General features: G+C 35.4%; 7 protein-coding genes across 9 annotated transcripts; 6 read left to right on the top strand and 1 right to left on the bottom strand.

Moving 5' to 3' along the window:
• Positions 1–889: 889 nt before the first annotated feature.
• LOC117327590 (glutathionyl-hydroquinone reductase YqjG-like) lies at positions 890–6,941 on the top strand. Its single transcript, XM_033884644.1, has 9 exons — positions 890–1,026; positions 1,721–1,728; positions 2,356–2,534; positions 3,095–3,167; positions 3,753–3,951; positions 4,654–4,747; positions 5,753–5,869; positions 6,044–6,160; positions 6,717–6,941. Exons 1-9 carry the CDS (start codon positions 938–940, stop codon positions 6,813–6,815), a joined length of 975 nt encoding a protein of 324 aa, XP_033740535.1. The 5' UTR covers positions 890–937; the 3' UTR covers positions 6,816–6,941.
• Positions 6,942–12,386: 5,445 nt separating this feature from the next.
• LOC117327594 (glutathionyl-hydroquinone reductase YqjG-like) lies at positions 12,387–20,907 on the top strand. Its single transcript, XM_033884647.1, has 9 exons — positions 12,387–12,633; positions 15,808–15,815; positions 16,469–16,647; positions 16,901–16,973; positions 17,345–17,543; positions 18,421–18,514; positions 18,753–18,869; positions 19,130–19,243; positions 19,693–20,907. Exons 1-9 carry the CDS (start codon positions 12,437–12,439, stop codon positions 19,789–19,791), a joined length of 1,080 nt encoding a protein of 359 aa, XP_033740538.1. The 5' UTR covers positions 12,387–12,436; the 3' UTR covers positions 19,792–20,907.
• Positions 20,908–22,230: 1,323 nt separating this feature from the next.
• LOC117327589 (glutathionyl-hydroquinone reductase YqjG-like) lies at positions 22,231–30,760 on the top strand. Its single transcript, XM_033884643.1, has 9 exons — positions 22,231–22,387; positions 25,739–25,746; positions 26,333–26,511; positions 26,807–26,879; positions 27,210–27,408; positions 28,457–28,550; positions 28,892–29,008; positions 29,278–29,394; positions 29,638–30,760. The coding sequence occupies exons 1-9, from the start codon at positions 22,299–22,301 to the stop codon at positions 29,746–29,748; spliced, it is 987 nt and encodes a 328-aa protein (XP_033740534.1). The 5' UTR covers positions 22,231–22,298; the 3' UTR covers positions 29,749–30,760.
• A 2,560-nt stretch (positions 30,761–33,320) lies between these two features.
• Positions 33,321–36,330, bottom strand: LOC117327592 (protein DGCR6-like). Its single transcript, XM_033884646.1, has 4 exons — positions 36,094–36,330; positions 35,153–35,313; positions 34,868–34,974; positions 33,321–34,395 (listed from the first exon to the last, which is right to left on the bottom strand). Exons 1-4 carry the CDS (start codon positions 36,225–36,227, stop codon positions 34,186–34,188), a joined length of 612 nt encoding a protein of 203 aa, XP_033740537.1. The 5' UTR covers positions 36,228–36,330; the 3' UTR covers positions 33,321–34,185.
• Positions 36,331–36,849: 519 nt separating this feature from the next.
• Positions 36,850–47,714, top strand: LOC117327588 (baculoviral IAP repeat-containing protein 2-like). Of its 2 annotated transcripts, XR_004532687.1 has the most exons (7): positions 36,850–36,989; positions 38,498–39,061; positions 39,549–39,703; positions 40,052–40,166; positions 41,374–41,580; positions 41,993–45,837; positions 45,896–45,917. XR_004532687.1 is itself a non-coding variant. In XM_033884642.1 (6 exons), the coding sequence occupies exons 2-6, from the start codon at positions 38,674–38,676 to the stop codon at positions 42,184–42,186; spliced, it is 1,059 nt and encodes a 352-aa protein (XP_033740533.1). In that variant the 5' UTR covers positions 36,850–36,989; positions 38,498–38,673; the 3' UTR covers positions 42,187–47,714. The 2 variants fall into 2 exon arrangements, 1 of the variants encoding a protein (XP_033740533.1); XM_033884642.1 differs by having other exon boundaries at positions 41,993–47,714.
• An 18,860-nt stretch (positions 47,715–66,574) lies between these two features.
• LOC117328368 lies at positions 66,575–95,514 on the top strand. Its single transcript, XM_033885895.1, has 18 exons — positions 66,575–66,635; positions 67,363–67,689; positions 70,504–70,632; positions 71,049–71,159; positions 72,556–72,761; positions 74,281–74,533; positions 76,777–77,130; positions 78,100–78,286; positions 83,231–83,487; positions 85,182–85,310; positions 85,913–86,017; positions 86,897–86,995; positions 87,724–87,929; positions 88,824–89,076; positions 89,974–90,075; positions 90,447–90,644; positions 91,105–91,305; positions 91,760–95,514. Exons 1-18 carry the CDS (start codon positions 66,575–66,577, stop codon positions 92,152–92,154), a joined length of 3,573 nt encoding a protein of 1,190 aa, XP_033741786.1. The 3' UTR covers positions 92,155–95,514.
• A 2,740-nt stretch (positions 95,515–98,254) lies between these two features.
• On the top strand, positions 98,255–106,821 carry LOC117327585 (mucin-3A-like). 2 transcript variants are annotated; one of them, XM_033884640.1, is made up of 11 exons: positions 98,255–98,357; positions 99,260–99,580; positions 99,912–100,040; positions 100,581–100,685; positions 101,469–101,567; positions 101,800–102,005; positions 102,360–102,612; positions 103,103–103,204; positions 103,365–103,823; positions 104,142–104,348; positions 104,985–106,821. In XM_033884640.1, the coding sequence occupies exons 1-11, from the start codon at positions 98,309–98,311 to the stop codon at positions 105,341–105,343; spliced, it is 2,289 nt and encodes a 762-aa protein (XP_033740531.1). In that variant the 5' UTR covers positions 98,255–98,308; the 3' UTR covers positions 105,344–106,821. The 2 variants fall into 2 exon arrangements, with proteins under 2 accessions (XP_033740531.1, XP_033740530.1); XM_033884639.1 differs by lacking the exon at positions 98,255–98,357 and having other exon boundaries at positions 98,737–99,580.
• Positions 106,822–140,637: the final 33,816 nt, after the last annotated feature.

Raw genomic sequence — 140,637 nt, 5'->3', positions numbered from 1 at the left:
ATCCACCTCTGGGTTGCGAGTTCGAAACCTACGTGGGGCAGTTGCCAGGTACTGACTGTAGGCCGGTGGTTTTTCTACGGGTACTCCGGCTTTCCCCCACCTCAAAAACCTTGCACGTCCTTAAATGACCCTGGGATGTTAATAGGACGTTAAATAAAAAACAAACCAAACAAACCAAACTATATAAAAACGATTCGATAGGGTAGAAAAAGAAAACATTCTATTAAGGCAACTTTTATGTGAAACGTGTAGAAACACATAAACATATAATCTCCATTTCAGCAGAATCTGTCTATAATTCAAATGCCACAAAGCCTGTATTAAAACAGTAATTAAACGATTACATGAAACCCTAAATCATAACCATCGATATTCCTGTTCCTCATCTGAGCTTTGTTAAATATCCCATTATTTAGTATTATTGAAATTATCTGCTATTTCTTTATCAGATCTAAGGTTTGAACCCTTGAGCATGTTGATGTGAATAATGATATTGCTACATTTCTTTTAAATAAACAACAACAACAACAACAACAACAACAACAACAGAAACGAATCCTTACATGATAAGGAAACCATATATCAAACTCAAAACGGATTAAGCGGGAGTAAATAACAGACAGGTTTTCATACCACATATAAGGTAATAGAATACTTTCAAATGATATAATGATGTTGTCCATAAAACTGTCCCTTGGTCTTCATCAACCTGTATCTTTTAAACATGGCATTGTTAATTTCGCCCTCAGAAGTCGACATCTGTAACGGAAAATTCTTCCTCTTTAATAGCTTTAACTATGTAAACAGTAACTCAGTGATCCATGAATCAATAATACACATGTACCGACTACACACGTAGCACACTGTCGGATATATCAACCGTAGTAAACTAAGTCCTTGTGTACTTACTACACACGACCTATATACTGGTAGGAGAATGGCTGTCCCTGATACCAAGAAAGAGTTTACATTACCTCCGTCAACCACAGGAGAGTTCCTTAGGGCTAAATCAGTATTCCGTGATTGGTAAGCATTGATCTTTTGATAAAACGCTAATTTTATTTTCCCGGCATATACAAATGGGCTGTCTGGGCTAGGGAGCACTTGTGTTCACGTACATGCTTTCGCGTTTCACCACAATGTGTTTTCATACTCTACAAACGTGAATATATATATGTACCGTATATTTATCGACCGGTACACAGTGTTATTTATTACTGTATTGTTAGTTCAAATTTTATACTTAGACCTGTGGGGGTGCGGTCATTCTGATTTTTTCACGCGTTCTAGTTTTTCAACTGAACTGACAATACCACTGAGTTAATTCTTCGATGAACTCAGAATAATGTTTAGGTACGCCACACCGCTATACAAAACTAGCTACTACTAAGAGATCATAAAAATGTTTACAGAAACTAAAGGTTCAATTCCTTACAATGAAAATATCTTATCAATCAGATGATCTTTCTGTCTATGACCTTATTGTTTTCCATATTTGATATATTTAAAAAAAAAAAGTTGGTTACCATTTCGATATTACATACAATTATGTACATGAACTGTCGTTTTTTAATATATCATTAGCTGTTCATGTGCACCGAATACATATCTACATGTCTATTTGGTGTGTCTGTGTGATGAATACTACCCATATATGGTATACCTAAATGTAAACAGGGTAAACACAAAGGTATTCATCACGATTTTTTCTCTGTTGTAGGATTACCGGTAAGTAATACTTGATAACCTTAGATGACATCATGGGCCACATGATTCCCGGATGCTTATACAGAAGGTTAATTTTCAACAGTTTCGTGGCTTACACCTCCTTTACTTCATTAATTCATAATATAATAAATAGTCGCTATGCTTCAATTTCTTATCAGCCAAACGAAATGGAAAGGCGTACAGGGGAGGTAATCCCCGTTACACAATATTCCTGTGTAGTAACGTGAACAGACACTAATAGTGGTGAGAATGAAGTGGTGTTATTGATATAGTTCCATGAATAATATATAACACACTTTGCCACGAATTTTAAGCAATAAAAGGCAAATTCGTTTTAAAGTATACACTGGACAGATTTGTTTTCTTTTTTTTTTGTGTGATCGAGTCTGTATTGAATTACCATCACTTTATGGAGATGTTATAACTTTAAAGACGGTAATGTAGAGTACATCCTACGTGTATTAGATAATAATGAGATAAGATGACGATTAAAAATCAGAAAGATAAAATTGAACATTTAACAAAGAATACAAATAAGAAAATGGACTGAAAATACATGATCCATAAAGTCTTATTCTGATATACCTATATTGATATCTCGCCATTCAATGACTCTAACATATACAGCGGATGGATCGTCTGGGTATAAGGCAGAGTCCGGGCGGTATCATCTGTATGTCAGCCTAGCCTGTCCCTGGGCTCACCGTACCCTGATCGTTAGGAAACTCAAGGGGTTGGAACACGCCATCTCTTATGACGTTGTAGACTGGTTCCTGGACGGTCAAGGATGGTCTTTCACAGACAAGGTATGTTTGTATTTTCTATTCCAATAAAATAATGGTTACACTTGGTATAGAAAGGATTCAGTACTTTGTGGGTATCAATTCATTTCAAACAACGTTAACACAAAATTATTTGGCAACATGCCATATTAGCCCTCTCAGAGATGCACGTTAACAAGCAAATATATAATTTATATATAACTACAATTATTATCAAATCATCTTAGCCACTGAAAATTAGATCAGCGATCCTAGGTGTCGTTCAGTGAAGAATCCTATCACACTATCTAAATGTCGAACCACGAAATAACCATGGCCATCACTGACAACGGTCGTTCATCCAGGCAATCATTGGATTCCCACCATACAAAACATGTACATAAAACCAGCCATCATCATAATCATATTCATTTCATATACTTAATTAGCATTCATTGCGGAAAGCAACATACCTTTTAGCAGGCTTTCGGTATTTAGGTCCAAATGGCTGATGCTTGGTTGTTATTTTTTCTTTCAATATTTGATAATATTTCGTTGTCAATCATTTTGATTTTCTGGATGTTAATCTGGTTTTCTTTATCTAGAAACCCAATTGTACTTTGGACACAGTCAACGGCTGTTCGCGGTTGCGGGATGTTTATCGTATGGCTAACCCAGGTCGGTAAATTACTCTCAGTATCAATTTTCCCTGAATAGTTTAGACATATTGTCTCGTTAATCTGTTCTGGTATATGGTTTGTAACATTGCTGGTGTATTTTACACAATATTAATGAATTATTAAAGAAAATACAGAAAGATCAATTGTTACATCAATGCCTCTAGTCGCAAATGTTACAAATTATATGTTATCCTCGCTACCCAGTCTCTGATGTTTCAGTTTATATTGGAATCCTTGCTGCCCAGTCTCTGAAGTTTCAGATTATATTGGTATCCTCACTGCCAATTCTCTGATGTTTCAGATTAAATTGGTATCCTCACTGTCCAGTCTCTGATGTTTCAGTTTAAATTGGTATCCTCGCTGCCCAGTTTCTGATGTTTCATTTTATATAGGTACCCGCGTAGTGTTGTTGAACTATCAATTCCTATTTACGATCAACCTTATCAATCTCTTACTTATCTTTTGTTATCAAGTTCTATAGCTATGTCAGCAGCATTATCCTGGCCTCACCTTGGAGGACTTATCATTACTTTTGTCGATGTTGATATTACTACAAGTGCATGGCATGTTGTCCTGTTTTTAGATTATGATGGCCGTATCACCGTTCCCGTCCTTTGGGATAAACAAAAGAAAACCATTGTAAACAACGAGTCGAGCGAGATAATCCGGATGTTCAATTCGGAATTCAATGTTTACTGTGCCAACGAGGAACAGCAGAAGTTGAACTTTTACCCTGAGACCCTCCAGAAGGACATCGAGGAAATTAACGAATGGATTTATCCGTATGTATTTGAAAAGTGAAATTAATGATTGACTGTTAAGAAATAAGTATTTCATTGTTAATTACCGACTGAAGGTATTTTTTTCTTCTGTTTCCAAAACAATGCATACTTTCAAACGCTATCTATCAATGATTAATTTAGCGCAATGTTAATATATCACAACGCTTCAAGCATGATAATCGCACATATTTTAAGAAAGAATCATTTGTTACCTCGTTTGAAACTTTAAGGCTCCACAGAGAGAAAGATGAAATATTCAAACATTATATATCATTTTCAAACTACAATATAGGAAGCTGCATGCATTATCGTATTGGTAAAAGTAGTAAAGAAGAATACAAAAATAAACTAAAACGGATACCTGTTTAGCGTCAAGAATCCTGGTTAGATCAAGATTTGTTTTTCTTTCCCCTGATATATAGATAATGAATAAAGGGGAGAATCATTTAACACACTGTATTTATCTGGTACCATGTATTCATTCCTTCACAAAGAACACTCTTGCGAACGTCATAATATATGTCGGATATCCATCAAAAAACAAAACATAAGTAAGTCTACATATCAAGCATAAAAACGTAAGTATTCTTCGCATGCATGACATATTTACGTACATTCACTTACATTCACTTATAATAAGGCCACATCGTTAGATGTTTTGATGTCAAAGCACCAGTCGTTGATATACAAGCCTTGTTTTAGGATGATCAACAACGGTGTGTACAGAAGCGGTTTCGCAACAAGTCAAGAAGCCTATGATGCAGCTGTACGTGAAGTTTTCCAAGGTCTCGACAAGGTACACATGCTTACTCGATGCGTACTTATTGGTCTGTAATTAAAGATTGTACCTCATTATGACTATCCGCAGGAGGCAATGAACGTTTTCTATGATTAGCGCGATAGCGCTCCATAGAATATGTCCGTTGCCAACTGCGGACATACTACCGAATAGGCAGTCAAAATAGGGTACAATCCTCATGATTACAGCAAACAAATCGTTGAAATACCTACGAAGAAAATGAAAGTCGAGATGTGTTGCGACGTCGGTAACTATGGTTGTTAAGCTAATATAGTTCCAGTGAATCTACGTAAATACACCAGTATAGTTAACAAAATTAAAAGAACTAAACATTTTTGTTTAATATCTTTCACGTCTTTAATGAATTGATATATTCACAATCCACAATTTCCGTCTCAGATTAATCATGGTTGTCATGCACAGAGCGCATTGACACAGATATAGTAGTGATGTGTTCGAATGTTCTTGGAGCTGTATGTCTCAGTTATTTGTTGTTAGCCTTTCTCGTGGAAAGTTAAATATGCACCTATGCATTTCCGTAATATTCAGTATAGTTTTTAACAAAAACTCACTTGTCGTTTTTGTACAGAGATCATCAGGTAAAAGGAGAAAACACTAGAATTACGTTGATCAGTCATTACAATAGGGCGCCGTCTAGTTGACGTTTCATCACGTCACAAAAAGACGATGTCATGAATTATATTACCGATTCCCGCGCTTATTAATACGCTGAGCTTTTTTTTCTTTGCGTATTTACTATTTTATTCGCAGTCAGAGTTTATGAAGCTTAAGAAGGGAGATATGTAAATGTATAGTAATAATGCTCTCTTTTAGAATACTTTTAACCTAGCCTTATGTAGGGCGACACTATCACGATGAGTATCTACATCCTTTTGCTTCTGACTAATATAAGCTCCCTTGTTTAAATGTAAAATGGATGTGTATGTCGGCTTTAAGAATTCTGTTTCAATTAAAGCGTTATTTTTGTTTCCGTTTCTTTAGGTAGAAGATATCTTGTCTAAAACCCGCTACCTAACCGGAAGTAATCTGACAGAGGCGGATATCCGTCTATTCACAACGCTTATGCGGTTTGATCTAGTCTACGTAGGGCATTTCAAGGTAAGTTCAAGATTATATACCGAACTTTTGATCATGATAATCAGTATTCGGAACAAATAAGCACTAATTCAACGGATAACAGTTACGAAAGATATGACTATGTTCGGTTTCAAATTGTTATGGTAATCTTAATTTGATATGAAACCTCGTAATATATGATATAATTTCGCCCAGTGTAACAAGAAGCGGATTGTAGACTACCCTAACATGTGGGGATACCTGAGGGAGTTGTACCAGATCCCGGGGGTGGCTGACACCGTGAACTTTGAACACATCACTAAGCACTACATGGTGAGTTTGTTGCAAACCTAATCAATATTGTATACAAACAATATGTAAAACGTGTAGCAATGTTATGTTTTAAACATTATCTGGTAAGTTTCCTTTACGGTCAATTCCTTCATTACGTTTAAGAGGATTTTACAAAAGGCATGAAATAACAGATCGACCTGCATCATACAGCTGCTTCGTCCTCAAAACAATGATTTTGGTAAAAAATGATTATTTGACAGCGTTTTAGAAAAATGATATAAACTTTATAGTTGCATTTTCTTAACCATTGTTAGTATTGATCATAATCACAATGTAACACACGTCGTACTGTTTGGTACATGTGTAGGTGATATCTATCAATAAACAATTATACATGTCACTACTACACGTTGTACGTACGGAATCGCGATATTTAGTGATATTATGAGGACGTATATCGATTGACATATATTATAGTTATGGTTTATTATGTAATGTTGAGATCCTTTTTATCAACCAATTCATATTTCATTTCATTCAACACAGCTGAAACACCCTATATCTAAATATATTGCTTTATTTATTTTCTTTATAGACAAGTCATACTGTAATCAACCCGACAAAAATTGTATCCATTGGGCCGGATATTGACTTCACCACTCCACATGGCAGGGACGCCATGTTAAGAAGTTAAAACAGGAGATAACATTGATTTACAGATTTCAACAATTATCTTTAATATGATATAAAAATGAACATATGCTCCCTCAGCTTGAATGAGATCTGACAGAAGCCGTAATATAATATTCATTCCAATGGCGTTCAGTCAATTTTAGTTTTTCTTTCAACTATTTGAAGTTTTATAACACAAAATGATGATTTTGTATTGGACGTGCATACTATGTAAATGTATAGACATGCATCCGTTTCCATTTTATATTATCAGAGTGCACCATGTGTGTGTGCTCTTAACGTACATGTATGGGGAAATAGATACTCATGTTCAATTTCAATTTCAACATATTTTATTGACATAAGATGTAATTTTGTCAATAGGATTAGACATCAGGCATTGCCTATATTAGTCCTCTCCTTATTATAATAGGTGGCAAACAAACATAAACATATATACACACATGAATTAAGATTAACAATGGTGCAACAAAAGGGAAGGCAACTCCTCAATGTGAAGACAAAGGTTTATTATACAAAAATGAGGTGAAACTCTAAAATGATTTTGGATGTTATTTTTTGATTGCTGAGTGCATCTATTTGGTCAAATTGAATTTATTCCCCCAACAGATACAGGCCTTAAAGTCCATTTGTGTAACACAATAGCCATCCACTGATAGGGATCAAAACCCAAATTCACCAAATAGATACGTATTTTTAGGGTGGGTTACACCAACTTGATCTGATAGATTAATATTTATGAGAAATTTACTAATAGGAGTTGCCTCTATCTGATATATAAATATAATAAAACATACATAACATAATTGTAAGTGAATTGATGTAATTAAGATTTAGTACGGCTGCCCATAGCCTGCTGTATCATGGTGGTCATCTTAGGGTTAAGATATTATTTCATACTGAAGAATAAATAGTTCAAAGTATATGTGAATTTCATTAAAAAAAAAAAGAAATAATAATAATAAATAAATTTTAGAGTCTCTTTGACTGTACTATAAAGTTTGATACATGTACCAATATATCTTTATTCTGGTTGTCATTGCAGCTGACACAACCATGTGATTGTGATATTGATGTATTAATTGTTGTTCAAGAGATTGGCGGAGATTCTGATATTTATTGCATTCAGTAAAATAATGAGTTACAGTTTCAAAAGACTGGTTGCAATCACACATTGGGGATTCGATTAGATGATCTTTATAACGATCATAATTGAGATTACTTGCCTTATTTCGTAGTTGACATAGAACAATATTTATGCAACGACTACCGAGATATTTAAAGACATCAGTTGTATCAGATTTGTTATGCAAGTTTGTGTTTAATGATTTTTTGAACTGTGCTGTAGAGTTGATATTTATGAGTTGAGGGGCTAGACTATTCATTTCGTTTAACATAGATGGAAAATAACTTTCAAAATAATTCACTGTTCGGCACAAGGGGGGGGGGGGGGGGGGGGGGGGGGGGGGGGTCAAATAAATAATCTGTTTGTACGAAGAGTATAACGATCAAGAGTTTCATCATGAATATACGGTTCTATAATTTTCCTCTTAAATAATCTGGGGGTTCATTATTCATTATCTTGTACATTAAAATAAGTTTATGTTTATTTCTTCTATTACTGTATTAATGTTTCCCATCCTAGTTCATTATACAGTTTATCATGTGAAGTACCTTTTCGTAGGCCTGTAATTAATCGTCCTGCATCCAGTTGGATTGATTTTAATAGAGTTTTTTGGGCTTTTGAACAGTTATCCCAAACAACATCTGCATACTCAATAATTGGTCTTATATAGGCAGTATAAATAGTATTTAAAGATTTCCTATCTATTTTATTTTTCAGTAGTCTTAATATGTTAATCCTTTTAAATGCTTTATCATAAACATTAGATATATGCTGGTTCCATTTGGCATCATCATTCAGAGTTAGACCTAGATGTGTATGTGCTTTGATTTCAGTAATTGGTTCATCATAGAAATTTATAATAGGATGGTTTTTATCATTTTTTCTAGAGAAAATTACTGATTGTGTTTTAGCAGGATTAAATTTAATATCCCATTTAGTTGCCCAGTTTTTAATGTTATTTAAATCATCAGATAAGTTTTGAGCTGATTCCATGGGGTTGTTATCACTTATACCTTAAAGAGAAGTGTCATCGGCAAATAGCTTAATTTTGTTAGTGACACAATCAACAATTTCATTAATATAAATTAAAAACATTAATGGTCCGAGGCAGACCCTTGAGGAACTCCTGCCAGGACTGGATCAAATGTAGATGCATGACTTTCAGTTAAAACTCTCTGCTTTCTGTCCGATAAAAATGTTTTGAACCAGTTTAAGAGATTCCCTTTAATACCATATGATTCTAATTTATAAAGTAGATCTTCATGCCAAACCCTGTCAAAAGCCTTACTTATGTCACAGAAAATGAATCTGATTTCTTTATTTTGATCCAGACAGTTAACAATGGTATGGTAGATAGACAATAATTGATTAACAGTAGAATCTTTTGGTGTAAATCCAAATTGATGTTTAGTAATAATTCTATAAGTAGTCAGGTAATTGTATAGGTATTTGAATATAATTTTTTCTAACATTTTACTAAAACATGATGTAACCGAGATGGGTCTGTAATTTGACACTTCATTGATTAAGTCTTTTCCTTTATATATGGCATTGATATTAGCCATTTTCCAGTTAAGTGGAATTGAACCTGTTTCAAGTGTTTTATTAAATAAAAGAGTGAGAGGAAGGAGTATAGAGGGGTGAAGGTTTTTGATTATTTTGGGGATCATATCATCGGGTCCTGATGGTTTGTTTCCATTCAAAAGGAATAGCTGATCTTTAACATCCTGCTCAGTTATTTAAGAAATAATTAACGATGATTCGTGTATTATTGCAGGATATACAACGAGGACGAGGATATTTTGCAATTAAATTAATAACGAAGGCCGCAGGCCTGAGTTATTAATTAAAATTGCAAAATATCCGAGTCCGAGTTGTATATCCTGCAACAATACACGAGTCAAAGTTGATTATTTCTATTCTACCATGTACTGTTTAGTTCTGAGATCGACCTCTTTCTAATAGAAAAACAGCAAAGAAACCCCGGGAAAACCTTGTAATTTATTTCTTGAGTATTGCATTATTTGTTGATGAAATATACAGGCAATACAGTACTACGATCAAGAGCATCTAGCATATGGCATTGATTTTGAAAATAAAAAAAAAGGATAAAAAAAAAGAAAAAAGTTGGGGCCTCCGTAGGATTCGAACTCGCGTCGTGATAAAAATATATTGAAAGACTAACCCACTAGCCCACTCGGCTACAGTAACCTTTCATGAAACGGGTGAATATTAGATATTTAAAATTGCAACAGCCGTGACTCACGAGCGTGCATTATTGGCACGAGCGTGGGTTATTGGAAAATAATACATGATTTTAACCAATCAAAACTGGCGTTACATAGCAAACATGGTAGAATATGATATTGTTTATGGAATGCTGGGGATTGTTGGAAACTTCAGGTACTGGTCCAGTGTCAGGTGAGGTAGTATATATATAGAAACAAAATATTTATCAAGACACTCAGCTTTGTCAAATGGATGTTGGGTAAGATTGTTATTGTGTACTAGTGGGGGGATAGACGTGGATTTGTTATTTATATTTAGAACATTCCGTGCAATTTTCCACCTTTTGTTGGGAGGTATAGTTTTGTCATTAAGTAATTTTTGTAAATTTTCAATATATGTTTTCTTTGCTTCCCGTATCTTACTTATGGTTTCATTTCTTTTGTTTCTATAATTCTCCCAATGTATAATTGAATTAGTGGTTTTTGCTTTCCTGTGTGCTCTATTCCTTTGCCTTATATGTAGTCTGATATCATTAGTCATCCATTTCTTATCATTAGGTCTAATACTCATGTTGTGTTTACCATTTGTTACAATTGCAAAAATTAAACAAATAAACGTTGTCATTCATGTTTGTATGAACACTAACTATATCTACTGATTCAGATCGAAGGGGTCACACGTATTCTATATACGTACATGTATCAAAAGCAATGTCTGCGGTTATATATATAACATAGTAACACAAATGACGAAGAAAGACTACTTTTTGACTCGTGCCCTGACCGGGCCTCGAACTCACGATCTACGGCACCCAATCGCCTAACCAGAAATACCCGCAGCTTATACCGCTGTGCCACATCGGCGTTCTTAAAAAAGAACGTTTCAATGGCGCAGTGATGGTCGGCCCGATACCCTTACATGATCATTGTGATGTCGTCTATAAGATGATATGAATACCTAGATCGCAATGTATTTATATACATGGATACGAATTGTACATATATTATAAATATTTTCCTCTGTACAACTACGACAGGAAATTCAAATCTATATCTTGGGATTACCAACACATAGTGTATATGATACATTGTGCTAATAAATGGATATATAACACAGTTACACAAATGAAGGAAGACTACTTTTGACTCGTGCCCTGACCGGACCTCGAACTCACGATCTACGGCGCCCAATCGCCTAGCCAGAAATACCCGCAGCTTATACCGCTGCGCAACATCGGCGTTCTTAAAAATGAACGTTTCAATGGCACAGTGATGGTCGGCCCGATTCCCTGACATGATCACTGTGGATGTCGTCTATAAGATGATATGAATACCTGGATCGCAATGTATTTATATACATGGATACGAATTGTACATATATTATAAATATTTCTCTCTGTACAACTACGACAGGAAATTCAAATCGCTCTCTATATACCCCCACAGTGACCTTAGACGGGTGTGGCTTAGGATGCCACACCCCTCTACGCTCATACAGGAAGATTATCTGGTAAAGACATTCTGAGGACATACTCCACACCGATTTCGTCATAATAAACGGGTGTATGTTAAAGGATAGCTGGGGCTCATAAAATGGTGATATGCAGCCAGCATGTACAACCAACATTAATGAAGGAAGCAGTTATTAATGCAGTTTTCTAGAAGTGAACAAAAGACCCAGATGGCCTGTGTCGCTCACCTGGTTATTTCAGTGATTGTGGCAAAACATTTCCCATTGGACCAAAATGACCGTGACATTTGACCCCGTGGCCTTGATATTTTCTGTTTGGCTCCTTATTTATTTCTCACAAACGTAATATCCATCGATGAAGATATAAACTTTTACATCGACCTCTTGGCCAAAAGACCTCGACCTTTACCTTGATGTTCTACTTCAGCATATATTTTTGTGAATTGAATTCTTTGAACAAATTTCATCTACATTGACAATACATACTAGTTAACAGCCGGCGCTTAAATTGTATATAAACGGATATATAGACGGCCTAACGGACGGACACCACGGCATGGCAAAAGCGAACCTTGGTCCTTCGAATTGAAAGACGGATGAGGTTTTTTTTAACCTGACATACAATTATAGCATAAGCCTAATGGCCCTGAAAAGACCACCCTTGCTCATTTTTTCATTTTATGATATACTGATTAATAAGAAGTTCTTCAACATAATGCAAACCGTCTGCTGACTACTCGAAAAGGATAAATAGGGTTATACCAGATAAGCAAAAACAGATTTTCTTAGTGGGACCAATGAAGCATGGCCTATATACATTATATACTCGGACGCGCATGCATACACAGCACATGTACATGTGTAGTGATTACACACGTTTCACATTGACGGATACAGCTAGGCAAATGGCAGACAACGATCCCAATGCCGAGTTAAAATTCCCTACCTCAACCAAAGGGGAATTCGTCAGAACAAAATCAGTCTTCCGGGATTGGTAAGCATAGAATTAGTGTAAAGGTGTATCCCAGGTGAAACACAACAACATTCATTTCTAGATATTCACAAACCTTCGATGGAAGATAATATTTTCACTGATTAATCATTGCAATCAAAGGCATAGCGTGTACATTTGTATGCATTATATAAGTTTTTAAAAATATCAGGTTGCAAAACAACACATTGTGTTTACATGCACACTTTATTGCGTGGGCGCCTGGACATCACTGCATTAGCCACGGTTGTTTACTGCAAATGGGATATTATATTTTGTTTTCGAATGGCTCACGGCTTTCACAGCAAGTCGCTATCTTTTTCAGCAGTGTTTTTGGACGGTAGAATTTTAACTTCAATAGCTGCGAGCAGCTGTACTCATCCATTTTGGTCCCGTTCCCTTTGAGACAACCCAAAATAATTGTTTCCGCCATGTTACAATTTGATAGTTCCCTTTTTCTTTGTATTTCCGTGTATGAATACCTCATCGTATTTCTCACAGGATATAGTTCCTACAAATGTTCCTTATGAAATGTTCTTGGAATGGAATTTAGTACATGTGATGTTTCAGCATAACAGAATAGATATTATCTTGTCACTACAACATCAATCTAGGATGGTAGTAATTGGATTGTAAATCTTAAGCCGTCGTCAGCTCAATGTAGCCAGTATACTGTAAACAGGTGTCAAGCTATAACTGTGGCATTGACCATTAGTACAGGTGAGATGACATACTCCTGACCCCTGAACATTACTCCTCCCATCCGACTGTTTGATTTATAATACATGTACTTAAACAATTACTGATTAACTATAATTTCATCGTCGATCAGTAACCTCTGCATTTTTATTAATAGTGTTGTAGAATTTATATGATAACGGCGTTTACTCTTCAGCTGATATATGTTGACTTGAATGGTTAACGCATCTACCTTTCAATAATAGTTTGACATTTTGTTAAGGCTGTTTATGATGATGTGAAAAACATGTCATTGATGTCATCTCTGTCAAGAAACTGAGCCAAGAGACAGCAGCTGTTAGAAATAACAAAGAATGATAATGGAGACCAATACGTGTTGCAAATGTCATTTATCAAGGACTTCAAATTCTGTCTTTGAATATCAATTACATAACAAGGTTAATGGTATACTCCAAAAAATAATAAGATTGGAGAAATCAACATTTGTAATCTAACAGCAGAGATGAGGTAGAATATTGGCATTGATGACCTAGTTGAAAATTTGAACAAGGTAATCTCCCCATCCTCATTTTCACAATACATACGTATATCTAGTCTAGTGATACATTAATTAATGGCTCAGTTTACCTCAGGAAGTAAAATATATTGTTTTCAATAATGATGATACAAGTTTGTTTACATTGAACACTGATATTTAATACAATTATTTGATCTTGCTAATCATATTCAAATATGATTGTTGCTTAAAAATGGATTATCCATTGCAATCCTTTATGTGTTTTAACAATCGGCGTCCGAATTCATTCAAAATTGTTGATGTAGACATTTTTACAGCACGATCACCAGGGTAATTTCATAAAGGAATTCTCGGAAAAAAATCATAGCAAAAATCTTGGTGATATATTTGAATAAAGATTATGATTCCTATAAATGTACTTATATGTTGTATCTGAAACGAAATGTTAATATCAATATGAAAATGTCTGTATGGACATTTGATAAACAGGCCATAGGTTAAAATTGCATGCATCCTGGTTATATCGGCCGTTTTTGGAAAGCAACTTATTACAGTACCGTAATTGTCTGCTTTTTGCCCGCTCCGGGGTATAGCCCCGGGAAGTGGATTAAGGCATTTTTATGCTTTTGTAAAATAAATTCCAGATAGCGCGCACTAGCAGATTGCCCGCAGGTTATACGTCGACAGCGACGAAGACTTACCACTTACCTAGATTGCTCGACTAGACCAGGTCAATCTGGATTTATTTAAAAGTGATTCTGAGCCATCATACTTTGACGGATGGTGACTTTGTGATTTACCGATGATGTGTTGAATGATAGAAATCATAGACATATGATGGAAATATTGTGTTTATTTTGTAAATATATCTATATTTAAACTTATCACACTTTACTTTGTTTACAACTAGCTTAGATCTAGCCTACATATGCATGAATATAACGCATTGAAATCAGTTACTTTATCTGCTGTTTCAATACAAATGGAAAAAGTTAACAACGTATAGCCCACCTTTTTTTTTTTTTTTTTTTTTTTGATTTAGTAAAAAAAATCCACAGATAGGCTACATCAGCATAAGGCCTGCGCTAGACATCTTCTGGTGTAAAATAAATCGTATAGCCCGCGGGCAATACGCAGGAAATTACGGTAGATTTATCGATATGTAAAATGTGTACTGTATCATTAGCTACTACATGGCAGGTCTGGGGTGGTAGTTCCGGTCGTTATAATCACATCACCAATGTTACTGTTAGACGATGAAATCATGGTTAATCAGAGGATGTCATAAAGTACAATTTTGAAATCATATGGACCTTTCACGAAATCCTAACCCATGGTCCATGTATATATGTATGATATATTATGGGTTTGGGATTCGTGACAAGTCCCCTTGTAATTAATATAACTTAAAGGGACGAAGGGGACGAGTAAAATTCATCGGTCTAGACAATCATACGTATTTCGATAAATAACAGAAAAAAACACACAATAAAAATAATATGAGCGACTTGTGAAAAGTGGTTTTGTGAAAACAATTGATTATGAGATGAATACTTAGATAATTACTCTCTACCAGTTACTGTTGTTCTCTAAGAAAGGAAATAGTTACTTAGCAAGCCATTTAGGACAAGACCTTTCGCGGAGTATTTACCTGTACCACCCATGGACATATAATTTCCTGTTATATTTCTTCATGTAGTTTATAGTAGAACAAAGTATCAACAAATTGTATTTATTTTTAACTATGGCCGAATTATCTCTCCTTATTATGATGTACAATTTCTGGTATTACCTATTCATGGACGCACTTTCGGTTTAAAATGATGACATACATAATTAGGTTTTCATGTATAAATGTATTTATCTTCTAAAGTCCTGTGTTATGAAGATTATTCATATAATGATTAAATATATAGCTTTAAACCTATATTTGCTTTCATTAGGATTTTACTTTGTTGTAGGATAACGGGTAAGTGAAACTTGAATGGCTACATGATGACGTCATGAGCCGTAGGATTTTCACATGCTGGAGTGAAGTAAGAAGTTTTAAAGTATAACGTTGGAGAATTATAGGGTGTCATCACAATCAAATTACTTAATGATAAGTTTACCTGTACTGTAACAACATGTTGTGAAAGTATTGAATAACACTCTTCTTAGGAAGGTTGGGAAGACTTGTTCTTGTTAATCGAATTAACCTGTAATTAATATCCCACGACAGCACAAGAAATGTTACTAGTTCGCCATTTTTTAGATAGCAATCAGATCAAGCAATTTGGTGATGATATTTCAAATGCTTCTCAATAGATTTAACATTATATAAATGCATATAAGTGTTTTGAAGCAGAATTGCATATGATTCATGCTACATGTATAAGGTTGATTATATTTTTTCTCCATGTTTGACATTCTTCTTATTCTTTGTTTAATGCATTGACATAATCGAACAGATGGAATATGTAAGATGTAGCCTAAAAGTGAGTAAGTGCAAAATTTCATGTTGAAAAAGCAAGAATTTTTTTTAATGACTGCCAATAATGAATGACTGTCAATAACGACGAATTCTTCTCTCAATATGCATTTTTGCTTATTTCACGCTATTCATTGGTCTCGCACGTACAGCGGATGGATCGTCTGCGTATAAGTCGGAGTCCGGGCGGTATCATCTGTATGCCAGCCTAGCCTGTCCCTGGGCTCACCGTGCCCTGGCCGTTAGGAAACTCAAGGGATTGGAACAGGCCATCTCTTATGACGTTGTAGATTGGTTCCTGGATGGACAAGGATGGTCTTTCACAGACAAAGTATGTATTCATGGTTATAAACTTGCAACAGGTATAATATGTAGAAAAATAAAACAAAATGTTTTGTATGTCTATTCTCTTCTGATATCCGTTTATATATATGTTATGTTCAAATGTTGTTTTGCCCCCCCCCCCCCCCCCCCCCCCCCCTCCCCTTCACCATTCATTGAGTCTATAGAAAACTCGTTAACGTGCCATTCCGAAATTCCGTCATAAAGAAAATGAATGTAGATCTTGTTTTATGTTTACACAGAAAGCTGATTGTACTTTTGACACTGTCAACGGTTGTTCACGATTGCGGGAGGTTTACCAAATAGCTAACCCAGGTCAGTCAAATTCTCGTTATGGCGATTGAATTTCATCATTGTTGGCCTATTAAGATGTTAGTTTCTCTCAATTCATGTACTTCACGTTAGCAATGCATTTTACAATGCATTTTACAACATCTAAATGGCACTTATAAGAAAAAGGATGCAGTAAAGTTGTGTTTGAAAGTATGTTTAAAGTTACATCGCTTCCTAGTTCTGATTTTTTTTAGATTCAGTCAACCTATCACTTTATTCCTCCTGTTAAAACAGTATCAGTACCATTCCAATCCATGTTGTGTTTGGAAACTTTGTCAGTAACATCAATATGCCTTCACCCTAGCCGATTTTTTTAACCTTTGATGTTACCACCAGTGCATGCCATGTTTTAGATTATGATGGCCGTATCACCGTCCCCGTCCTGTGGGATAAACAACAGAAAACTATTGTAAACAACGAGTCGAGCGAGATTATCTGGATGTTTAACTCAGAATTCAATGGTTGCTGTTCTACCGCGGAACAGCGGATGTTAGATTTTTATCCCGAAACCCTTCGGAAGGACATCGATGGAGTTATCCGTAGGTACAATATGTAAGACCTCTCCTAGTAGAGTCATTAATCCATTACTTTTTTCTGTTTATATTTAGTTGGACTACTGAGCATGGCACAAAATTTGAATTACTTTTACGTTAAGAGTTATTTATCATTTTTATTATCATTAACATTAATCACCAGCTGAAGACATATATTTCAGAGTTTTAGTGATATCGGTCAATAATTAATGAAGCATCGCTTATAGGTTTTTTCACAATTTCTAGTGTGAGACAGACTAATCATAACCACGTGACAGACATCGAACAGATTCGATATTTGAAACTTCACTATATCCCAGTAAAGTCTCTTCTAAATTCAAACTAAATTGAACGCTGCTTTTATTTACATCTCCAGCCCCTATGACATTGCAAAATATTCTAAAGACTAGCAAAACAAGTCTTATCTGATGTACTTCCATACATTTACCATCCCTTTCTGAGCCTAGGTTGGTTGATGTATCAAAAATGGTTTTTAGCTTTTGAACACAATGTAAGGGAGGTAATTGACAATTTGCGGTCTGGTTGTAGTGATATTTACAAGAATTTGAAATTATAATATCTACACTCCAGGTCATTAATCCATCCTAAGTTGGGGGCTTACATACGATTATAGCCTGTAGATATGAAATAAAGAGGAGAATTTAACATGTTAATCATGCTGTATTTATTTGGAAGAAAAATCTGGTGTCTTGCCTTCCTTCTATTATATGATATTATATGATATGTTGCGAACGCCATATGACAACTGATACAAACTATCCTAAACTATCACTTACTATTTCAGAACTTTCATTTCTATTCACTTATTATAGGGCCAACTCATTACATGTTTTGATGCTAAAGCACCAGACATTGATATACAAACTATTTTTTAGAATGATCAACAATGGTGTGTACAGAAGCGGTTTTGCAACAAGTCAAGAAGCCTATGATGCAGCTGTACGTGAAGTATTCGAGGGTCTTGACAAGGTACACAGGACTTACTCAATCCATATTCTTTGTTCTGAACATAGCAACAATGTTTCTCACCTTTCGTATACAAAACGATCATGTCTACGTATATACATCCTATTTCTTGTCTTGTTTGATACACAGTCAGGTTGATCATCTTCATCTTTTGGCTGCCGACAGCTCCGTCGCTAAAATTTGGATTAATTGATATTGTGGGTTTGATCATTTTGCTTGAGTGCCTTTGTTTTTTTTACAGGTACAACATATTCTGTCCAAAACCCGCTATCTAACAGGGAGTAATCTAACCGAAGCAGATATCCGTCTATTCACAACGCTGATACGGTTTGATTTGGTTTACGTAGGACATTTTAAGGTATTTTGAAGATTATATACTGAATAATCAGTCTTGATAATCAAAATTCGGAACGTTTAAACTCTGCAACAAATAAACGGATAACTGTTAAAAGAAATGTTTGTAAGTTTGGAATCAAAGTGTTAACATGTAAATTTATGTCAATGTGTTGTAATGTAATTTTTTTTTCTCTAATTAAAAAAAAAGATGCTTAAATCTTGAATGTCAATGGTGCCCAGATAACTTATTTCATATGTTTCTTTTCTATACATTTCGCCCAGTGTAACAAGCGGATCATTGACTACCCTAACATGTGGGGATACCTGAGGGAATTGTGCCAGATCCCAGGGGTGGCTGATACCGTGAACCTTGAACACGTCACTAAACACTACATGGTGAGTCTGTTACAAAATATAAATTATAGCAACAGTAACATATCCCTGCTAGCTGTAATCGTTGTCAAGATAATGATATCGACAAAATAATCATCATTATTTATTTGATAAATGCTTGTATATAGTAAAAGCTTCAAATACATAGAATCCCTCATTTCCGAAGATAACACAGGATCTCAATCTTGGGGAGAAGGCTCTAAAAGTGACAAACATGAGGTTTAATCGAAGGTTGAAATCAACCCATACCAAAAAGAGTGAAATATTGTTTCCCTTAGCTAGAACTGTGTTATGTAATGTCGATATGACCTCATCAATACAAATCATTGCCGATGTGGCGTGATTGAACTGATGACATTAAAGTGTTGCAGTTGACTTCAACCCATTACAAGTGTGGACCGCCCTGTCCAAGGTAATGGAATGTGATACATCTTCTTTTGTTATTTTCACAGGCAAGCCACGCTATGATCAACCCGACAAGGATTGTATCCATTGGACCAGATATCGACTTCACTACTCCACATGGCAGGGAGGCCATGCAGAAAACATGAGTTGTTCATTTGTTTGCAGATTCAGAGATGAAAATGGAAAATCTTAAGAAAGGCAGAAATTCATTTCTTTAGTGGAATTAACCATTTTTTGCGAGCCAAAAAGGCTGAAATCAGCCAATTGGCTAAAGATTTTCGTCTCTGTGATTTAAAAAAAAAATCGTCTTTCAACATAATTAACACTCCATATGGCAGCTAGAGAGGTCATGTTAAGAAACTTAAAACGGAAGGTATACATTGGTTTCCAACTCTATTTATTTCACCATTCCAGAGCATCGTTGGCCCCCACAGAATCCTTTCTTCTATTGACGCGTTTGACCTGTGTTGGAGGGCCAGCTTAAAAATTGTCGATTTGACGTGAAAATTTCTATTTATATCGATCATTCAAAATGTTTTGAATTCAAAAAGACTCTACTTCATTGGAGAATTGACAATCCAAATTCATATGGCCGTGGCCATGTGTCGGCATTGTTTTGTATCTGCAACATTACCAAAAAAAACCAAGGGCACATATAACGGCAGGTCGGATTGGTCATGTTTACCGAAAATACTCAACGGAACTATTTAGATAATGAACACGAGACTCTTTGTCCAACTTCCCCAGTAGGATCGATCGGATCTATATGAATGCAGATCACCGATGTCTGACGGTGACTGCGGCTGGACCATGTTAACAACTTACAACAGCTATCATCTTTTGTTCACATGTTAAAATGCCAACGAAACGGTCAACGAAACAGAATTATTAGTTTATCGTTACTTGAAAGCATTGGAGTAAGACAAAACATAAATCTTATGAAAACTTTTTCATCTCTTGCCGTTAATCTAATAGAGATTCATTCGAATATAGTAGTTATTGTAACAGCTTCATTACTTATCAATCAAAATACTTCTCTCTTGAACTTAGGAAGCATTTTTGCAGTGCATAATATACCTGTAGTCATATAGAATTTCATATCCATTTTGTAATTTTACATAATAAGGGTTTCTCATTTGTGATACTAACGTATAAGTGTAAGGAAATATGCTCATCCTTATCATTGTGATAATGAAAATAAGAAACGCAATAAGTTGTATTTCTTTTGATGTACATGTACTTAATAAAAACAATAATCACTCTGTCTTGTTCGGAAATGGAAACAGGTATATATCGCATACAAATAAAAAATTTAATTCACATGAATTCGACTGTCACGGATAACTGTGAGGACAATTGTGGACCTGCGTTTGTGTTACCGGGTCAAGAACAGCACAGAAAATAATGTGTTTCAAAAGGATAACATTTTTTCATACCTTATATGACTGAACACTATCCCCTGAAAAACTAACAATAAATTTGCTTTTCTTCTAATATTATATTCTAATCATAATCGACGATAAGGTATTTCACTTGGTGTGAGACAAAATAGTTAAGATATCCTAATTGTCTTTATTGATTGAATTGATAATAATGGTATACAGTATTAGGGAGATGTTAGATTTCAAAAAGCAGAGAAAACAGTTTGGGAATTCTTTCAATGTTGCTAGATTAAATGTATTTGGATACACGACAAGATCCAATAGGAGACAACTCATGAGAGACTGATCTGGTAAAGACTTCAGACCGAGTGACAGTTTGACAGACTGGCATGATAAAGAGTGACTTCCTATAACATTCTTAAAAATATTTACGGAAAACATACATCTGGAAAAGACATTCGGAAAAAATGACAGTTTGACAGACTGATATTGTACACGATGGCTTCCTATAACACTCTACTCTTAAACACATTTACAGATATATGTTTGGTATACACACATAACTGGTTTTATTAATGAATTGGTTAATGTTAACAATAAATTAGATTTTAGTTTGATCAGCAGCCGCCATATTATATATAGAGGATCTTATACAAGTGTCTTTCCTTAAGCAAGTTCAATGATTTCCTATCTCACGAGTCGTAAGCGAGTAGTTAATTAAACAAGTTTAATAAAGTCAATATTGCAACGACACAACCGAATGATTATGTGTAATAATAACTAATAATTATTAGAAAATAACTTTCAAATCAATTTCCCTAAAAGACCATTTTCTACTCGAACGGTATGATTTCCATCACCAAAACATCGTGTGACATTATCACGATGTTATTTACTTAGTGTTGTTACACGTGTCTTAAGATATTTTTGACATGGCCGTATGACATGACAAAACCTGACATTTTTGTTAAAATTGACGGTCTTCTAATGATGAGAGAGTCTACAAGATAATGTATTTGTACGAGGTCATGAAAAATCCGATCAGAAAAATGCACACCTAACCAATATATAGCTTAGGAACTCAGTGGTGCATGTCGATTACATATGTACCTTTCACATGTGTATCAAACTGTCGGGTATATCGATCGTAGTTTACTGTGGCCACGTGATATCAACCTCCTTGTGTTAATCAAAACTCGCTACACACGTGGACGTGCATCGGAAGGACGAGATACAGCCAACAAAATACATATGTTCATCAGCTCTTGGAAATGGCGGTTCCTGATCCCAAGGCCGGGTTTGAAATACCCACTTCAATGAAAGGAGAGTTCATTAGGGTAAAGTCTTCCTTCCGCGATTGGTAAGCATCCTTTATTTTTAGTATAAAAATGAATTTATTCATGTCAACATCTATCTTATTAAGATTTACCCAGACAACAATACAACGCATATTATGATTTGACTATAAGATCATATTAGAATCATATCTTTCTTTGGTTGATTTCATGGAGTGACGAATTTAAGTTGCTCTCGACACATCATATCCCGACGTCTAGTTGAATTGGGCTAATTGAAACCTATCAGTTTCATTTGTCCATGTATTTGACCAGATCAATATCGATCTGCGCATTTAAAAAATGACTTAAATCATTTAAAACGTCCGCAAAACCCAATATATGATATTTTGATCATGTGAATAGAGAGGAGCATTTTATATTTCGCTATGAAAAAACTTTTTTAAAAACTTACATTTGCTTGCAGGTCTCTGAGAAAAACAGTTAACATGGGTCTGTTCCGCGAACAAGGCTATCTCAACCCTCGTGTAAGAGTTTGGCTGGCCTGCACTCGGCACGTCTCGTACTGACTGGCAAAACACTAACACTCGGGCTGAGATAATCATGTGTGAGAAACAGACCTATGTTATATTCTATTCATTTTATTTGGGAGAATATCATAGTTTTAAGAACGTGGATGTTTACTAATATTTCTTTATGATCGATAGAGCAGTTCCTTATGGAGCGCGTTACGTTTCGACCACCTCTAAGACAGGAATTTGACACGAATTCACAGTTTTCGGTCCATTCGGGCGATTTACAGGATCGGGAAGAATGTGTGATATTTCTGACACAAAATCATTCCTGCAAAATGTTTTTTACATCATGTGCAGTAGCGAAGCGGTCAGTTAATCTGGTCAAATTCATGGACATTTGGTGTCATTGAATCTAACTTGTGTAGAAATTGAACTGTATAGGTAACGTCTAGATTGGTGTCAGGTATGCGCGATGTTAGCTTTTCACAGATATGACAAACTCGACAATGTTTATGAAAACATGTATGTGTGTATAAGTTGAAATCCTTAACAATACATATGTATACAGACACAGCGTACTTATGATACATCGATCAAGTTTAAAATATGACAAACTTATCGATAAAAACAGTATGATAATAACATATAACTAGGCCTGGGTGGTAAGGGACAGTGGTGATATCAATGAGATACTAAAAAACGATTATGTATTATCATTACTTGTACAATAAAACATGCATTCCTGTTTGTAAACTGAACAAACGTTCTAGTTTTTCAACTGATAAGAGATTGCGCGCTACTCTGCGGAACCAGATATCGATCTAGATATTGCCTACCGAAGATTGGTCCAAGGGAAACTCACTCCACTATAGAATTACTCCTGTTTATTATCTGTTTTATTTCCGGTTTATCTTGAACTCGTTTTACTTCTGATCATAACACGTGATAAAGATTTCTTTGCTGTCTTTCTGAGAGCAGTAATCCAATGCCAGCTTACATTACTCAACAAATAATAATCAAAATATAGGCACACGCCAAACAACAATGAAATCCTATCACAAGTAGAAGCTATAGGTATTGAAATGTTCGCTCAATCCATTACTATCACAGTGTTTCAGCAGTTATTTGTTTACACTGATCACCTATAGGGAGTTATAGTAAACAGGCATTTATAACAGGAGGATGATCTGAGATTACAGCATTCACTTTGAAGCTTAGAGTTAACAACTCCATATCTATAAAGAAATGTTTCTCATAATGTATTATGATCTAAAAAAAACTCCTTTATCAACATAACTTAATATAAGTTTGAAATCAAATATAAAACTCGACAATAATCCATAATCCAATATATCGTAATACGTATGTGACAGCGGCTATGAAATTTAATGCATTTATTTGTTTATTTATTACCGGTTTTGTAACAATAATTGTGGAATCAAATCTTCAAATGACTATGCGCTCTTAAAGAGACAATCGAATGATCAGAATATCCATGGTTATGTCCCTACCAGTTGTTACAAAAAAGGACGCAGGTTTTGGTTATACAAACGTGATAATTAAAACGGTTGATTAAGCCATGCTACGTAGTCATACATCCGTTCTATTTTTTCACCTGGATAAATACACTGCTTTATAGAGCAGACTGTCCGCTTGTCGAATACAGTAAACAAATGTGCGTTCTAGCTTTTCAACTGGATGATCGCAGTATACGCATTCCTCGGTAGAATCATATATCGGTCTAGATATCGTGTACCGATTATTGGTCATAGGGTCACGTACACTGTTATAGAAACACTGACACTGATCTCATCGTGAATTTCCGGTTTACTTTGCACTTACGCTTACATTACACATAGTCGGGATATCCTTGTTGACTCTCTAAAGTAGTTCTATCGTTAAATTGCAACTTACGTCCTTCAACAAAAACATAATCAAAATATAGACATCGTGTTTATCACAAATGTAATCCTATCACAAGTATGAGTTTTAGGTATGGAAATGCTTACTCAGTCTCAAGCTCGATATAAGCCGAATTCAGTTAAACTCCATATCCAAAATGTATGCTATCATGATTTAATATATACCATTCTACAAAATAATATGCATTATTCCTACATCATAACGTAAATTAAGCTTAAAATCAAATCTAAAACTCACCGATAATCCTCAATCCGATAACATCGTAATACATATGTGAAAACAAGTGCGAATAATTAATATTTATTATCTTTTAATCACAAAAATAATTTCACGATGAAAACAAATGTGATCGCCTGAGGATTCAAATACCCTTTAAAAGGGAAAAAGAAAACATCTCTGGTTACATAGTATGTTCCTTGTAATAGTTTTACAAACGAGATCACTGAAACGTTGATTAGGCCATGCTAAAAAGGTAATCATGCATACGTTCTAATTTTTCAACTGGATATATGCAATAAACAAACGTGCGTTCTAGCTTTTCAACTGACTGCTTTATACACATTCCATGGTAGAAGCAGATATCTATCGCTTTACAGACAAGGTTGTCTGCTTGATGAATGAAATAAACAAACGTGCGTTCTAGCTTTTCAACTGAATGCTTTATATCGGTCGTTGTCATTACTATTATATCTATTGACTTTTTCCATTGCGAGTGTCTCGATTAAAAGATGTGTACACTCATTCCTTTTTTCAATCTTCTGGAAATATTTTGCACTCCTTTTCGTAGAATTACAAATGCGTACTTTCAGTTTGAAATATATTGTTACACATGTAGGTATGCACATTGCATGTGTTTATTTGGTATACCTGTGTTATACATGTACTTATCATGCCATTTCTGTGAACATAACGGTATACCTAAATTTGTACTTTTGAAATAATAAAAAGGTTTTAATGTCAGGATATTCTTTTTTGTAGGATAACTGGTAAGTGACATCTGAATGAGAATGTCATCATAAATAGTGAGGATTTACACACGCTGAACTACAGTAGGTACATGTAATATATCCAGTCGGGAATAATAAGGTAATACAGTAGTGTTATAACAGGGAAATCACCCGAATGATAAGGGTATGTATTGTAACAATGTATATTGAATATAAGGAAGGAAACGATATTTTTGTCGATCTAGCTGTTATCACATTACAAACAATTGATGGACATTCCAAGCATAATCTCTGGATACTAATTGTGTATGTGGCTAGTTAACAATATCCATGGCTCGCAAAACTAGTTTTCTGCCAAGTGGCACACTTATTATAGGAAATGTTACAGAGTCGCAATATGTCAGCAAGGAATCAATTTGAAAAGGATAAAGAAAACACGCGCGCTTTACTTTCAGACACCATTTGACTTAACGCAGAGACATCCTCAATCAAGACCTTTTGAAGTATTTAATAGAAAGAAGAAGAAAACTGAAAAAGAAAGAAACAAAACTATAGGCTTATAAATAGGCATTAATGATAATATCTTCTCTCACATTGCCTCTTGATTTGCTTCTCGCCTATACAGCGGATGGATCGTCTGGGTATAAGGCAGAGTCCGGGCGGTATCACCTGTATGTCAGCCTAGCTTGTCCATGGGCTCACCGTACCCTGATCGTTAGGAAACTCAAGGGGTTGGAACAGACCATCTCCTGTGACGTTGTAGATTGGTTCATGGACGGACAAGGGTGGTCTTTCACGGACAAGGTATGGATATAGTTATGTTTATATATATCCATCGTTATAATAGTTGTACTCTGGAAATGAAATGAAATGCTTTCTTTGTCTATTCATTTCTTATGTCCGATAAGCATACATTCCGTCAATGCAATTTACATTCAAATTGATAGATTCTTAGAAGTGACAAAATTGTGTTGATTGTCAACCATTGTTTGTAATACTCAATGCGTCTATTAGTTATAATGATACCGTTGAAAAAAGTTGTAGAATCCGTCTGTAAAATGTATTTTACATGAGTATTCATTCCGTTTTATATATCTAGAAACCTAATTGTAATTTGGACACTGTGAATTGTTGCTCACGTTTGCGGGAGGTTTACCGGATAGCTAACCCAGGTCAGTGAGTCTCAATATACCAATTTAATTTAATCATTTCAGGCAAATATAATAATTCGTGATGTTTTTACATATACATGATGTAAATGAAACACATAAGACATTTATACGTCAAAAAGATGTGTTTGAGGCATTTTAAGAAAAAGTATACAGCTGCCTAAATCTGAGGTTTCATAGTATTTCAGTGTTCGAGACCTTCAGCCTAGTTGTATAAATCATGCCACTTTCTTCCTACTATTCGTGTCCTGTTCTAGAGCTGTGTCGAATCGCTACGTCTTCATCGCTCATGTTGATATTACAAATCTATGACAGCCATATGTCCCGTTTTAGATTACGAAGGTCGTATCACCGTTCCCGTCCTGTGGGATAAACAAAAGAAAACCATTGTAAACAACGAGTCGAGCGAGATTATCCAGATGTTAAACTCAGAATTCAATGCTTACTGTGCCAACGAAGAACAGAAGAAGTTAGACTTTTATCCTAAAACCCTCCAGAAGGACATAGATGGAGTCAACGAATGGATTTATCCGTATGTATGATCAGGGATCGATGTCAACCAGATAAATGTCGGGTAAATTACTTCTTGTTGATCGCCACATTGATATATCCATAATACTAATTCAAACTTGATGCAAACCTGTCTAATGAATATGTCTGGAATATGATCTTCGTATCGGATAGCAACATGATGCATGTAAGATTTGTTATCGTTTAAGTTATAGTTGAGTTGAGGATTTCAGCAATCTGATATAACTTGGATCTAAGCAATTGCTTAGTGGAAGAATGAAAACGAAATAATGCAAATTATCATCGTATAATTTACAGTTTATGCATAGTTTTGGGAATCTTGTAATGTTTTCTCATTTACCTTTACCTATTTCGAGATCATTTTCACACAATCTAAACCAGCAAAAGCCTTGTCATATTAAATCAGGTAGATTAAGATGCGCGCTTCTCTTCCTTGGTCGTCTTCAATAGGTAATTAGTTATACGTATTACTGACTTTATCTTGTATTGATTTTTAATATCACATTGAATTCCTGATGCATAGTTTACAAATGTATACCAACTTAAAACGCCATTCCTATGCGAAAATTATAACTGTATTATTACTTATAATCCTCATAAGACAATTGCAGACTTCGAGTTATTATATAACTATCGTTTGGGAGTTGGCCTATTGTACGTACTTGTTCAAAGGGGAATAAGTCAATGTAGAATAGGTAGCCAAAAGCTTTACCATTTGCATCAGCCCTTACATTGTCTCACACAAGCTTTTGATACAAATCCATGTACTAAATTTCGGAGTTGTACTTGGCAAGCTTATATAAAAGTCAGAGTCAATTCATTGAAATCAGTAAAGCAAGCGAATATTAATTTTGACCCTTGTTACCAAATACATAACTTCAAGTTAGAATAGAGTGTGTGATGTTTATGCCTGAATTCAAACTGACTACGTACGTTAAGGTTTCAATATTGCATCGTTAGTGACTCATGAAAGTTATTAGAATTACAGTATTGTTATTATGTCGGTATCATTTGCTTTTTGTGTTACTGAAAAACACGATACGTTACAGGATGGTTAACAATGGTGTGTACAGAAGCGGTTTTGCAAGAACTCAAGAAGCATATGATGTAGCAGTGCGAGAGTTATTCCAGGGTCTGGACAAGGTACTGTACATAGAAATCCCTAATTCAAGCTTATTTATTGTCCTGGACACAATATCAGTGGATCCTAGTTGTTAAAGTATCCTATTGGCAACGCATTGTCTGTAACACCATTTCGCTGTCATCATTTTCGTAAACAACTACCATTGGACAATTCTTATTTTTTGCCTACATTGTATATTAGTAAAGGTTATACCGCAAGGTACAATGTATCACCATTAACTATCCTTGAGATAATTACATTGGATGCTTGATAAGGTCAGAATTGTCAAATGCATTCAAAATCACCAGTTTGTGTTGTTGCAATTAGTAATTGTTTCGAAAACACCTTTTTGTTGCTTCAGGTGGAAGACATCCTGTCTAAAACCCGCTACCTAGCCGGGAAGGAGCTGACGGAAGCGGATATCCGTCTATTCACAACACTTATACGGTTTGATCTGGTCTACGTAGGACATTTCAAGGTAGTTCAAAATAAATGAATGATTATTCTGTATTGATTATTAGTGTTCGGAGTATGTTAGTGATGTCTGCAATGTTAGCATGTGCCGGGAAAGGAATTTAACATCCATGTATTTGTTCCACAAATTTATCTTATCTTATCTTATATTATCTTATAGTTAAACTATAACATGCAGTGAATGAGATCTACTTGAAAGAATATTTATCTTTAGTAATTTCAAATTAGATTTTCCCCCCAAAACATAAACAATTTTATTTACATTTTGTCCAGTGTAACAAGAAGCGGATTGTTGACTACCCTAACATGTGGGGATACCTGAGGGAGTTATACCAGATCCCAGGGGTGGCCGACACCGTGAACTTTGAACACATCACAAAGCACTACATGGTGAGTCCGCGGTCGACCTTGAATGTTTAGCGTATCCATAAAAACGAACTTGTAGTTACTGATTACAACTGTAAACCCTCCACTGGATTGGGACTTATATGTCCAGGGTCGTATTTCATTTAACGTTTTGGTATTTTTATTTATTTTATTAGACCCTGAAATCATCCTTCAGAAATACAGGATACAGTATGATGATTCGTGTAGAAACTAACGACTTATATCTCTCTTATTGTTATTTTATAGACAAGTCATGAATCTATCAACCCAACAAGAATTGTATCCATTGGACCAGAAATCGACTTCACCACTCCACACGGCAGAGAAGCCATGTCAAAACGTGAACAAGGGAGATAATCTTTGATTTACAAATGTAGATCTTACCACTCAAAACGGCTGGGAAGTCGTGTCAGACTGTGAAAATAGAAGATAATTATTAGAGATGAATAATGACAGAAATACATTAAATGTTGTAATACTTATTGATGTAACCTTCATATAGTATTAGAGAGAGGGTCAATATGAAGTGGTTTATTCCAATCGTAATTACTGTGGTCTACATGGATTGAAATACGAGGATTTTCTTTCATGCGAAGATACCGGACACAGGACTTGATATTGACACTACTCCGCTGCTATAAATAAGGGAAATTCAGCATATGTATGTAAAACACAAATTATCAGGCGATCGGTTTGATTTTGTGATATGAAACTTAACAAATTAAAAAAAGGTAATATATTTTAGGAGTATATAGCTTATTTGATATCTTGATATCTAGAACAGATTATCTTAAGTTATGCAATATTTGTTAATTAGCCGACGAGTTTTTATACAGACTAAGACTTACTCTACTCTCAAATACTGCCCTTAGGAAGCATGTAAAAAGAAACAAACACAACAATTTTATAAAGGTTAAGTTAATGTGATTTAAAATTTACACCTATCACCTTGTATATGTTGAGTTATTGTTTTGATTATATGAAAATTGATAGGCATTGTGGTCAGATTATATGTAATTTGTTTATGATGGTGACCTTTGTAATGCGAAGTAGTCTAAAATTTGTGCCCAATCCGTTTGCTTCATTTACGTAATAAGATATGTTTTAATCAATTAAAATTGATCAAGGTCGTTTGAAAATTACACAAGAAAAAGAAAAGGAAGAGCTTGTCTTTATGTAAAGGAACAAAAAACATACAAACTACTTTATATTGACAGTCCAAATATAATGTAGACATCCAGCCACGTCAAATAGGACACAGTATGCTAAAGGTCATTTATTGTTCAGTATTCTTTGTCTTTACTATGTATACCCGTGAGAATGATGTTTCCACAGGCCATGACTAAAATAAATGTAATTTATGAGTTAATAGTTATTCTTTTCTCTTTATCACTCACGAGGACAGTATCATTAAAAGTGGTGACGATACTATATGAGTACATTTGTCATTTTGTCCAATGTAAATTTTAGTTCAAAATGTTTTCATTAACAAGGTAATCAATATTTTTTATTTGTTTCAGTTTACTTTCTCAGCCCACATGGACGCAGAACAATATCTAAATATCCAAATAATCAAAAATACAAATTCTGCGGAAGTAAATTGAGAGTGAAATCTGTTTTCGTAGCGAAGTGGCATTTCTTACTGAGCATTGGTAGAATATCAACGTCAATGGTATCTACTATAAATACTAAACACTATCATCTTTGCGTGTTTGACAAATTTCTAAACAAATAAAACTCGCATTAAGGCGTTTGCCACGTTACAAATAATGCAGATATTTTCACATTTTAAAAGCATTTTAAATATCCAGTATTGACCATTTGTGAGAATTGGGCGATGAAATAAATAGATTTTGTACATCAAAGTGTATGTGCAAAAATTCAACAGTATTTTTAGATATGAAAATGTTTCAAAGTTAAAACTATAAATTTTCGGTAAGCTGTGCTTTGACTTGCACAGGTGGGTTTTATGGGAAAACGCCAAGATACATCAAAGAAGTCCAATAAGACTTATATCGATGTCATCCAGTGATTCGGTGATTCAGGGTTATTTCCGACTTGCATATTTGTCGCAATATCCACCAATGTAATCAGGTGGAATAAGACCTCATATACGTATAGGAGTAGGGTTAAATATGTTAATTTAAATGATTTCTCAACAAAATTTCATGAAAAGCAACTTTTTTGAGAGTGCTGAGAAAATTATATATTTGAGTGAAATAAACTAGGACAGTAACACTGTAAACAATGGAGTGCCGGCTCTGAAATTAAATTCATTCGAGATATTGTTATAATAAAAAGTTTCGTGAATTTGGAATTACAATTGTGAGAGCACTAACAAAGATAGATACGAGTGAAATAAACTAAGGGCAATAACTCTTTACATAACAGAGCGTCAGTTTTGAAACTCACTCATTCAAGCGATTGTCATAATAAAATCATACATCAAGTTTGAAATAAACTAAAGGTAATTATTCTGTTAAGAAAGGAGTGAAGTCTCTGGAAATGAAACTAACATCAAATATTGCCATAATGAAATGAAATGTTAAGTTTCATGAAATACCCTTGAGAAATGAACTCGTGAGAGCTCTGACAAAGTTAAATTGAGTGAAATAAACTACCTCCTTAGATCAATATCTGTGTAATGATAGGAGTGCGGGTTCTGAAACTGGAACTTATCACAGATGTTGTCTTAGAAATGTCAGGTAACAATTTTCGTGAAATTCCCTTGAAATGTGACCTTGTGAGATCTAGAGCGTGGATAGTTTGAAGTGTGTGAAATAAACTAAGGGCAAGAATTGTGCAAATAAAGAAGCGCATGTTCTGAAGATGGAATCTCATTTGCGATCTTGCTATATTAAACTCCTGTACATTGTGTAACAAATTTCATGAAATTTCCCTGAGAAACTAGAACTGTCACCAGGATGGCCGACTAATACCCCCGCAATCTGCACGAGTCAATGGTGAATTGGAACTGTTAATTAGAGGCTAACTAAGATAACCCGTGCATGCCGATATTTCTCAAATTCAGAATGTCTGAAATATGTGTTGTTCACAATAAAGAGAATTCAGTGACCGGTTGCCATAGCAACTATAATTTTGAGAAAAAGAAAGTGGCATGCACATCTACACATGGTCCTCTAGATTGATGTGAAGTTTCATTGGAATCGGTCCTTGTGTTTAGGAGGAGTTTTCTGGACAAACTTTAAGTTATGGTTCTGATAAAAAAAAACCTGTTTATAGTGACCAGTTGCCATAGCAACCATAATTTTGAGGAAAAGAAAGTGGCATGCACATTTACACATGATCATTAATATTTGTGTGAAGTTTCATTTGAATCGGCCCATCGGTTAAGGAGGAGTTGTCCGGACAAGATGTGTCTACAAACAGACGGACGGACAACAGACAGACAACCTGATTCCAGTATACCGGCCTTACCCCCCTAACTTCGTTGCGTATGGGCTAAATCCAATATCCCCTCCAAAAACTAGCTGTTTGTGAGGTAACAATGAAAGTTACTGTATATACCTTTATCATCCCAGATAAAATGCATTGCTCTGTCAGTAAACTGTTGTGACTTTATGACCTTAAGTTCAAAAGTCAATTGAGTGTAAAGAATCAACACTAAGTAATTAAATATCTTGTCTAACCTATTATATTTTCTTGTACATCCTTCAAGTTTCTCATTTTCTAGAGATCCATTTTGTTAAATATGTACTTGATGTACCATACATGTAGGTGCATATTTCATCAACTTGCATTTTATAACAAATTGAATGTAAATGTGATATAGGACAATAAATTCAACAGTATTGACACAATAGATGCCGTCTTATCTAATGATCGATTAATTGTATTGACTTAATTTAAGACTGTCCATGACACTGTAGTCTACCTAACTAGAAGCAGAGGAATCACCAGGTCCACAATGATACTTCCGATAATGAGAAATTTTATTTGATTCCATTCTAATATACAATTTTAATTTGTCAAACAACTTATATCAAATATTCGATACTTTTCAATAAGTGAGCATATTTATTTATCACAAAAGTGTTCATTCATAATCATATAGAAAGTACATGTATAAACTCTGTACATATATATCACACCTACATATCTATCTCTCAAACTATCTCATTCTTCATTATAATAATCAATTGAATATACAATCCAAGTTGTTAAGTGTGCACAGGAATCAAAGACATAATTTTACTTGATATTCTGAACAGTGCATTATATGGTATCATTGAGCCTATCAACAGAATGGCATTTTAATGTTAACAATAACATTGACAAACAATGATATATATGATGGAACAACTTGGGTTCCACCATTCTTTTTGTAAATCCATTTGATCAAGTCTCTGAATAATAACGAAAGAGATCTCAAAATGGGAGAGCATCTAATAAAAAGGATTATTATAAAAAAAATATATAAATGATTACAACAAAGATCATAATGTTCTTTTAATGATGAAGAATTAGACCTGGTAGATATGAAAATGGCTACTGTCCCTCCTAATATGGGTGATCTCCTAATGACTGTGTCTCATTTTAAAAAAGATCAGAGATTTTTCTAATGGTAGAGTCTCTATGAACAAGATCAGATTCATCTCTAAATGACTGAGTTTCTATGAAAAAGACCAGGGTGATCTCCATATGGCTGAATCTGTATGCAAAAGATCAGGTAGTCTACAAATACAGAAAATAAGACTGATCTCTAAATGACAAAGTCTCTATGAAGAAGACTTGAGTAATGACCTCTAAATAAAAAAGTCTCAGAAGCAAAGGTCAGGAGGGAATATCCATATGACTAAGTCTCTGTATGAACTCAAGGAGATACATCTGAAGCTGAATGTCTTGTTTTTTGTTGGTGACGAAGAATCCAGGAACACCAGCCCGCTCCAGCATCACTTGTTGATCCATGACCTTCTGATCCAGATCCAGGATGATCTTCATGTCCCGCTTCTTCACTTCTTCTTCACAGCGCCGCTCTAGTGTCTGAAACATACAGCAAGCACATAACAGTCATCATGTTATAATATTGTAAACATTTAGAGAATTTATCAACTTTAGAGTACACTATTTGATGACTGTCTGCTTACCAAACTCCAGTGTTTGATATACAAGCATTTTATGTTATTAAATTCGTAATTTGACAGTCATGATCATGATTCTAATAGCAGAAGTGTTCTGAGTAATTGGGTGCGACTATTGCACCTGCAGATTACTGTGGTCATCTGTCAAAACTTGTTCACCTGTGTAGCTATAGCTTGTCTTGTCAGATATGGAGAGGGCTGTGCTAAAAGAGTAGTCTTTTAAATAAAAGTTTATGGACAAAGGATAATGAAATACAGGTACTAAATGTTGTTCTAGTCCTATTTGGGTCAGATACATAAGTATTAGCCGCTGTGCATCTGTCTACATGTGTAACTATTTGCCTATTTGCAAATTCCACTTTATGTATACTCACAATTTTCTCCCTTTCAATGGTACTTTCCACTATAGGGAGGTTGTGTGGTTTGGTCTGACAAGACTGTAACATCTCCTTGTGTTTCTTCTGAAGGTCATGTCTTTGTGCTGTAATGTCAGTAAAAATACAGCCACAGTAATATTTTCATAATGACTTATTTCGATTTTTTCACTGTTATTTATAAAATAAACAGAATATATATAAAAAATGGGAAATTCTCACTAGCCTGGGCTTGAAAAATGAGTGAATATTATTCAGGGTGTGACTTAATATATGGCTGCACACCTTTATGGTCATTGACGAGTTTGATGCGCTGACTAGACAGGTGTCTCTCTTCCAGCTGCTGCACTTCCTGAAGGCTTCGGACAATCTCAAACATGGTGTCATCAAGAAGAACATTGGCTAGACCAGACAGTACATTGTATGGCATCCGCTGCTGATACTTACTGAAAACACAATGGAGAGATTCATGGCAATAATATATATAATATGGTGGTTCATAGGTGGCTAACAAATAGTACATGTAATATCTATCATAACCACTGGAATTGCAAACCACTAGACTAAATTATAGTGGTCTCTTCGACCTGCGAAAAACATCTGTAAAAACACACACCTTTTTCTTTTTACGGGGGTGCCATCTTAAAGACGATAATACCCTTGGGGGTTCTGGCGCAGAGGCCTGTTAATGGGGTAATTGACAAGTGATTTTTTGTGTGCAGGGTATAGATAAAATGTAAAAAGGATAAAAAACAGTGGTGTGGTTTATTGTGTGATTTAGACTTCAAGAGCGGTATATAGGTTATGTGTGCCTTGAAGTCGTCTAGTGTTGAGCACTGTACTGCTGCTGTTGCCAGTATTGGAAGCTCAAGTGGATTCCAGTGTGTTATTGTGTGAGGGAAGAACGAATATTTGTAGGTGCCCTTTATAGCAGCTTAGTGTTTGTATGCTTGAGGGTGTGCATGTCTCGTTCGAGGGTCTGTAGGAGTGAGTATGTGTGTTGGGTTTATGGCTACGAGTTGGTGTACAATTTTGTAGAAAAAAAAAGAAGATAATTCATGTGTGTAGACGACGTGTTTAAAGTGTTGATCATAACTGTCACGATTACTTGCATTGGTGCGATTTATACAGAATAATCAAATAAGTTTAGCTACATGTACACGCCCATATTAGCCTATTATCATGGATTAATTACAATTCCATTAATTGATCTATGGTTTACGAACCCAGGGAGCTCTCTGGCCATGTTCTGAAGCTCCTTCTGTAAAAAGTAGTGTCTCCTCTGCTGCAGCTCCCTGCGTGCAATTTCATCCTTCCTTGAACTAAGGGAAGCAGGATCAAGATTGCTGGTATCCGACATGTTCTACATGCTGTACACGGGCCTCATTAACACCATTGTCTCATCACTGGAAACATTATTTGGACAAAAATGACGGTTGCTTTCGTTTACACGGGTGTACCGATCTAGATAGATTTCGGAATAAATTACCGGAGATAGCCATGCATGAGTAGAACAGACATTGCGAAAATTCTCGTGTTTAAGGTACACATTGACACTGATTGAGAATAAATACAACAAAATGAAGACACATAGGTAGTCTTAGTTCTTTATAAGTAAAACTCTTCTGAGATTAAACGTCTTCCAATCTAGTGAAGTCCGCATTAGATCTAATTGAGGCGGTCGGACCAGATAAACAGCAGCATCCGGAATTCCCCGGATATAACATAAGCATTCTAAACGGCAATACCAGTACCGGTACTGTTACACACATGAAAAACAGAGAAAATGTCAAGTTATTTTTTAAATATGCTTGAATAACTAAATTGCGCTTTTTTTCTTTCAATTTATGTTTACAATTTTCCATAACCTTTGAAACGGTTCTCGAATTGCATAAGTTTGATAATCCATAAATAGTAATAAAATACGGAATTCCATTTCTAAGCTGTTTTTATTTTTAGATAAATAAACAAACGCGGGGAATTCCCCGATGTCTCCAGCGATGATTTGTACCCACTAGAAAGCCAGTCTGTCAGTTGAAGATATGGATATATATTTTCGCCCATGAAGAACTTGCTAAATGTCATTTATTCAAAAAATGCCAATGGCCTTACCCAACATATGGTAAATATTGGTGATGAACTGATGAATCTCGTGCACCCCACAGGTTAGACTGTGGACATGATTATGTTTTTAATCAAAATGTTTTACATTATAGATTATCTAGACGAGTAAATTACCTTATTACAATCGCATGCTTAATTTATAAGGTCAATGCACAATATATCTATTTACAAATTAAGCATAAAACTAAAACAATATATGTTATTAAGTAAGATCGACGTCAATCATAGCCAGAGTTTCCTCTGGCCCTGGCACCATGTCCTACACCATGTCCTACACCATGTCCTACACCAGACATGCATGGTGTCAGGGCCAGAGGAAAGTCAGGCGACGTCAATCATAGCTGCGATAACGAAGCTCTGGACGACGGACGGACAATTTCTGACAGTTGGTCGTCGTCACAGAGCAGTGTAGGCAGGGTATGAATATTCATTCCACGTCAATCATACTGGCAATACATACATGTAGCTATAGAGGGCAACTAAAAATAATGAAGAAAAACAGTTGTATGGAAACACTTTGATCTTATATATAAAGCAAAAAAGAACAGACAACAACGACGTGTCATCTCTTAAAGTAGAAGGGAAAGTAGTACATGATCCTTTTTCCAAAGCACATATGCTTTAAATGCACAATTTCATTCCGAAATTTCCAGTCATGCCTGACATTACTATCACATCAAAAGATATTACCCAGAACTTGAGTCATCTAAATCCAGGCAAATTAAAGGAGCAATGCAGGTCCAGTGAGTGTGAAACCAATAACACCTTAATACCTTTCTCCTGAGATTGCCCAATCCTACAAATAATTTTCAGCAAATCATTAAATTCTAGTAAAGTCCTAAAGGATTGGAAGTTAGCATATGTCTCACCCATATATTTAAAATAAAAAAAGGTCCTAGGTTCAATCCTGAAAATTATAGGCAAATATCATAAACCTTTGTATGCTGCAAATCATTATATTATTCAACATTGTGAACCCTGCTGACAACCATAACATATCCTTTACCCACTACAATACATTTTCTACGAATTAAGATCGGGCGAGAGTCAGCATTTAGATTTCCTAAATGATGTATCACAGACTATAGATGACAGAAGGCAGAGTGATGTCCTCATCATGGACTTCTCTCAGGCGTTTGACAGAGTGAACTATTCTCTTCTCTGTCACAAGCTTAGATACTATGGAGTAAATGATAAAGCCAGCACCTGGATAAAAAAATACTCTCAGACAGAGAACAGTGTATACTTGTGATTGAAACCCAGTCAGAAAATATATATTCTTTAATCACAAGTATACACTGTTCTCTGTCTGAGAGTATTTTTTTATCCACATGCTGGCTTTATCATTTACTCCATAGATGTTAGATTTTTTTACACAGTAACAAGTTATCATGCCCAAGCGGCATTGTAAAAATCTATTAACAAAATGTATTATAATTGTAGGACCATTTATTGGATTGTTTTTATTTGATGTATTGCTGAAGTATGTTTTTTTCAATCTTTCAGGCTTTACAATCTTTATTGTCCTTTATCTGAGCACCCAAATATCAGATCAAATTTCTAAGAAAGTATATTACATGAACTGCTGAAGAGTTCTGCAATGTAATTAAAGAAAGGCAGTGTCACCCCCCCCACCTCCAAGAACATGCATCAGGAAATAAATTGGTGAATTGGGATCCAGTATGACGGAGCCAGAAGATGACCGAGCATATCTTGTAAGATTGAGAGATGATTCTAAACAGCGGAGGACAACCTTTGCGAAGCATTGGCCATCCAGTAAGCCATACATATCTGTAGATGAGCTGATACGGGAAGGATTCTACTGTATGGGCAGAGGAGATGATAGTGTCCAGTGTACATACTGCAGGGGCATCATCAGGAACTGGGTCGAGGGGGATGATGTCTATCTCGAGCATTGTAGACTGTTTCCGCAGTGTCCATTTGTGAAATCTGTGTTCAAACATCCTAAATATTGTGATTTTGAGGTAAGACTGGCATCATTTACTGATTGGCCGTCTCAACTAAAGCAGCAACCTCGGCAGATGTCCAAAGCTGGATTTTTTTATATTGGTAAGTCTGAAACGTCATCTATGTACATGACTTTGTGTGTCATAGCTGTGAAGATCTATGAAATTATCAATGATTTACATAAATATTTTGTGTTATATACCAAGAAAATTAATAATTATATAGATTTAAATTTCATATAATTCTTTTTCATAATAAAAATCATCTGCAGAATATAATAAAAAAAAAAAAATGGCTTACAATTTATAAAAATCTTGATGAGTTACATTAATATTTTGTGTTACATACTAAGAAAATAATAGTTCCAACAGATTTAAAATTCAATTAAATTCAATTCCAAGATGAATGTGTTTTTTAATTTCATTTCATGATTAAATTTCAGATGCATATATTCACCTTGCTTTCCACCATCCCATTACCAAATTTACATACTTTAAAACACAAAATAGATAAATGGCAGCAGTATACATGTACTGTACAACCAGGTAAAGTTGTTGAATTTCACCTTTTATTGACTGTATTTGTACAGGTGTAGGGGACAAGGTGCAGTGTTATTGGTGTGGAACAGTACTGAAGGATTGGGAGCCTACTGACGACCCTGTACTGGAACATATTCGTTGGTCTGCAACCTGTAGTTGGATGGTCATTCTAAAGGGAGAAAAAGTCATACAAGAAATCATCAATGTAAGTAAAATGCTTTGTATTTAAACTTAAATGCCACGTATGGGTACATGTATATCCAAACTTTCAGTCATATCTGAGCTTGACATGTCACACACATAAATTTATGTCTCCTGAATAGTTCAGGACTTCAGTAATTTTTTGTTCTGGACAGGTGTATCTGTCTTTTATTTTCATTATATAGCTTTATATCCCTCTGTTTCTACCACTGCAAGGTTGCTTGCAATATTATCATGAATATAAAGAGTAAAGCATACAGGTGCATGTCTCTTTAGTACAGGTAACTCTTTGTTTTGTTTAAGTCAATCTTTAAAGTTTTCTCGTTTGTTTAACACCTTTATGTGGTTACAGTCCCAGTCTTCTGAAAACCTGACTGTAAGACAACCTCAAGAGGACGATCCATTAGACCGTGCACGACAGATGGGCTATCAACCAGACAAGATACAGAAGGCTGTTGAGAAACTAGGTTTGTTCTTTTCCATTTTGAGCCATTCAGGGAGGTTTTATAAGTAATCATGTGTACAGAAGTCAGGCACAGATCTCCCGAAGTCTTTTTTTTGTTCCCTTCAAAAACTTATGTTCACAATCACAACAGGATTGATCAATATGCCTTGAATTGGAATGTAATGTATTAAAAAATGTTAAAATCATAATTTTATGCAGCCAGTCTGATCAATATATATACATGTACCTACATACTGCAGCTTCTTTTTTTGATGAGGTTGTGAAAATTTTTTCACATGCACTTAAAGTGCCCTGTAATTTGTACCACGATTTTCTTATATTCTTTTTTAGTATAAAAAGCACTGATTACCCAAAATAATTAATTTATGTGATATGAAACACTCATGAAATGCTATCTCCTGAGAAAAAGATTACAATCGAATGTCAGACCTATGTTTGAGTTAAGCTCGTAAAAATTATTTCCTGGGAGTGTTGATACATATGCCAATTAAGTCAGGAGCCATGCATGTTGGTCTGTGAAATATAAAGGGGAGATAAGTCATTTTTACGCGATAAAAAGAAAAACCACAATATGTTGCATGATTATTTTTTTTTCATGGTAAGGTTGTGCTTTCATTTTTCCGTTTTCTAATATTTATCATAATCTATCACTGTAAGATGGAGATATGATTTCATTCATGTCAAAATAGTTTTTTGGAAAATCAAAATCAAAATTCCATAATTTGGTGAAATAAAAAAGTCCTCAAAAATAAAATTCTTTCTTAAAGGTAGGGTTTTTGAATGAAAATAAGATTCTCCCAGTAACCACTAAACATTTACAGATAATTATGGGTTTTTTTTCATCCTTATTTTGAAAAAAAAAATTCTTTTTTTGAAAAACTGCATTTTTCTCCAAAAAAAAATAGATATATAAATTAGTATAGAAAGGCACAGTAATTTTTTTCAACAAAACAAATGGTGACGCAAAGATCACTCTTGTCATCTTTTGTGATACTTGGTTTATTATTTCCTGACCCTGTCATATCCCCTTAATGAAATAAAATACTGGTTCAATTCAGTGTCTTACTTTCTGTATTCTCTTTATTTATTGAATTATCAAATCTGTAATATTCAAAAATGTCTTACCTAAGATAACTTATTTGACATTTGTTCATGAACTAATTGAAAGGCATTATTTAAAAAACATTTGTTTGATTTCAAAACTTCAGGACCCCAGTTTGACCTTCAGTCATTGCTCAAAACAATAATGGACCTTGACAATGTTCCGGTCGTTATTCCACAAGAACCACATGGACCAGATCTTACTCCACCAGAACATGCAGGAGTGTCCTCCCCTTCTCTGGTACCTAGTGATCCTATGCAAGCATCTGGTGCTCAGACTGCCATCCCCCATGACACTTCAATGGAAGATTTAAGTAATACATTTTAATATTCTGGCAAAAAATAATTCATTGAGATTTCTATTTCTGTATTGAACAATTAATACAACTTCAGGAAGGTCACTATATTTACAATTTTTTTTCTTCAAGGCAAATATCATATACAGCAAATGTACACAATATGTCTTTACTGAATGTTAACTTTGGGATTTCAATCAGAACAACCCCTCCATTTTGTGTTTCTTCTTAAAACTCTTGAGATAAAAAACAGGTTGATAAGCGATGAGGGAAAATGTGTATACATGTATATACCATTGTTAAACATATACATGCAATACATTAGAAAACGGCAGAAATAATGGTGTTTGTTTTACTTGTATATACCATGTTATATCTTGGACCTTAACCTATAATTGTTCTTTGCTGTGAATAATTTCTTTCATTACAGAACTACATTCTCTGACGAAGGAACACTTTAGTCTGAAGCTGCGTTCCCAGTGTAAGATCTGTATGGAGGAAGATGTGTGTGTAGTATTTTTACCTTGTGGCCATTTGGTCTGCTGTTTTTCATGTGCATCTCTCCTGTATGAATGCCCAATCTGTCGAGGTGCAATTGAAGACAAAGTACGGATTTATTGGTAGATAACAAGTACAGTCAGATCTTATACATTGAGTTCTAGTATGGGTGTACATATTGTGTACACTTCTTTCTGTTGATGATATTATGGCCCTACCACATAGTGGCCGACACCCAATAGTGAATGTCTGTCTGTGCACCAGTGCATCTGTCCAAAACATCAGTATTCGTGTCTGTTTCATAACTTTGTAACTAGTCTTAGTAGAGGGATGGAACTTAGCATGCTTGTTAACAAGTATGTGATAGTGAGTCACACACTTAATTTGTTCTGTCCTTTAAAGGTCCCAGACTCATGACTTCTCATTGTACCCTATAGGATGAACTACAGAAAGTGGTGTCTGTTTCATAATTTTGCAGTCGGTTAAGTCTTGTCCTTACCAGACATGCTTGTATGGTAAATTTATTACTGCCACGATCACTAGCTGTTGTCATTGCCCATCATCAGTGTTGGTCCACTTTGTTAATCTGTAATTCCCTCAAAATTGCTTGACAGATTTCAACAAACTTTCACGGTTTTTAGTCCCCAACCAGTGAAACCAGGGGGACGTTAGGTTTCCTTTCCGTCCGCATATTATATATATGTATGTATGTAACACCAAAGTTTTCAGTACTCAAGCAGCTTCATTCCTTAAGGGATTTTTGATCACGATTCACACAAGGATAAAGGACTGTTATATCCCAGACAAGTTGATTTTGCGGGTTTTTGGTCAAGGTCATATTTACTATCTTTAGTGGAGGCCGATAGGGGATAAGTATTGCTTTAGCAATACCCAGTATGCGTGTTTAATCAGGGCACGGAGATGTGCAACAGCTAGAAGGCCAGATTCCTTAGAGATGATTTCCATGTCAATTAGTAGCATTTAAATATTATTTAAATACATTGTTATATTTCATACATTCCGATAACATCACAGTGTATGCAGGGTAAGAGTTGTTCCTGCAATGACTGACATGTAGGATCAATTTCTTTTTTCAGCATTTGTGTTAGTTTGTACAAAATACAGCAAGTTACATATAAGACACATGCTTTTAATCGACCATGGACTCTCAGCCATTTCAGAGGACATATCATATTTTACATGACATACAAATATATATGGTCAAATAGAGATACCATTGTTCTAAATGATCACATTTATTTTTATTAGTACAACACCGACACTTATGTATCACTAGTTTTGCTGTATATAACCAGCAATAGGCCTATGCCTGGTAATAAGAACCCCTCATCCACATGATTAAATATGTCAGCAAATATCAGTATGTAGAAGAGAGTGATTTCTAGTTTAATTTGCTATTATCAACTGTATTTATTACTGAGATTTGTATAGGGGAAGTGTATTCTTATATGATGCCAATAATCATTCTTTTGTAGCAATAACAGGATTTTGTCCAAATTCGGTCTGAGCATCCTTGAGTGAGTGGGAACTACAGTGTAGTTTTGTATAAACTGGCTCTTCATGGGTTGGAGGATCAGGGTTGAAAAGGAAGATGAGAGATACATCCTTTAGATGAAAACTGCTTCAATCTTCTTTTGTTTACTGCACAATGGATTTTGATGAAATTTGGCCTAGAAGATTATTGGGAAAAAGGAGATACAGTGTTATATAAATGGAGGGTCAGCTGGGAGGTTGAGGGGCAGACCCCAAGGGAAAGATATAGGAACATATTTCAAAATTTTCTCCTGTTACAGTAAAGGGATATTGATCAGATTAAATATCCAGGTGAGTTATGCAGGCTAACTGGCTTCTTGTTTCATGCTAACTGATGGTCAATTGGGAATTCAAGCCAGCTAGATTCAAACTTTCCATACCAAATGAGAGTTTTAACTGATCTTGATGATAAATATATAGAGGTCAAGATAGCCATTTGAAGGAGTTCTGCCCTTGTGTGATCAATGTATGATGTCTTATGCCTAAAGTAACATACATTTTTAGGTCATCTGACCCAAAGGGTCGGGATGACCTATAGCCATCATGCTCTGTCTGTCCTCGTCCGTCATGCTCCGCCCGCCATCCGCTGTTAGACTGTTTCTTTCAAAACCCTACTCCTCCTTAACATCACTGTGGATTATTACCAAATTTGGTGTGAAACATCATGGGATGAGGGCAATCATATTTTATATAAATGAGGCTGATCTAATCCCTGGGGCCGGAGGGGCTGGGCCCCAAAAGGGGAGCTTTGGTGAATTTTTGCTTTAAAATCCTATTTCTCCTTAATATTTGGTTGGATTACAGACAAATTTCGTGTGAAACATCCTTGGGGAGGGCGATCATATTTTATATAAATGAAGCTGGTGTGACCCCTAGGACCTGAGGGGCGGTGCCCCAAAAGGAGAACTTTGGTGAAGTTTTGCTTTAAAACTTTACTCCATCTTAACCCTTGAATTCATTACAACCAAATTTAATGTGAAACATCATTGCAGGAGGGAAATTATATTTTATATAAATGAGGCTAGTGTGACTAATAGAGCCCGATTGCTGGGGCCCGAAAAGGGGAACTTTGCTGTGAGTTTTCTTTGAAACGCTACTCCTCCAAAACTGTTCAGTGGATTACAACCAAATTTTGTGTGAAACATCATAAGATGATGGCAATCATAATATATATAAATGAGGCTGGTGTGATCCCTGGGGACAAAGGAGTGAGGCCCCAAAAAGGGAACTTAGCAGAAATTTTGCATTAAAATGCTACCCCTACTTAATGCCTTAATGGATTACAACCAAATTTCGTTTGAAAATTCATAAGGGACGACAATCATAATTTATATAAACGAGCCAGGTCCGACCCCAGGGGAAAGAATGGCGGGGCCCCCAAAAGGAGAACTTAGGTTAAATATTGCTTTAAAACGCTACTCCACCTTAATGCCTTATTTGATTACAACCATATTTATCATGAAACATCATTTGGGAAGAAAATGTATATAAATGAGGCTGGTCCGACCAATGGGAATAAAGGGGCGTGGCCCCAAAGTGCTTTAAGATATCCTTCGTTAATCCAAAATGGATAAAACCAGATTTGATCTGAAACATAACTGTCTGCAAACAGACAATTTATGGTAATGATGCTGGATAAAGGGCTGTGTTCCTGCTGTAAGTGTTTGTCAGATGATCGTTTAGGCCCATGGGTCTCGTTTAATAACCTGAACATGTGGATCCACACTATCCTAGGATAAGATTTCCTTTTATGATACACTGGATAGGTGGGGATGGATCCACACTATCCTAGGATAAGATTTCCTTTTATGATACACTGGACAGGTGCGGATAGATCCACACTATCCTAGGATCAGATTTCCTTTTATGATACACTGGACAGGTGTATCCGCACTCTTCCCAGGATAAGATTTCCTTTTTATGATACACTGGACAGGTGCGGATGGATCCACACTATCCTAGGATCAGATTTCCTTTTATGATACACTGGACAGGTGTATCCGCACTCTTCCCAGGATAAGATTTCCTTTTTATGATACACTGGACAGGTGCGGATGGATCCACACTATCCTAGGATAAGATTTCCTTTTTATGATACACTGGACAGGTGCGGATGGATCCACACTATCCTAGGATCAGATTTCCTTTTATGATACACTGGACAGGTGCGGATAGATCCACACTATCCTAGGATCAGATTTCCTTTTATGATACACTGGACAGGTGCGGATGGATCCACACTATCCTAGGATCAGATTTCCTTTTATGATACACTGGACAGGTGTATCCGCACTCTTCCCAGGGTAAGATTTCCTTTTTATGATACACTGGACAGGTGTGGATGGATCCACACTATCCTAGGATAAGATTTCCTTTTATGATACACTGGACAGGTGCGGATGGATCCACACTATCCTAGGATCAGATTTCCTTTTATGATACACTGGACAGGTGTATCCGCACTCTTCCCAGGATAAGATTTCCTTTTTATGATACACTGGACAGGTGCGGATGGATCCACACTATCCTAGGATAAGATTTCCTTTTTATGATACACTGGACAGGTGCGGATGGATCCACACTATCCTAGGATAAGATTTCCTTTTTATGATACACTGGACAGGTGCGGATGGATCCACACTATCCTAGGATAAGATTTCCTTTTTATGATACACTGGACAGGTGCGGATGGATCCACACTATCCTAGGATCAGATTTTCTTTTATGATACACTGGACAGGTGTATCCGCACTCTTCCCAGGATAAGATTTCCTTTTTATGATACACTGGACAGGTGCGGATGGATCCACACTATCCTAGGATAAGATTTCCTTTTTATGATACACTGGACAGGTGCGGATGGATCCACACTATCCTAGGATAAGATTTCCTTTTTATGATACACTGGACAGGTGCGGATGGATCCACACTATCCTAGGATAAGATTTCCTTTTTATGATACACTGGACAGGTGCGGATGGATCCACACTATCCTAGGATCAGATTTCCTTTTTATGGTACACTGGACAGGTGTATCCGCACTCTTCCCAGGATAAGACTTCTTTTTCTCATACACTGGAAAGGTGTATCCACTTTCTTCCCGGCTTGAGGCATCCTTTTGTCATTGCTCTTTCAAGGATCAGACTGACTTTTTTTTACCCTGGACAGGTGTACCCACAAGCTTCTTAGGATGAGTTTTCCATTTTTCTTACCCTGGACATATGTATCCACACTCTTCCTGCGGTAAGACTGACTTTTTTTTTACCTTGGACAGTTGTACCCTCAAGCATCTTTGGACGAGTTTTACATTTTTCTTACCCTGGACATGTGTATCCACACTCTTCCTACGGTAAGACGTCCCTTTTCTTACCTTGGACAGGTGTACCCATAAGCCTCCTTGGGTGAGATTTCCTGCATTCCTACAATGGACATATGTATTCACACTCATCCTAAGGTGAAACTTCATTTTCTCTTAACCTGAACAATTTGTTCGTCACTCTTACCAGTGAGATGCTTCTTAATATCACCATATAGTTAAAATGAGGAAACCAGACCAAAACAATAACAGAACATGACGTCACCAATACAACAGTGTCATGATGATAATTTAATCATATCGCATTAAGAATGTCTTGTATTATTAAGTTTCCAAATACTCCGCAATCCTTGTGCTTGTCAAGTTAGAAACCGCCATTAGGCTGACATTTCCCTCTCTCACCCCAAAGGAGATGAACATTCTATTAGTCTCTCCCTACAATGTTATACTAGGTAGACGTTTCTAGTCGGAAGGGACCACTGTGGCCTTGTGGTTTAGGTGTCCTGACACTTTATCACCAGCCCTCCACCTCTGGGTTGCGAGTTCGAAACCTACGTGGGGCAGTTGCCAGGCACTGACCGTAGGCCGTTGGTTTTTCTCTGGGTACTCTGGCTTTCCTCCACCTCCAAAACCTAGCACGTCCTTAAATTACCCTAGCTGTTAATAGGACGTTAAACAAAAACAAACAATTCAGACTAATTGCATCGTTTCATAGAAACAACGCTGATTTGACGGCAACAGGCAATGAAGGAACGTAAATCTTGCATCAATAAGATCACCAGGAGGGTAAGAGAAAACCTATTTAGCCCCATGGATGTGTGGCAGGGGGGTCTCCACTCATGCTGGTAGTAGTTTACAAACACTGACTGCAAGCCTCTATGGTTACAAACTTAGAATCGTTTAGGAGGGAGGAAACGTTTGATATAATAGATATGTAACGTCTCCCCTTGGGGGTAAAATTACCCGTTATACTTATTAGCTCACCTGGTCCGAAGGACCAAGGTGAGCTTATGCCATACCGTGGCGTCCGTCGTCCGTCCGTCTGTCCGTCCGTCTGTCGTCCGTCCGTCCTTCAACAATTGACTTATTTGACTTCTTCTTCATAACCGCTGATCGGAATTTGCACAAATTTGGTCAGAAGCATCCCTATGGGTAGGGGATTCAAAATTGTACAAATGATGGGGCTGACCCCCTGGGGGCCTCTTGGGCGGGGCCAAAAGGGGTCATTTTGGCGCTATTGATATAAACGACTTCTTCTCTGAAACCAAGCAATGGCTATCGCTCATATTTGCCTGGTAGCATCATTATGGGGTGGGGATTCAAAATTGTACAAATGATGGGGCTGACCCCCCAGGGGCCTGAGGGGCGGGGCCAAAAGGGGTCATTTTGGCGCTATTGATATAAACGACTTCTTCTCTGAAACCAAGCAATGGCTATCACTCATATTTGCCTGGTAGCATCACTATGGGGTGGGGATTCCAAATTGTACAAATGATGTGGCTGACACCCCAGGCGCCTGAGGGTTGGGGCCGAATGTTGTCAATTTGGCTATATTGATATAAACGACTTCCTCTCTGAAACCGAGCAATGCCTGTCGCTCCTATTTGCCTGGTAGCAACACTATGGGGTGGGGATTCAAAATTGTACAAATGATGGGACTGACCCCCCAGGGGCTTGAGGGGTGGGGCCAAATGTGCTCAATCTGGCTATATTCATATAATTGACTTCTTCTCTGGAACCAAACAATGGAAATCTTTCATATTTTACTGGTAGCATCACCTTCGGGTAGGAATTTGAAATTGTACAAATGACGGGGCTGACCCCCTGGGGGCTGAGGGGTGGGGCCAAAAGGGGTCAGTTTTGCAGAATTGATATAAATGACTTCTGCTCTGAAACTAAGCAATGGATATTGCTCATATTTACCTGGTAGCATCCCTATGGGGTGGGGATTCAAAATTGTACAAATGGTGGGGCTGACCCCTGAGGGGCGGGGCCAAAATTGGTCAATTTGTTTAAACAACTTCTCTGAAACTAAGCAATGAATATTACTCACATTTGTATGGTAGCATGGTTATGGGGTTGGGATTCAAAATTTTATAAATGTTGGGGTTGACCCGGGCCGCCAGGGGGCTGAGGGGTGGGGCCAAAAGGGGTCAATTTGGCTAAATTATTAAACAACTTACTGTATTCTCTGAAACTTAGCAATGGTTTGACTGGTAGCATCCTATTGGAGTAGGAATTCAAAATTGTATAAAGGAAGGAGCTGACCCCCCAGGGGGCAGAGGGCAGGGTCAAAAGGGGTCAATTAATCTAAACAAGATCTTCTCTGAAACTAAGCAATGGATATCACTCACATTTGTGTGGTAGCATCCCTATGGGGTCACGCCAAAAGACAATTTCATTTCATGGATTAATGCACTTTTTGGCATTTTTAGCCCACCATCATCAGATGGTGGGCTATTCAAATCGCCCTGCGTCCGTGGTCCGTCGTCCGTCCGTCCGTCCCTCCGTCCCTCCGTCCGTCCGTCCGTCCCTCCGTCCGTAAACAATTCTTGTTATCGCTATTTCTCAGAAAGTACTGAAGGGATCTTTCTCAAATTTCATATGTAGGTTCCCCTTGGTGTCTAGTTATGCATATTGCGTTTTGAGACAAATCGGAAAACAACATGGCCGACATGCAGCCATCTTGGATTTTGACAATTGAAGTTTGTTATCGCTATTTCTGAGAAAGTACTGAAGGGATCTTTCTCAAATTTCATATGAAGGTTTCCCTTGGTGCCTAGTTATGCATATTGCGTTTTGAGACCAATCGGATAACAACATGGCCGACAGGCAGCCATCTTGGATTTTGACAATTGAAGTTTGTTATCGCTATTTCTGAGAAAGTACTGAAGGGATCTTTCTTAAATTTCATATGTAGGTTTCCCTTGGTGCCTAGTTATGCATATTGCGATTTGAAACCAATCAGAAAACAACATGGCCGACAGGCAGCCATCTTGGATTTTGACAATTGAAGTTTGTTATCGCTATTTCTCAGAAAGTACTGAAGGGATCTCTCTCAAATTTCATATTTAGGTTCCACTTGGTGCCTAGTTATGCATATTGCATTTTGAGACCAATTGGAAAACAACATGGCCGACAGGCAGCCATCTTGGATTTTGACAATTGAAGTTTGTTATCGCTATTTCTCAGAAAGCACTCAAGGGATCTTTCTCAAATTTCATATGTAGGTTCCACTTGGTGCCTAGTTATGCATATTGCATTTTGAGACCAATCGGAAAACAACATGGCCGTCATGCAGCCATCTTGGATTTTGACAATTGAAGTTTGTTATCGCTTTTTCTCAGAAAGTACTGAAGGGATCTTTCTCAAATTTCATATGTAGGTTCCCCTTGGGGCCTAGTTATGCATATTGCATTTTGAGACCAATCGGAAAACAACATGGCCGACAGGCAGCCATCTTGGATTTTGACAATTGAAGTTTGTTATCTCTATTTCTCAGAAAGTACTGAAGGGATCTTTCTCAAATTTCATATGTAGGTTCCCCTTGGTGCCTAGATATGCATATTGCATTTTGAGACCAATCGGAAAACAACATGGCCGTCATGCAGCCATCTTGGATTTTGACAATTGAAGTTTGTTATCGCTATTTCTCAGAAAGTACTGAAGGGATCTTTCTCAAATTTCATATGTAGGTTCCTCTTGGTGCCTTGTTATGCATATTGCATTTTGAGACCAATCGGAAAACAGCCTGGCCGACAGGCAGCCATCTTGGATTTTGACAATTGAAGTTTGTTATCGCTATTTCTCAGAAAGCACTCAAGGGATCTTTCTCAAATTTCATATGTAGGTTCCCCTCAGTGCCTAGTTTTGCATATTGGGACCAATCCAAAAACAACATGGTCGACAGACAGCCATTATCGCTAAATCTTAAATTTTATATATAGCTTCCCCTTGTTTGAAAAGTACTAGCTATAGAGGGCTGTTTCTGAATTTACACAGATTAGTAAGACTTAGAAGAAGGGAAAAGTAGAGAAAAGATCAATCTGACATGGAACCTATGAAGATCATTCAATGGTGGGCGCCAAGATCCCTCTGGGATCTCTTGTTAGTATTAAAATAAAACCAATACATGTACCCATATAAAATGCTTATGATATATATTGACATAGCAATACCAGTGACAAATATACTTAAGCATCATTCTTGTTTCATATCTCACGAAACCAGGTGAGCGATACAGGCCCTCTGGGCCTCTTGTATATATTTATCTTTATCGTGAAAAGCATTGTTTTGATATACACTGCTTTTGTAGTAGTAATTAACATGTAGATGTGCAATATCGATAAGTCACTCAGCTTTATTAAAGGTGCATATGTTGTTGTTATTTTAATAAAATGGACCAATGTTTTACTAAATATTTTAACAAAAAATAAAGATTCTGTTTTTTTAATCTTCTCTCTATAAATATAGTGAGAAAAAATGTTTGGTATCTATTTCAATGACAAGTTCAAGGTGTGGTTGATTAAGAGAGTTTTGGAAAGGTAAACCAATCAAATTCATTATATGCCCATTATACTTGGACACAGATACTTTTATTTCTAAACAGATAAAGGTTTACAGTATTGTAAAAGTTTACTGTATTATTATAGTCATAAGTTTAATTTCAAGAATTGCATTGTGTGTATTTTGGGCTATAGTTAGATAGTATTTATATACACAAGACATTAATGAATATTTGCACTGATACTGTTCGAACAATTCCTGAATTTCGTTTTTTTGCTTCTTCAAATTTTAAATATTTGTCTTTAATTAATTTATGATGGACTCCACTCATGCAAATTTATTGATGGTGGGTAATGTAAAGATATTATAGAATGTTCAAACATATGATAATCAAACCATTTTGTGCCATATAGTTTGATAGAAAAATATATTTCCATTCATGACTACTGTTCACAGTACACTGTACATGTATTTATCTTACATTTACAACATAAAATGTGGATTAATGTTTTTATACCGACATTTATATGGTGTACATCATCAGATGGATATATGAACGTAGTAATTCTACAGTAGATATAAAATATAAAGCTATAGAAGTATGTCACTGTAATTTATTGTAATCGTTAGAGATGCTACTTCGCCGGTATACACTGCTTCTAACAAAAATCCATAAAATAGCATACGGTATAGAAATACGTATGTCTTAAATTAACATCAATAATGGACAAAATTGCTATTGCGTCCTAATAATGATAGTTTATAAGACTTCAAAATATAGAGCCGGGACACGATAGCAAATGTTCGTTCTGAATCAATTATTAACTTTTTTTTTTACAATTTATTGGATGATATTAAAAGCTCAAATTTTCGAGGATAAATAGCCTAAAATGTGGAACTTTTGGTATCGTATAAAATATAAAACAGCACATGTTTCAGTTTGATTGATCTTGATTGCTCTTTATCGAAGATGTAGCACCGTTGCCTTGTGTATAACATTATTACAATATCTGGATTGGGGACCTTTTATCATGTTTTCATATATGTGTTTTACTTTTGCATACGTATGAAGATAGTTTACGTCAATTGTTGGTAAAGTAACGGTATAAAGTATATATTTGGTTCAGTGCCTAAAGTCTGTCTCTTGCGTCCCATCTTTAAAGATTGGGAAAGAAATATTTTCTTTATGAATCTTAAATGGTGTCATTATTAAATATTATGAAAAAGAATGACAAATGATACTGTAACAGACATGTGTTTTGTCCTTGTACTCCTGTTCAGTAATGTTAGGGACCAAAACTAGGAAACAAGAAATCTTAATTAGTTTATATTATAAAGCGTTTATTTTGAACTTGAAAATATCTATAAATTACATGCAGGTTTTATAGGAAACATGAATGAGTCATTTGTGTAGTTCGTTTACAATGTCAGCGGTATGATTATATACTGCACGTGTTTATTCTTGATCGTTTAAGTGTTACTGTACTCTTGTACTGCTTTTTACTGTCTTATATATATTTTTTTTCTAGTGGTACTTATAAAGGCACCAGTCTAGAGACACGACGTTTTATGTTGGTTAGGTTAACATATACACTGTACATGCTTATTCTGACATTTTTACCTAAATTCACATTAAAACCATTTTAAGAAATCAAAGATTTCCATATTTGAAAAAAAAAAAAATATTGATAAAGGCAAAATACTTCACTTCTTTGTTAGGAGTTTACAGACACCATTAAAATATTGATACAAAAGAGAACATCGTATATTGAGTAATCTGTATATAAGTTTACCTAATGTGATTCTGTAATTTGGATGGTAATACTAACTCATTGCCACGTATGCTGTGTTCAGCTTGCCGTTTGTCTGACGAGATATTATCATAGAGTAGATTAAAATATTAGCCATATTATTGAGGGTTCCAAACTCAACACATTTGTTAAGAACATCTTCCTAATACAACTCCTTATCATGAGACTAATGGATTTTTCTAAAATTTAAATGGATAATGCTGTTGATCATCACCACACGAATAATGTTTTTGTATAACCTGCTTCCTCATACGTATGGAAGCTGAAAATGGCCGCCAGATAAATTGTTGAAGATGCAATGAGTCATATCGAAAAAAATAATCAAAGGTGCCGACTTGTTGAGAGAATATCATAAAGTCGCAAACTAAACTTCGGCTGGCTTCTACTGAATAACTTGTTAACAGTTGGCCGTTATATTTTTCGAATGATAACGAGTTTTCTCTCAAGTTTAATGGTGTCGACGTATTGAAGTAAACTACATTATTTTGTATAAACACAATGACCAATGTTTATAAGCATGTAAAGTAATGACAGCTTTATATAAGCTCCCATACATATGTAATGCACTTCGCACGATAACGTTTTGTTTGTGCACGCATAGAATAGAGTTTTGTACAATGAATAAACGCTATGGATGTTAATTGTGTAGATACATATATTAAAAAGAACTTATGAGCTTAATAACATATCCTTTTGCGGTATGGTTAAAAAAATTTACAAATTCAACAATACTCTCTGAATGAACGAACCTCGTAATGGATATTTATAGTTTGTACGTGAGCATTTTAGAATCGGTTTAAAACTACAGCAGGATTTTAAATGTCAGGAAGGTATTGTCAGTTTATAGATATATTGTATACGTATTGTTTGGATGTGGTCTTCATTACTAAAGTCGTTTAGATCTACATCTTAACTCATTGTATGACTACTTCTCTGGAGTTTCAGTGAGCTCATTGTAATACACCAGACTTGCAAAAGTTAAATAAAAATAATTAAAACGGTGTTTATTTGTTTGTCTTTTCGATACTCTTTGAGAAAACAAATCTAGTTGTGAAAAGACTATCAATGAATTTACTCAAAATGATGTATCATATATTATTGTGACTGAGAGGGCAGTGGAACGGAATATGTTATTGTGATGGAGAAGGCAGTGAAACGGTACTTGTTATTATTGATAACTATAATATACAACATCTTCATGACGCACTAGGTAATTTGTAAAAAATACTCTAATGCGCTTCACATTAAATAATATAATGCTACATTTCGTTTCAAGTGTTACACAGTGTACATTATATAACCTACATGTTAACACGAGCAGTTAGATAATAATGACCTCTACACGAGACTCTAAAAAGCACACATAAACCAGTGAGTTTTTACCCCTTCTTGAATTTGGACAGGGTTTTTAACTTCGTGGTAACAGATGGTAAGCTAGCTGTTCTACAAAGTGACCGCTACTTTTCCAAAGCACCTGTTACCATAAGCCACAGTACGAGAGTTTGGAACGCATAGAAAGGATCGTTGAGATTGTGACGGCTAGTAGAGAGGGACAAGTTCCTGTAAATACTCCGGAACTGCCTTGTATGTGAACATCAAAATCTTGTACTTTGACCTAAAACGCACAGGTAGCCAATACAATGAATAAAGCACTTGTGTGATGTGATCCGTCTTTCGAGCACGGGAAACCAGGCGTGCTGCAGTTTTCTGGATCCTCTACAGGCCGCTAATCAGTGCATCAGATACATGTAACCGAAGAGCAAAACATTAACATAGCCTATTCGAGAAGTAAAAAGCGAAGTAACCATGTCTGGCCTGCATATGTGGTGATGAACTGCTGGACACACCCAATGTTTGTTTCTGATTTGGTAATAACAGCAACATGCGATAGTGTTAACCAATTAAGTCCAGGGAGCTATCAGAGTGTACAGCCAAGGTTCCTCACAGCTTGGACTGTCTCAATAATTTTGGCACAAACATTTAGCTTGAGACTTTTAGTATGCTGAAAATATTAGGAAAAAGACAATTAGTTATGTCTTTTTTTTCTGATTTAACTGGAGCATATTGCAGTTCATCTAAGTACTGATGGCATTTAGACATGCTTCTAGACTTGCTGTTATTGTGTTCCAGCTGTCTTGTGATCTGAAAACCATGTAAATTTGCGTGTCGTCGGCATAACAATGGCACTGAAGGCTGTGATGTCGACATGCTATTGTGGCGGATAGGCCAGTGAGGACAAAGACATTACAAAGTATCTCCGTACTCTTAAATATGGCAGAACTGTTCTAGTAAAGAGACACTACACAATGTCTATACACTCATACATAGGCTAGAACTGTTCTAGTAAAGATACACCACAAGATGTCTCTATAGTTATCAATATGGTAGAACTGTTCTAGTAAAGAGACACCACAAGATGTCTCTATACTCATAAATATGGCAGAACTGTTCTAGTAAAGAGACACTACACAATGTCTATACACTCATAAATAGGCTAGAACTGTTCTAGTAAAGATACACCACAAGAGGTCTCTATAGTTATAAATATGGTAGAACTGTTCTAGTAAAGAGACACCACAAGATGTCTCTATACTCATAAATAGGCTAGAACTGTTCTAGTAAAGATACATCTACGGTAGAAATGTTCTAGTAAAGAGACACCACAAGATGTCTCTATACTCATAAATATGGCAGAACTGTTCTAGTAAAGAGACACTACACAATGTCTATATACTCATAAATAGGCTAGAACTGTTCTAGTAAAGATACACCACAAGAGGTCTCTATAGTTATCAATATGGTAGAAATGTTCTAGTAAAAAGACACCACAAGATGTCTCTACTAATAAATAGTGTAGGATAGAACTGTTCTAGTAAAGAGACACCACAATATGTCTCTATAGATATAAATATGGTAGAACTGTTCTAGTAAAGAGACACCACAAGATGTCTCTATAGATATAAATATGGTAGAACTGTTCTAGTATAGAGACAACATACATGATTTGAAACAGATAGTATTTAGGAATTGCTATTCATTATTTATATTCTAATTACAAACAGGGAATGTACTGTATCACAGATGTCTGACATCACTAAGTTCATATTTCAAGTATTTACATTGGACACGTCGTAGGTACCAATAATGGCATGACACGACGTGCAATCGTAACCATATATAGCAGTCATTAGACAGTTGTATACTCATATAAGCCTAACCATGTGAACGTTAACACGTCGGATTCTTTTAAAAGGTTATAAGTATTTTATTATTGATCATTTAGAGAAAATTCACATGTGTCATAGAATACACGCGCGACCCTACCCAGGTATGCTCGATGTTTGTCTCCTTTATTACATTGGGGACTTAACAATGTTTTGAATAGCTTGACATATTAATATTCAATATATTTTTGCGATTATTGTAATTCTCAGGTACGATTCAGTAAAAAGCACCACTGAAGATCAATTCTAATCCATTTGTCAATACAATGAAGTCTTATTAATTACCTTCGACAATACCCAGTATATACGTTTTTAATTAATTTTACACTTAGATATCATTTTAATACTGATGTTTGCTAAAGACGTTTATAATTTCTTGAAGACATTAAATGAGAAATTGCGAAACAAGTTATACATCTTTTGATTAACTACTCTTGTTGGCCTGGATGGAGGCGTGTGAGAGGTAAACAGGAATACTTGTAGATAACTCACGTGGTCGGGCAGGGAACCCCATACCATTGTATGTCCGATCGTTGAATCAAAGCCTGGTTACCGAGGTAAAAGTCTAGTGTGTTACCACTGTGCCACCCGCCCACCTAATGTTCGAAGACATTTCTATGCATACTTGAGGAGGAATTCAAACCCACAACTTTTTCTTCTAGAATCAATCATTGCTATTAGTAGCTTGCTATCTTCTTTACGTTATTGATTAAACATAATTTACATATCAAAGAGAAACTTTTTAAAAAGATAATTAAAACTTGTCAATCTTCACTATGAGATTAACTGATCTGATGCATATTAAATACGTGAACACTGAGAGTGATAGAAGACAAGACTGAAGCCTAATCGATCACGGCTGACGGAGGGTTGGAGCTGTCTTATATGATATTAGAAATATATTGATTTATTTTTCTCTCGGAATAAAGTGGGGTCAAACAGGTACATGTACTTCGGTTTGTACACTAGTTTAGTTCGGTTTCTGTGCCAGTTTAGTTTGGCTTGTAAGCCAGTTTAGTTCGGTTTGTATGCTAGTTTAGTTCGGTTAGTGTGCCAGTTAAGTTTGGCCTGTAAGCCAGTTTAGTTCGGTTTGTATGCTAGTTTAGTTCGGTTAGTGTGCCAGTTAAGTTTGGCTTGTAGGCCAGTTTACTTGTTTGTAGACCAGTTTAGTTTTGTTTGTAGGGTAGTCTTGCTCGGTTTTAGGCTAATCTATTTTGGTTTGTAGGCCAGTTAACTTCCGCTTGTAGGCCAGTTTACTTCTATTTGCAGGCCAAATTACTTCTGTTTGAAGGCCAGTTAAGTTTTGTTTGTGGACTAGTTTAGTTCGGTTTGTAGGCTAGTTTGGTTCAGTGTTTAGGCCAATTTATTTTGGTTTACACGCCAATTTACTTCTGTTTGTAGGCTAGTTTAACTCTGTTTGTAGGCTGTTTAGTTCTAATTGTAAGCCAATTTAGTTCGGTTTGTAGGCCAGTTTACTTACTTCTGTTTGTAAGCCAGTTTACTCTGTTTGTAGGCTAGTTTAGTTCTAATTGTAGGCCAATTTAGTTCGGTTTGTAGACCAGTTTAGTTTTTTATGTAGACCAGTTTAGTTTTGTTTGCAGGTTAGTTTAGTTTGGTATTTAGCTCAGTTTACTTCTGTTTGTAGGCCAATTTAGTTCGGTTTGTAGGCCAGTTTAGTTTTTTATGTAGACCAGTTTAGTTTTGTTTGCAGGCTAGTTTAGTTTGGTTTTTAGCCCAGTTTACTTCTGTTTGTAGGCGAGTTAAGTTCGGTTTGTTGGCCAGTTCAGTTCGGTTTGTAGGCCCAGTTTAGTTCGGTTTGTAGGCCAATTTACTTACTTCTGCTTGTAAGCCAGTTTTACTCTGTTTGTATCCTAGTTTAGTTCTAATTGTAGGCCAATTTAGTTCGGTTTGTAGACTAGTTTAGTTTTTTGTAGGCCAGTTTAGTTTTGTTTGCAGGCTAGTTTAGTTTGGTTTTTAGCCCAGTTTACTTCTGTTTGTAGGCCAGTTTACTTCTCTTTGTAGGCTAGTCTACTTACTTCTGGTTGTAGGCCAGTTTACTCACTTCTGTTTGTAGGCTAGTTTAGTTCTAATTATAGGCCAATTTAGTTCGGTTTGTAGGCCAGTTTTGTTTTGTTCGTAGGATAGTTTAGTTTAGTTTTTAGCCCAGTTTACTTCTGTCTATAGGCCAGTTTACTTCTGTTTGTAGACTAGTTTAGTTCGGTTTGTTGGCCAGTTAACTTTTGTTTGTAGGCCAGTTCAGTTTTGTTTGAAGGCTAGTTTCGTTTGGTTTTTAGCCCGGTTTACCTCTGTTTGTAGACTAGTTTAGTCCGGTTTGGAGGTCAGTTTAGTTTTGTTTGTAGGCCAGTTTAGTTTGGTTTTTAGCCCAGTTTAGTTATTGTTGTTGGTCAGTTTAGTTCGGTTTGTAGGCCAGTTTTGTTTTGTTTTCATGCTAGTTTAGTTTGGTTTTTAGCCCAGTTTATTTCTGTTTGTAGGCCAGTTTCTTATTGTTTGTAGGCGAGTTAAGTTCGGTTTGTTGACCAGTTAAGTTCTGTTTGTTGGTCAGTTTAGTTCAGTTTTAGGCCAGTTTACTACGGTTTGTAGGCCAGTTTAGTTACTTCTATTTGTAGACTTGTTAACCTCTGTTTGTAGGCCAGTTTACTTACTTCTGTTTTTAGGCCAGTTTACTTCGGTTTGTAGGCCAGTTTACTTAATTCTGGTTGTGGGCAAGTTTCATTCGGTTTGTTGACCAGTTTAGTTCTGTTTGTTGGCCAGTTTAGTTCGGTTTTAGGCCAGTTTATTAATGTTTGTAGGCCAGTTTACTTGCTTCTGTTTGTGGGCTAGTTTAGTTCTTATTGTAGGCCAATTTAGTTCGGTTTATAGGCCAGTTTAGTTTAGTTTTCAGGCTAGTTTAGTTTGGTTTTTAGCCCAGTTTACTTCTGTTTGTAGGCCAGTTTACTTCTTTTTGTAGGCCAGTTTACTTGGTTCTGTTTGTAGGCTAGTTTAGTGCTAATTGTAGGCCAATTTAGTTCGGTTTGTAGACCAGTTTCCTGACTTCTGTTTGTAAGCCAGTTTAACTGTTTGTAGGCTAGTTTAGTTCTAATTGTAGGCCAATTTAGTTTTGTTTGTAGGCCAGTTTGGACATTTTTGTAGGCCAGTTTAGTTTTGTTTGCAGGCTAGTTTAGTTTGGTTTTTAGCCCAGTTTACTTCTGTTTGTAGGCGAGTTAAGTTCGGTTTGTTGGCCAGTTTAGTTTTGTTTGTAGGCCAGTTCAGTTCTGTTTGTATGCCAGTTTAGTTATTTTTGTCGTAGGCCAGTTAACTTCTGTTTGAAGGCCAGTTTAGTTACTTCTGTTTGTAGGCTTGTTTAGTTCTAATTGTAGGCCAATTTAGTTCGGTGTGTAGGCCGGTTTACTTACTTCTGTTTGTAAGTCAGTTTAACTCTGTTTGTAGGAAAGTTGACTTCAGTTTGTATGCCAGTTTACTTCTTTTTGTAGGCCAGTTTAACTCTCCTTGTAGGCTAGTTTAGTTCTAATTGTAGGCCAATTTAGTTCGGTTTGTAGGCCAGTTTAGTTTTCTTTTTTTTTGTAGGCCAGTTAAGTTTTGTTTGCAGGCTAGTTTAGTTTGGTTTTTAGCCCAGTTTACTTCTGTTTGTAGGCGAGTTAAGTTCGGTTTTTTGGCCAGTCTAGTTTTGTTTGTAGGCCAGTTTAGTTACTTCTATTTGTAGGCCAGTTAACTTATGTTTGATAGCCAGTTTACTTACTTCTGGTTGTAGGCCAGTTTACTTCTGTTTGTAGGCTAGTTTAGTTCTAATTGTAGGACAATTTAGTTCGGTTTGTAGGCCAGTTTAGTTTTGTTTGTAGGCCAGTTTAGTTTTCTTTGAAGGCTAGTTTAGTTTGGGTTTTAGCCCACTTTACTTCTGTTTGTAGACTAGTTTAGTTTGGTTTGTTGGCCAGTTTAGTTCGGTTTGTTGACCAGTTTAGTTCTGCTTTTGGTCAGTTTAGTTCGGTTTTTAGGCCAGTTTACTAATGTTTGTAGACCAGTTTACTTACTTCTCTTTGTAGGCCAGTTTACTCACTTCTGTTTGTAGGCCAGTTTCATTCTTTTTGTAGGCTAGTTTAGTTCTAATTGTAGGCCAGTTAAGTGGTGTTTGTAGGCTAATTTAGTTTGGTTTTTAGCCCATTTAACTTCTGTTAATAGGCCAGTTTACTTCTGTTTGTAGGTCAGTTTACTTGGTTCTGTTTGTAGGCTAGTTTAGTTCGGTTTGTTGACCAGTTTAATTCGGTTTGTTGACCAGTTAAGTTATGTTTATTGGTCAGTTTAGTTCCGTTTTTAGGCCAGTTTACTAATGTTTGTCGGCCAATTTTGTTTGGTTTTTTGGCTATTTTTTTGGTTTGTATGCCAGTTTACTTCTGTTTGTAGGTCAGTTTACTTTTTTTTGTAGATCAGTTTAGTTCGGTTTGCAGACTAGTTTTGTTTGTTTTTTAGGATAGCTTAGTTCGGTTAGTAGACGAGTTAGGTTCGGGTTGTAGGTCAGTTTAGTTGGTTTGTAGGCTTTTAACTTGGTTGACTCTGTTGGCGCCTTTTTAAAGATTGTGTTCTGGCATGGGTGGATAAACAGTGGCAGTGAATCAACAACAACATTTCGTTTATATAGAAAATGTCAATATCATCTTATTCACAATCATCAAACCTATCTATACGTCCTTTTTTCAAAGATATTGGATCAATGTTCGCTATAATGCATCATAAACTAACAAAGAAGATTAATAAGAGATTATACTCGTGCTTTTATGATTAGACGAAACACGGTATTACAGTATTTTTATCAATTAGATGTAGACTAGTTGGCGGTTCATACAAAGATAACGAAGAATCGACACATCGATTTTTCATAATAAAAACCAGATGAAAGATTAAATAGTGGATCAGATGACACAGAATCAATCTTAAGTAAGGCTGAAAGGCTGTACCATTTCATATTCTGATCCTTCAATGCGTAACAGCCAGTGGTACTGCTAGCGGATTAATAAGCTATTAGGAGTGATAAAACGGCGTAAACACATTATTTGCAATATAGATATGAAAAAAGTAAAATGTTAAGAAACTGGATATCGTTCTGTATCAATCCACGAAATCGAATGTTTTTGAAAACCAAGAAATTTGAATCCAAGGACAATAGATGACTGACTACTTAGAGTGCCTTATTTCGCCAGCTGCTAAGACCAGTTGTTCAAACTGGGTTAGCATTAGCAAGTCAGCATTTTCTTCTTCTTTTTTTTTTTTTTTTTTTTATGAATAAACAATATTAACACCCATAACAAAGTTGGCATACGAAGAATTGAAAATCAGACAAATGTCTTTATGAAATATATTTTAATCTAATATTATTGTTAAAAAAAACAAGGAATACGACAAAATAACGAAACCATAATTCCACTGAAAATCATGAGAACGAGGGCAAACTATGAACAAAAGATAGATTTGCATTGCAACCCTTGCAAAAGGTCAACGGGAAATAGGCAAGGTACTCCGGAAGAGTAAGCGTCCTCTGCTTCATCGACGACATCCGTCATACAAATCTATGTCGAATGCGGGTTTAATGACATTCTCAAAATGAGAACTAGGTAATTATATTAAGTGTCATTTAACGGAATCAATATAGGCTTATCGGGAAGCAGCCACCGCGTATAACTTGATATCGCATGAGGAAATATTAATTTTTAAATGAGATCATGGTGTCGGCAAAGTCCCGATGGTTTTCATCAGCCTGCATCTCTCGAGGCCTTGAATTGTTAAATACATCTGATAACGAAACCTTGATAATGGTAACACACCCTTGAATAATCAATATCGAATCAACTGGGAGATGTAAACATTGTAGTTAGGGAAAAAATGGATGTTATTATCTAGAAAGGGAAAATTAATTACTTGGAATCTACATGTACATACTATGTGTTGTTGAAAACTAACCGATACAGAACCAAAACGTTTATACATGAGGTTTTACAAAAGATACACACGAAAATAGCATACTTTAATACGACTTAAGCAAAATATAACTCATATAAATGATGACTGTAAACTTGCACCATGCAGCTCTTCCATCATTCAAGGACATGTTGATCATTGATGCCAGGAACCACAATGTGGAATGAAAAGTGGTCCAACTTCAAAAGGAGACACATGGAGAGACACCAGGAGTCAAAAGTGTCCTAAGTTTAGAAGGGGAATCCTGGAGGGATATCAGGAATCAAACGTGGTCTAATTTTAGAAGGGTAATCATGGAGGGATATCAGGAATCAAATGTGGTCTAATTTAAGAAGGGATATCCTTGAGGGATATCAGGAATCAAACGTGGTCTAATTTTAGAAGGGGAATCCTGGAGGGATATCAGGAATCATACGTGGTCTAATTTTAGAAGGGGAATCCTGGAGGGATATCAGGAATCATACGTGTTCTATTTTTAGAAGGGGAATCCTGGAGGGATATCAGGAATCATACGTGGTCTAATTTTAGAGGGGTAGGCGCATCAGCTATATACATAATATATATATAATGTACTTTAATATTTTTGGTAAGAATATACATGTCCACTTCTAAACCAGCACCACGTTAACTACAATACAGTCCCTCTAATTGGACACGTTAACATGATACCTACGTTTAGGAAACAACGTTTTATTTTTTTTTTCTTGTAAGGTTACCTTGAATTTCTACAGATCTATCAAAGTAGATCCAAATCGCAGTGTTCTTTTTACGGAAAAACCAAACCAGCTTGAATATCCTACAGTTATTTCAGAGACACGTGACTATGTGTTGACCATTGCTACGCTGAAACAAACTACCATCACAGTCGAGGTGATAATTACAAAACATTGAAAATCAATTTCAAACTGAGAAAGACGCCCCAGTACAATGTGATTACTGTTACCTTAGTAAATGTGACTGTTTGTGTTTATACATCAGCCCCGGTACATAATTATTATGGAAGAATATAACGACAGTGATGTTTCAAGTGATCCTCAGTACAATGCCATACGGTAGATAAAGGTTTTCATATCTCAAAAACAGCCTAATTTCAAAGTTATTACGGTATATAACTTAAATGTTCACAAATCAGTCAAAGTACATTTCAAAATTGTCTGTCCGATACCTCAGCCGTTTGATTTGCTTGACGACGAATGATATATTGTTATCTTATCTATTGAAAAATGATAACCAGCTGCCCGGTATGTCTGAAACCTGGGAGAAAATTGATCTCGATACTGAAAAGAAACCATCCATGTATACTGAAAGGATAAAGAAACTTCAGCTTCACTGTTAAATAAAATAACGTTTGTGAACACATTATCTAAATGTGAAATGCAATTGTTAAATCCGAATATTGGACCATATGTCTTCAAATTTTCTGAGATTTTTGACAAATAAGGACTTAATTAGGCCGCCATGAAATAAAGTTCCCTTATGTTCACAATGTTGAAATAACGGCTGTTGTCAGAACAGATCTCTAATATCGTGTGTGTCCTCCCCAAACAGTTATAACGTCTCTAATTATGCGGGGTATGGAGTACGGGACTGTCCGTAGAGATGTTATTCCATACCTCGGTAGGTGCATTGGCAAATTGGGAGAGGTTAATCGGAATGTTTGGCTGAATACCAAACTCTCTGTCTAATTCATTCCACAAGTGTTCAATTTCGGATAAATTGGGGCTATATGGAGGCAATTGAATAGGGATTATGTTCAAGGTTACAAAACATTCCCTACAAATTCTCGCAACGTATAGTGTAGCGTTATCTTGCTAAAGGTTCAAATAGTGCCTTCTTATGAATGGCACAACGGAAGGATTTCATCTCGATACCGTACAATCGTTCATTTCCCGTAAATGGTCACTAAAGGCGTCCTTAACCCATGAGAAAATTTCTCTTCAGACCATTCCAGCCCCAAATCTGTCGCGCTCTAAGACACAAGCGTTTGGAAAACGCTCCCCTCGACGTCGTTACACACGTTGACGGCCATCTGATCGATTAAACATGAATCGAGAATCATCCATGAATGCCTCATTGGGAAACGTATGGACACATGACGCTAAGGTGTCAATGGTAAACCAACATACTAACTACGTGGTCGTCCGGATCTCCGTCAGTCAACTCCTCCCTTGGTGTTGGGACGTATAACTACTGAGTCATAGTCGATTTGTGATCTCCGAGGTGAATTACGACCTGTTATTGAGTGCTGTCGTCCAGGAACATTGCGAGAGCCCGTCCTCTATCAATTTGGGGTAGCCGTGGCATATTTGTAGGATCGATTTTAAATTTCAAACGTATCGATGTGACACTAGTTTGAATTAAAAAGAACGCATGCATTTGTACAATCACGGTATTTTGGTTAATTAGGCATTGATGAATTTTGAATGTTTAATGGGGCATAAGGTAAGGGCGCACAATATCTCCTTACATTTTTTACGGATATTTATGAAGAAGTTGCGTTTCTTTATCCTTATCGGTATATATGTGCATAAGGTTTCACTTACTTTCTCTGATGTTCTCATGATTTTTTTATTGATCTTATGGTTACATTTGTATATTCTTCGCAGATTATATTTTAACCCCCGGTCAATTCCGGAAACGCTGATCAATGTAATAAAACAGTGGTCAATCAGAGGGCAAAATAATAATGCCATACGAGTCCGTAATCTTAGATTAACCTTTCGCTTAGATTATACGGTACATTCTTTTATCCGGTTAGCGATTCAAATCATTTATCTTAGACAAGAATAGATATCCATACCCAGAAATAGGTTTGCATAATGTTCATAAGCAATGAAGAGCAACCCCTTTTGTTTTTTTACGGGGTAACGACCACTAGAATGAAACTAGTCCTATTATCGTTGCCATAGAAACAACCAGATTAATCAATTAGAGTGGTTGATATCGTTAATCCTCTAACTTGAAAGGGATGGAAATCTCAAACACATGTTCTATTCATTTATTGTACTGAATGAAAGTGCCTGCCTCTGTGCTAACAGTGTCTCATTACGGTATCAAATACTCTAGCTATCTGGTCCAACAAAACTTAATTCCGCTTTAGCAAAAATATGCACACCTAGGACTGTCATAAGGAAACGGTGTACCAGCAACAGCGGTGACATAATAAAACCAGCCTTAGATAAAAATATTGAAACGACCTCATTGACATTACATCAATAATAGAGAGAATGGATTTATGAAAAAACTACAGATTTTCGTGTTTTAAGAAAGACATGGAAAGATAATTATTTCGCTGTCTTCACTTTTTTTCTTTCTTTTTGAAACGGTGCCTAAGTGCAACCCTCTAATCCGGATTGACCCGATGAATAATGCATTCTTTAAAAAAAAATTATCGAAAAAAGTATAAGGTGATAATCCATTAATTATTCTTCACTTCAATCCTTCATTTTATTTACTTTTTTTTTTATTTCTGCTTTCATTTCACCAATCTGACGTAAGTTTACGTTATTTCTTATACATGTATATGTCACTTTCACACTCAGTTCTCTTATTATCTTGCGCGCACACAATACAAACAAAACTGCATATCGTGTGCATTATCTAAACAACACATGAACACGGATTTTCTAATGTAGTCTAAATAAGTAAGGTTTAGTTAAAGACGCCTACTTTTTGTCTTGAAACATTTCTCTGTTTGTCACAATCTACAAATGTTAGAACATGAAACAAAAATTACAGCATTTGACTTTAAAATATATTACTGGTTAATGATTTCTTTAAATCATTTCGAGCTAGAATACTTTTCATGTTACATATAACATGTTTCACTTTCCATGTAAACCTCTTATTATGACCGTTGTTGTACCAGTAACCAATGAGGACAGAATATGTTTTATCTTTAATATGACTGGACGGCCTTGCCGCAGTGTTTTGAACTCTTTGCAGGTGACTATAGCTGTCGATGTAGTAATGCTCTATAGTCCGGGCGAGAAGGCTTCACGAAGAGATACCAATGTCTTGTTATGATGAAATCACAATACTTATAACTTTTTTGGATATAACTGGGTTTTGCCTGACATTTACCTATTTTTCAAATAATTTAAATACAAATAGTCATGATGTGCGGGAAGAAAAAATCATTCCTTGTGTATTTTGTCTTTAAGCTGCTTTTGTTGAAAGGTAAGTGATTGTTTTAACAAATTCAAACATGAATGCCTAATACGGTACTGATAATATTTTACAGATATACTATAGAAAATATATTATCACTTGGAAAGTCATCAGATAGTTCTATCTTGATACGTGTATCTTCTCGGCGAACTATGCACTTCTTTTTTAATTTATAATTTAATATTTTTTGTTTTTGGATTTTTTATTTAGTAATTTATTGAATATAATTTGATTTGAAATGTTTAGTTTTTGAGGACGATTGATATATATCAATAACGCGCATCTAGTGTGGTAAAATAATGATTTAGTGGTTAAATTGATAGAAAGGATATTTATCAAATCTGATGGTAAATAAATTTGGCTTACTCACGTTTTTTTTTATAAAAATGTTTTTTTTTAGATGTAACTGATACCTCTATATTTCTGCTTTACAAATTATAGACGGTACGGTTGAACTGTTGATGCAATGTTCGGGCGTAGTGAATTCATAACTAGTTTTACTGTGCACTCATTAAAAGATAACTTTGTATGGAGGCTATAATGATAACGAATCTGTATACATGTACCTTTGTGAGTTTTTTTTTAAGTCCATGATATGTATTAAGTTGATGATGTTGATAAAGTTAAGACATTGATTAAGTTGATGGTGTTGATTAAGTTGATTTTCAATCTTTCATTCACGAAAGGAGATTATGTTCATCGTATATAATCGTCAAGAACATTTCTAATATTGCAGACATATCTGGCATCAACTCACCAACCTACACTAGTGAATGGAGAAATTTGACCGCACAAACTGGTGCCTTCGGGTCTGAAACTGTCTTCTTTTACAATTTTAATGAACTTCCGGTTAAAGTAGATGTGCAGGTCAAGGTTACAGAAAATGACATTGATTACATTTTCACTGGCTTTGGGTCTGCCCATCGTGATGACGATACCGATATTTTTTATGGTGGCGTCCTGTACACTTACAACGAGGAGTTCGCTAGGATACTACTGCCTAGCTTTAACGGCGGGTACCCAGGGGCCGCTTACACAACAAAGGGAACTGCTGCTTTCACCGGTAAGAACCTCCTCTTCCTCCTCCTCCTCCTCCTCCTCATCATCATCATCATCTGCAGTTCCTGCTATTTACTGGTTAAGTAGGTGACGTGAAAGCCCGTTTTCATTGCTGGTCGGTCATAATGAGTTAGTGGGAACGTCATAGTTACACATGTGATGATGCTAAAGTGTAACTGGTTCTATTCCTAAAGGGCTTTATTCAGAGTATCTATGTTTTGCTAATGTTTTGTTTTCTAAGCATACAGTATATTAATTTATATTTATAATTTTTGATTTATATTAATTTCTTATTTACCTGTGTGTAACACGGATTGGACCAGTAAGATTAATAGTACATTACAAAATTCAGCATGGAGACGTTAACATCATTGATGATATTGCGCAAATAACACTTTTCAAGTCTGTCCGTACAAAAATCCACAGTGCTCCAGCAACTCGTCGAATACCGGTATGCCAAAAGTGGAATGGAGTTATAACATCAAAATATTCTTCACAATTAGTCTGCTAAAGTTAACATTCAATCACATTTTGAATACAAAAGTACCGCGTGGAGAGCATTTCCAGTCTGGCAAACCACAAATTAACGATTTACATGGCACTTCTGTTGTTGTGCCTGCAGATAAATCTAATGGTTCGATCCTCATCTGAAAACACGATTACATTTCTTGCTTTTAAAAGGAACTAGGCTTCCTTGATAAGCAAGGTAACCATAGCTACACTTTTTCTGATAGATATGATTGTATTGTGATGTAGTGTGTACCATTTGAATAAGATATTATTTAGCTTACCAATCCTTTCGAAATATCGACTAATGAGGAGGATGCGTTATTAACAACGTTTTATTGCAGGCTCTAACAGATGCTCAATTAAGACTTTCACTAAACTTTTTACCTCCATTAATCGTACTATTACATAAGGGATGTAGTCCTACTGTGTTATGATATACTCAAGAAACTGAATAAATAAAATGTGGATTTTGAAAAAAAAAAACAACATACAGAGATATTTTGGTTATAACGTTACCAGCAGGGACAGCTTAAACTCAGCTGATACGCGTGATTATTCCATTTTTTTAATTATTAATTTTCCATTTCTAATAGTATCATCCCTAAATCCAACGTCATCAATTTCGCATTAATGACTGTTGAAAACAACGTCATCAAACGTCAAGTATGGGTTGATCAATGTAATGCTTTAGTTCCTGCTATCATGTATTTTGGATCATGAGCTGCTGCATACATGGCATAGCAACTTTATAATTCTCCGTTCCCGACAGGTTATCGTAATGACAATGGTGGTGTTAGATCTACATTATTTACATTTATTTTATCTTATATTTTTCATATTTTCCCAAATTCTTCTTATTCAGATCAAGAGCTTATCATATACCTTTTATTAGTCTATCTAATGCTATCCAGACTTGGAATTGAGATTATTTTCACTCATTTCAATGTGATGTTTGAAGTATCAGTTTTAATTTGCGTATTGCAATCGAGATTGTCTATCTGTGTGTTTTCGATCTGCATCGTCTGGGAAAGTCATATCCAACATTACTGAATAGTTCCAAGGCTGTCTTGTGTGATCCACCAGACAATTGTGATCTGTGAAATTTAGAAGAATGTTGTCTGCATGCTACCCTTGATCTACTTTAAACAAAGCATGATTAATGCCAGGTACAGAAAATGTTTTTGTTTATGCATCACATGACTGGTGTCTTCTTTCTTCATAGTTTTGTTGTATCGACTCAGGATTGGAAGTATATCTTGGAGAATATGTATATCTGTATAGCCTAATCATTATATTGGTTTACCTTTATGCAGGTAATTATCTGATATGGCTACATTGTTATGGAAAATGGGATGGTTTGCTTAGTTTACGTGTTATCAAAAAAGCTTTGCAAGTATAGAACAGACATACGATATGCAATCAATCCGTTTTATCTCAAAGCCGTGGAGGTCATAAAAACTTATCCCGCGAATTCGAATTATATCTTATAAAGTAGTGGATTTTCACTTCGAGATAAGCAGTCTTCGATTTATCAGAGTTCGAGATAGTAAATTTTTACTGTAATAATTCTGTATCACTATATAACACAATAAACCACCCCCGGCTGTAAAACTCTATGTGGATTGTATAACACAACTACATCAGTTTCAATATAAATTTGGTAAGGATACATTCTGTATATAAATGTACCAGACATATGCTACCTATTACCCTGACACGAACGTCAGTCAGAGTTGTTCATATAAACAATTTAGCTCTAGTTTCTATTTCGTGTCCTCAACAGTGGACAAAAATATTAGATCACATAGGATCAATATCGAGTAGTTGACTTCAATCGACAGATATCAAAAAGAGTACCTTGGCCCGACTTTTTTGAAACTCGGCTGCACGATCATTCAGATAGAGCTATATGTTAAAACATATATCTGTATGCTGTTGAACCATTTATTCATTACTTTCTCACTCATTTGCAAATAGTTTAGGTTTGATAATTGCATGTGTAATTGTTATATTGATTGTTAGATATATACTTTCACATATCTATGGAATACGTACACGTATAAACATATGAAACATTATCAGAAATATACAACCAAAGATTTCCAGGTTGATGAAGACTTTACGAAAGTTACATTGTCGTCAATATGATCTCATTGACAAAACTTGTCTTTGTTTAAATCCCCCATACACAAAGTTTAACTTTTGAGGGACCAGACACATGTTCTGAAATTTAGAGAGAGAGAGAGAGATTTGCCCATATCATTAATACACATTATGTGAGTATACAATATCTTTAACATTATTCCAGGAAAGGCTGGATATACCGGGTCCACGCGGATTTTAGGACAGTACAGTACTGTGGACGTCAGAATCAGAGTCTGGCTCATGTGTGATTTCGGAGATCCTATTTTCCAGTATGAGTGGGTAGACCTTGATGGTAAGTATTGTGATAAAATAATTGTATAATTTACAAATGCATTGTATGTCTGGGATTCCTGGTCCATTTAGCAAACATTATAATCAAAATAGATCAATAAAGTATTGAAATAAAATGGCATATTCCTTCTACCAGGTAGCTAAATCCAAGTGAAGTATAGCACCCACATCAGCATGATAAGTCTTTGTCCTCCTTTTATCAATTTTGAGTTAGAATGATGATTTTCGTTATCATGCGTGTATTCTCTATTCTGCTTTGCACGTTCATGTCGTACATCATTATAATGGAGTGGATTTAAACATTATGAAAACTCGTCTTTATCATTGCAACATCTCATCTCAGACTTTAAATGTATGCATCTACTTCCTGTTGTTTGATCTCGATAACTATACACGAATTGTTGTCTAACCCTTTAGATAACTTATACTATAAAGAGGTAGCTCACAACCTCGGAACCTATCCAGACCTACTAACAGTTCAGACACTCTGCGGAGGCACAGAACTGCCAATGTACTCGGATGCACAAGGTATTATAGAATATCACAACCTAGTTTACTGTTACAAATTGAACTACATAATCAAATGATATTTTGTTTTTTGTTACTTAATATATATACATTTGGAGATTGGCTTGATAGGTTTAAACGGAACAGAGTCTAAGTCATTATAGAACGCAATATAAATGAAGTTGTTTAGCGGAGAAAATGTATCATTTGAGAGATGTGATATTGACCTGATTTATACTTATTATACACCATTATGATATTTACACTTAATCAGCCTTCGTAATACTGTGGCAAAAGATTTAACTAATCATATAATTGTACAATATCTATAACTGTTGGCCAAAACGTCATATGATAGGAAATATAAACAAGGAATTGATAAAGTTTTCCTTACTCAACGAATCTATTTTATTTACTGCAGTGTAGAGTTGAATTACAAATGCCTTTGTATTTTTGTCCATAAAATAATCACAATATCACTGATTCATAACAAACCGTTTCTAAACAAGTTAGGAATCTCCTCTCCATATCTCTAGGCCTACGAAGTCGAGAAAATTGATGTATTTATTTGAACACATCCGTTTTTTTGGCCTAGAGCATGTCATTAGAAGGAATAGAAACGATTCCATAGCTATACAGTGAACTACTGGTTGTTTGTTTAAATTAGGCACGGTATATTACGGAACCGGATTAGATCAGTACGTGAGCATTGGAGGGGTCATATTTGGGTACGACGATGACGTTATCCGCCTTTGGTCGCCAAGCAGAAGTACATCAGAGGATACGGGAAAAAATTGTATGTACACAGTTATCGGTTAATTCATTTATTTATCCTGCAATTGGCATCCGCATTGTCGGAATACATTCAAAACATATATTTTTGCTGCATTTCGTAGTGAACGAGAACAGCTGTACATGCATTTTATAATCTTCGTTCGTCAATTCGACTATCCTACTTCCAACAACGTTTAAAGGCTAACATAATTGGACAATTGTTGGTACTATTTCAACTAAAAAGGCTTATTTTTTATTGCTTCTGCAGGATAATTATAATTCATTGTCAGGGTCTTCTCATATAAGCTGCATTTATGGCTAGGACAGAAAGACAAAAATGCTCACTAATCATGTATTCTCTCTGTATATCAAGTGTCGCAGACATACAAAAGTATCTAATCAGCTCACTCATGCTGATGTTTTGCCTGATTTAAAAAAATTCTCTGCAAATTTCATTATGTATGAATCTTCAAGATTAAACAAGCAGTAGTACATTTTGTACATGTATACCACTACTAACATGGAAAAAATAGAATAAGTCAATATTACAAATAGCTTCCCCATTTAAATACATTGAAATCCATTGTATATTTTGGTCTCAATTTATAAACACAAATTCACATAAATATTTCGTATGCTACAGCGGCCATCTGTAACTACTATGACGGCTGGGGAAGCAACACACATTCTTATTCGGGGAGTGGTCGCGTTCGAATATTGGCGTGGATATTCCCATTTGCAACGATGGTGTTTAAGAAAACATTGACCATGACCCAATATCAGAACAACACGTATGAGGTGGACCTGCTAGAGCAGTATAACATACGGGACTTCCTTGTGACTGTAGACGTAAGATGTTTATCTAACCGTATACTGCAATGTAATAGATCTGATCAAATACTAAAATGTTTGAGGAACAGAAATATAATTCATGTTGAAAAACGAACCAATACAAGTTTATCATTCTAATTCCAAATTATATTGGCGGTGTATTTTCTTGCTTCCTCTTTTCGATTCATTATCGGATTCAATTGTTGATATTCCTGATTAAATTCTGATTGTCTTGTAGTTGTAGTTTATGGTGAGGATATTGATTTTCTTTTTCGTTATATATCCATGGTATATACATAGCAAAAAAAGTTATTTCAATATTTTATATATTGTTGTTGTTTATTTGTACACTGTACCTTATCACTGTTATAGCTATGAAGCTATTGTTTATAGTTACTTTGTTATTGTTTGCTATAGAGGTGCTGAATATTTAAGCATTGATGTAATTTTTTGATAGTTTCATCAGGGTATGAAACAAATTTTGTTTGCAAACTGTATGAATCCGCGTAGCGTAGTTTCATACCCCGATGAAACTAAAAAATAATTGACATCAACGCTTATAGGTCATTTTTGAAATTGATTTTCTAATCTAAAACATGTTTTATGTACAATTTTACTGGTTTTAAATGGGATTCTTTTTCTCAAATCAATACGCAGCGTCAATTGTGGTATTGTGACGTCACATTTTTCGCGCCATTCTCGGAATTTCTTTCATAGAAGAATGAAAAGAATTTTTCGACCAATCACATTTGAGTATTTACCATGAAAACAAAGAAATATTAATTATATTACATTATCAGTGTCCGTTATAAAATTGTGGTATAAGTATGTACCTAATTTGTCGTGGTCTATTTTAAGCTTTCAAAATTTCTGAGCATTAAGTGACATAAATCATCTATAAAAGATTATAACGCTAAAAAGTCAGAAAAATAGTTGTCATAAAATCATTATAAACGCTATACTAGACATGAAATAACATAATTTGTCAACGTCGTCACACCCACAGGGACTCGTTTCCGAATTATGTTACGGATGTCTATGTATACTGGATTTTAGTGTTGTGATGTCAAACCTTACTCCAAAACTCGAAACTGAGCCCCGCTGAAGTTAAACATCGTGTTCATGTACTGAGTTAGCGACACTGATCTGACCGGTTAGACACGTTTCAAACGAAATATCCTTTGTATTGTTATCACCTTCATTAAGACGACTTTTATTTAGAACTGAGCGCTGATATATGTCTGTCACATACGTTGTATTCATATCAACTGTATACTAGCATCTAGTGACAGTGCAATACTTAAATAGATATTGGTTCAATATGTCTTTCTGGCTTTTTGTAGTAAGGCATCGAACTAGCAAGAATAGAAGCAATACAACATGCTTATATGTGAAGAAATAAACAAATGTAACCTGGGCGAAATATCACCAGAGGAAATTCACTTAATATAACGGTTACAGACGAATACTGACAATAAAGTAGCTAGATATATTTTAAGACTATAAGAAATGCCTTTGATTAATGGTGATTTTGCAGGTTACCGTAGATGATGGAATCAACGACGGTTTCCGGTTTGCCGCAGCAGGAAACAGCCAAACAGACGGGACGAGAGGCCAATACGGTGGAATTATTTATGTCTACAGCAATGAGACTGTTCTGTTGTGGCGTCCATCAGACCTGTTCGACGGTAAAATAGTCTTTATTGGCGGAATTTGGGGAGGCGGTATTAATCAACAAGCTTCTACTACTGGCGAAGTCCTCATTCGTATTTATAACACTTCCGGTGCAGGTGAGAGCACGGTGTTCAATATTTTTCTTAATACAAGCTTGTTTTATTCCAACTATCGTGTGACATAAGTGACACAATAGAACGTTAAGAAAAAAATCATGAAAAACTCTAAAGTTATTAATCAGTAGGGAGATATTTATCAGTATATTTTTATTGATGTGTTAGATCAGATACATGTAGATTAGATATCATTTGAGTAGGAATTTAAAGACTATTTGAATGTTTGTAGTGTCTGATAGTGTATGAAAACATCCTTTCAAGATTGAAGTAGACTGGGCAAATTAACATTTAGCATTTAGTATTGTCTAGAGAATGAAAACGAACATAGCATTAGTTACGTTACTTTAGAACACTTAAGATTGTTTAATTAATTATTTCTAGATCAATCGACTGCTAATTATATCACGAATAACTTGTGTAGGTACGAGGGATGATGATATTTATTGAGGCTCGTACTGAAGGAGGAACTCAAGGATGTTCTATTTAAGTCCGTCTTTTCTCTGGTTATATAGGGCCGTGTATACAAGGTCTGGTCTCATTTGGTTAGTTTATATCGACGAAAGAGCAGTGATCCAATATTTGCATAAAAAGGTTTAACACCTAAGGATATCCATAATGATATGGTAGCAACACTAGGGAAAGATGCCATTTTATATGCTACAGTGAGACGATGGGTGGCGGAACTTAAGCGCGGCCGACAGAGCCTTGATGATGACCCCCGTCCTGGAAGGCCTTTTAATGTTGCAACCCCAGAAATGGTCAATAAAGTTCATGATATTGTTATGACTGGCAAACAATTCACTGAAAGATATATAACCAGCAGAGTTGGCATTTCACAGAAAAGAGTACATTCCATTCTGACCGAGGATCTTGCGATGAGAAAGCTTTCGGCCCGATGGGTACATAGACTTTTGACATTTGATCAGAAGCACACCAGGCGCACATCATCGCGTGAATCTTAACCTTTTTTAGGAAGATCCTGCCAACTTTCTTCAGAAATTTCTCACTATGGATGAAACCTCAGAGGCCAAACAACAATCGAAGAAATGGAAGCACCCTGGCTCTCCCCGCCAAAGAAGGCAGACTGTTCCTTCAGCTGGGCCTCGGTTTTCTGGGATGCAGATGGTATTCTGATGATAGATTATCTCCATAGGGATAAACAATCAATGACATATACTATGCTTCACTTTTGAGGCAGTTTCAATATTAAACTTAAGCTAAGCGGAAAGCTCACTAAAGGTGTGTTATTCCATCTGCTCCTGTTTACAAGTCATTGCCATTGCTGCCATTCACGATTATGACTTTAATTGATTGAGCATCCGCCTTATTACAATATGTCCAGCAAAATTCAAATCCTTCAATATGAGACTCGCATCATATCAATCAGCCCTCGTACTTACATCACGCATGTAACATAAAATTAACAAGTAATGTTCATAAAAAAGTCATATATAATGTACAAGCATCTGCGTGCGTGCGTACGTGCGTGCGTGCGTGCGTGGTTTTGTCAGAATTTTCGGCAGCTTAGCGATCATGGTATATTTTCCATTTTCAAACATCAAAGTATAAATATAACATACATGCATAAATAAAACTTCTTTTCTACTGCTAAGACCATGGACCATGCGTAACAGGGACCTGTATGCGCCCTGTAAATAGCAACCACGTCCAGTGTTCCTGCCCGACCACTCACAAAGGGCTATACTGTCAGTTTGGTAGGTCTCTTTGCGCTAATATATTACTCAGGTCTTTAACTATTTTAAAAACTATCAGTTCAATATTCTTCACCCTAATGCCGTTATTGCAGCAGTTATATCTGTCCCTGGTACATGTATATTATGAATTAAAAGACTATGATTATACAAAGGTAAAGACAAAATGGTGGTATTGATCTCTTTGTAAGACTGACTCAGCATGTTCAATGATTAAAAAAACAAACACACACATTTAAAGTGAAATAACGGACCATACTGTTAGCTTTAAAAGGTCGAATAGTAGTATTAAGGGTTTAACGACACAACACGGTCATACAGGAACACACGATGGTCATGTTGTTTCAGTTCAACATAAATTCATTCGGTAGTATGAACGGTCCAACAACAGAACAATGTCATAGAGTGTCACATGGTAGTATTAACGTTCCAACAACGCAATGTCAAATATGATACAGGTTATATTGTTAAAATATTTACAGTAAGTTAAAATGTACCTATTGAACATGTATGATATGTTATACCATACAGAAAATACAACAAATACTGCAACAATGACCACGACATACTTGGAGGCCAATACAAAAACCATGGCAACGGCAAGTACGAAAATGTCTCTTACTTCCTCTTCACGAGCAGCCTATGCAACCTCAACAAAAGTTCAACAAACATACACAAGCGACGCTTCCAATAGAACGTCTACCCTGGTGCCGTTGGATTGTAGTGACCCTACACCTGTTGCAAATGCAATGACGTTACACAATGGTACATCGAATGGGTGTGTAGCTCTGTACTCCTGTATAGCTGGGTACTCAATGGTATCGGGGGACATTGAGCATGTTTGTCAATATGGCTCATGGCAGGGAAAGGTACCTGTCTGCTCAGGTAAGGCTACCATCGTTATCACAATCTCTATCTTAATATGTGGAGTGATAATAGATAAAGGGTGTGCTAGCTTATATCATAGGCGCTTGCATAGAAAATGTGATTTTCATTTTTTTTTTTTATATGACAGTGGTACATGTATGTGTACTCTGTAAAGTACTAGGTTGGCAACTCCGCCACGAGCGAAACGGCACCCCATCTCACTTCAATTGACTAAAACCACATTTATTCAAACTGACACGGCGCATACTCTATACTACTCGTGGCGGAGTTTCCGTCCTTCCATATTACACTGTACACATACCACTGATATAATTTTGTTTTTAATTCTCATTTTCTATGCAAGCGCCTGTGGCTTATATCACGCACCAGTACTGTATTGAGGTAGCTATATTAAAGGCGAATGTTATAGTTTAGGCTAAAGTTGAATCTTTATGAATAAAAATTTAGAAACATAGATATCACAACAAAATCAAAATAGAGAAAATAATCGATTTCGAAATTTCAGCTACAATACATGTACATTCCTTGTGCTACCAATCATTTGGGCAACCGCGGAGACTTGATCTATCGAAAAAATGCTACCTGGAAGGAAGTGATTTTACCCATTTGCTAATCAGCAATATATGCGGATTATTTTGTTGCTGATATTCCTGAATTTTTTGACGTATTGTTCTATAGTTAAAATGTTTATGATTCTGTCAAATAAAATAGGATATTCTCCTTATACAACTAACAGGTTTTTTATGTTATTTTACATTCCAACAAATATGGTTTTCTTTCAGAAACAAAGGTCGTTTTAAATGTGCGTGGTGTACTCTGGTATAATGAAATGACACGACAGCTAAAGCAACTTTGTCATTTACTTAACTATAATTAACTTTAAGCTTAGATTACAATTTAAAAAACATTCTCGATCTTTTCAATTTTGAATCTGTCTTGCTGTTTAACCTATCAATAATTTTTTAGTGTGCACATCATCATATTTGACGTCATCGATACCTTCATCGTCCGAGAAGAATCAGCAAAGTACATATCACATCCACAAGATACACTACAAGACAACAACCATGTATAAAAAGACACTGGGATGTGCCTACGATCCGAGGTTGTCTGCTGTGTACATAGGATCCGGAGGCATCTTCATCTTATGTTTGTTTGTCCTCCTTCCAATTTTTATTGACATACTTAATATTGTACACAATCGAAGCAACAAACGTCGAGTAAGGATGAAAACGAACAATAAATATCATAGCAAGATAAATAGCAAATGACAAGGTTTAAGGTTTCCTCAAGTGTAGTTTATCCATTTTAAAAGAAATTTGAAGATGCCTTGTCATTGAAAGTGACAAAGGAAATAAGCAAAAAGATGTTAATTTGTCTAGAGTTTGTATATGATGCATGTGTTAACAAAGTTTTAAAACCCTCATATAAATATCGAGTGCTTTGCTTGAATCACAATCTTGTTGACTGATAAGTTCTTAATATTACTGACATGAGCTTAACTCCCTCGAGCGTTATTTATATAAGGTATTACACGTAACTCTTAACGGAAATGTTTATGTCTTATGTTTTTATAATGGACGCTGAATCGCGTTTTTATTGGCTGACAGTCAGTAATTGATTAAAACGTCATAACGATAATGACATTGAGTCATAAATTAAAGCAACAAAATGGCTGTCTTCATTTGAATGTGTTCTCTTGTTCCTCTACATTCTGACATTTAAACATTTCGTTCTTTCTTCTTATTTTCTTTTTCTTTACCATGAACTTTTTCGTTCCGAATATTTATTTTTTGCTGGCCAAGAAATCCTATATAATCTGGATTTGATTACAAGATATCTGAAAAGACTACCTCGAAAGTCGATATATATATCATAGGTGTTGTCACTCGTGTCTATCAGCGTGTTTTGATTTTGATATCAGCATAGAAGAATATGAATAATTCCTCGTTAATGTCAACAGCTTTATTCACTACCAGTAGACTGACATTTGCTTCTACTTCCATATGCTATTTAAAAAATACTATTGTAATTTCATCATCGTCGTTGTATTATATTTTGATATTAATTACGTTCAGAATCAACAGATCCTTTTTCGAAAATATTGCTTGCCTATTTCTTATCATTCTGATGATATGCTTCATGTTATATCTGTAAGCTGAACATTAAAGTATTCTGAACTAAAAAAGGGTTTCTGTGTCTTCCTTAAAAAAACTACAGGACACTGAAAAACCTCAAAACTGCATATACATGAATATAGACTATAGTGTCCACTTCTGATGGGAAAACTAACACCGGTGTTTCAATAGATGCAACCGTGATTAAGTTCAAGGTAGCTTTTTATGGTTGACATCAAGGGTCTACATATAAATCGATTTGATGATATCTATGCTCTTGTTACAAGTTGGAGTAAGAATTACAATTTGGTTTGCATGCGGGATTTTCCCTGCCCAAACTACGCTCACTTTTATTTAGACATAATACAATTGACATTGTTTTTTTTTTATCTAAAAAATATATTTCGCGTGCCTGGAAATATAGTGACACGGAGGTATTTTCAGATTATTATAAGATGTTTTCATTTAGATTGTGATGTGGTCTGGGAACCACCGTTTTCTTATTAGGACGATTGTTGTGCTGCATATACTGGATTACCATTTCTTTCCCATAGTGTGCGCTCGTTGACACTAGTGCGTCAATATGTGAAGCCAAACGCGGCACTAACGGAATATATGGTTGTTTTGGATATTCACGCAGCATTTATAATATCAATAGAAATCGATTACATAAGTATACTTCAACACTGCAACGCGAGAAATTAAAACTGCAGTTGCTCTTTCACAGTCGAATTTGTCTGACTATTCTCATTCGGGTGCACTCTGAACAAAAGAGAAATGTGCATGCCATCTGGGCTTTGAGTGTCGAAATAGGATGAATAGCATACAATGGAACATTAGCTTGATGGGATTTTCCGTGCTATCTTGTTCTTCTTGTAGAGATCATATCACTGAAACACTGTTAAATCAAAGAAACATGCTTCATACAGAGCGTACATTGTTATTGATATGTCACGAATGTTTGTATATATATTATATAATACCTATAAATTGCAAAAGTAAATGGGGAAGTATTTTAACTGATACATGATAGCATATTGATACAGATGTTATACATACGTCATTTGATGGCAAGGCCTTGCATTTAGTCAGCTATGCGGCACCAGTCTAATTTATATACTCCCCACCATTTCATCTTAGTATTCGAACAAATTGTTCATTTCTTATATTATGAACGGATGAGTTCCATGTATGAAGTTATATTTAAAGTTGGTTCATAACGTTTTTGTTTGTTAATTTTATTGCCTCGCAACCACAGTGACTTTTTGGTGTGCATTTCAAGCGACTAACCGCAACTATTTTACACAGTGTTGGTGACAATTTGTCAATAAATATCAGGCCAACTTCAAAAGCAATATGCCATAAAAAATACATGTACCTTCACGTTTTGAAATAAAGTTAAAAGGATAAACTACAGATAATAAGATATTAAATTGCTCTATAAATGCTTATTGCGAATGTAGTAGTGTTCAGAGTTCATTTGGCTTTTGGATTGACATCGGCTGGTCAATTTAAATGCATTATGTAGGCCAATCCTTACATGCAATACAACGTTAGTCCTTAATCACTTGTTTGATATTATCGTAACCCAGAAGTACTCACTTTTCAGTAATCAATATATCTTGTTTTGTTGATGGTGTCAATACTATTCGATTGGTTCGCCAAAGTAATTCATATCGGCTTGGATTGTTTGTGAAATATGACAGATGTTTTACTGACACACTAAACAGAGGAACTGACTACAATAAAGGGAAGGTAGTGTTCTGATCTATTAGAATGTCTACCATACCTGAGCTGACGTTTAAAGTCTTCGTATTATTAAAAGGTAAATATATTTTTTTAACGAGATATAACTTTATATTACAAAACGTATAAAAAAAACTCTTAATTAAGAATGTTTATAGTCAGCATTGACCTGGAGTAGGACATATTTTAGGATACAATTCAATAAAAATGTCTACGGATTAACGTTGTTACAATAAGAATAATTTTCTGTTGATAGCTTTTTTATATATATATTTATTCATTCAGTGCCAAATATGATGTTTTGTGGACATTTTTATGATGGCGTAGTTGACGTCATGGTTCAGTTATTCATGTCAGAATTCCTTCTTCTTTTTTTCATTTCGTTGCTAACACCCCACACAGTCTTGGTTAAACTTCATAACTTTGTTTAAAAGATATCCATTGCCTAATCCTGACTGTAAGCATTAGTTTCATTTCTTCATTTCATTTTTCTATCTTGGAACACTAGATTCATATTTTTAAAATCACAAAGACTAACACTCTGCGTTAAATAACATTTTTTTTAATTGCTTCTTATCTAATGATAACTCTTGACATCGATCATGATCAGAAAAAATCTTCGATTTTGAAATTTTTTATACATCTTTTATCTAATCAAACGTCCAATTTCATTTCTTTCTTCTAATCGTAAACAAATGTTATGTTATAATCTGTGTATATGTTTTGTCCAGAGGTATCGTTATCAATGTTATAATCAAACTTTCATTACATCCGTGCAAGCCTTTGTGTCTTTGATATTACGTGCCATTTATCTTACATATCTCGCAAATACATTTATATATTATAAATATAATTCTAATTCTAAATGAATATAAATCAAAATCTGTTTTTACTGTACATTTTATATCTACACATATATCGCATATATTTCATGTTTTCAATTTTGATATACAAATCCTAAGTAGATAAATGATTTACGGCTGATCAACTAATAATTACGTGTTTACTAATAGAAATATTATCAAGTCAATCATAGAAACATATTTGATGTAATAAACCCTAGGTTTTACATTTTGCTCCCTCTCATTAACCCGCCCTATGGTGTAATGGTTGTGTTTCTTGGTTGTAAAACTTTAAGGGATGAAGGGCTGTTTCTCTGCTGAGACATCTAAGAATCTTACCTGAAGATCAGATTTCTTTGTTATATACAGAATGTTGTTATATATGTTGTTTATATTTCCATTAAATCGCACCTGCAATATAGATATGCAATTGATAACGTCATTCAAGAATTTACGTGAAATGTGTCAGAATTTTGACAAAATATTAGAAAGTTCAGTAACTTTTCGTTCAGGAATAATTTATATCCTACAGTCCGTGGAATTTGGCCTATTGATTCCTAGATTGTTGATTTCCTATTAATATCTTGTTCAAATTTACTGATAGATGTACATTGACCGATTATTCAGAAGTGCTTGTGTCCAAATGTTGTTCCACAGTTTAAACAAACATATACTCTTTCTAACAATTCGATTTTTTGAAATACAAACTAATGTTTGTAACATAAGTATCTATATCAAATATGTCTTCAGTTGTATTAGATTGATAGCATCAAAGGAACTTCGTTGCCAAATATTTAGAAACGCGTAAACAGATCAATAATTAAGAATATACAAAATGCTTATACACGTCATTTGGTATCAAGGCAAATATTCCCACGTACACAGTTTTTCAAACATATCATAGAATATATGTTGTTGTCTGTTAATAGATTCTTTTCTTTAATTTTATTTAACTATTTATCTATTTATTTATTTATGCGTTGTTAGATCTTTACAGCATAATAGGCAATGGTAGATGAGTTCTGATTGTCGCTTTTAAACAAGAAAGTTTTCAAAGCAAGCGAATGGATTGTTATTTCAGATTAGTATGAAAGCTCTTGATAGGTGTATCGAGAATAAAATATAATGTCTCGAAGGTGTTACATCTCCGTAATAATGATAAGCAATTTTTTTTTTTCAAATGCTGCCACTATTTCTTGCATTTGTTGGTGTTAAATCGGGTGTCATTTATGAATTATTGTGGCAAGCATTGTGTACGCTGTCGGAGGTGTAGTATCTTTATCGAAGACTCATCCTTAACTTATATTAGGCCTATTGACATCCCCAGTTTTCATGATAAATGGCTTGAATGCACCGTCCTTCGAAAGCGGATGGTTGACGTTGACCGCCCAGGCAGCAGCAGGGAAGTCAACTTATCATCCCACATGACCTTGGCGAATACCCGGTGAAGGTAGATGTTCAAATAAGGGTTATAGACAATGGTGATTATTACATATTTACGGGATCCGGCTCGGCACATCGTGATGACGATTCCGCCACTGACTATGGTGGTGTGGTATATATCTACAACACTGCAGACATTCGAGTGTATGCTCCAGACGGTGAAGGCTCAATTTATGCTGCAACTACTGGTCTCGTTGCATTTACCGGTAAGTCGCAATGTCAAATACTTGTCAAAATAGACAGGTATTGTAATCTAGTACCAGTGGTAGTAGTAAAGCATAGCTATTTCTAACATACTTCACATGGTTATTCCGCGGTTGCTAGGGAAAAGATAAATCGATCTCACAAAAGGGTGGATAAAGACAGCTTGCACGCGCTATATGATGCTGCTCACAATAACATAATTTCACTCATTCAACGTTAGGTAACAATGTCTGAAATGATGACGTCATTGATTTTGACGCACATTCCAAGGAGCATTGCATATGGCGCGATGAAAACTTCCATAAAACCTTACATTTGCTTGCAAGTGTTAGGTACGTGTAATTGGGTTAGCCATTTAAGCCATTGTATATGTAAAGTCTAGACGAGTTCCGAGGAGAGAACCGGAAGGAAAGGGAACGAGAAAAGGTAGCTATGATCGTCAGTCGTTCCTGAGCTAGCAAAGCGAGTGGACGCTCCGGGAACTTCTCTCAGCACGTGAGTACACACATAGGGCAAGGTGCAGTATAGTGGGATAACATTTGATGGCAGCGGTGGGATTTTGTAGAATAGATGTATAAAGTACATCTTAAGGATTTTGGAGGAGTTGGTGATGTATATATTAGGGAAGCAGAGGAATGGAATAAGGAGAGGAGAGGGATATGACAAATTGTTTTATTTTATATGCGGAGTGAACTGTTAAATTACGGAGATGAATGCTATGGACGGGAAAGTGACACCATTCCTTCATAAGTTTACCAACAAAGTTTTAAGGAGTAGACTGCGAAATCAGTATACCAACTTGGTGGACTGAGTGCATCTTTCAGAAGTACTTCAGACTCGTTGGTCCGATCTCCTTACCAATGTAATCAGACAGAATGCAGGAAATGCCAGGAAGAATCGGGAAGTGCGAATTCAAAATGATAAAGAAGACAGTGTTGATTCAGATGGGGAGGAAAATCGTTCTTGGCGGAGGGAAAGGCAATGGGTGAAGTTAGATTAAATATTATGATAGTGCTTTTGGAAGTATATAATTTGTAAATAGGCAAGAAAGGTGTTAATATTTTAGATCTGTAAATAGGGGGTCACATGTGACCTGTTTAGGAACATTTTTCTGGTTGTTATAAGAGGGTAGGGGAGGTTGACATTGAAGTGAGTGGTCGCTCCGGGAACTTTTCTCAGCACGTGAGTATGGTAAGATAGCACAAGTATGTGAAAAAAATATTCAAACATGGGTCTGTTCCGCGAACATGACTATCTCAACCCTCAGGTAAGAGTATGGCTAACCAAACTCTTACAATCGGGTTGAGATATCCTGTCGACGGAACAGACCCATGTTAGATTATATTAGTACATGTATATACTTTGTTTGGTTTGGTTTGTTTTTGTTTAACGTCCTATTAACGGTCAGGGTCATTTAAGCTCCTGCCAGGTTTTGGAGGTGGAGGAAAGCCGGAGTACCCAGAGAAAAACCTCCGGCCTACGGTCAGTACCTGGCAACTGCCCCACGTAGGATTCGAACTCGCAACCCAGAGGTGGAGGGCTAGTGTGAAAGTGTCGGGACACCTTAACCATTCGACCACTGCGGCCCCTACATGTATATACAAAATACCTTACAGTGTATCTGTTAAACACATGATTGTACAAACAGGAAAAACACAAGATAATTACCAATATTGAACAATCGTCTTTATTGCAGGTGGTACTGGAAGAACTGGATCAACACTCATTGGTGGATCCTACACTTCCGGTGAGGTAAAGGTGCGAGCGTGGAAACTGTGTGACATTGGTCCGCCAACATTTTACCATCAATGGACAGCTATCAGTAGTACGTAGTTTATATTGGAGCGTGTCGGAACGTTACATTACAGTATTTGATCGCGTTAAGTAAAGCAAGTGTTACTTTGTAGGAAAATTAGATATCAATATAACATCAGATATATTACATCCACTAAAATACACTGAAAGTGACTCGATCATTTATCTAAAACCAGTGTCGATAGTTTGAACATTACCATCATTGTACCATGATTCTTATTGTTTAATTATACAATTTTGGACAAAAGTCGTTCACAGATATACATAAGTTCCTGTATTTGGAGTAACAATGTTGTATGGTTTTTCATTGCACACATTTCAATTATTGTTAAGCCATCTAGCGAATCAATTTCCTAAAAATATACGTGAAATACACTTTATAAAATATCAACGGATTTATAATGTAGTATCATTATCTCGTTTCTTGATATCTGGTTTAGCATTACATAGACAACAACAGTCAATATCATATCTACATAGTAAACCTGAAGTATGTTTATGTAAACAGAACAAATCAATAAACCCTGCTGCAGGCATTCATAATCAATATACATTAATAAAGGATGATGTGATCCTAAATATCACTATAAACTAATTTGATATTTGGCGCAGGCTCATCGGCTTACCACGAGATACCACACAACCTGGGAGTATATCCAGACCTTGTTACCGTACAGATAGCCTTAGATTCTACGGATTACTGGTCAGACGCTCAGGGTAATCAGTCGTGTAACGTTATACCTATAACCGGATCAGTATTTATGATACACTAATAAAATAATACCGCTGCATTGTTTCTTATTTAATATTACGTGTGTATTTATTTCATAATTAGTAGAACCATAATATTATGTTCTTTGATAAGGTATGTCTACTCGTAAACTACCTAATGCATCTAGCTGTGCATGGATTTCCTTTACTCCTATTTTCATCAGAATACCGGTTGGATGCATGTTTATTTTTGTATGAAGACTAAAAATTATGTCTCCTACCTAGTCAGCGTTTTCCGTCAGGATTCTACTGTTTCCATTATCATACAATGTCATGATAAAACAACTTTGTAAAGGAATTGAAACATCAATCTTTTTTAAAGAAACTGAAGCGCTAATGGTATGTTGTTATGTAGGTAAAAACATTGACAATGTAAAGTGTGATGAGCTAACAGATGATATGAGTATAACAGCGAATTTCTGTCCATCCTGATCAAACTGAAACTGTTATCTTCAAGGAGGGCTTGCACTGCTCCCTAGCTAACATATCTATGTTTTTGAATATACATGCCAAATTATTGAAAATGAATTAAAAAAGAAACATAAAAGAAAGTCATTGATCAATTGTCTAGGTTTTTGGCATTTTAGAATTAACTGAGTATAAATTACTTTTTTTTCTCACAAATATAATGGTATGAATATGTAATTGCAAATTGCACCAATTCTCGATTTTTCAAACTTATGTTTTAAATAGAATTAAAACGCTTATTGTGTCATTATATTATGAACAATTCCAATTTCAAAAGCGACCTTATATTATGTCTAGTCGATAGTTTAACATAACCTTTGTAATTCCATTTGAAATATTTGGAACATTTCCTTGTAGGAAGTGCCGGAATATCTGACCCGGTATCGATTTTAAACTCAGGAGGCGTATTGTTTGGGTACGACACCACTAGGATACGACTCTGGGCTTCATCTGATGGTAAGCTAAGTGTTGTAAACATATATACTACAATCATCAATAGTATATCGTGATCGTTATAGTGTCTATATGTCGTTATGTCTGTAACATAAACTTGTAACGGCATTCGTCCTTAATATTTGATATATAAATAATTAATTTGATAATAACAATTAGTCCATATCAATACATTATTATAATTCATATCATTTCGTTATGTTTTGATCTAATAAAAAAACAAATGTCGATGTTTTACATTTTTAGGGTAGTTGTTTAGAGTGACCTGGTTAATTTTTCATATTGAATTTCGTGGTTTATTAAGACTTCATTTGTATTATGTGGTATGAATTAATAACATAAAATAATTAAGTTAAACCTTAAATGCATAAATGTTTGTATAGGAAATGTAGGTTTTATTGATTTTGTATAGGAAATGTAGGTTTTATTGATTTTACTAAATATGGAGCTTTGAATATCATTTTATAGATAGATACATTTTATATTGAACGATGTTTGGAAATAAATTATACAATTGTTATGACCTTATGAGCGTAACAGAGCGCATGATTAATTAAATTTAAATCACTGCCTCCGCTGGGGATCGAACCCGGGACCTCTGGCTTACTAGTCTTACGCTCAACCGATCGAGCTGAAGAGAAGATCTCTCTAGCCAAGCGGGAAATTGCGGCTAGTATTTACCAGGGTTACATATGTAGCGGTGTTATAAATGTTATAATGTGGCTTTTCAGGATTTGTTTTCAGTGCATATGACGGATGGGGAGAGAATGACGATTGGAGGTATTCTTCGGGCCAAATCAGAATTATATGTTGGACATTTTCGCCTTCGGAGATTCTATTTGAGCACACCTTAACGATGGGTATTGCCCTGACAAGCAGTTATGAAATTCCTTTTTCGGCAAACTTTGAAACTGACGACATACTTGTGTCAACAGAGGTACAATAGTTACTATATATAGTTGTACAAAGTTTTTAGGTATATTGGGATGTATTGAAAGAATTAAAAGCAGATCTCTATTTTATTAACCTTAGTAGTAACAATTACCAATCGTGAAGTTACAATATCCTTTAAAATTGTGGTCCTGCAGCAAAACTTATTTTGGGTTTGTGTCCTGGTCAAACAGTATTCCTCAATTAATTGATTAGTCAATTCATTTAGCACATTTACCACTACAAGGAACAATACCGTTGACTTTCTTATCACGTTTCAAAGGGTGTTGGCTATACAGTGGTGTCTTGGGTTTCGATATTTACAGACACTTTTGGTTGTTGGTATATTTCTATTTGGAAAATCTGATGATAACATTTCGTGAGACGTGAGTAGAAAATCAACATAAAAGATAAATAAGCAAAGGCTATATTTCAAATTCACGCAGCTGATGCTGTGACGAGATTCAGAAAAAAGCGTTGTTATTTGATGACGAAAAAAATACATTTGATTCTGTAGATCTTAAACCAACTTTTTCATACATGTGTATGAACCTTTAATTAGCTTTGTTACATCTATAGAATTATGAATGGTATTATTAATATACAGAGTGTCTCGAAACGAAATAATCATGAACATGTTGTAACACATTAAAATAGAGTAAGAATAGGAAAGAAGATGCCGTACTGGAATACACATATTGACAGTTTGATGATAGATTTCTCCTTTCAATTTTGATTATTCAGAGCCAGGAGTACCAGATTTTTCCTCTTACAATGGTGATAACAAAGTTCTTCATGTGATTGTTTGTTTTATTTTGTTAGTATATTTTGTCGAAAAATGTATGATTGTGTATTTGTACCTTGATTTAAATATGATAAATATTTGTATGCATATCTTTAGATCACAGTATCGGATGGAAACAATCCTGGATTCCGATTTTACGGGACCGGAAACAGTTTAACAGATGGGAGTTTTATTCCGTTTGGGGGAGTTGTGTACGTGTACACAGAGACACAGATATTACTGTGGAGGCCATCCGACTCCTCTGGAGGTAAAATGGTGTACCATAACAGTATATGGGCTAATGGATATATGAACCAGATGTCAGATACAGCTCAAGTCACAATAAGAATTATGACTGCCAGTGGCGCCGGTAAGTTACATCGGTAGTAGCCTTTTAATTGACATATACAGTATATTGTTTTCGCTTCGTTTTCATTCCGTTTATAAATCATTTTTATTCCATTCATTTCGTTCCATGATAATTCGTTCTGATCTAAGTTCTAAGTTTCTGTTCTCGTCTTATTTCTATTTGTGATGCGTTCGTTCCATTCTGTTCCACCAATACCGGAACATAATGTCAACATATTTAATATAAACATATAATTATTGAATAATGAAACCTTTAACATCCCATGGTATTGTCATATTTATATAATATATTTCATAATTCGTATACAGAATCCCGTCAAACTGAACTAGAATGCGTTCTATATTGTTGTAGAAATCAAAAGGTGTCAACAAAATAAATATTCAAAAATATTCTTCTAAATTATCTTACTTCTATTACTAAAGCTTGATGTACATGTTATGACTATATAAATCGATATAAAACTTAAAATCACCGATAGGCCGCGCTTCACTGGTCTATATTCTTACTGAATATTAAAGCCTGTTAGGCTTAATGTACTTTGAGATAGAATGTAAACAAAGTTTAAGAGCACCTTTGGATTTAATTAGAGTTCCGCATAAATACAAAAGGTTTGATAAATCAACTTATCAAATAAAAGATAATTCATCTTGTGACAGTGCCAGCTATCAGAAACAGAACTGATATAAATATTAATACACTTTCATTTTGATAAAACACTTTATATAAACCAGTACCACCCTCGTTTAGAAGGATTTGACTTCAGTCTCAATTTAATTATTCTATCAATATCAATCTATAACAGAATATATATTTTTTGCGGTGATGTTAATTAAATGTTTGCTTTGTTTAGTGGGTAATCTTAATATATTGTGATTCCTGATTTGTCTAAATTTCCAGTGGCAGGCGCATGTGGACATGGTAGCTGTATCGCCACTATGGACCCTGTCAGCGTGTCATGCACGTGTGAGCCTAACTGGACCGGCAGTGACTGTAAAACAAGTGAGAATAGTAATATTATTATGCCCTTGTCATTCTGTATTTTAATAACCAATATAGAATACTCAGAAGCGTTCTCTTAATTAAGATCACCACTTATATGTTGTTTTCTTCTGAGTTTATTAAGGAAAGCTTAATCCATAAATTATCCGAAATACACTTTTGTAAATATGAATATATTTTAAAACATATAGATAGATTCTACGTATTTGCTAAATGACCACATCATTGTACCATTTCCCGGCACTTTGATATTATTTATTGTTATAGATCGAAGCATAAAGTGACATTGACTTTATAAATGAAAATAATAGTTGGCTCCCAGTTTTTTTCTTTTTTTTTTACATACGAATTTGACTACCATATCTTAACAGATGTGCCAACCACGACAATTCCGCCTACAACTACTACAATGCCGCCTACAACCACAACAACTCCGCCTACAACTACTACAACTCCGCCTACAACCACAATTCCGCCTACAACCACAACAACTCAGCGTACAACAACTACAACTCAGCGTACAACCATTCCGAATCCAACCACCACTACTGCATCAGCAACAACTACAGGTGAGAAATCAACACGATTGTGTACATACTTTATAAACTATGAACATTTGAGAAATTACTCTTCATTTCTCGAAAGTATCAGTAAGCAGGAAAAAGCTTGAATAGTTTCTTCTGCTGAAATAAAAAGACAATTCCCTTACAACATTAAGGTCATTGGAACGTGTTGTGTTCTACGCACATTGATATACCTGGTGGTTCAGTAGTAGTAGCTAGATTTTCATTTTCAGATTGTTACAAGCGTATTTGCGTAGATTACACTGGATTTGTAGTCGACCGGTGGACGCTTATCCTTCCGGAATCTTTTCTAACAACTACAGAATTTCTATATATCCGAGTAATAATATATTTAGTTCATTTTTTGTAATTGGTTTATCGACGATTAGCTAACATTACGTGACCTTAACAGGTCCTTTTTTTAATTGATAGTCGTTCGGTGTCATTTTGCCTTGTTTATCTACAGTGATGACGACTTTGGCGGCTGTAACTAGTTCTGTATGCGGTTCCCCGTCAACTATAGCAAACACAAATTCTCTGTATGATGGAACCTCACAAGGGAGCAAAGTTATGTACTCTTGTGATAGTGGCTACACAATGTCATCAGGTGATCAAATACACACATGCTCGGCAGGAGTATGGGTAGGCACTCCACCTGTATGCCTAGGTGAGACCTACATGGAGTTATAACATCATTTTATAAATGATTGCTAGTGAGATTTAACGTTACAAACAAATAAGCAAGAGGAGCTGCACTATATACTTTATTTGGGATGCATTTAATATTTCATTTACATAAAATACAAAAGATAAATTTGAAGTTCAAACTTTTGGATTATGGCACTTGCGTAAATTATGTATATCTTGTTTTACATGAAATATACAACAGCGTATTCTATCGATGTATCATCTTCAATATCATATTCCCGAAATAAAGATTAAAATATCAACTTAATTAGGTACATCAAAGCCACAGTACATAGTGTATCCATATGCAAGTTATTTATTAGCTTATTCCCGATGGGGTTCCGATATGTAGATATGTATATGTAGATATGTACAAGCAGATTTGTATATATAAGATATATGTAGATAATAGGTAGTCACTTCTTTGTTCACAGCTTGTCCAAATACCTACACGCCGGTGATTACAACACCCGAAGAACTAAATGACAGATTGGATGTACTTAAGAAAAATACTGAAGTCCACGTTAAGAACACTACCTCTTACAAACGTAGTCTTGTATGTGCAAACGATCCAAGACCTTCATCGTTATACGTAGCAACCGTTGGAATAGTCATTTTGGGCCTTGTTGGTATTTTCCCTCTCCTTGCGGACGGAATCAATTTGTATGAACATTGTCATTCATCTAATAATGATTCATGTGACGATGACGGCGATTCTCAAGATGAAAACAACAAAGAAGAAAATGACCAACAGCCACAAACACGATTTGGAAATTTCTTTCGACAAAATATAAACTCTCCACCAAGGAGACCGGTGTACCACAATTGATCTGCCTGATGTATTGTCGTATTGTGCCATGTGTAAATCAATTGGCAAAGAGTCATAAATATTTATTTCATATAGGATAATTATATCAAATACATGTACACCATAACAAAAAATGGCGTAATGTTACTGTGTAACTGTTGATATTATAATTTGTATCATTTAAACCGTTAGATAAGCTCATCCGTCGGTAATTTCCATCCTTCAGCCAACCCTTTCAGCTATAAGCTATATTTACATGGAAGTAATGACTTATCTATAGAAGATAGCGTAACAATATACCAGGTCACTCGTCATCTCAGCAATGCAATAGAGACTCAATCACTTTACCATATGAGGAAGTAGTTTATAATGATAACAAAAATTATATTGAATAGGGTCAAATAAATGAGTCAATACCTTTGAAAAGAGCTCAAGGGGTCTCATATTGTGCTTAATGAAATAGGTTTAGTCAAACTGAATAATCATTCTCGTCAACCAATATTGATCTGATTTATGCATATATTGACTTTTATTCGTCGTAGGTCCGATATGTAAATAAACAGTTCTCTGGGCAGGGTGGGTTTTGTTCAGGCACATGGTAATGTTATCGATTTACTTAATATATATACCACATTCCTTAATCATGACTGAATATATATGAAAAAAACGCTAACAAAACCGGTTTTTGTTATTGATAGTTTTGAATAGTTTTGATCACAATTAGGTGCAAATATATCGTTCGACTACATCAAAACCAATCCAAATAGGTAAGTAAGATAAATAAGGATATATTGTGTTACTCTTGAAAAAATACTTTCTTTGAGAAGGTTAATTTCCACATCCATTCATACTCTAGTTTTACCTTCAATATCAATAATGATAGCTAATGCTAGTGCTCCGAAAACAATGATTTGAAATTTAAAAACATTATTTTAAAATTTAGTTAAAAATATATATAAGATTTTATTCCTAGTTCTGTACTTTTATATAAGACATTTGCCCTTTGGCACCAATTCTGTTTACCTGTTGACGTAGTTGATCTGATATTAATGGTACGTGTTGTACATGGTTATCTAATATTGTCTTAGGCTATATGACAGCCGTCTTCCGTATTATCATGTATCAATAAATCATATATACTCATACCTAGGACTTAGGACTATAAAAGGTTAGATGTTACTATATTAGGCAGTCGGTTTCCAGGGTGCCATGACTGGACACTAAATCCTGGGCTGGGCTCTCGCCCGGGATAGGCCTGTACCGATACATGTACAGATGTATACCTATGTATGCTACATGTATGTATGATGCACATATAACTTAATAAAATACCATCTAAAATAAGAAGATTCATTCCATTATAGATTTATAACTGAGCGTATAACTTATAATTGAATTGACACCTATGACGCTATGGTAATGTGTACCTGATCGAAGTTGGAAGGCATATTTTTGTTTTTGTTTTTGCTCTTTTTCTAGTAACATGTATTATTTCCATCATTCTTTTTTCCCCTTCCATTTCCAATTTTTCTTGGATATCTTTTGTTCCGACGCCAATCGACCTTAAGCAACTGAACCTGTTTGACACTGCGCAGGTTGTACCCTGATTTCAGGTTGGAAAGAAATATATACAAGTATTGATAACTCTTAACATGATGACAACAGTGTGTTTACCATAATATGCCACTAAACACTTCGCTACATCTTTCCATCGCTTCAAGTAACATATTTCGAGCATGGCGGCATTGATTGTTAAACATATGGCATGTGTAAATCAAGCGGAGAAAATACGAAGAAGATTTTCACTTTTCTTGCTTTACATTCTATTTTTGCATTTACCGGAGTTAGGCCTGGAAAAGTAAATAATCCTGATTTTGCTATTTATGTGGATTTGATCATGGAGCTAGATACACTTCGTGAAAGATCATAATGTTGGTCAATAAAACACAAGATTATATCAAAACATGATTTCATTGATAATAAATACATTGTTTCAATGCAGTAGTTTGTTTGCTGGAGCAGTCGGTAAGCCTGGGGTTTTTAACCATAACATCTGTTTTACATATCTTTTAAAAATATACTGTGCAAACATTAATTGTGCGCAATTCGATTTTTTCTGTAAGGCTCTGGCAATGAAATCGGCCATAGATAACTCTATAAGGACAATTTGATGTTAAAATATAAAATTGTATGTTCAATGTTACTGTTAAAGCTGATTCAAATTCAATATTGGAGTTAAAAGTAACATTTTTGCGTTTTCTGTTTAATAAGTATCGGGCTTCAAAAACTAGTTGGTAAAACAAAACAAAATACTGATTCCTATTGACTTGCCATCAGTGGCAATGCAGCACATCGGGATCATCATCTATATTTGGCTAGTTAATGATACTGCAATGCCCTCGGGCTCTTGCAATCAGGATTCCTTGCGGCAGGGAATCAAACGTCACATAGTTCAGATTTTATTAATTTCTTCGAATAAACCACATTTATTTAACACTATGAGCGATATTTGGATACTTTTGTCAGGTAGTAAAGAAAAAGAATATTGATAACAACACCCATTACACACATGTGTAACAGTTTTCGTATAGTGGATATTTGTTTAACTCAGATATCCACGTCTGGGTTCCGTTGGTCAATAAAACTGTCAAGACTCTAGTCAGATAGGAACATCCAACAAACTAGATAAGTTTATTAGACATAACACAATATATACACAACAAGACAAGGCCTACATTGACCACTGTCTCCACACTCGTTCATATGCTAACACATTATAAGCTAAAAAAATATAGACGACGGACATGCACATGCTATAAGACCTATCGACCTAAGACCTATGTGACCCTTTTAAGATATAGACGACGGACTATTATAAGATATATAGACGACGGGAATTTAGAAAATAAATGCATGCCGGTATTTGTTGACCCTTAGTCAGTTCCCGGGCTAAACTTTGGCCGGAAGTCAACAGATGCCGCTGAAAGATCAACCGAATACAGAATGTAGATGAACCAGGCCGAAATATAATATTTTGGACTTACCGAAAGATACGTTGCGCCACGGGGGGCAGCCCTGACACTCAGTTACCAATTGTATATGCACAAAACTCCCCCTTGACCCTAGTACCACCAATTGACCCTCGTCAAACAATAGTTCCTAAGAGTTCCCCGTGTTTTTCCGGGAAATCTCACGCGCCAATACTAAATACAACTTATAGGGAAATTCCCTATTGTCACCAACCGCCGCCAAAAGGCGTAAACCACAACAAAACAAGAAATATCTTTAAAAAAAGATAAACGGCATTGTTTTAATGCTGGCGGTTATAATGTAAAACTACTAGTGAAATAAGTCAACGAACTAACTAATAAATGCGCAGTTTCAGCACGGATAACAAAATCATATCAGTTTGAATCATTTTTGATGATAATAAGACTGCATTTGAATCAGGAATATATTTTATTAATGTGTCATTTGAATACATACATCCACTTATTCATCTTGCATTCAATCTTAACTTTGTTTCGTTTTTAACTGTATATCTGCATTTTGCATTTACCGCAACATTGACCAATCACATACTTCATCTGGACCAGTAACGCCACCTTTCGCGTCATATCCGGGGCCAAAAGCAAATTATACGGCTATCCCGAAAAACATTGCAGCAGACTGGTATACACACGTGAGTGCGACACTGACAGGAGTAAATCCATCCCTGCTACACATGTATACGAACGTATATAAAATATCTTTTTTGTGGGGCGATAATACCCAGGTTAAGGAAGAAGTTGGTTATTTTACCTCCAATCCAGATGTTTACCTTTCTTTCGCTCTGTTTTGAGTTGCAATACAATACCGTTATAGCTGAATGTTGCAGTTCAATTATATTTGGCTCTCCGATATTTATCTAACAAGGGTTTTCTGTAACCTGACATGTTGTTTAAGACGCGACTCGTACCATACACATATAAATAAGGTTGTTTTAAATCTAATATTCAAAATTATGATATGAAATGTATTGAAAAAAATTGCCTTATCCCCCATTTTGCATAAGTTTTTCCCTGTTTTGAGCTACCTCCGTCGCCTCCTGTGTAATTAACACTGTTAGCCCTTAGCATCATTAACGAGTCCCTGGACATCTGTATGATGAAGTTCAATTCATTTTAATTCTACTGTTTCCAACTCTCAATTTATTTTGAATGACAGACTTTCTTTATTTCCTCTTTGTTGTAGCTATTGTACATATATCATGTCTTATCTTATACTTAAATCAAATTCAGAATGTACATGAATGCATAATTATAGTTAAGTTTGCATCTCTGAGTGCGTTATGTGTATCATATCGACAATATTCAACATCAATTGATTCCATATAAATACAATTTGAAACTGTCTTTCGTCTGGCATGGGATCAAAGTTAACATAATTTGATATGTCAAAGTAATAAACTAAAACGTCAAACAATTTGTCGTGCCTTTGTATAGCAATGTACACTGGATAAGCAAATGTAAAGTATATATTGTCAGACTGTTTCTGACATAGTCTACACACCACAGTATATCTTACCGGTAGGACAGTTGTATAAGTCCTTCTCATTCCAGGTTTTATTTAAGGAAATCTAGGCTAATCAACAAGAATGCCTGTCAATGGATAAGGACGTTGTGGAGTATGAATACAGTGATATTAATGTGAAGGAGAGTTTCGTTCTGCTATACCGCGAGTATTTGTTGATTGTCGAGTAAATGGCAAACCTAGACGAGTCAGGATCATAGATGACATTACTGACCAAGATTAGAAAAAAACAAGAAATCAAAGTACGACCTAGACGGACGCCATGCTCACTTTTGTATGATTTACCCGTCCTTCGTATATTACACCTGACGTTACACTTTTAAACTTATTTGAAAGTATGTGCCAGCTTTTACCATTAAGGCCGGGTGGACCAAGACACGATTTAATGTTTGCATTATTTAAAGTGCTGCAAAGATTATTTTATTTCGTTCAGAATTATCGCACACGACTTCATATATCGTAACAAATAATATATCGATAATTGCTTAAATCGATTTTTATCTTCTTTCCATCTTAGAATAAGAAAAAATAGACATATCTCATAATTTAGTTTTGAAGCGCGAGATAAAAGAAAAAATGGACTTAACGAGGTATACTAGAGGTAGACTAGTTTGTTGTGTTGGTATATATGGGGAAAAAAGTATTTGTCTGAGTCGTTCTTTGTTTGTACATTGTAGTTATATAGTAAATGTTTTGTCCCTGTCTTGTCCTGTGGTCTGGAGGGATGAGGATATTTGAGTTAACGGTTACGTGGTGGCTAGAGTTGTTTATGTGGGTTTCACAAAACGTTTTTGCTGGTAAAAATACAATCGGTATTTACTGTCTGTGACAATCAAGTTGGCATTTAAAAATGAATCTAATAATTCGACTAAATTGGATATTTGTGCTTTTTCTTTGCAAAATACGATGTCGGGTTAACATGTATGATATGCATTATCCTTGGGTGTGTTCTAAAACATGATGATATGATTTTATAGAAAATTGTGAGTTGTTGTCTTGTTCTGCGTGTTTGACGTTGTATTGTTGATGTGTTGGACCTATTTGAGGTTATTTTGTAGTTCGAGTTCTTGGTATTTTATAGAGTTGACTGATTTTAATATGTGCGCTTTGAAGTTTATAATGATATTTGATCTGTGTGCGTTTTAGTGATATGTGGAGTACAGTGCCATTTGTCTGGGTGGAATTCCACGACCCAATCCTCTTTCCATACGTTTTTGCTGGGTCTAAATCTTCCTGGACTACCTCCCTTAGTACCATTTCTCGAAGTCTAGCTGTGGAAAGTAGGGAAATTGGCAAGCCGTGCAGAGTTATTCTAATTCGTACACAACAGTTTTAAAACGAGTCTTTGTTTGTATTTCCGCCTAATACATCTCTTCTGGCTGTTACAATTTTTCGTATTCGGTGGTTTGGAATATTTGTAATATCCTCAAAGACTTGTTTGATTCAGTCGGAATCGAATCAAAGGTTTAAGTAATCAATACATCCTAATTTATTGATATTTTCAATATCGATTCCATTATTTCAAGTCATGCCGGTCTGGATAGTTTAATGATATAGCAGGTGTGACAGTTTCTCGTTATTCTAACGAAACTGTTCTGTTGAAATGTGTACCAGACCTGTGCCGAACTTTAATGCTTTCGTATTATTGAATGGTAAGTATTCTTCACTTTAATATGATATTTTCATTGTCAAAAGTATGCAAAGAAATTAATTAAAGGCCTTGTAAAGTCAGGAATGACCTGGTATAGAATATAATACAACATAACATTACTCTCGATATAAAATCTAATAATGATGCATTGTTTTATTAAGTCTCGTCTGTATTTGAGGTATACTTGCTACAACAACGGGACACTGAAAAGGACGTTTTGTTGACATTTATTTTCGGACGATGGCGTAGTAGGCATCGTGATCCGGAAATTAAACCTTTTTTTCGTTGCTAAGAAACTTATTTTGGTTATAACCGTAAAATTTCTACCAAAATACAAAAATGATCGCCTCACATTAAATGTATGGAATACTGAATCCTGACTGGTAGGATTCATTTCTTTTCTGTGACAGAACTGAAAATAGACATTCTAATTGTTTTCTTTATATGGTATTCACTGGATATCGGCTGAAACTGCAATAAATAAAATACATGTAAAATAAATAAATGCAGGACGACCTACCTCCCCTTTGATCGCGAAAATTATCCTCATATATCTCTCAATATAAGCAGAAAGTGTTCTAGTACAAGTTAAGAACATTGACAGACGTTGGGCTTTTCAAAAAAAAAAAAATGTTTTGATACTCGTTCGTCAAGCTAGTCTCTTATATATGTTTTTTTCCTGAATATTTTGCAGTCGTCTGACTGTTGATATGACAACATGAATGTCTGTTGGATGACATAACAGTCTAGTCGAAATCATAGTGCATTGCTTTAACAATTGTAGTTTGATGGCTATACTGTTTGTTCATGTCATCCTTTTTCATATCTCGTTCAATATTTATCGTTTTTTTGTTATATACCCATTCCCTATTAGTCATATTGGACCTATCTTTGTCAACATAGTTTTCTTAGTAAATGGCTTGAATGAACCGTCCTTCAAAAGCGGATGGTTGACGTTGACCGCCCAGGCAGAAGCAGGAAGTCAACTTATCATCCCACATGACCTTGGCGAATACCCGGTGAAGGTAGATGTTCAAATAAGGGTTATAGACAATGGTGATTATTACATATTTACGGGATCCGGCTCGGCACATCGTGATGACGATTCCGCCACTGACTATGGTGGTGTGGTATATATCTACAACACTGAAGACATACGAGTGTATGCTCCAGACGGTAAAGGCTCGATGTTAGCTGCAACGACTGGTCTAGTGGGATTTACCGGTAAGTTTGATAATAGCTTCGCAAAATAGACAGCTATACAGTTTTCTATATGTAAGCTCATATATAGATATAACCAATGAAAATGAACATTTAACAGCCTCTTTTTTCTTCTTCCTTTTTTTTTGAGGGAAAGGGGGGGGGGGGGGGGCGGCAGTAGTGATAATTTCGTTTTGTAATTTTTTATCGAATTTTTCTAGTTTCTTTATGATTATCCTCATGAAGACGAAATCATTCCCTATCCGGTAACATTGTAGTGACGACAGTTTACTACTGCTAATGGAACACAATAAGAACCATGCCTCATAATATCTATTAATTTCTTTGTCTCCAGGTGGCTCTGGTAGAACTGGATCTACACTCATTGGTGGATCATACACTTCCGGTGAGGTAAAGGTGCGAGCGTGGACACTGTGTGACATTGGTCCGCCAACATTTTACCATCAGTGGACAGCTATTAGTAGTACGTAGTATACATTGTAGCGTGTTGGAATTTTACATGTCGTTATCTATTTTTGCATCTATATTAAGTGTCATTCCGTTGCGAATTGTATATTATAAATTATAACAGATATATACATAACAACAATTTTACTAAAAAGTAGAATAATACCAAAACAACTCAAAATCTATGAAACAAAATGTAAAGAAAAAAACATGGTTTTGCATAGAGACCTACATAGGCGGATGAGATCAGGCGATCAAGAAAGGTAAGCGGCTTCTGCTTATTCTACGGCATCGGCATACAAATCTAGATCACGTTCGGGTTAAGTCCCATTCTTGAAATCAGAAGTAGGGTGTGAATTACAACAAAATCACTAGCTATGTATAGCTACAAGCACAGAGCATTTATGTCTTTATATCGTAACACAAACAGAATATTCCAAATTGCGATCATGATGTCCATCATAAAACTTTACAATTAATCCGCATTTCTCGAAACCCTGTTTGTAAGTAAAGATCGTGGTTAGCGGCCAGCAAATTAATTTGATGTTTGACGCAGGCTCATCGGCTTACCACGAGATACCACACAACCTGGGAGTATATCCAGACCTTGTCACAGTACAGATAGCCCTGGATTCCACAGATTACTGGTCAGACGCTCAAGGTAATTTTTTGTCCTTTTTTAAAAAATCTTACTCTGTTATTCACTTTTTGGAATTAAATTTGTTTTATTTGCAGGGGGCTGTCTTAGAAAGGTACTTATTTCATTGTCGTCTATTCGGGGTTCACAATCAGCACATGTCTAGAATTTACGATACTTCGTGTAATACTGTTAACATTTAAATTAGGACTTTTTTACAGTATAGCGCACCATTTAATTTAATCGGTTAAGGGTAGATGATCTCTATATCGTGTTCGGTTAATACAGTCATAGAGGTCTAGGAGTGGTGTAATGGATAAGTTGGAAATGTTTTGTTTTTTGTCACGGTGAACCATGTTTTTGAGAAGAAATCTTGTTAAGATCTCGATAATTCAATCCACTTTACGCCTCTTTAAGGGATTTTTGGCACATGTTTTGTCGTTCTAATGTGTACAGTCGATTTGTTATAAGAAAATAGATATTACTTTTCATTGCTGCATTTGTTCATCATGATATAATCTTCGCATAAGATCCTTGGCAAATTGTTCTACTTTTTTTGTTTATTTGCATTGAAACAAAACAAAAAACAAACATCAATCTCCTTTGAAATTGTGGCACAAGTGAGTAAGATGTCAATTTATTAAAATTGTTAAGAGAATAGCCAGCTGTATATATAAATGTCACTGTAATTAATATGTTATAAAATGGAATTTTCGGTGACATATAATACTGAGAAACGTACTATCTTATGTACATACTGTATAGCATGTCCATTGATTTTGATATGAAAAATCCTTATTTGTTTAGGAAGTGCCGGTATATCTGACCCGGTATCGACCTTAAACTCAGGGGGCGTTTTGTTTGGGTACGACACCACTAGGATACGACTCTGGGCTTCAAGTGCTGGTGAGCTTATCATGGAACAAAGTGCTATTTTAATTATAGTTGTGATATTGCTGTGTAGATTAACAATCAGTCAGGATTTTCTTAATACAGATGAAACTACTATGATTTTTGGCGTAACATCAGTACTAGCAGGATATGGCAAATCAAAGAAATTACATGTTACAGTTGATATGTTGTTATGGGACGATGAAGTGATGCTATGAATCAATGTTATAATGTCGTTGTTTTTTAGGATTTGTTTTCAGTGCAAGGGATGGATGGGGTTTGAATGAAGACTGGAGGTTTGCTTCAGGCCAAATAAGAATTATATGTTGGACATTCCCCCCATCGGAAATTATCTTTAAGGACACTTTAACGATGGGTATCGGCATGACAAGCAATTATGAAATTCCATTTTCAACAACCTTCGATACCGACGACATACTCGTGTCAACAGAGGTACAATGGTTATTATGTTAATTACGGGGTTCCTGCACCTCCCCTGCTTTAATTATTATGTTTCCATAGCCATTTTGATCCAAATTAAGTATCACTGATGAGTTTTCTAGAAGGATTAAATAGTTTTGCATTATGCAAATGGTATATTGTTCTATCATTAGTTTCTTTAAGAAAATAAAATCAAAATACAACGAAATGTATACGTTGGCAATTAAATGGTTTCTTGCTCGATTTTGATATTTGATATTGAACCGGAAGTAGTCAATCTCTCAAATTCCTCTTTGGTATTTCTTTTTGTATAAAATGATAATATAAAATGCAATTTGAAATATGTACCTGTATTATTACTTGCAGATCACAGTATCGGATGGGAACAATCCTGGATTCCGATTTTACGGGACCGGAAATAGTTTAACAGACGGAAGTTTTATTCCGTTCGGGGGAGTTGTGTACGTGTACACAGAAACACAGATATTGCTGTGGAGGCCATCCGACTCCTCCGGGGGAAAAATGGTGTATCATAACAGTATATGGGCTAATGGATATATGAACCAGATGTCAGATACAGCTCAAGTCACAATAAGAATTATGACTGCCAGTGGCGCCGGTAAGTTGTCAAAACGTGCCTCTTATTTCTTTTAAATGTTGAAATGAAATATATCAGATAAGTTATATAATATCGCTTTTATATTATGTTCTCCTATATGAGTTACACTGAATATCTTGCCATTTGTTTTTTAAACAAAATGAGATTTAATGTCTTTTAATTACAATGTCGCTATTCATGCTGTATGAATATATACAGAGGGCTTTTCAAAGACTTATATAATCATGTATCTTGAACCAAGCATGAATTGGTGAAAAAAATGATAAACTATATCTTCTATATTGATTGAGTCAATACCGGGAACTCAGGGATTCCACATTTGTTATATGGATCTAGTGAAAGTTTTATACATTATTCACATTGAGCAAGTACCAGCAAAACACAAATCTTCACTACTAAAAATGAGCACATTTGGTGTGTCGAATTAAGACGTTTACCTACTAAATATCGATGAACAGATTCAAAATCTTGGTGGCCATTGAATTTGCAGTGACAGGTGCATGTGGACATGGAAGCTGTATCGCCACTATGGATCCCGTCAACGTAACATGCACGTGTGATTTTAACTGGACCGGCAAGGACTGTAAATCAGGTGAAAATGGTTGTGTTACCTAGTGGTCTATGCATTTCTTTTAAAGATATTTGACATTGTAATAAAAAGTGTTTTTTTACACATGACAACATTCATCGAAATTATAGACGGCATTTCGCTTTCATTTTTATTTGTTTACACAAATATGAAATGCTTCCAGATGTTCCAACTTCTTCAATCACTACCATTCCACTATCAATCACTTCAACTCAGCCAACTATTCCTACAATTCCGCAAACAACCACGTCCACTCAGTCTACAACCACTCCAACTGAGCCTGCTTCGACAATGTCGCCTACAATCACTATACTTCCTCCTACGACTTCCACTGGTACTCCGCCTACCACTACTACAATACCGCCTACAACTTCTACCATTCCTCCTACGACTTCCACTGGTACTCCGCCTACCACTACTACAATACCGCCTACAACTACTACCATTCCTCCTACGACTTCCACTGGTACTCTATCTACAACTACTACAATGCCGCCAACAACCACTACCATTCCGCTTATTACGACTACAAGTACGGCTCCGTCGACTTCAATTCTGCCTTCAACCACTAACGCTCTGTTAATCACTACTACCAATCCGCCTGCAACAACTTCAAATCCCGGTATGATAAATACATTGGCGCCTAATTGTTTGAACTATGATCTATTATTATTTGTGAAATTCATTGTTGAAGGAAAACTGTTTTGTCTGGAAAGTAACGTTTAGTCATAGGAATGTGTGCCCTCGCACACAAAGGATTACTGAAAAACAGACCATTTCGATATAGTGATAAATAACGGCGAATCTATAGAGAAATGCTCAAAATATCATGCAATCATTTATTTTGTACATATCGTGTCATCGATTATCAGTTTTAATATTTCCAGGTCTACTTTTGATTTGATAAAACACTTTTCCTCCTTTTGTTTGTCTTTCGCAGCTCCAGTGATGACGACTTCGGCGCTAGTAACAAGAACAGTATGTGGTTCTCCGCCAACTGTAGCAAACACAAAATCTCTATATGATGGAACCTCGCACGGGAACAAAGTTCTGTACTCTTGTGATAGCGGCTACACAATGTCGTCAGGCGATCAGATACACACTTGCTCGGCAGGAGTGTGGGTTGGCACTCAACCAGTATGCTCAGGTGAGATACCATATCACAGAATTTTTTTGTTATTTATTTTTCCAATGTCATTGGTACATTTAATATTGAAACGAGATGCCCATTCACACAAAATCATAATCACAATCATCATCATCATCGTCGTCGTCGCCGTCGTCGTCGTCCAATCAATTGATCAATCACATCAGCCAACCATTACACCATGGGTAACAGCAGCAATTGTAATCACATAAGAACAGATTACAACACATGAGATCATCATCCTTACATGATAACATCATTATCAAACTTTAAACTGAACCCATCACTGAAGTTGAGGACACAGGAAAACAGTAGATATCAAAGTTTGTTATATCAAATTCCATTACTTGATAGTAATGTTACTGCTTTCACAGCCTTTTGATGTATATTTGGACACATGACCAATTTCTCTGGTAGGCCGTGTTATTAATTGAGATATCCTTGTTGTAGTGTCATTTCGGTTTATATTAAAGAAAGTTCTTGTTTCCCTTGTATAGTTTTTGTTTCCGAAATGTGTATTGTTTGGTTTCCGATATGTCAATGTTGTCTCTGTTATGCAGTTTGTCAGTTTTCCTTCTTTACATTTTTGTCCGCTGTCAGTGTTATATTTAGGACGTATTCGTTTCTACTTCACAGCTTGTCCAAATACATACACGCCGGTGATTACAACACCCGAAGAACTAAATGACAGATTGGATGTACTTAAGAAAAATACTGAAGTCCACGTTAAGAACACTACCTCTTACAAACGTAGCCTTGTATGTGCAAACGATCCAAGACCTTCATCGATATACTTAGGTTCAGTTGGAATCCTCATTCTAAGTCTTATATGTATTTTCCCATTACTTGCGGACGGAATTAATTTGTATGAGCATTGCCATTCATTTAATAGAGATTTGTGTGGCAACGACGACGATGCTCCGCATAAAATCAACACCGAAAATGAAAGCATTAGACACAATTTGGACATTTCTTTCGACAACATTATATTATAACACAGCACCCAATATGGTTACCTATGTAATGCACAGATCTGTTGTGATTATCGTTTAATATATTTGTAGGTTTCAACATGAGTTTGCATGGAGTTATTATCATAATGTAGTGTACTGATATATAATATAATACAGGCACAAAAGAAAATAGCAGGGGAGGTCTTGGTTTGTATTGAAAATATCAGCAAATTAAATGACATACAAAAAAGGCTTCTTCGTATTCCGTACTACTTGTAGTTTGCTTGTTTACTTGGCTTATTGCCCGTGAACAACCACGAGTCATTTTGAGGCGGGGCCTCCTTGTAGTATATGGTGACTACGTCACTCAGCACCGTCGCATGGTATCCAGAACAAGAAGGGTAAAGTGTCTTGCCCAAGAACGAACACAATCACGACAGCACATATTGACCCGTTTCACAAACACAAACCGACAAGGGTAGGGAGCGTCGAACTACACCACCCAGATTTTCACCTGAACTTATAATTATCTGGGCCCTTCGTATATATCGTCGCGTTTAATTATTCTTGTGTGGTGCTATTTTTGTGTATGTATTGATATTTTATTATTCGAACGTCCGAAGTGCAAACAATAAAACTGGGTTTTGTTCTTTTAAGTCTACCTGTGGGAGTATTATCGATCTAATCTTCTTATTCAAAATTTAAAACCTATTCTTATTACATATTTAGAAATGTTGACAAAACTATTCATATGCTAATGTGATATATTTGAATAAAACGTTTCGCATTTCTGTGTACATATTTACAAATATACTAATCTATAAAAAGTAAATACAATTATTGAGAATATTGTTATTTCCCTCTATGTATAACAGCCCTTCTGAAAGGTGAAAAGGTTCAAACCATTCAATAAATTTTACGGAGAAAGTAACATATGACCGAGTCTTTCGATAAATAAAGTCCACATTGCAATATCTTTTTAATTAAACTTCCCTTTAAAAAGTTGTTTTATTGTTTTCCACATATGCTAGTTGCGGTGCAATTTTGTAAATCTTTAATAACTTGTTGACAATGTGTTGTATTTTCTAAGATTTTATTATTAACTCCTCACCCATGTTTTGTTTGATCAGACCATACTGGTGGATCCCAATGAAAATAATAACTGAAAGAAGCATAATAACGGACGCGTAAAAGGGGACGTGGAATTCCACACAAAATATTTTTCCAAATAGCCGCTTACCCTAAACACACCTACACTACCGTCGCCGTTGGGAAAGGACTCGAAACACCAAATGTTCTTAAAAAGTATACTACGAAGTGAGACGTTCTGGGGACCATTAACTGCCATAGCTTATTATGGTAATAAACACCACTTTGATAAAATTTAAGGTATACCCGCAAAGCGGTCAATCTGTCACCTCGGAAGCATCGTGAGTCATCTGATTGGACAAAGGTTACATATTGCCCGATATATTTCAAATTTGGTTTATTGGTGCATTATTTGTGATACAGTTAGCAGAATAAAATCCTTGTCAATGTATGCCCTATTTGTTTGCGTTGTGATTACGTTTTCTAAGGAACTGTTTTCATTCTGATGCACCATCTAAAATAATCCGTAACAGTAGAGACGTTTGAACATTTCGTTATACCTTCTCAAAGTGATGAAACTCGAATTACACTACTCTATGTGGTGAATAGGTTCGACCTTATTAATTACCTAATACAGCGGGAAAAATCAAATGAGGTACACTACCATATGTGTTGTGAAATAGGTTTGACATAATTGATATTTAATAAAAGTTCATTTTTGATGCAGATTTGTCGATTTTAATTCGATGGAAACTTATTCATATCAAATAACTTATCTGCTACTGATATCTTCATTAAAATGATGAAAAAGCAATTTTACCTGCCATACATGTATATAAGATTCCATTCGATAAAAGTGCTTGCCGATATTATTTATAAATGACTTGTGTTAATGTCATTCGGTGTTCAAGTGAGCGTCGATATATTAATATAAATTAGTACCGGGAACGGTTTGCTCATATCATTTACCGCATTTAAAACCAATTATTAAAACAAATAGCTGCTCGACAATAGGAATACATAAAACATTAATAATACATTAACGAAAATGCCGATAGTAAAATCCAAATTGATCGAACTGAGGAATGCAATAGTCGGGAAACGTAAAATTGATAAAAAGCTAGGAGTTATCTCTCTTAGTGCTTTACACGTTTACAATCAGCCCTAGACTACAATACAATATTCCATCAATATTCCATCAATATTCCGTAACTTAAAGAAACTCCTTAACTTAAATGTTCCACTAGGATTGCAGAAAGTCCTTTAGCTATGATGTCCCCCTTAAATCAAATAATGCTTACTTGTAGTAAATATGAAAAGTTTCCTTAAGTTAAGGACGTTGATGAAACCGAGGCCTTGGATTCTTAAGGATTTGTCAAAATCTGACGATAGATAAACAAGAAGAAGGGAATGTAAACAAGTGACATTGAACAAAATTAACAAATATTACGTGTATAGAAACTAATGAAATACTTGTTCTTCTTTTAAGGCGATCTATAAGAAATATTTTAAGGAAGAGCTTGTTATATTCGAAAATATAAAATCATGTCATTCCTTGAACTGATTTAAGTAAACTGGATGTAAAAGTGCAGTATCAATCTGATAAACATATAAATGATCAATGCAGAAAAAAACCCAGTAAGCTTTAAGAATATGGGTTGTTTATTGGATTATTTTGTCCTGATTATAATTACATGTAGAAGACCTTGTCTATGAAGCAGTACATCGCTCACTTAAAATCTCTGTCCTATTCCCTTAATACATTTTCGTTATAAAGATTTGGAATAAAGTCTTTGTTCACACATCAATACTCTCTTATATGAAACTTCTCGTTGACAGTTTTACATGCTTTTGTTTCCAGTTACTATAATTCATGACGGGTTTTGGACTCACTCATATGGCGACACGGCGATTATAGAAATTATCCACCATGAACGAGGATAACTCAAACAAGCAATTCAAATTCCTTTTTGTTATATATACCTCTAATACTGAAATAACTCTTTTCTAAATACACTGAAATTACTCATATCTATATACACTGAAATTACTCATGTCTATATACACTGAAACTACTCATGTCTATACATATGTACATACTGAAACTACTCATGTCTATACATATGTACATACTGAAACTACTCATGTCTATACATACTGAAATTACTCATTTCTATATATACTGAAATTACTCATGTCTACACATACTGAAATTACTCATTTCTATATATACTGAAATTACTCATGTCTATACATATGTGTACATACTGAAACTACTCATATCTATATATACTGAAATTACTCATGTCTATATACACTGAAACTACTCATGTCTATACATACTGAAATTACTAATGTCTATATACACTGAAACTACTCATGTCTATACATACTGAAATTACTAATGTCTATATATACTGAAATTACTCATGTCTATACATACTGAAATTACTCGATCATGTCTATACATACTGATATTACTCGTGTCTATACATACTGAAACTACTCATGTCTATACATACTGAAATTACTCATTTCTTTATAAACTAAACTTTTTCATGTCTATACATACTGAAACTACTCATTTCTATATATACTGAAATTACTCATGTCGATATACACTGAAATTACTCATGTCTATAAATACTGAAACTACTCATGTCTATACATACTGAAATTACACATGTCTATACAAACTGAAATTACTCATTTCTATATATACTGAAATTACTCATATCTATATATACTGAAACTACTCATATCTATATATACTGAAATTACTCATGTCTATATACACTGAAACTACTCATGTCTATACATACTGAAATTACTAATGTCTATATACACTGAAACTACTCGTGTCTATACATACTGAAATTACTAATGTCTATATATACTGAAATTACTCATGTCTATACATACTGAAATTACTCGATCATGTCTATACATACTGATATTACTCGTGTCTATACATACTGAAACTACTCATGTCTATACATACTGAAATTACTCATTTCTTTATAAACTAAACTTTTTCATGTCTATACATACTGAAATTACTCATTTCTTTATAAACTAAACTTTTTCATGTCTATACATACTGAAACTTCTCATTTCTATATATACTGAAATTACTCATGTCGATATACACTGAAATTACTCATATCAATGAACACTGAAATTACTCGTGTCTATACATACTGAAATTACTCATGTCTATAAATACTGAAACTATTCATGTATATACATACTGAAATTACTCATATCTATATATACTGAAACTACTCATGTCTATATACACTGAAACTACTCATGTCTATACATGCTGAAATTATTCATGTCTATACATACTGAAATAACTCATGTCTATACATACTGAAATAACTCATGTCTATACATACTGAAATTACTCGTGTCTATACATACTGAAATTACTCATGTCTATACATACTTAAATTACCCATTTCTTTAAAAACTAAACTTTTTCATGCCTATACATACTGAAACTACTCATGTCTATACATACTGAAACTACCCATGTCTATACATTTAGAAATTGCCCAGCGTACGGGAAATAAAAAGATTTCATATAATAATGATAATGGCGTAATGGATGTAAAAGAATCATCAATGGACGTAAAGTACCCTTGTCAAATTTCAGGTTGACCCAGAACACTCCGGATAATGATATCTATGGGACGAGTTGAAGAGAAGGATAAGACATAGGCCGAACACTCCAATCAACGTCGCTCATCAGTTGACGTTGGCGCTGGATGATGAATGCAACCAATGTATATGGCCAATACCCTGCTTAATTAAACGACGAAATGATCAGTGCAACCACTGCAGCACATGGGGGGCATACACGTTATTGATGGGCCAAGAACATTTTGAGAGGGGAACGCTTGGGTCACACCATTTATTTTTTTTTCTATAATATCTTTGTATTTTCTTTTTTCTTTGAGTATATATACTTTACACACTTGTATACAATTTCTAACCTTACTATATTAATCAGTTAAAGTGTCCAAAGAATACTTTCCTAATGTATCAATCAAGATATACATTTACGCTGAAGTGTCGCTATAACATCCTAGTTAGTTCCGTTTTGGGTTATAGGACAATGAAAATAAATGGGTATGAATACGAGAGTAAAACGTGATTCTTGTTTGAACGAGAGGTTCAGGAAAATATCATGGTTTCATTTATTCCTGTTGAATTACTAAATTGTATCTCTTTATTGGACACAATTGAGTAACCATGAATGAAAACTAAGCGTCGTTAACACAAGTATAAGCTCTCATAATCCCTCATTGTCTTCTATGTAGATGCGCTCTAGATTGTCGGAATGTGCAGTATCGTTTCAGTAGGTCTAGCGTCTGAAAAATGTAGGCGTTGTCTCCAACCTAACACAAAATACATGTATATAGTGGGACACACGATCGTACTCCTACAAACAGTTGGTTTACCAATAATAGCATGCATGGTGTCGGGTTCTGATTCAGCGCAATATACACGTCACGAGCTCTCAAAGTCTTTGTTCTAGGAGAAAGCGTGTAATTCAACATTGTAAACGTTCCCGGAGATATTTTATACAATTTTGGGATGTATTGATTTTTCGTTAAAGCATTACACTGCATTCTGTTACGGGTTATAGGCATATATTTACATTCTGAGTGTTGATTCTTTATATGAACATACCAAGTAATAACAACCATCATTTGATCACATAAACAGTATGAATACAGCATGAAGACATTGTTTCACGCGCTGATTTTCCACACATAATATACCACTTAAAAATTAATACGCCAGAAAAATAGCCCCCGTTTCTTTTCCGTAAATTGTGTTTTCTCACAGAAAAAAAATCTAATTGAACACGAATTATTTTATTTGGTGTTATTTGATGTCTTTTTATTTTGAATACAAAAAAAAGACTGAAAACGCCGGAAGGACACGATGGCATGGTACATTATTTATAGCTATTTAAAGTTATTAAAATGATGACTCTGTACTTGATGTTTTTATTCTTAATCGCTTGTATTCCGATTTATCTCCAATGTATATGTAGATAGCTTCTATTCATAGCCGCAATGACAATGAAAGATATATATCCAATCCCTATCGAATGCCTACTGTATTACTTATTGGTATAATGTAAAATATATCTGTAGTGACGTTACTTTATACACACTAACTATAAATATAATGTACACTGTAGTTGTTCTAATCTTACATCCTCAACACTAACTCATTGTTTGATGTTAACTTTGGCTTAAGTATCTTTAGTTCCGACACACACTCTATGAAAACATAAGACAGGATAAATGATATTTTAACATGCAATTTTTACATCAATGTATAAAATTCACTGCTTTACTCCTTCAAATGGCACCTGTCCTGTAATTAACATGTCTTATACGGCCAATCATGATTTTTATTGATTGTGCTCGTCAGCACGAAGTTAAACCCTTGTCTAGATTTATCTGACAATATATGAACAGAATTCGGAAAGCCTTGGCCCTACACACCAGAAACGCAATCTAGACACCAAGACTTTTCCTCGTAAGATGTAATGTTCGTACATGTTACCCATCTGTGATTCAAGATAGAAAGAAACATTCAACTAATGCTAAATTACCAATTTCAGTGTGATTCTAATACTGAAGTTTCCATATCAAATCAGATTTATTATTTTGTTTTTATTTAAATTATTTCAATCCGCGACAGCCGATAATTATTCTGACACAAGGGATTGCTGAAAACATCAACCAAAATTGACATTAACTTAAGAAGGATGTTTGCTAGAGAATGTTTTTGCAATGGCCCTGTTCAATCTATGGCAGTGTGCTGAATCTAAATGAATTCACAGGGGAAATCTGTTCCAGATACTCGTGTTACTTGGTAACACATAGCCTGTTGGTAGGATGTACCAGCAGATGGTGGACAGGTAATTTAAGGAAATCGGATTAAGTAGAGATGATTCCGTCAAGTCTCAAACCGTGTGTACTGCATGTCAAGCTAAGGAAAGCGGTGTATACACAAGGAATAAGAATAAACACGGGATGTTCGTTGTACTTTTAGTACCATACCCCATACGTCAAAGTGGTTAGGGAAAGGAAACATTTATGGTCAAAGATGGTAAACAAATGACAATCTTTTTTCTTTTCCCATATCAAGTTGTAAGCAAGCCGGAGATAATTCTGTTTAATTACGTTGAAGTGAATGATACCATGCCATAAGTCCGTTATCTAATTAGTGTTTGACGTCCGTGGAGGCGGCATTACTTAGTATTAATGTTTGACAAGTCACAAGCATTTATGATAGAACGTGGGACAGCAGGTGGCATCTATTTACACCATAGTTTGCTTAGCTTGAACTGTTGAAAACCTTCTTAAGCAGTCTTTTTTCCACAAAACATGAAGCACCCATAACTATACATAACTATAACTTAGCCATCATCACACGAGTAAAACTGTATATCGGAACACAAAACAAGGGATACGAAGTTAAAATATAACTTTGAAAACAAATCATTACATTAAGAAATATAGGATATCTAACAGTGTTTTCAGTAATACCAAATTTATTTCACGAGTGTAGCTAATATTTCGATATTTTTCATGAGTGCGTAGCACGAGTTAATTTGTCTGTTACATTTTATAGCAAAATATACCGAGACAGCTCAATCTTTTCCAGAATTCAAGGCGGTCCCCTGTCAAATATAAGACAAATCGTGACGTTATTTATTCTATCTTGACTCCATCTCATTTGGTATTATGTAGATGTGTATCGAATGAACGATTCAAATCCGGTAACAGCGTATATTCCGTCCATATATATTTCTGGATGATGACTTTATGTGATACCCCAATGAATTGCGAATGTTTGGTATACATATGACGTCTTATGTGTGTCTGGAATACCTGACCTATGATATCGAATCACGAATCCAATGATAGAATATTCCAACAATGCATTACTCATATCATGTTGAATGGAACAAGAATTTTCTATTCGTGTAATATTGACATCAAGACCAAATGCAGCATCCGTTATGATGCTAATAAGTGGATACAAAAACAAGTGTCGTCACCAACGAGAACATGATAGTACATATACATGATAAGCCGTAAGTAAAGACAAAGGCAAGAAGAGGGACTAATTGTCGAAAACCAACTAGGAATACCGGCGTGGTAACGAAACCATAATTGTAAAACTCAAAATTGATTAAACGAGAGCAGATTCCTGAAAAGTATCGGGAGAATAAGACCAGATGCTCCGGAAGAATAAGTGCCAGCCGCCATACAAGTTTAAGTCAAATTCGGTTAAGTCACAATCTCAAATGAGATCCTTCTCAAGATCATTGATCCTTAAAGATTCTGATACTGAAGACTGACTTTGCGGTATTTTGTCTTCAGAACAACTGGACAATGCGTAGCTAGGGTTGACCTAATCTGGAGCAAGACCAGTTCTTTTTGTAAGCTCTCAATGTAATAGAGGATCACATTATTAGATGACTTATCGACAGGCACACAAAGTCACAAAGCCAGAATAAAATTGATGTAAGATGTACCATAAAGGAAGAGAATAAAGGGAAAGTTAGGAAACCCAAAGGGGATTCATAAAAAAAAGGTGCACAAAGTAAAAAAAAAACGAAGGTTAATCAGGACACAAGGAAGGTAAAACATGAAAACAGAAGAATATATAATTAACGTATTACCATGTACAGTCACTATAATCAAGAACTTTTCCTTCCTTTATCGGGAACGTTTCCAAGATGGCTACCAATGCGGATGTTTTTTGGCATGACAAGATTAGTTTCTATAAAATCCTTGCGACAAATTATATTCGAATGCCATAGCAATATGTCATGCAGTATTTCAACAAAACAGGATACCGTCTAGAGTTATCATTACTTTGATCACCCTCAACACGTATACGAGTGCCATAAAATTTCATATTCTGTTCATGGTGCAGATGCAGCTATCTAGTTCCATCTGCAGTGGATGATTTCTATATCACTGCAATACATTTTTATCTTCAACATCCATGCCTTATCTAATATTTTTCATGACAATAGTTTTGCCATCTAATCTATTTTGTACAAATGAATTATCAGAGTTTTCAGAATTGTCAGCATTTCTTGTATGCTACCCTCTTCATTATGAATTGTTAATATGTTCCTTCAATGGATGAGGGTTCCATAATTTAATGAAATAGTTGTTTACCCGCAGTATTGCCATGTACATATGTCATTATTCATAAATTGAGTTTAACGTGTTTCTTCTTTAAGACAGTGTTTGTTACATTATCGTTGGATTTTTGCTGTTGTGGCCTTGTGTTAACCTGATTTTATATGTTGTTCCCTTAAATTTTCTATTTTACTAACTTAGACTTATTGACCTTAAGCGTGGAACAAACCTATAATTTTAATACTATTTTACTGGGGAACTATCGTATTATTCACACAAAACACATTTAACTAGCCACATACAAAATGCAGTTCACTAAGTCATTCTGATCAAAGTATTTCTATGATGAACGATGACTTTATTCATAGGTTCATACTCAGTTAAACATGTGCTTACGTAGCTATTATTGGAACTATACATACCAGTTTATCGATATTTGCGATCACATATCCCAGTAACAAATTTCTGATTATAGCTCAGAGAACTGTCAGAAAAAAGTGTAATCAATGGTGTCAAAAATCAGTAGATTACAAAACCGAAATACCGACGAACAGTATATGTTACTTTCTCACAGCAGATAGGAGGATACCCCCAACAAATTTGGCAATGTATTCCAGCACACTTAAATTAATGTCTGATAGCGAAATGTTGAAACACTCGAAACCGGAAATTATATCTGCAATGTCAATGATTTGCGGTGTTGAATAGAAATATTTTTATAAAGCGAGAGTATATATCTGTAATCTACCTACGACATTCTTTATCTGTAGTGAATATAAGAATGCTGCGAATCCTTAAGGAAACTTAATTGCGCTTACGAAGCACATTGCAGTCCCAGGGTGATACTTGATATACCTGCTGTAGACTTGTTCTCACATGTCTTTTCTGTTGTCATATAACTACGGAAATATCTACTCCAGGTACAACATGGGGCTAGTCCCTGTTTTTCACATAGTATGATTCGTAGGAGGGGAATACATTTAGTATTTAATTCTTTTGTTTCTAGTAAAAATCTCGATTTTTTTTTACCTACGGAAATAACCGGCTATACGGTACCTCCCTCAATGACATAATTGTATGATACATTTCATGTCTGCTTTTGACATTTCAAGTTCAAAACAGACTCAAAGTTTATGCTTTTAACAGAGTTAAATCCGGTCAGACAGTTAATCAGGAGAATAACGACATGGCTTTTTTGTGCAATATATGTGATCCACTTTAGCTAATAATGTTCTCCCAAAATATGCACTTTTTTGGTCGATATTTACCAATAGCTCAACAAACATGATCAACAACACGGCCCATGGTTAACCATGATACGTACTAACAACTGGTCACGTTACTTCTGGTAAAATGCACCAAAGTAATGATTTATATGCTTGTTGAAATACCATTAGATATGCTATTTCGATGTCCTTGTAAATATGTAACAGTTTACAAATGGAACTTTATCATTTTTTAATAATGGAACAATGTATTTTAAGACACAAAACAATTAGTTTTAATTACATCAGCCATATTTATGGATGTGTTTTTCTAAACATCTATAAGAGTATCGATACCTTTAATACCACGCCCATGTTGTTGTAATGTAAGACTTCATCACTAGTTACTGAGACGTCTGTAACATTTCCCGAAGAGTTCGTGGTACAAGAATTATGTCCGGCATATCTGATTTCCTCCTAACTGCTTATCCGGATAATTGTCTCTTTTTTCTTTTTGTTCCTTCTTTGATTTCTAATTTTGCCTATTGCAGTGGGCACTGTGGTGTATTTCTTCTTATCTTAATTAATCTGGCAGGCCAGGTATAGACTAAATGACATGAGAGAACTCATTATTGCTAATGCCTGATTAAACATCATTTCCTAGCTTGTATGTAAAATCCTGTATTATTAATAAGCTGCCTATGTAATCTTCATCCCACATACAGTTATATTTCGGTATATTCATCTAATTAATACAATTTGACATTAACATCAAAACGTAACCGCCGAATTGCTGTTGACTGATATTTCCGAACGCAATTATGCCCCTTTAATTTAACACCTGGTTCACGACATACGACATTTACCGGATTTATTTTGGTCTCCATGTAATAATGTCCGATGCTCCATGGACACCTTGAGGTAACGCAAGTTGTCACCATAAGGCATTATATTACGATTAATAAATATTTGGTTTTATTGCCATCATTCTTTCTAACAATTGAATCACAGGACCCGCTGAAGCTAATATCTCCAAATATCTTCCGACTGACAACGTCTTAGTCTTTATTTCCATACGGCTATACTGTTATTCGCTTTATCTAGAATAATTTATTGATGATAGGCTATAACTAAAGCTAGTGTTGACATCTTGTCAAGACCCTACTACCATTACCTAAGCCTCACTAATTTTTACTAACCATCGCCTTTAAATTGCCAAACAAGGTGAGGCGTTTGCAAAACAAATTTTTCGCTGACATACATTGTTCGTACAGCAGATAGACTCTCCAAATACAACACGATATATACCACACGTTTGCGTGTCTAGGGTAAAAGGGCTTTGTATGAATATTGTACATACAATTATGAGAAGTTAACCCATTTACATATATACTCAATAATAGATATAACAATTGCCAATTAATGAATATTAAACAGCATCACACAATTGTTTTACCCTCTAGGACTGTTTACTGGTGGCTTTCAAATCCAAAAGGGAAGTAAGCAAAATAAAAAAGAAAGCATTTGTAGAGATAGGAGATGTGTCTTAACCAAATCATCTCACTGAACTGAAGGGCACTGAAGAACCATCGCCAAAACTTTTAATGATTTATTGATGGAGAGTCGAACGGATACAGACGGTATACCACAATACCTCAACGGATATTCTACGGAGACATAAAGGTATTTTAAGAAATAACTTTGCATACACCTACGTGTGTATACGCGCTTTGTCTAAATGGAAATGCATTAACCCTAACCCTAATGCAGAAGGGCTCGGCTGGTCAGAAAATACGGAAAAAACACATCCTTCTGCAGGGCCCCCGCAATGAATCGTCTCGTGCAACAGGTCGTGACATAAGCAGGCCCATTCTTCCCACACTACTGCACGGGTTTCAGACGTATATGATTTATAATGAATAAAGAGGAAATAAGAAAATGACCAGGTGTTTCACCAGGTAAGATTGTTCTACTTTATTGCAGATACCCGCTTCAAACAATTGAAATTGTCGGTCACGAATACCTTCATGGTAGTCTCTGTATAAGTTGAATGAAATGATCCCATAAACAGATTTGTTCACTTGGTTTTTATTACACATTTTTACAAAACAAATCATTAGCCAAACATGAAAGCATTTTTATCGAAAAATCTTGTATGAAACCCTATGGCATTTGTTATGAAAATTCAAATGTTATTCATCAACAATCCTTTCAACCGAAAACAACAACGCTAAAGTACATATTGCACATGTAGCAATGATTGATTTCAAAATCCGAGATTTTTGTTTTTGATTTAAAGGAAATCACCTCCAAACACATCGTACGACAATTAAAACGGATGACCTGTCGACCAATGTCGGAACTTCTGTTATTAATCAACATATCACGAATGCACAAAACCCGCCTCCATCGTGCCCCTTTACATACATGCCAATCCCATGTATACATAGGAGCTCAAGGGAAGAAATAACATCATCTGAAATATTTCACAGAAAGTGACGTAGGCGTTTCATTACGATGTGATCGATTCATTATTGTACCTTTCAGTATACCAGTCATTAATCAAATACAGGTACACAGGAGTCACAAGTTTGTAAATAGTCAAACATTGTTTTTGTTTGATATTTTACTGTTTACGTTTTCTGTTTATTAGAAGAAAAATAAGGATTAAAAAATATAGAGCAATATTGGGAAAATTGACACCATCAACCTACTGTGCTTCTTACAGGTTAGTAAGAAACATGCCAATGACAGATGGGTTAAGGTTTCGTTACACTATAAATAGCTGTCCTTAAATGCTTTAGGCATTTTAACACAGGCAGTAACTGTTGTAATACTATGAGACTGATTTCCCATTTGTACAATATGATTCGAATGGTATGAGGTCTAGTAGTAAAAACAGTATTTATGTGTACATTGTCAGCAGGCAATGACACAGATGAAACAAGCTACAACAATATCACCTAGAAGGTCACAAAAGCCATCTAAACATTTCAGAAGTGGATTCCAACATTTGAAAAAATGTTGACCTAACAACCAAACCATATATCATCTTAATCATTCATTACACGAGGGAAAACATACAAAAAAGACATAAAATGGGGCTAATAGTTTGATATTTTTTTCACGAGGGCCCAGCACGAATGGATTATATTAAAAAATAATACACGAGTTAAATATATCTGGTATTACTGAAGATACTATTTGATGTTCTGTTTATTACATTTTCATAGAAAAAATACTTGATCAGCTTTTAATTGTCCAAATCGTCGTTTGTAAGGAGTGTTTTTGATTAGTCAAATAAATGAATTGATATTTATCAGAGAAATTGATATTTTTCACGAGTGATGAAAGTAACTTTTTAAAATTAGAAGTTTTCGATATTTCACTGGTAAAAATGTAATAAAAAGATATGCATTTGTATGGACACTTAAAAACAAAACAAAAGTGAATAACACCAGGTGATCAGTTCCTGGACGATACCTGACAAACCAACACAGGTCAAATACAAGGTAAGTCAAAATCGCAAATGATAGTTAGGGTGCAATAAAATACCGATACAAGGGGATACACAAGGTAATATAAGATAATATCTGTTTCGTATATTAAGCTACCCGTTTGTTGTTAATCAGACTGTAAACAATATAAAATCAATGACATTTTTTTCTGACAAGTCATTTATATGTAGGAAACATTTCAAAATACGAACAAAGTTACGACAACAAAAACAAAAACATGTGTTTTTTTCAATCACTCGACGTTATGACCATAAACATGTAGGACAGCCTTCAGCCTCAATATCTCTCAATGACGTAATAACCATTAACCTGTCCGACAGCCTTCAGCCTCTATATCTCTCAATGACGTAATGACCATAAATCTGTCAGACAGCCTTCAGCCTCTATATCTCTCAATGACGTAATGACCATAAACCTGTCCGACAGCCTTCAGCCTCTATATCTCTCAATGACGTAATGACCATAAACCTGTCCGACAGCCTTCAGCCTCTATATCTCTCAATGACGTAATGACCATAAACCTGTCCGACAGCCTTCAGCCTCTATATCTCTCAATGACGTAATGACCATAAACCTGTCCGACAGCCTTCAGCCTCAATATCTCTCAATGACGTAATGACCATAAACCTGTCCGACAGCCTTCAGCCTCAATATCTCTCAATGACGTAATGACCATTAACCTGTCCGACAGCCTTCAGCCTCAATATCTCTCAATGACGTAATGACCATTAAACCTGTCCGACAGCCTTCAGCCTCAATATCTCTCAATGACGTAACAACCATAAACCTGTCCGACAGCCTTCAGCCTCAATATCTCTCAATGACGTAACAACCATAAACCTGTCCGAGAACCTTCAGCCTCAATATCTCTCAATGACGTAATAACCATAAACCTGTCCGACAGCCTTCAGCCTCAATATCTCTCAATGACGTAATAACCATAAACCTGTCCGACAGCCTTCAGCCTCTATATCTCTCAATGACGTAACAACCATAAACCTGTCCGACAGCCTTCAGCCTCAATATCTCTCAATGACGTAACAACCATAAACCTGTCCGACAGCCTTCAGCCTCAATATCTCTCAATGACGTAATGACCATAAACCTGTCCGACAGCCTTCAGCCTCTATATCTCTCAATGACGTAATGATCATAAACCTGTCCGACAGCCTTCAGCCTTAATATCTCTATATCTCTCAATGACCATTAGCCTGTCCGACAGCCTTCAGCCTCAATATCTCTCAATGACGTAACAACCATAAATCTGTCCGACAGCCTTCAGCCTCTATATCTCTCTATATCTCTCAATGATCATAAACCTGTCCGACAGCCTTCAGCCTCTATATCTCTCAATGACGTAATGACCATAAACCTGTCCGACAGCCTTCAGCCTCAATATCTCTCAATGACGTAACAACCTTAAATCTGTCCGACAACCTTCAGCCTCAATATCTCTCAATGACGTAATTACCATTAATCTGTCCGACAGCCTTCAGCGCCTATATATTTTGAAAGCCTGTGATACAAACATTTTTGCCAGCCGACTATATATATTTAATTGTCCCAAAAAAATCTATTTAGTTCTACTTTAAACTGTTTACATGACCTTGCTCATATTGTGAATAAAGATCACGTGACTTGGCTTTTGTGGAGGAGTTTGAAATGCACTTTAATTCAATCACAGGACAGTAAATACGATTGACCTAATCGGTTATGTTATTAAAGACAAAATACCAATGATATCTTTAAGATAATAAGAGGATGTGTACGGCCTATATCCTGCCTAAACGACTCTTCGATATACACAAAACATGGCACCAATCTCAGTTGATTGTCAGCATTGATATGATTTTAAACATTTCCAAGCTAACCGTGATACCGCCATTTGTCGTTTCTGTTATAGAATATCCTTATGATAAATTACCGAAAGGTCAAAGCCAAAGAGTATTCATCATAGTAAATCATGGTAAATTACAGTTGACCCGGTGATGGCCAATGAGAAGCCTTTAAATGTGATAGATGATAAGTTTCAAGTACCTTGTCCAGGATATTGGAGATGTCCTTACGCAGACAGGCATTAATAAATAGAGGCTCTTACCAAACTGCTGAGAAGTAAGGGGTTCTAAATTTATTATGTAGTCTATTAATGGCAATTGCGACGATGTAAATGTGGGGTTAATGCAAGTCTCTATTATTAAATAATATTTTATCAGCTGAGAGCTGGAGCATACATAACTATTATAGGCTGCCGGAGACAACCTCTTTACTTTTGTTTATATGAGGATTCAACCGTCCTTTTTGTCTCACGTGGAGCATGGCACATTTGCCATCAGCAGATGCGAACAGGATATGTCTTTGTCACAAAACGCCAATGTGCCATGCTGCTTTATGTATCAAGGATAGATATTGGTCATGGCGATAAAACAGGAATACTTCATTATGACAGCTCGCGTAATGTACCCTTCTGTACTTTATTCCCTATGCGTGAAAACCTGTCTCCAATATTGAATATCACAGTTGCATGCGCAGTGATTTTTAAACACAAAGATAGATATATGATTTAACAGATGGCGACTAATGACAGAAAATGTAACAAGCTTTCGAGGTATTTGATTTGTATGTTGATATAAAGCATGAGACATTTAAATGGTCGACTTCATGATCTAATTTGAAATTAATCGATATCTTTGTGCGATATGAAGTCACATATATTTGTTGATATATCCATTGGTACTGCTGTCGTACCATAGTTCGCATCTTGATAGTGTGAATTAATGCGGATGTTACTTAGATTTTTATGGTGGATGCAATTAATGAAAAATGATTACTTTTCCGGAACACTTTGTTCTATCATCCCTGTACGTTTTAAGGGTCTTAAATGCATTTCTATGTTTTTGTTTATAAGTTGCTTGAGTAAGTATAAAGGTTCCTCTTTTTTTACCAATCATAACGATATATTCATTTAAAAGCTTTCGAAGACGCAGACATTCTTATGCATATCAATGAGAATAGACCTTTTCATGATTGGAAAGATTCATAATTGATTTTGAGCAAGGAAGTATTACAGGTTTAGATGACAATTCTATAAGTAAATATTAACATAAATAATACTATTGAAATGGTTATGATCAGTATCGAATAAAATGCTCTACCTTTGTACGGAAGTAAAACCGAAAGCTGTGGAATGCGTAACCGGGTTCGAAACTGCGGACACGTATTATCAAGAGTAAATAATCATTCAAAAGATTGCGTTGCTTTCCACCACTAACGCCGCCAAACTCCTAAATGCGAGCACGAACATAACTCATTTCCACCCATAAAAGATACAAAATGTAAAATAAACTCTTCTTTCATACAGATATCGTAAAATGCGTATAAATAGATGTTATACACTCATGTAGCGGTACATGATTTGCGTGTGTTATCTGCAGTCTGAGATACATTTCCGCGGCGCGTATAACGCTGGTTATTGATCTCTCGTACGGTATCAAATTCACTCACGAAATCATTGTAGTTATCGATACTAATCTATCAATTTGTACGATTTTTCTGTATGTTTTCTCCATTTGAAAAATACTAATTATTTACCTGCCATTCCCGGCTCGGGCTTATTTTTTTATTGATATTTAATGGAATAGCTTAAAGTACGTTTGTTTTCAGTGTCGACCTGATTTATTTACACATACTGCAATAAATAATCTATATCTTATACAATCCAATTTCCTTGTACGTGTTTTTGTCTGACCAGTGCCTAACGACTGTGTTAAGAAGGACTGTACACATGACAATGCAGTTATAAGCTTACTTCAAAACAAACAGAGAGATAAATACATTAGAGCCAAAATGAATTACACTGCATTTTACAGGTATTTCGTCATTCTAGGACTCGTCAGTGATATTAAGGACAGCAAGTACCTGTTTCGTCCTTCTAGGACTCGTCAGTGATGTTAAGGACAGCAAACACCTTTTTCGTCCTCCTAGGCTTGTCAGAGATGCCTGGAAAATCATACAACTGTTCCGTCCTTCTAGGACTCGTCAGTGATGTTAAGGACAGCAAACACCTGTTTCGTCCTCCTAAGCTCGTCAGAGATGCTCGAAAAATCATACAACTGTTTCGTCCTTCTAGGACTCAGTGATGTGTAGGGCCTAAAGTCAGGGTACGGAAGAGCCCAACGAAAGTTCAAATAGTTCCAAAGAGATGATAGGGAATTGCAAGAAGACACCTCCTCTCCTCCACTCAATAAGTTACGAGATTGGGTATCTGATTACAGGCCATACTCTGTCGTAGTTATAATAATCTTACACAATATATATATATATATATATATATATGAATGAATGAATAATTTGATAGCCTACTATATGAAACAGATTGATAACAATGCTTGCTAATATGAAAAATGTTCAGTTCTCAAACGTTTAGTTTCAAGCCAGTAACACAGCAGAAATGTCATCTATATTATTCTATTCATTAATTCAACATTCAAAACCACAACAAAACTTGATTTAGTTGGAACAAATAAGCTGATGTCAAATACATCAAATATATCAAATTATCTTGCCAAGCGGAGTAATTAACAACTGCAACTATAGAATCGATAATGTCTCCTTTGGTTTTATACTCATTAATGATTCATTATAGTTATGTCATTACCACAGACAGTAACAAATCATTCCGCGTTTAAGTATTATTTTCTGACGTGCGAATTTTTTACAAAACTGTAAAAACTCACAAGGATTACCAAATTTCATTAGAAAACTATTAGTAAATTACAATGTCCTATAATGTGAGATATTTCACGTCCAAAGTGACATGCTATATCCGTCACACATCCGCTATGTCTTAACACAACGTTCACCTTTCTTGCCGTTACCAATCCCAAGTTTCGACTTTTTCCGATTTTCCTAATGCCTATGAACGCTTCAATTATTTGAAATATGATTTAAGTGACATTTAAGAATTACTGGCGGCACGACTCCTTTCTATACTGCTCTCATGACCTACAGAAAGATTCATTGTTCTTAAATGGCAATGCAGACAGAAATAATATAACATATTGAAATATATTACTGAATTGGTAGACCGCATGTTTAAATAGTATCAATTGTTGGATCGTAAATTTAAAATCTATCAATTGGAAGACCGCAGATTAAAACATTAAAAATCAGTAGACTGCAGATTAAAACATTATAAATCAGTAGACCGCAGATTTAAACATTATCAAATGATAGACCGCATATATAATTATATCAAATTTATAAACCACATAATTTAAAGTTAAGAGTTAGCAGGCTGCATATTTAAGCATTATCAATTAGTAGACGCAGATTGAAACCGTCCGAAAAGAAATGTAATTTGCATTTATATCCTATGGTTTATGAAGCTAATTGACTTTGTTTGTTTTGAACTCAAACAGTAGGCCATCAACGATAAGGTATGTAGCTTACTTATATGAATGTAACTGGTTATCTTACTTATATGAATATTACTGGTTATCTTACTTATATGTATGTTATTGGTTATCTTACTTATATGTATGTTACTGGTTATCTTACTTATATGTATGTTATTGGTTATCTTACTTATATGTATGTTATTGGTTATCTTACTTATATGTATGTTACTGGTTATCTTACTTATATGTATGTTATTGGTTATCTTACTTATATGAATGTAACTGGTTATCTTACTTATATGTATGTTACTGGTTATCTTACTTATATGTATGTTACTGGTTATCTTACTTATATGTATGTTACTAACCAACTAAGATAACCTATATGTGTGTTACTTGCTATCTTACCTACATGTATATGCATGTTACTGGTTATCTAACCTATAAAATGTAATTGGTTATCCTAGCTATTTGTTTGTCACTATTTATCTTACCTACATGTATTTTACTGGTTATCTTACATGTATGTATGTTACTGGTTATCTACCCTATATGTGGGTTACTGGTTATCTACCCTATATGTATTTAATGGTTATCTACCCTATATGTAGGTTACTGGTTATCTACCCTATCTGTAGGTTACTGGTTATATACCCTATATGTAGGTTACTGGTTATCTACCCTATCTGTAGGTTACTGGTTATATACCCTATCTGTAGATTCTGGTTATCTACCCTATATGTGGGTTACTGGTTATCTACCCTATATGTATTTAATGGTTATCTACCCTATATGTAGGTTACTGGTTATCTACCCTATATGTATGTTATTGGTTATCTACCCTATATGTAGGTTACTGGTTATCTACCCTATATGTAGGTTACTGGTTATATACCCTATATGTAGGTTACTGGTTATCTACCCTATATGTAGGTTACTGGTTATCTACCCTATATGTAGGTTACTGGTTATCTACCCTATATGTAGGTTACTGGTTATATACCCTATATGTAGGTTACTGGTTATCTACCCTATCTGTAGGTTACTGGTTATATACCCTATCTGTAGGTTACTGGTTATCTACCCTATATGTGGGTTACTGGTTATCTACCCTATATGTATTTAATGGTTATCTACCCTATATGTAGGTTACTGGTTATCTACCCTATATGTATGTTACTGGTTATCTACCCTATATGTATTTAATGGTTATCTACCCTATATGTAGGTTACTGGTTATCTACCCTATATGTATTTAATGGTTATCTACCCTTTATGTAGGTAACTGGTTATCTACCTATATGTATGTTATTGGTTGTCTACCCTATATGTAGGTTACTGGTTATCTACCCTATATGTGGACTACTGGTTATCTACCCTATATGTATGTTATTGGTTGTCTACCCTATATTTAGGTTACTGGTTATCTACCCTATATGTAGGTTACTGGTTATCTACCCTATATGTAGGTTACTGGTTATCTACCCTATATGTATGTTACTGGTTATCTACCCTATATGTAGGTTACTGGTTATCTACCCTATATGTATGTTACTGGTTATCTACCCTATATGTATGTTACTAGTTATCTACCCTATATGTAGGTTACTGGTTATCTACCCTATATGTAGATTACTGGTTTTCGACCCCATATGTAGGTTACTGGTTGTCTACCCTATATGCAGGTTACGGATTATCTACCCTATATGTAGGTTACTGGTTATCTACCCTATATGTAGGTTACTGGTTATCTACCCTATATGTAGGTTACTGGTTATCTACCCTATATGTATTTAATGGTTATCTACCCTATATGTAGGTTACTGTTATCTACCCTATCTGTAGGTTACTGGTTATCTACCCTATATATAGGTTACTGGTTATCTACCCTATATGTATGTTACTGGTTATCTACCCTATATGTATGTTACTAGTTATCTACCCTATATGTAGGTTACTGGTTATCTACCCTATATGTAGGTTACTGGTTATCTACCCTATATGTAGATTACTGGTTTTCGACCCCATATGTAGGTTACTGGTTGTCTACCCTATATGCAGGTTACGGATTATCTACCCTATATGTAGGTTACTGGTTATCTACCCTATATGTAGGTTACTGGTTATCTACCCTATATGTAGGTTACCGGTTATCTACCCTATATGTATTTAATGGTTATCTACCCTATATGTAGGTTACTGGTTATCTACCCTATCTGTATGTTACTGGTTATCTACCCTATATATAGGTTACTGGTTATCTACCCTATATGAATGTTACTGGTTATCTACCCTATATGTATGTTACTAGTTATCTACCATATATGTAGGTTACTGGTTATCTACCCTATATGTAGGTTACTGGTTATCTACCCTATATGTAGGTTACTGGTTATCTACCCTATATGTAGATTACTGGTTTTCGACCCCATATGTAGGTTACTGGTTGTCTACCCTATATGCAGGTTACGGATTATCTACCCTATATGTAGGTTACTGGTTATCTACCCTATATGTAGGTTACTGGTTATATACCCTATATGTAGGTTACTAGTTATCTATCATATATGTATGTTACTGGTTATCTACCCTATATGTAGGTTACTGGTTATCGACCCTATATGTAGGTAACTGGTTATCGACCCTATATATATGTTACTAGTTACCTACCCTACATGTATTTTACTGGTTATCTTACATGTATGTATGTTACTGGTTATCTACCCTATATGTAGGTTACTGGTTATCTACCCTATCTGTAGGTTACTGGTTATCTACCCTATATGTAGGTTACTTGTTATCTACCCTATATGTAGGTTACTGGTTATCTACCCTAATGTAGGTTACTGGTTATCTACCCTATATGTAGGTTACTGGTTATCTACCCTTTATGTAGGTTACTGGTTATCTACCCTATATGTATGTTATTGGTTGTCTACCCTATATGTATGTTATTGGTTGTCTACCCTATATGTAGGTTACTGGTTATCTACTCTATATGTAGGTTACTGGTTATCTACCCTATATGTATGTTACTGGTTATCTAACCTATAAAGTGTAATTGGTTATCTTAGCTATTTGTTTGTCACTATTTATCTTACCTACATGTATTTTACTGGTTATCTTACATGTATGTATGTTACTGGTTATCTATCAAATATGTAGGTTACTGGTTATCTACCCTATATGTAGGCTACTGGTTATCTACCCTATATGTATGTTACTGGTTATCTACCCTATATGTATGTTACTGGTTATCTACCCTATATGAAGGTAACTGGTTATCGACCCTATATGTATGTTACTGGTTATCTACCCTATATGTAGGTTACTGGTTATCTACCCTATATGTATGTTACTGGTTATCTACCCTATATATATGTTACTGGTTATCTACCCTATATGTAGGTTACTGGTTATCGACCCTATATGTACATAGGTAACTGGTTATCTACCCTATATGTAGGTTACTGGTTATCTATCCTATCTGTCGGTTACTGGTTATCTACCCTATATGTAGGTTACTTGTTATCTACCCTATATGTAGGTTACTTGTTATCTACCCTATAGGTAGGTTACTGGTTATCTACCCTATATGTATGTTACTGTTTATCTACCCTATATGTAGGTTACTGGTTATCTACTCTATATGTAGGTTACTGGTTATCTACCCTATATGTAGGTTACTTGTTATCTACCCTATATGTAGGTTACTGGTTATCTACCCTAATGTAGGTTACTGGTTATCTACCCTATATGTAGGTTACTGGTTATCTACCCTTTATGTAGGTTACTGGTTATCTACCCTATATGTATGTTATTGGTTGTCTACCCTATATGTATGTTATTAGTTGTCTACCCTATATGTAGGTTACTGGTTATCTACCCTATATATAGGTTAGGGGTTATCTACCCTATATGTAGGTTACTGGTTATCTATCCTATATGTAGGCTACTGGTTATCTACCCTATATGTAGGTTAGGGGTTATCTACCCTATATGTAGGTTACTGGTTATCTACCCTATATGTAGGCTACTGGTTATCTACCCTATATGTAGGTTACTGGTTATCTACCCTAATGTAGGTTACTGGTTATCTACCCTATATGTATGTTACTGGTTATCTACCCTAATGTAGGTTACTGGTTATCTACCCTATATGTAGGTTAGGGGTTATCTACCCTATATGTAGGTTAGGGGTTATCTACCCTATATGTAGGTTACTGGTTATCTACCCTATATGTAGGCTACTGGTTATCTACCCTATATGTAGGTTACTGGTTATCTACCCTAATGTAGGTTACTGGTTATCTACCCTATATGTATGTTACTGGTTATCTACCCTAATGTAGGTTACTGGTTATCTACCCTATATGTAGGTTACTGGTTATCTACCCTATATGTATGTTATTGGTTGTCTACCCTATATGTATGTTATTGGTTGTCTACCCTATATGTAGGTTACTGGTTATCTACTCTATATGTAGGTTACTGGTTATCTACCCTATATGTATGTTACTGGTTATCTAACCTATAAAGTGTAATTGGTTATCTTAGCTATTTGTTTGTCACTATTTATCTTACCTACATGTATTTTACTGGTTATCTTACATGTATGTATGTTACTGGTTATCTACCCTATATGTAGGTTACTGGTTATCTACCCTATATGTAGGTTACTGGTTATCTACCCTATATGTAGGTTGCTGGTTATCTACCCTATATGTATGTTACTGGTTATCTACCCTATATGTAGGTTACTGGTTATCTACCCTATATGTATGTTACTGGTTATCTACCCTATATGTAGGTTACTGGTTATCTTACATGTATGTATGTTACTGGTTATCTACCCTATATGTAGGCTACTGGTTATCTACCCTATATGTATGTTACTGGTTATCTACCCTATATGTATGTTACTGGTTATCTACCCTATATGTAGGCTACTGGTTATCTACCCTATATGTAGGTAACTGGTTATCGACCCTATATGTAGGTTACTTGTTATCTACCCTATATGTAGGTTACTGGTTATCTACCCTATATGTAGGTTACTGGTTATCTACCCTATATATATGTTACTGGTTATCTACCCTATATGTAGGTTACTGGTTATCGACCCTATATGTACATAGGTAACTGGTTATCTACCCTCTATGTAGGTTACTGGTTATCTACCCTATATGTAGGTTACTGGTTATCTACCCTATATGTAGGTTACTGGTTATCTACCCTAATGTAGGTTACTGGTTATCTACCCTATATGTAGGTTACTGGTTATCTACCCTATATGTAGGTTACTGGTTATCTACCTTATATGTAGGTTACTAGTTATCTATCATATATGTAGGTTACTGGTTATCTACCCTATATGTATGTTACTGGTTATCTACCCTATATGTAGGTTACTGGTTATCTTACTTATATGAATGTTACTGGTTATCTACCCTATATATATGTTACTGGTTACCTTACCTATTTGTATGTTACTGGTTACCTTACCTATTTGTATGTTACTGGTTACCTTACCTGTATGTATGTTAATGATTCTTTTTGTCCTGATTTACATTAGACCCCGTTTAAATTGATGACACATTGAGTGGTCACATTGTATTATTGGTTGCATTATTTCTTCTGCAATCATCATTTACGTCAAACATTAGAACATGATGACACGACCTTGACCAATATGATGATTGTCTTGTGGTTGAAAAATGTTTGGAATGCCTGACCATAATCTCAAATTATAAAGTCGCAAGGGGAAAATGGAAGATATATCATTGTTACATTAACCGATTTCCCGTCGGACTAGGAGAATGGTCCAGCAATAATAAAAAAATGTGTTTATACCAGCTGGGATTTCTCGTCAATATAAGTTCAGCTTTTCAACAAAACATCAATAATGGACTTTTATTCCTAACACTGACTGTCAGTGTGACCGATTGTGCTATTCCCCCTTACAGCAATTCACACAATATCAGCTATTCCTGAAATTGCTTTTACAAAATAATCACATTTTCTTCATTTTTGTAGATTTCATGATGCACTGAAATCATATCGGCATTCTCCACTAATTCCATTTGTATGAATGTAACAAATGGTAGTCATTGATAAGTGTTGTATATTTCCGGGTGAATTGAAGAACGAACCATCAAAGAGTAGACCGTGTCTCGGCATTGTCTGCCATTGTGTAATACATGGCCCTATCAAGCCATCACCATTCTATGTGAATATTTATTCGTATATAAATCTGTGCCCCGGTGACGGGTTCCCGCCAATTTTGAGAGTCGGTTGGTGAAGAGGAATCAGAAAGGCGATATTATTGATCACGATCTCATAAACGGTGGCGGGAGCGATCACGTGCACTACACCACAAGACAATATATAGCTGCGCGTCACAATCTCTCACACTCGTTCTGGAAAGCGGACCATTCTGAGCAATTGGGACTACACTTGGACACCGGAAGTAACACGGTTATTCTAAAAGATAAACAGTAAAAACAAGAGACGGAATTATATTTCAACAGTGCTGTATTTTCAGTGTCCCTGTGAAGTCAAGATGAATACATTGTTTATAACCATATTTGCTTGCATGCTATTCACAGTAAGCTTCGCATATTGGATAGAAGGTAAGCTTGGATAACGCAATGTATATCATATGTCATTTAATATAATTTTTCCTGGTCAAGTTAATTTTTCATGAAATTAACAGCATTGATATAATGTATATTCTATGTTATATTTATTTTTCTGACACACAATACATTCCAATTTATTGATTTAATGGTGGAAAATAAAAGTACTATTTGCTGATGAAACTTCGCGCGTTAAAACCTTTTTTAAGATGTCTTTCATAGATATGACCAACCCTGGAATCAGTGAAAAGAATCTCTAGTAGGTCCTACATGCTCGTATATCATTTCTTTCTATATCTTAAAATGTTATCCAGAAGCAACACTTATTGTTAAAACAAATTCGTATTTCAGTTGACTTAAAAATACTGAAAATATACCTATCTATAATTGCTGTTCTTCAGATTGATTTTAAAAAGTTATATTGAAGAAATCTGTTTGCAGCTACAGTTGTATATATCTAATTTCATAAATGACATAATTGGAAGTGAATACAACATCGAAATCAGACAAAATCTTTAATGACCAAATGAGTATACAGGATTAAACAATCCCTATAACAAGTGTGCAAATAGATATGAATATACGATGGAATAACCAACCAATTCATATGAAAAAAAATTCAAAACATGTTGCTGATATTTCGCTTTGACTGTTAAAAGGTTACGTTTATTTTGTTTCGATCAAAGGAACGCTAGATTATAGTGGTATGCTATCTTTACCAAGCAATGGAATCTAAGGCAGGTGACAGAGCACATGAACACATTTGTAAGTCATCGAAAAACTATTATAAATACCAACATATGCATATTTCACATACTTGAAAAAACATTGGAAGCGGAAACCAAGTTCTATACACTTGCATTTAAGCGTGAAATGAGTTCCCATTATATTAAGTGTTGCTTATATATAAGAGTTTAGTCCCTACTGGAACTTATGTAACGCCGCTGTTGGCTCTGTAGTGTAGTTCCATTTATCCCGTGTCGCGCCATAGTAGTTTTGGATACTATAATTTTACATCGAAGTTCATGGGCGTCTAACATATTTTTGATTGCTTTTGGATGTCTCAGCATGTTTTTGATTGTTTACAATTAAATCAGTCGATTTAAATTTGATTTGAGGTATTCCAAATATCATCCTTATACAACCTTCGCTATCGAAACAAAACTAAGTTGTGTCTGTATCGGGCTTTGCGTAACAATATGGGTCTCAATTAGCATTGAAATGTTCATATGATGTTGTTTAAATTCCAGCTTTGGTTGACAAAAACAAATCACAGATTATGGAATGTGAGATAGACAGCAGTACTATTCTGATGCTTTCACGCGTTTTACGCTGTGTTTATGACTTTCCATGCAGACGCACATATATCATTTCAAAATTGTGTTTTTTCACTAATTACTATTGTATATATCGATATAGACACGATATACACCAACTGTCTTCACGATATAACATCCACTAACTAGGACCACACGATATAGACTAGCTGTCTTCACGATATAACATCCACTAACTAGGACCTCACGATATAGACCAACTGTCTTCACGATATAACATCCACTAACTAGGACCACACGATATAGACCAACTGTCTTCACGATATAACATCCACTAACTAGGACCACATGATATAGACCAACTGTCTTCACGATATAACATCCACTAACTAGGACCACACGATATAGACCAACTGTCTACACGATATAACATCCACTAACTAGGACCACACGATATAGACCAACTGTCTTCACGATATAACATCCACTAACTAGGACCACACGGTATAGACCAACTGTCTACACGATATAACATCCACTAACTAGGACCACACGGTATAGACCAACTATCTACACGATATAACATCCACTAACTAGGACCACACGGTATAGACCAACTGTCTACACGATATAACATCCACTAACTAGGACCACACGGTATAGACCAACTGTCTACACGATATAACATCCTCTAACTAGGACCACACGATATAGACCAGCTGTCTTTACGATATAATACCTTGTTTAAATGGAAAAAAAAGATGTTTTATCACATATTAAAATTCTTTCAATAACATACATTTATTTGTAGAACTCTATTACCAAGGCTAACTGCAACTCTTTTCCGTTGAAATGAAAGTAGATATATCTATACTACTCTCAGTGTATCAACTGACTGCTATTAAAGAGATGAAATGATGTCTAAAATAGCGTCCAATCCATTGTTCCCGAACCTAACAATGAGTTGGTAGATACAAGCAATAGAAAGAAACCCATTTGAAATCAATTGAAACCTCGTTAAAATTTCCTTTAAGCCTTATACATCAACAGTTGATATAAAGAATTCCTACGTTAATTTGAATGTCTATGATATACAATTGTTATGGCTATTTATCCATCGTCATTGCTTTCAGTAAGCTATTATTTAGATAATCTATTTCACTAAATACATAATGTATTGCTGCCAGACTTGCTTTACTTTACAAATATTCAGTAGATGTGGATTACGTATGCAGGTGCCATTGCCGATATTGTGACTCCGTCCAAAAGACATCTCATACATCACGGATGAGTGATTAGGAAGAAAATGGCTTCCACTAAACGGAGGATTTATCAATGATGGCCAACCTAGCTGATCTCTATCGTATTAATCAGTGTTGGAGTGTGTTACACATTCTAGCAATTAATCCCAGTATTGATTTATATAGAACCATTAATGTTGTATCATTAGGAAGGCTGACCGAATTCCAAACCACTCTTAATTAATTAAGTTATATTTACAAATGCATTATCAATCAAAATGGCGTTCTTAACATCTCACTGGAAATAAAGAATTTCTTCTATTTGATTGAATTTATTTTTTTAATTATTTTATTCGATTTCAAACCCTATTCAAGAGCAAAGTGAGTTTTTTTTAACAGCATGCAGTTAATTTCATGGTTTTTTTTCAATCATTATTCGTGAGTGTGCCTTGCAGCATGTCCTTAAAATATCTTGGTGTCATCTTCAAAAACCTCGCTCCGTATTCGTGAGATCATGATTTAACGGAACAGATTTCATATCAGTATGTAAACATCACCATACAACAACACAGTCACTAAATGTTCATATTGCATCAGTAATTGGGTCCGCTTGCTAATGATTTAGGAAGACAGCGCTATGGATGAAACTTTGCATACAATTGCAAATGTACATTTCAGTTTGTGGCCCCTGACCATTTTGGCACTCTTTTGCTTTGATGTTAGACAAATTGGCAAAGCTGCATTAACAATGCCGTACGTGGTGCATATTGTCCAATTTGTTTCTGACTTACATTGTCCAATATACTGTTGGGAGTGGCCTGCGTGATATTGGGATTTGCGTTGGCTAAAGAAAGTCCTTTGACAGGTATGTCCCTCCGATTAGCTACGCACGTCTAAGAAGATAATCTTTCCGATTCCGGATGATTGTCAAAGTTTGAAGCTAACGCCTTCCTTTTAATATCTAAATCTGAAAAAAAATCGACATAATCCTCGGAAATTCTTAACTCCTCTGGTCATTTCCGGAATATAAGCTGTCTATTTCATGTTTCATGTAATGACATATTGTTAGACTTTTTTTTGTTTTTAGAACATATTATGCTTTCTTATATTCATGGATCTATACGCTGATCTGGTGCATTTTCGAAGTCTGACTAGACAATTGACAGCTCTTGGTTGACTAAGCATTCATAGTACGTTCAATATAAAAGTCCTTATGCCATTATTCAGATTGTCATCAAACTGATTGATATTGTTCAACGTCCTATCAACAGCTATGGTCACATGAGGACAGTCTTCACTGTGTACTAGATGCATGCGGGTTCTGTATTTGGGATATGTTTGGTATGTATTCGTGTTTGTTTCCTTGTGATAACGCGAATTCGATGCCGACTGTATAGTGATACCTCACTAAAGCATATTGCAGGACATTCAATCTGGTCACATTATACTGACAACGGACTAGCAAACAGCCTAATTCCGAAAATTATGAGCTTTACGCAAGAATATGAAATATCATTTTTATAGACTTTGATATGTCTCGTCCACAGAACAATACCTAAACCCTTACCCAGTTGCGAATGCTGAACTAAAGGCCAAATGTATCAAGTAAGAAAAAATAAAGAAGAACGCTGTTTAGCCGCCTCCTGTATTCATGCAATGGGGCCGCAGGTAGAATTATTACGTTGTTATAAAGCAACAATATATCCTGTCATATATTAGCAAGCTTTAACAAGTCCTATCATGTACAAAATGGTAATATTATTAAAAACAACAGAATTGATCAAACAAGGCAAGCAAATTTATATAAACAGAGATTTAGATAAGCATGGAGACTCTTACAAAACAGCAATGAGACTGAGACAGTATGTTCCGGAAAGGGGGGCGTCTTCTACATCGACCGTTATGTACATATAGGCCAAATGAGGCCAGCTGAGCCAGATTCTCTAAATGAGAAATAAGATAAATGTACAGGCATCGAATACATCTGACTCTAGTTAACAAAAAAATGGAATATTTCCAGATGATACGGTAGATCGTTCCCGTTGTCAGTATCAACCTACATTTCTCAAAAGGTGGTTTTGACAATTATTTTCTGTCAGTACTCGACATTTATCACAAAAATAGTATTCACGGGACCAAGCCCTTGAATATTGAATCGAATGGGAAATGTCACTAGGGAAAACAGAGCTTTGACTATCTTAAAACGGAAAACTATGAAATTTTGAAATTAAAATCATCACTTCATAACATACTGCGGTCCCTCTTTGTTACTTCGAGGTCGAGGTAAGCGCCTGAACTTGAAGAGCATGTAGTGTCCCTGATTTCACGTTTCACTAAATATATATCCGATAGACGTAGTCAACGCAGTTTTTGTTATTTAAGGATTGTACCTCATTTTGACTGCGTATACGGTAGTTTGTCCGCAGTTGGCAACGAACATTAAGCGCTCCATTGGATATGTTCGTTGCCAACTGCGAACAAACTACCGTATACGCAGTCAAAAATGAGGTGCAATCCTTATATTTACATCAAACAAATCGTTTAAATATAGTAAGTTAATACCTTTACGTTTTTAATAAATTGGTATATTCTCAATAAACAATTTTCGTCACAGATTAACTATGGTTGTCAAGCACAGCGTGGTTTGACACAGATTTAGTAGTAACGTGGTCAAGTGTTCTCTAGGGCTATACAATTCAGCCATTTGTTGTTAGCTTACCTCGTGTAGAAGTTAAATATGCACCATTTCCGAAATATTAAGTTTAGGTTTTGACAAAATACTCACTTGAAATCAGCTTTTTGTGCAGAGATCATTGGGTAACAGGAGAAACCGCTAAAACTGCTGTGATCAGTCCTTTCAAAATGGCACCGTCAAGTTGACGTTCAAGTAACGTCACAAATATGACGTCATGATTAAGATACCGATTCCCGCGCTTATTAATCCGCTGGGCATTTTTTCACCGTGTATACATTAATCTATTCACAGTCAGAGTCTACGAAGTTGAAGGAGGGACAGATGTAGATATTAGTAGATAATCGTCAATCTACAGGTGAAATTGAAGGACTTTGAGAGGGCTATGTTGCCGATTCTGATAAGTTCTTAAATATAATCCGTCTCGTATGAAAGTAAAAAAGTTCAACTATATCCTCTTATAACGCCGTTCGCCTTTCTTAGAAAAAAAAAACCTCTCTCACCATCAGTGGAATGGGGAAGTGTATTGTAAAATCTTTTGTTTGGAAGAAGAAATGTTTTTTTTCGGAACGGGTGATTAATAAAAAAAATTATTCTTTAAAAATAGCATTCCTTTAGTTCTACTGCAGAAGTTAACAGTATTACAACATGATGGCAGCCCTGACGTAACCGTATTAAGAATGGTAGTAAACAGTTGGAATAAAGACACCTTCTTTAAACAACAATAAAACTTTGGATAGATTCAGATGAAATTTATTAATTCAATAAAAATGAGACAGACCCGCATTCTTCTTAATTGTAGGTATTTTGAAAAATTGATATACTGAAGAACAATTTGTCAGTATCACTTGATAATGAGTTTGAGTTTTCAATGTACATACTCTCAATCGTGGATATATCAATTTAAACTTCTTATAACTTCCAAGATATGGCCTGACCCCTCCGTAGTTAATAATACATATGAAATGACATGTTGCCATTAGAATAACGCGCTATGAAGCTTTACGCACAGTATATTTATTGAATTATAAAAGAAGCAAGCATGCGTTCCACCTTTTAATATCAATAATTGTTTCTGCAGAATACCCAGTACTGTTTCCTGTCTCTCGTGATTGAGCAGATTCAGGAAAGTGTAAACAATCGCTGATCCTTTCTCATTATTTTCAGTGGTTCTTGTGATAATGTTCTTATTTGCTTAAGAGTGCCGGGACAATTCAATAAAACAGATTTATAATGGTCCCGTATTCCAGCTATCAACTCTCAGCTGATACATGTGGCAATTTAATTCTCATGTCAGACCTATTTCGGTGCGTAGATTATCGTTGATACCTGACTGACATTTTGCCATCAGGCAAATGTTGGAACTCTATTGCGATCTGTACACGAACACTACAAATATAAATGGAGGATATTAATTGCAGTACAAGTCAATCGATTCTTAATTTGTCGTAATGAGTTCGGGACCAACATGATTGCAATAGCTGGCCTAGAGCTTCAATTTCAATTTAAAATTCAATACCATCCCGTACACTTAAATTATATATGAGCTGTTTTGTATGCTGCCTATTGGTGGCCGAGCACGACCGGGAATAACGTTTTTGACATTAGTCCTGTACGATAAAATGTTTAAAGATGAATTGGTTTAGTACATTGCTTTCAAATCACACAATTACTTACTATTCTGAGAAGGTATATACATTGTGTCAATTAAGTGTTATCTCTATATAGTTCAATATCATCGCTTTCATGTCTAAAGATCTACAAAGAAAGCCTTGTTTGACTTACGTTGAATTCGATTGATCAAATATATGGTATCGTAGGCATATTTACTTTATCAAGTCTTAGACATGTGTAAGACATGTTACGGCAAGAGTCGCGTTAATCACTCCCCAATATGAAGTAATAAACAAACGATGTGATAAAAAAAAAAGTCCATATCTCTGCTTCACATGCATTTTTTATGAATATGAAAAAAATATGATTTGCCTTAAAGGGCGACAAGTCATGATTTTGATGAAAGAATACATGTATTCAAATATGGTCACGTGATGTATATCAATTTTATAAAATGTATAGATACAGACATACCGCATTGTTAAGTCTCCTCATAGAAAGTGTGTGTTGTTCGAGGACAACATTGATCCACCCTATAAAGAAAACAATGCAAATATCGATACATTATAATCAATGCCAATTAACCAAGGAATTCTATCCTATATTGACAGAGCTAAACCCAACTTTTCATTAGTTGGTATTCATCTTGCTTAGCATGCATGAAACGATGATGAACTACAATGGAAGCTACACAAAGGGTACCCGTATATCTACATAACAATGTATGTCAATAACAGGGATCAATGCATTCACTCGAAGTTCTAAGGTCAATACACAGTAGTGACTTATTCATATTAGCGTATGTATTTCCATTCTTATACATATTCATAACCTGATCGTCTCATTGTTAGATGCAAAGAGCTATATATTATTATACAGATTTATAAGAATCGACAGCCTCTTAAGTATATAAGTAGAAAGGACCACTCGCGTAGGAAGACAGCGGAAATCTGAAGGACAGACATATATTTAAATGTCATATGAGAGTCCATGGCCATTGTATAATTTCTATAACAACAGTCTACCAGCGTTAATGATACGTATTTTATACCTGATATGTCGATAATCAGTGTAGATATTTCAGTGTAATGAGCCTAACAGCACATATTCTGATAATTTCCGCTTTTTTATATTTTTCATATTGCAAAACTCTGTCGGCATCATGTTCTTCCTCTAACTAAATTCATTGTAGCTGTGTTCTCATATAGCACATGCGCCATGAGGAAGCCGTATGTATAATGTATAAATTCTGTGAGCGGGGTTAACTATCTTCCGAAATAATGACAGTCATTGATGTTTCTTTTTGTGACAGACGATCTAGTGTTGTTTCGCTCTAAATACTCTTATTGTCGCAATACAAATAAATAGATAAATTGTTGGTATGCGAGATGACATGATAAACTAGTTTCAACTAGTGGGCATACATTGTATTCCAGACGACAACTATTATTATATAAATAATGAGTTTTAAGACCATGTTTATCGATGAAAACAAACTCATGCATCAACAAAACTGTTTACCACACCGGTATCGAGGTTTATATTCAAACAAAGCAACCTTACAGAGAACCGCTGATTATCATTAAATTGAATCCACAATGAAAAGTGTATCTAGCATTCTGTAACAGAAATCTTCATTTTGGGCAAAGTTTCCTGTAAAATATTACCGGAATATACGCTTTTATACAAATTAATGTAAAATGCTGAAATTTAATTAATTTTGTGCCTTCTTGATAACTGAAATCCGTTTATTGTCAGTTTGTGACTGAAATAACCTTATCTAATGAAACAGTGATGTGACGTTCTTAGAATTCAGGAATCGTATTCAAGTCTGCTGTGTTGATATGATAGAATGTGCAATCCTCTTCCCAGACCGTAGTTGTGAATTTAGTATGCTAGTCACGTTCCTGGGGACCGGCGCAGATCATGTTATGGGTGTTTAACCATCTGACGCTCTGCTATCGCGAACTTGTGTCTCGAGTTTTCGGTAATGTGTTAGCTGATGTTTGCTTGATCAGTTTGAATAGGAAAACTTGTCTTGATTGATGTCTAACACCATCATGCGATAGGAATACAATAAAGGAGAATCGTATCTGTTGTAACTGACTTACGTAGCAAAATTTCCTTGCGGAGAACAGAACGTCAAGGGCAGCCTATGAATCAAAGTCTGTTACCCCGAAATTGATTAAGCAGTGCGAATTCCGTATTTGTGGATGAATGACCCTTCTAAACTCAGAATTAATTTGTAAATCAATCTTCAAATGTGAATGGGTTTTGTGGAATATCGTAATGACCTCCTAATAAATGACTTTCGTAGCTGTAGCACTAGTACAACCTCTCAGCAATCACATGATTTAAAGTAAAGATGAAAAATGAGTGAATTTTATTTAATTTTGTTATGGCATCAGTCCTTGTCCAAAGTTCTGGAGGTGCCGTTTCTTGTTTAAAAATTAGCTGTGTTCGCTTTGACA

The sequence above is a fragment of the Pecten maximus genome, chromosome 5, assembly GCF_902652985.1.
Source record: "Pecten maximus chromosome 5, xPecMax1.1, whole genome shotgun sequence".
NCBI lineage: Eukaryota > Metazoa > Mollusca > Bivalvia > Pectinida > Pectinidae > Pecten > Pecten maximus.
Note: the sequence above shows the minus strand (reverse complement) of the source record. Positions and strands in the feature narration are given on the sequence as shown.

Coding starts and splice junctions, on each gene's coding strand:
- LOC117327588 (XM_033884642.1), top strand. CDS start 38,674: ATGACGGAGCCAGAAGATGACCGAGCATATCTTGTAAGATTGAGAGAT. Junction 40,167..41,373: donor GAAGGCTGTTGAGAAACTAG/GTTTGTTCTTTT, acceptor TCAAAACTTCAG/GACCCCAGTTTGACCTTCAG. Junction 41,581..41,992: donor CACTTCAATGGAAGATTTAA/GTAATACATTTT, acceptor CTTTCATTACAG/AACTACATTCTCTGACGAAG.
- LOC117327589 (XM_033884643.1), top strand. CDS start 22,299: ATGGCGGTTCCTGATCCCAAGGCCGGGTTTGAAATACCCACTTCAATG. Junction 29,009..29,277: donor TCTACGTAGGACATTTCAAG/GTAGTTCAAAAT, acceptor CATTTTGTCCAG/TGTAACAAGAAGCGGATTGT. Junction 29,395..29,637: donor ACATCACAAAGCACTACATG/GTGAGTCCGCGG, acceptor GTTATTTTATAG/ACAAGTCATGAATCTATCAA.
- LOC117327585 (XM_033884639.1), top strand. CDS start 99,145: ATGGCTATACTGTTTGTTCATGTCATCCTTTTTCATATCTCGTTCAAT. Junction 103,205..103,364: donor CGGCAAGGACTGTAAATCAG/GTGAAAATGGTT, acceptor AAATGCTTCCAG/ATGTTCCAACTTCTTCAATC. Junction 104,349..104,984: donor CACTCAACCAGTATGCTCAG/GTGAGATACCAT, acceptor TCTACTTCACAG/CTTGTCCAAATACATACACG.
- LOC117327594 (XM_033884647.1), top strand. CDS start 12,437: ATGAAGCATGGCCTATATACATTATATACTCGGACGCGCATGCATACA. Junction 16,974..17,344: donor TTACCAAATAGCTAACCCAG/GTCAGTCAAATT, acceptor GCCATGTTTTAG/ATTATGATGGCCGTATCACC. Junction 17,544..18,420: donor GTTATCCGTAGGTACAATAT/GTAAGACCTCTC, acceptor ACTATTTTTTAG/AATGATCAACAATGGTGTGT.
- LOC117327592 (XM_033884646.1), bottom strand. CDS start 36,227: ATGTCGGATACCAGCAATCTTGATCCTGCTTCCCTTAGTTCAAGGAAG. Junction 35,314..36,093: donor ATGGCCAGAGAGCTCCCTGG/GTTCGTAAACCA, acceptor TTGTGTTTTCAG/TAAGTATCAGCAGCGGATGC. Junction 34,975..35,152: donor ACTCGTCAATGACCATAAAG/GTGTGCAGCCAT, acceptor CTGACATTACAG/CACAAAGACATGACCTTCAG.
- LOC117327590 (XM_033884644.1), top strand. CDS start 938: ATGGCTGTCCCTGATACCAAGAAAGAGTTTACATTACCTCCGTCAACC. Junction 2,535..3,094: donor GATGGTCTTTCACAGACAAG/GTATGTTTGTAT, acceptor TTCTTTATCTAG/AAACCCAATTGTACTTTGGA. Junction 4,748..5,752: donor TTTTCCAAGGTCTCGACAAG/GTACACATGCTT, acceptor CCGTTTCTTTAG/GTAGAAGATATCTTGTCTAA.
- LOC117328368 (XM_033885895.1), top strand. CDS start 66,575: ATGTGCGGGAAGAAAAAATCATTCCTTGTGTATTTTGTCTTTAAGCTG. Junction 74,534..76,776: donor TTATAACACTTCCGGTGCAG/GTGAGAGCACGG, acceptor TATACCATACAG/AAAATACAACAAATACTGCA. Junction 77,131..78,099: donor AAAGGTACCTGTCTGCTCAG/GTAAGGCTACCA, acceptor ATAATTTTTTAG/TGTGCACATCATCATATTTG.